The sequence below is a fragment of the Salvelinus alpinus genome, chromosome 21 (genome assembly GCF_045679555.1).
Source record: "Salvelinus alpinus chromosome 21, SLU_Salpinus.1, whole genome shotgun sequence".
In the NCBI taxonomy this organism is placed as follows: domain Eukaryota; kingdom Metazoa; phylum Chordata; class Actinopteri; order Salmoniformes; family Salmonidae; genus Salvelinus; species Salvelinus alpinus.
In genome coordinates this window covers 10,770,033-10,889,427 of record NC_092106.1, presented here as the reverse complement: position 1 = coordinate 10,889,427, position 119,395 = coordinate 10,770,033, and the positions used below count along the sequence as shown (strand labels likewise).

At 45.1% G+C, this 119,395-nt stretch overlaps 4 protein-coding genes across 8 annotated transcripts in view; 2 read left to right on the top strand and 2 right to left on the bottom strand.

Moving 5' to 3' along the window:
- The first annotated feature begins 4,498 nt into the window (after positions 1–4,498).
- LOC139547832 (tumor protein p53-inducible protein 13-like) lies at positions 4,499–15,660 on the top strand. Its single transcript, XM_071356952.1, has 9 exons — positions 4,499–4,970; positions 5,610–5,687; positions 5,933–5,968; positions 6,388–6,446; positions 6,898–6,976; positions 7,122–7,250; positions 7,546–7,728; positions 8,123–8,852; positions 14,108–15,660. The coding sequence occupies exons 1-9, from the start codon at positions 4,872–4,874 to the stop codon at positions 14,221–14,223; spliced, it is 1,509 nt and encodes a 502-aa protein (XP_071213053.1). The 5' UTR covers positions 4,499–4,871; the 3' UTR covers positions 14,224–15,660.
- Positions 15,661–19,851: 4,191 nt separating this feature from the next.
- Positions 19,852–42,900, bottom strand: LOC139547831 (ARF GTPase-activating protein GIT1-like). Of its 4 annotated transcripts, none has more exons than XM_071356947.1 (21): positions 42,195–42,900; positions 39,430–39,563; positions 38,453–38,565; positions 37,973–38,078; positions 37,639–37,725; positions 37,300–37,430; positions 36,893–36,987; positions 36,430–36,472; positions 35,636–35,662; positions 34,873–34,921; positions 34,271–34,343; positions 33,353–33,450; positions 32,182–32,293; positions 31,657–31,784; positions 30,358–30,510; positions 29,147–29,449; positions 23,787–23,867; positions 23,404–23,480; positions 22,980–23,156; positions 22,792–22,855; positions 19,852–22,556 (listed from the first exon to the last, which is right to left on the bottom strand). In XM_071356947.1, the coding sequence occupies exons 1-21, from the start codon at positions 42,244–42,246 to the stop codon at positions 22,341–22,343; spliced, it is 2,319 nt and encodes a 772-aa protein (XP_071213048.1). In that variant the 5' UTR covers positions 42,247–42,900; the 3' UTR covers positions 19,852–22,340. The 4 variants fall into 4 exon arrangements, with proteins under 4 accessions (XP_071213048.1, XP_071213049.1, XP_071213052.1 ...); XM_071356948.1 differs by having other exon boundaries at positions 22,980–23,153; XM_071356951.1 differs by lacking the exon at positions 42,195–42,900 and adding an exon at positions 39,659–39,996.
- A 295-nt stretch (positions 42,901–43,195) lies between these two features.
- LOC139547830 (ankyrin repeat domain-containing protein 13B-like) lies at positions 43,196–82,001 on the top strand. Its single transcript, XM_071356946.1, has 15 exons — positions 43,196–43,693; positions 53,520–53,655; positions 55,457–55,581; positions 67,905–67,950; positions 68,240–68,383; positions 69,269–69,485; positions 69,882–69,948; positions 70,255–70,336; positions 71,121–71,185; positions 72,284–72,420; positions 73,235–73,392; positions 74,303–74,503; positions 76,131–76,300; positions 76,862–76,938; positions 79,168–82,001. The coding sequence occupies exons 1-15, from the start codon at positions 43,586–43,588 to the stop codon at positions 79,367–79,369; spliced, it is 1,935 nt and encodes a 644-aa protein (XP_071213047.1). The 5' UTR covers positions 43,196–43,585; the 3' UTR covers positions 79,370–82,001.
- A 2,854-nt stretch (positions 82,002–84,855) lies between these two features.
- Positions 84,856–119,395, bottom strand: part of LOC139547829 (protein phosphatase Slingshot homolog 2-like) — a 34,830-nt gene continuing 290 nt past the window's right edge. The window contains exons 2-15 of one of the 2 annotated variants that reach the window (XM_071356945.1): positions 112,252–112,295; positions 93,836–93,948; positions 92,886–92,950; positions 92,595–92,722; positions 92,426–92,491; positions 92,260–92,325; positions 91,913–92,107; positions 89,987–90,080; positions 89,698–89,826; positions 89,449–89,495; positions 89,179–89,325; positions 88,523–88,723; positions 87,351–88,440; positions 84,856–86,827 (exon numbers count right to left, since the gene is read on the bottom strand). In XM_071356945.1, the coding sequence (XP_071213046.1) occupies positions 85,340–86,827; positions 87,351–88,440; positions 88,523–88,723; positions 89,179–89,325; positions 89,449–89,495; positions 89,698–89,826; positions 89,987–90,080; positions 91,913–92,107; positions 92,260–92,325; positions 92,426–92,491; positions 92,595–92,722; positions 92,886–92,950; positions 93,836–93,948; positions 112,252–112,295 (3,873 nt within the window). In that variant the 3' untranslated portion in view covers positions 84,856–85,339. Of the gene's footprint in view, positions 86,828–87,350; positions 88,441–88,522; positions 88,724–89,178; positions 89,326–89,448; positions 89,496–89,697; positions 89,827–89,986; positions 90,081–91,912; positions 92,108–92,259; positions 92,326–92,425; positions 92,492–92,594; positions 92,723–92,885; positions 92,951–93,835; positions 93,949–102,470; positions 102,993–112,251; positions 112,296–119,395 lie in introns of those variants that run through there. The other variant, XM_071356944.1, reaches the window with a different exon arrangement.

Here is a 119,395-nt window from a genome sequence, read left to right as displayed (position 1 = left end):
AAATATGTGCATGTGACCAATAAAATATGATTTGATGTACCTTATTCCCTTCATACTGAAAGATCCCTGGGCTTATTTTAAGGAGTTGAGAAATAAATGTAGTGTAAAGAAAAGCTGGGTGCTTCCTCACGAAACCAGGACAAAAAAAGCCATCATGTTTCTGACTTTCACAACATTTAATCAAAAGAATGGTCCTTTGGGGGAAGGATTATTGACATATACTTGACATTTGTATCTAAAAGCATAATTAATTTTAAGAAATAATACAATTTGGCATATTTATTATATTATATTATATATATTTATTAGTGTCATATGAAGCTGTACTGCTTGCTCTAAAATATGAATTTTGATTTCAATAACAATTTTCTTACATTCATTTATGAATATTGACAAATATAAACATTAATATTGAAAATATACACATTTTGATTTGGCTTTTTTTTTTTACACATATTGCTGAACATAATATACTCTATGGGCATATCAACGTTACAGAGTGGGATCTCTGCTAGTTTTAAGGTTATGGCCCATTTTACACAGAGAAATTGGCATAGCAGGCTATGTAACCAATCACAAACCTCCTTTTACTTGTAGCATTGCAGATCTCACAAATCACCAGCAGAGGGCGACCATTTTGAATCCTACAAATTGCCGACAAATTGGACCACTACTCTAAAAGTACCAGAGATCCCACTCTGAACTTTGATATAACCATAAAGCAGGGGGGGGCACCCTTTTGTAGGCCTGAGGATCAATTTCCAAAAATGGGGCCCCCTACCAAAAATATAAACAAAATCAAATATACAGTACCAGTCAAAAGTTTGGACACACCTACTCATTCAAGGAATTTTCTTTATTTTTACTACTTTCTACATTTTAGAATAATAGTGGAGACATCAAACCATGAAATAACACATTTGGAATCATGTAGTAACCAAAAAACAACTCAAAATGTATTTTAGATTTGAGATTCTTTAAAGTGCCACCCTTTGCCTTGATGACAGCTTTGCACACTCTTGGCATTCTCTCAACCAGCTTCATGAGGAATGCTTTCCAACAGTCTTGAAGGAGTTCCCACATATGCTGAGCTCTTGTTGGTTGCTTTTCCTTCCCTCTGCAGTCCAACTCATCCCAAACCATCTGAAATGGGTTGAGGTCTGGTGATGTGGTCCCGTGTGGCTCAGTTGGTAGAGCATGGCGCTTGCAACGCCAGGGTTGTGGGTTCATTCCCCACGGGGGGACCAGGATGAATATGTATGAACTTTCCAATTTGTAAGTCGCTCTGGATAAGAGCGTCTGCTAAATGACTTAAATGTAAATGTTAAATGTAAATGTGGAGGCCAAGTTATCTGATGCAACACTCCCTCGCTCTAGTTCGTGGTCAAATAGAGCTTACACAGCTTGGAGGTGTGTTTTAGGTATTGTCCTGTTGAAAAACAGATGATAGTCCCATTAAGCACAAACCAGATGGGATGGCATATCGCTGCAGAATGCTGTGGTAGCTATGCTGGTTAAGTGTGCCTTGAATTCTAAATAAATCACTGACAGTGTCACCAGCAAAGCACCCCCACACCATCACACCGCCTCCATGCTTCACGGTGGGAACCACACATGCAGAGATCATCCGTTCACCTACTCTGCGTCTCACAAAGACACGGTGGTTGGAACCAACAATCTAAAATTTGGACTCATCAGACCAAAGGACAGATTTCCACTGGTCTAATGTCCATTGCTCGTGTTTCTTGGCCCAAGCAAGTCTCTTCTTCTTATTGGTGTCCTTTAGTAGTGGTTTCTTTGCAGCAATTCGACCATGAAGGCCTGGTTCACAGTCTCCTCTGAACAGTTGATGTTGAGATGTGTCTGTTACTTGAACTCTGTGAAGCGTTTATTAGGGTTGCAATTTCTGAGGTGCAGTAACTCTAATGAACTTACCCTCTGCAGCAGAGGTTACTCTGGGTCTTCAATTCCTGTGGCGGTCCTCATGAGAGCCAGTTTCATCATAGCACTTGATGGTTTTTGTGACTGCACTTGAAGGAACTTTCAAAGTTGTTTAAATTTTCCGGATTGACTGACCTTCATGTCTTAAAGTAATGATGAACTGTCGTTTCTCTGCTTATTTGAGCTGTTCTTGCCATAATATGGACTTGGTCTTTTACCAAATAGGGCTATCACCCTACCTTGTCACAACACAACTGATTGGCTCAAACGCATTAAGAAGGAAAGAAATTCCACAAATTAACTTTTAAGAAGGCACAGCTGTTAATTGAAATGCATTAAAGGTGACCACCTAATGAAGCTGGTTGAGAGAATGCCAACAATGTGCAAGCTGTCATCAATGCAAAGGGTGGCTATTTAAAAAATCTCAAATATAAAAGATATTTGTTTAACACTTTTTGGTTACTACATGATTCCATATGTGTTATTTCATAGTTTGACGTCTTCACTATTATTCTACAATGTAGTAAATAGTAAAAATAAAGAAAAACTCTCAAATGAGTAGGTGTTCTAAAACTTTTGACCGGTAGGGTATGTATTACTTTTTTTGCTAAACAGGTGGGGCTCAAAACAGGTGGGGCTCTGCCCTGAATGACAGGTCGCCACTAGGCCTGGGTGAGGCCAAAATGTCATAAATATGCCATCTTTCATCAATTATTTCCCAATTATGCTTTTAGATACAAATGCCTAATATATGTCAACAATCCTTCCTCCAAATGGCCATTCTATGGATTAAATGTCAAGAAAGAAAAAAAATCATGGTATATTTTTGTTCTGATTTCGTGAGGAATCACCCAACTGATATTCGAAAGCTGCTTTGTATGTATTTCTTTAAAGAGCAACAACTGAAGGCAAAAAAATCAGCTTCTGATTGAAAACAGCCTATGTGGCACTGATAGTAGTCAGAAACATTCAAAATTGACAAAAAAAAGTTTTGTGAGATTTGTGTAACTGAGGTCGTCACGATTTACACGAGGGTTGGGTTTGGATTTTCAATCATGCCCACACGAGACCACTGCCTGGCGCAATCTAATCAACGCTGGCAGTAATCAAATTATCCGAAGAGTGCTGCAGTGCATGCTATCCAATCGCTCACTAGAATCAACCTGAAACTCCTCCATTTATTTACAGACAGCCGAACTAACCATTAGGACGCAGCGCCTCGAACTTGTTTAGACAACGATATATACACAGGACATTGTCGCAAATGGGGTTGTATAGGAAATCATGTCTAATTAGGCTGAATTTTACATAATTAATACAATTGTACAAGTCTTGTGTTGGTCTACCTGGAAACAGAGAGGCTGATTTCTTTGGACTTTTCTGACTTAGATTGTTCTACTCCAAAATGAACAGGAATAAAAATGATGCTAACACCATTTAAAATAAAATGTTCCCCTCTAGAATTGAGCCCAATATCATATTGGCCCATATTATCAGGCAGGTGTGCTATTTAAGCAATAATGCACGAGGGGGTGTGGTATGCAGTGCAAGCATGACGCAACGTGGAGTGCCTGGATACAGCCCATAGCCATGGTATATTGGCCATATACCACAAACCCCCGAGCTGGCTTATTGCAATTATAAACTGGTTACCAACGTAATTAGAGCAGTAAAAATACATGTTTTGTCATACCCCTGGTATGTCAGCCAATCAGCATTCAGAGCTCGAATGCTGGGTGGTTAGAGCCCTGAATGCTGATTGGCTGACAGCCATGGTATATCAGACCGTATACCACGGGTATGACAAAACATGTATTTTTACTGCTCTAATTACGTTGATAACCAGTTTATAATAGCAATAAGGCACCTCGGGGGTTTGTGGTATATGGCCAATATACCATACCCTCTCGTGCCTTATTGCTTAAATAAGCATTGTCACCTGAAGCCCAACTGATGCGGCATAGTGGCTATAAATAAATATTAAGTATGGGCATAAATATGCAATGATAAGATTTAACAATGAATGTATGGGGACGCCAGACCAAATGACTGCATTGAACAAAGTTACGAATGACCATGGAATAAAGTACACTAAATGCCCAAAATATGTGGACACCCTTTCAAATTAGTGGTTTCGACTATTTCAGCCACACCCGTTGGTGACAGGTGTATAGAATTGAACACACGGCCATGTAATCTCCAGAGGTAAACATTGGCAGTAGAATGGCCCATACTGAAGAGCTCAGGGACTTTCAACGTTGCACTGTCATAGGATGCCTCCTTTCCAACAAGTCAGTTCATCAAATGTCTGCCCTGCTAGAGCTGCCCAGTCAACTGTAAGTGCTGTTATTGTGAAGTGGAAACATCTATGAGCAACAACGACTCAGATGCGAAGTTGTAGGCCACACAAGCTCACAGAACCGGACCGTCGAGTGCTGAAGCGCGTCTGTCCTCGGTGTAAATGTTTCCGTCTGTCCTCGGTGTAAATGTTTCCAGCGTTCAGGCGGTTACGTGATAATTTGTCGCCACCGTGTGGAAGAAATGAGTAGAAACCATGGAAAAAATAACCTACATTTTCTGTCCCATTTGCTTTGCCGTAGCCAGTTCTAACGTGAACCGTATGGTAAAGAAAAAAAGAGCTTCGAATACTGTATTTTGTCGGATACCCCTTTGCTGTAACAGCATCAATGCCTCGCTTTGCACTGGATGTTTGCGCTCAGTGCCAGCAGAGAGGGCTTTTGCAGTAGCTCGCACCGATGGTTCTAGACGTGGGAGCTACAGGAATGGGATGATCCACATGTTGACTAATAGTTGTTTTAAAAAACAAAGGATGTATTTATTTTAAGAGATTACTTCAAACGATACATCCATGAAGATGTATCTCCGTGACTCGCTGTGACTCGCGCTCTATGTCCATTGTGTGAAGAACAATGTCTCCACCGCTGTCGACACTGCTGTCCGGGCTGTGGCTGTGCTTGGTTCTGTCCGGTGCTGCTAGGCCGATGTGGAAAGCTTGTGACAATGGCAAGGTACAATATGAATCATTATGGACTATTTTATACAGCCATATGCAGTGGTGGAAAAAAGTACCCAATTGTCATACTTGTTGAGTAAAAGTAAAGATACCCTAATAGAAAACGATTCAGGTGAAAGTGAAAGTCACCCAGTAACCAGACTGAACCATTTTCTAGTTTTTTTTTTACTTCCAACACTCAGACTTAATTTACAAACCAAGCATGTGTGTTTACAAACGAAGCATGTATGTCAAGTGAGTCTTCCATATCAGAGGCAGTAGGGATGACCAGGGATGTTCTCTTGATAAGTGCGTGAATTGGACCACTTTCCTGTCCAGCTAAGCATTCAAAATGTAACGAGTACTTTTGTGTGTCAGGGAAAATGTATGGAGTAAAAAGTACATAATTTTCTTTAGGAATGCAGTGAAGTAAAAGTAAACGTTGTCGTATGTCACTTCACTTGACTTTGTATTGCCTGCTTCAATTATAATAGCTAGACAATCTGGATATCGACCGTGAAGGAAAACCATAGCTATCACATCAATGCAATGACATGATGGAATATATGTGCCGTCGATTGTATGTTACCATTCTAAACAGCAAGTAAACTGTGACAGTTTTGTATCTGTATGATGGTGTTTCTGTGACTGACAGCTCTTGCTGGGGAGAGACCTGCCCCCGTCAGTTGTGTGGAGCTGTCCTGTGATTTCCTGGCCAGAGTCCACTACCCAGGTAACTATGGAGCTAGCCACGTGATCTATTGAACCGCTGTTCCACATAACATACATATAGCCTGGTAGTAAACTACTGTAAAGACGAATTACATGTTCACTTAACACAAACTTGAGCGTTGATGATTATGTCACCTATTTATCTTGTTCACTTGGCTTAATATTGTGCATTTGTTGTGTGCATTTTCCCAAGCAAATCCATTGCTGAAACACAGTGTAAACCTGGTCTCTCTCCTCTGTTTGCAGAAGATTCCTAGCATTGACACAAAGTATCCCCCACAGGTAAATCAATCAACTTGTCAAACAGAAAATACAATGAGCTAGCCTTTTCTTTCCTTATGAACACATTATTTCCAAACCCTTAGGTCACAGTGTAGTCTTTGGAGCGACTGATTCTTTACACAAATATACTATAAAAGAGCCACCAGCTCATTTTTGGCTAGAGAGGGCGCATGACCTGTTCAATTTAATTCAATAAAAATTCAAACAAAATTGTCAACAAGACAACATATGTTTCTGTCTGGAAGGATAGGATGCAAACGTTGCCTAATCCTGAGCCCCGTTTAGCAGGGCACAGCGTTGCAGAACGTTCACATAGAAATGAATGATGTAGAACTAAACAGGCCTTTCTGAAATATAGAATTAGAAATCACGCCTGGAGCTAATACATAAGTCTGCCCTCTTTTCCTGTCTGACCTCAGCGGATCGAGCACGTCTGCATGGACACACCCATCACATACAATCACACTATCCCCAACAGGTAAGATGCTGCGGGCGGACACACACACACACACACACACACACACACACACACACACACACACACACACACACACACACACACACACACACACACACACACACACACACACACACACACACACACACACACAGGGAGTGTTACATCACCAAGAACAACAATACACACTCACCTGGGAACCTGTGTCAAATCCAGTTAAATATGACAGGTTGTTAAATGTGCACTCCATTTCTCATGCAAATATTAATGTATATTACTTTGCAAGAACTCTTTAATGTGACAATGTAATCTGTATGTAAACAGCCAAATACATTTTCTGGGCAAGTGACCAAAACCATAAATAAAAACTGCTCCTGACCTGCCTGATGGGCAAGTGCCTATGAGAGCTTAATGTCAATTCCTGTGTTGCGGGCCATTTACTAAACTGTCTTTATGTGGGTGGTTTGTGTAGTGGTGCTCACCGGACTGTAGGGGCAGAGAGTGGAGAGTACCTGTACTGCCCCCCTCAACGCTGGCTCAACAACCTGCAGGTAACCACTAAAACCATGACACCACACACTCAACCTCACACAACCTCCCATATTAGATAGCCAATATGTTTCATGAGTCCAGTATTATCACAACAGATTGTCCAACTCTAATCGGTCTCTACTGTTGATGTGTGTGTGTTTGCAGCATGGAGCAACAGTGTTGCTGTACCATCCGTGTGCTCCTGTTCGTCAGCGTGACCTGCTGTCTGTCCTGGGCCACCGCTGTCTGTCTGACTACATCATAACGCCACACCCTGACCTCAGCAAACACAGAGTGAGTCACACACACACAATAAAGACAGTCTCAAAGGAAACATTGCCTTTACTTACACTAAGATATCAGTAGAAGTGATGTACCATCTACTCTGTACCTGCTTGTGAAATGGCTGATATCCCCGATAATAGATTACACTGAAAACGGACTCCTCTTCACAAACCATGTCTACTATGACAGCAGGGCATTCAATTGACACCCCAACAGATGCATAGACAAAGCACTTACCCGTTTTCTTCCTTTTGGTTCCTACTGAACATGACCCTGTGGTGACTGAATCTCTCTCCTGTTGAAGCCGTTAGCGCTGGTGTCCTGGGGTCGCACGCTGGAGCTGTCCCAGGTGACCACGTCGGAGGTCTGTGATTGGCTGCAGTTGACAGCGGCACACGGGAACCGTGGCGACGTGGATCAAAGCAGACAGTATAACTTGCTGTTGACCCATCCTGCAGATCACAAACACGCATGCCCAAAGCTAAAGGTGAGCCAGAAGACAGAGAGAGGAGAGGGCCCTGCATGTCTGAATGTTTGAAAGTCTGCATAAAGCAGTGGTATTCAAACTGTTTCAGTGGGGACCACATTTTTGTGGCCAGAATTTCTGGGGACCCCATTCCACCCAAAATCTAATGACACTACCATCAAATCTGTGCATTTAGATTTTCACATCAACAAATAACCTTAAATTCATTACATTTTCATCACTCTTATCCAAATTAAAAGAACCAATATACATAAAATAATCTGTACTCTGACATTTTGGGTATTTGGCGAACCTACTGCAATTCCCTCGCAACCAGGTTGTCCTGAAGCTGTCATAGAATTGTTTTACTGTTTGTATGATTTACTGAGTGTGCCTTTTTGTTGATCATAACCAGTCTCTGAGGCAGTGCTGTGAGGAGACCCTCTCTCTTCTGGATGGATGGTTGGAGGTGACAGACTGGGGGAGAGGGAGGGTCCGCAAGAGCCGAGCTGCACTCAGGAAGGAGGGGAAGGAGAAAGAGAGACAGACCACCCTGGACAGAACCGAGCCGAACAGAGTCCAGAAACATGGAACCACACTCCAACCTGAAGCACAGGGCCAAGCCACAGTGAGGGCTACACAGGGAGGCACGGACCGAGGACTCAAAGTGACTCAACCTCACCGCATAGAAAATGACACTAATGAAAAAGATCCCAGAGGCAAAGTGAGAGAAACAGACTGGGTGAACCAGAACGAAGCAGAGGACAAGAGCAGCAGACACGAGGGAGAGACACAGCCCCGTAACTCTCCAACCAAGAGGAAAAAGCCTCTGTCTCAGAGTCAGCCCAAACAGCTGGCTGTCACTCAGGCAAACAGCCAGGACAGGAGAGCAGACTGTGATGTTAGGGTGGGCCACTGCGAGTACACTGAGACCGTAGCTCCGCTAGGAGGCGCCGTGGCTGGACCCGGTGACAGGATGCTGCCCACTCCGCGGACAGACGAGGCGGTGTGGGCGGCGGCGGCGTTGGGCTTCCTCCTGGTGCTGCTGGTGCTGTCCGTGCTGCACACACGCCTCTACCGCCACTGGCGCACAACGCCCAGCATGTACTGGCACGACCCCAAGCAGGACTACGACAGGGTGGCAGGTGGGTTCATTGGGGCTCACACATCCCCCCCCCCCCGTCCCCAACACACACTTCTTACGGGGCCTATAAAATCTGCGTTACGGAATGCAGACATGAAAATGGAATTCAACGATATAAAAAAAAAATGTATTGAACTTAGAACATTTATTAATTTGCCTAAAATTATCCTAATACATTAACAAAATGCATCAGTGATTTGTATTTACCTTTCTGAAACCAGCCATGCCCCGTGTGTGTGTGTGTGTGTGTGTGTGTGTGTGTGTGTGTGTGTGTGTGTGTGTGTGTGTGTGTGTGTGTGTGTGTGTGTGTGTGTGTGTGTGTGGTGCGCACATACAATATGTCTACACCAGGGATGAACAACTTCGATGGGGGTGGGGGCCACAAAACATCTGACCTCATACCCACATCTATACCCACGTCTGCATACCCACATCTATACCCCCTCCCCACCCACATTGTGAGAAAAACATTTAATGGCCCCCCTCTTGACAGCGGAGATAGTTTTAGAGTTAATTTCGCGTAAATCTACACATTTTTCCATGGGGTGTAAAGAAAATGAGCTGTTTTACAGCTAATTTCCTGCAATTCTACCCATTTCGCCATAGGGTGGAGAGAAATGTTTGCAGTTTTGAGTATGATATCTGTGTGAGACTGACTAACAAAATCAATGGAGGCCCCCCAGCCGGTAATTCGAACATGATAACAAGTTTAGATAGCTGGCCGCTAAACTAACTTAGCAAAATGTAGCTGACATGGCTAATTGACTGACTATCAGTGACTGACATAACGAGAAAAACTGCTGATGCACAACCAAATTTCGAAGTTGCACCTTGTGTTATTCTACTATTTTAACAGTAAGTTGAGAGCCTGACAGAGTTCCTAAAGAAAAATTACATTTTGGGGGAAATTGAACCTTAAAAAGGTTCAAAAGTCTAGTTGCCCATCCTTGGTCTACATTTTGTGTAGCCGTTAGCTACGATGCTAATGTAATGATAACCGTCTTCTGGTATTGAAGGAAAGGCTTTCCCAAAAACCTTCTCAATTAAATTAAACTACAAGAATATCACTCTTAACCTGGAGGAATGACGTCATGATTATTTGCATCAATCCAGTGGGCATTTGTTTTGCAAACTCTGCATTTACGTGAGTGCTACAGAAACATCGCTAACCAAACAACGGTTCTTTTGCTGGTGTACAAATCAAATCAAGTTTATTTTATATAGCCCTTCGTACATCAGCTAATATCTCGAAGTGCTGTACAGAAACCCAGCCTAAAACCCCAAACAGCAAGCAATGCAGGTGTAGAAGCACGGTGGCTAGGAAAAACTCCCTAGAAAGGCCAAAACCTAGGAAGAAACCTAGAGAGGAACCAGGCTATGAGGGGTGGCCAGTCCTCTTCTGGCTGTGCCGGGTGGAGATTATAACAGAACATGGCCAAGATGTTCAAAATATTCATAAATGACAAGCATGGTCAAATAATAATCAGGAATAAATGTCAGTTGGCTTTTCATAGCCGATCATTAAGAGTTGAAAACAGCAGGTCTGGGACAGGTAGGGGTTCCATAACCGCAGGCAGAACAGTTGAAACTGGAACAGCAGCAAGGCCAGGTGGACTGGGGACAGCAAGGAGTCATCATGCCCGGTAGTCCTGACGTATGGTCCTAGGGCTCAGGTCCTCCGAGAGAGAGAAAGAAAGAGAGAAGGAGAGAATTAGAGAGAGCATACTTAAATTCACACAGGACACTGGATAAGACAGGAGAAGTACTCCAGATATAACCAACTGACCCTAGCCCCCCGACACAAACTACTGCAGCATAAATACTGGAGGCTGAGACAGGAGGGGTCAGGAGACACTGTGGCCCCATCCGATGATACCCCCGGACAGGGCCAAACAGGAAGGATATAACCCCACCCACTTTGCCAAAGCACAGCCCCCGCACCACTAGAGGGATATCTTCAACCACCAACTTACAATCCTGAGACAAGGCCGAGTATAGCGCACAAAGATCTCCACCACAGCACAAACCAAGGGGGGGCGCCAACCCAGACAGGAAGATCACGTCAGTAACTCAACCCACTCAAGTGACGCACCCCTCCTAGGGACGGCATGAAAGAGCACCAGTAAGCCAGTGACTCAGCCCCTGTAATAGGGTTAGAGGCAGAGAATCCCAGTGGAGAGAGGGGAACCGGCCAGGCAGAGACAGCAAGGGCGGTTCGTTGCTCCAGAGCCTTTCCGTTCACCTTCACACTCCTGGGCCAGACTACACTCAATCATATGACCTACTGAAGAGATAAGTCTTCAGTAAAGACTTAAAGGTTGAGACCGAGTCTGCGTCTCTCACATGGGTAGGCAGACCATTCCATAAAAATGGAGATCTATAGGAGAAAGCCCTGCCTCCAGCTGTTTGCTTAGAAATTCTAGGGACAATTAGGAGGCCTGCGTCTTGTGACCGTAGCGTACGTGTAGGTATGTACGGCAGGACCAACTCGGAAAGATAGGTAGGAGCAAGCCCATGTAACGCTTTATAGGTTAACAGTAAAACCTTGAAATCAGCCCTTGCCTTAACAGGAAGCCAGTGTAGGGAAGCTAGCACTGGAGTAATATGATCAAATTTCTTGGTTCTAGTCAGGATTCTAGCAGCCGTATTTAGCACTAACTGAAGTTTATTTAGTGCTTTATCCGGGTAGCCGGAAAGTAGAGCATTGCAGTAGTCTAACCTAGAAGTAACAAATGCATGGATACATTTTTTTAATCATTTTTGGACAGAAAATTTCTGATTTTTGCAATGTTACGTAGATGGAAAAAAGCTGTCCTTGAAACAGTCTTGATATGTTCGTCAAAAGAGAGATCAGGGTCAAGAGTAACGCCGAGGTCCTTCACAGTTTTATTTGAGACGACTTTACAACCATCAAGATTAATTGTCAGATTTAACAGAAGATCTCTTTGTTTCTTGGGACCTAGAACAAGCATCTCTGTTTTGTCCGAGTTTAAAAGTAGAAAGTTTTCAGCCATCCACTTCCTTATGTCTGAAACACAGGCTTCTAGCGAGGGCAATTTTGGGGCTTTACCATGTTTCATTGAAATGTACAGCTGTGTGTCATCCGCATAGCAGTGAAAGTTAACATTATGTTTTCGAATAACATCCCCAAGAGGTAAAATATATAGTGAAAACAATAGTGGTCCTAAAACAGAACCTTGAGGAACACCGAAATGTACAGTTGATTTGTCAGAGGACAAACCATTCACAGAGACAAACTGATATCTTTCCGACAGATAAGATCTAAACCAGGCCAGAACTTGTCCGTGTAGACCAATTTGGGTTTCCAGTCTCTCCAAAAGAATGTGGTGATCGATGGTGTCAAAGGCAGCACTAAGGTCTAGTAGCACGAGGACAGATGCAGAGCCTCGGTTTGACGCCATTAAAAGGTCATTTACCACCTTCACAAGTGCAGTCTCAGTGCTATGATGGGGTCTAAAACCAGACTGAAGCATTTCGTATACATTGTTTGTCTTCAGGAAGGCAGTGAGTTGCTGTGCAACAGCTTTTTCTAAAATTTTTGAGAGGAATGGAAGATTCGATATAGGCCGATAGTTTTTTATATTTTCCGGGTCAAGGTTTGGCTTTTTCAAGAGAGGCTTTATTACTGCCACTTTTAGTGAGTTTGGTACACATCCGGTGGATAGAGAGCCGTTTATTATGTTCAACATAGGAGGGCCAAGCACATGAAGCAGCTCTTTCAGTAGTTTAGTTGGAATAGGATCCAGTATGCAGCTTGAAGGTTTAGAGGCCATGATTATTTTCATCATTGTGTCAAGAGATATAGTACTAAAACACTTAAGTGTCTCTCCTGATCCCAGGCCCTGGCGGAGCTGTGCAGATCCAGGACAGCTAAGCCCTGGAGGAATACGCAGATTTAAAGAGGAGTCCGTAATTTGCTTTCTAATGATCATGATCTTTTCCTCAAAGAAGTTCATGAATTTATTACTGCTGAAGTGAAAGCCATCCTCTCTTGGGGAATGCTGCTTTTTAGTTAGCTTTGCAACAGTATCAAAAAGACATTTTGGATTGTTCTTATTTTCCTCAATTAAGTTGGAAAAGTAGGATGATCGAGCAGCAGTGAGGGCTCTTCGATACTGCACGGTACTGTCTTTCCAAGCTAGTCGGAAGACTTCCAGTTTGGTGTGGCGCCATTTCCGTTCCAATTTTCTGGAAGCTTGCTTCAGAGCTCGGGTATTTTCTGTATACCAGGGAGCTAGTTTCTTATGACAAATGTTTTTCGTTTTTAGGGGTGCAACTGCATCTAGTGTATTGCGCAAGGTTAAATTGTCCTCTGACGTCCTTGGGTAGGCAGAAGGAGTCTGGAAGGGCATCAAGGAATTTTTGTGTTGTCTGAGAATTTATAGCACGACTTTTGATGCTCCTTGGTTGGGGTCTGAGCAGATTATTTGTTGCGATTGCAAACGTAATAAAATGGTGGTCCGATAGTCCAGGATTATGAGGAAAAACATTAAGATCTACAACATTTATTCCATGGGACAAAACTAGGTCCAGAGTATGACTGTGGCAGTGAGTAGGTCCAGAGACATGTTGGACAAAACCCACTGAGTCGATGATGGCTCCGAAAGCCTTTTGGAGTGGGTCTGTGGACTTTTCCATATGAATATTAAAATCACCAAAAATTAGAATATTATCTGCTATGACTACAAGGTCCGATAGGAATTCAGGGAACTCAGAGAGGAACGCTGTATATGGCCCAGGAGGCCTGTAAACAGTAGCTATAAAAAGTGATTGAGTAGGCTGCATAGATTTCATGACTAGAAGCTCAAAAGACGAAAACGTCATTTTTTTTTGTGTAAATTGAAATTTGCTATCGTAAATGTTAGCAACACCTCGGCCTTTGCGGGATGCACGGGGGATATGGTACACTGGAATGACAGGGTAACTACACTCACATATCAACATTTCTTAGATTTATACCAGACCCAAAAAGTGGTCTCCAGATGTGGTTTAAGCATTGTTGTGGACTTAGAACATATGATTTTGTTGTTTTACTATTAAAAAAATGTGGATTTTGAGAGCGAAAACCTGAAAACAGGGAAAAAACAGAAAACTAAAAGAAAAATGTTTATAAAGAAAATCTGCCAAAAAAGGATCAGATTTTATAGGGCCCTAACTTTTACAACTGAGCGTTATCATTACTGTTAATCCTCTTTTGCAGTTGTTCTAATAAGGGGTGCCTGTTGTGTGTCTTAGATGTGATCCACAGGAGGCTGAAGATGCCAGGGAGGAGGAAGAGGAGGGCATCCAAGAGCCGAAGACAGGAGTGTGCCCTCCTACCACCCAGCTCCAGCACAGAGGAGGACGAGTAGAAACAGGTCTCTCTCATTCCTCTCTCCCTCCATCTGTTTATTATATCCATATTGTCTTTACCCTGTGAGAAGAGAAGAAAGAGGAGAGGACATTGGGACCTAAAAGCAGGGTACTCCTACTGGCCTAATAACATTGCTATGCTGAAGAAACATTTTATGGATTTTTTTTTGTGTAACGAGACCTCAAACAGGTACATCTTCTATTGCTGGTACTTAAGAAGGAATATTTTAGTATTTTAACTGTCATACAACACTCCATAGTACAAAACCCCATTCAATCAGATCACATTACAGTAGATCATTCACAATCACCACCAATGATGCCGTTTTACTACACATTCAAGCCTTTTCTCATAGGGGCAGAGTCAGACTTAGGAAATGTACGCCTTTCCTACGCACTTCTAAGTAGTCGATATTCAGACTTGCCATATGAAGGTGCGCAACAAGGTATGCGGGTGTGGCTCCCACAATAAATTGAATTCAACCCCAGAAAACCCACCCACTAGGTGGCCGACAGAATTGACCAGGGAGTTTTCATTCAATTCCTTTTTTTCCCCTGTTCATTTATTTTAAACAATCCCTTTGAATATGGATTTGGACAGTGAAGATAACTTTTTTCAATTTAGATCACATGTTTCATATGAGGCGAGAGTACAGAATGTCACCTTTAACTTGAGGGTAATTTCTGTTTTCTGTTTTACTGTTTAGAAATGAAGGGACTATGTATCTATACCACCCATTTGAAGAAGTATTTGGACAAATTCACTTAGTATATTAAAGTTGTTAAAAGTTTAGTATCTGTTGTTGGTAACAAGTGAGAGGTTAGCATGTTTTGTTGTAGCCTATGTTACTTTCTCGCTCATCATTATTCATGATTCATTCATGATTTGTCTTAATCATGACATCATCAGGATTCATTTGGAAGTGTTCAGAAACATCTGCTCACATAGAAAGAAAATGACTCCAGTTGTCATTCATTTCCTATTGGGCAAAATATAATCTGAAACGCAACCAAAACAAACTGCAAATGCATCCAACAAGTTTGTAGAGCCAAAAGCTTGATGTAGTCTTTATGTTCAAGGAATATGGAACCAAATACTAAACTTTTGATTACTTTACACAAAGTGAATTTGTCCAAATACTAACGACTTCTTCAAATGGGGGGACTAAACATTAAACATAATTTCGAAACATTAAAACATATGTATGAAAATACCCTCGTGCTGACATTCTGTACTGTCTCATAATGTGAATCATTTGATCTAAAAGCCAGAATGCTGAAGTAAATGTGTAGCTTCACTGTCCAAATACTTATGGAGGGGAGTACAGTTGCTGTTGTAAGCAACCGGCTGTCGGGTGCACTGTGTTGCGGTAGTGGGTACGAGTCCATCAAATGCTGTTGTGTGATAGTAATAAATAGTTGTTTTTTTAAGAATGCATTGTGAGTTACAGTTTTAATTAAATATATAAATGTATTATTGCCACACACCAGATGGGTGCAGTGAATCAAGACATGGACAAAGCAGTGTTGTATGTTGATTATTGCCCGTCTCCTACTACACTACGGCCAGTGTACTCCTATGAAGCTATAGTTTGGAAGCTAACTGTTTCAACCACAGAACTAGAGAGGTTCTATTTTTATGCTTTGATTAACCACAGGATATGAATTCCCTTGTGCGAGAAAATGATTGAACATTGTTGCTATGCAGGTAATGAAACCACTTTGGAGCAGCAATACCCTGTGCAGGCTTTTCTTTTTTTTATCTACTATGTTGGTGGGGAGTATGTTATTAGGATCCCCATTAGCTGTTGCAAAAGCAGCAGCTACTCTTCCTGGGGTCCACACACAACTTGAAACATGACATCATACAGAACATTAACAGACAAGAACAGCTAAAATATGTAGACGTATATATTCTTATTTACAATACTAATGTATACATAATAGGATATGACTGAAGATCAATATTCTAAGTAATGAAATTACAACCAAGAAACACAAAATCCCCACAGATGTGGCTCCCATGATGTAGCAGCTACAGCCATATACAGTGTACAAAACATTAGGAACACCTTCCTAATATTGAGTTGCACCACTTTTTGCTCTCAGAACAGCCTCAATTTGTAGGAGCATGGACTCTACAAGGTACTGAAAGCGTTCCCACAGTTGTGGCAAGTTGTCTGGATGTCCTTTGGGTGGTGGACCATTCTTGATACACATGGGAAACTGCCGAGCGTGAAAAACCCAGCAGCGTTGCAGTTCTTGACACAAACCAGTGCGCCTGACATCTACTACCATACCCGGTTCAAAGGCAATTAAATATTTTGTCTTGCCCATTCACCCTTTGAATGACACACACAAAATCCATGTTTCAATTGTCTCAAGGCTTAAAAATCCTTCTTTAACCGGTCTTCTCCCCTTCATCTACGTCGATTGAAGTGGATTTAATAAGTGACATCAATTAGGGATCATAGCTTTCACCTGGATTCACCTTGTCAGTCTGTCATGGGAAGAGCAGGTGTTCTTAATGTTTTGTACACTGTGTATCAATGATTGGCTGTCAACAGAAACTTTAGGGCTCCCTTGGGCCCTGGCCAAAAGTAGTGCACTACATATGGAATAGGGTGCCATTTGGAACGCATGTTCAGCGTGTCCAACATCATGTCCTCGGACCATTAGTGTGTATGCGTACCAAGTAGTGGATTACTTTTTACTATGGCCCATATAATGAGATGCGTAGGATAACGAGCAGCAGTAGTTCTGGTGTTTGGTTATTTGTACAAATCACGATTTCGCAGGTGTTAGCATCTTTCATATTTTGGAATGAGAGGGGATGTTCGTAACATGCAAAGAGAGAGGGTTCCGCTCCTCATTCCGGTTCCGCTACTCTTTCTAGCATCTCTTCTCTTAATACGTATGGATCCAGAACTTAAATTGAGCATCTGACCAATGACGTGACACTTTAGTTCTGGGTTAACTGAGATTAAGTACTCAAAAGTAGTGCACTATAAAAGGTAATAGGGTGCCCTTTGGGACAGAGAGTATGCCATTACTATGTAATGAGCTGTGAGTAAATGTTAAAGACAAAGCTAACAACCTGTGAAATCATTCACACCAAGAGGACAGTTAAAGTGTGACTACATGAACCAGAGAGAGAAAGTGAGAGAGACTGTAGTTTGTAGTGTACCCTGAGACGGTTGTATGATACGGCCTTTGGCTTATCTCCTTATGTACAGGACCAAGTTTGGACACACCTACTCATTCAAGGGTTTTCTTTATTTTTACTATTTTCTACATTGTAGAATAATAGTGAAGACAAACTATGGAATAACACATATGGAATCATGTTGTAACCAAAAAGTGTTAAACAAATCAAAATATATTTTAGATTCTTCAAAGTAGCTACCCTTTGCCTTTAACAGCTTTGCACTCTTGGCATTATCTCAACCAGCTTTACCTGGAATGCTTTCCCAACAGTCTTGGAGGAGTTTCCACATATGCTGAGCACTTGTTGGATGCTTTTCCTTCACCCGAGCAGTCCAACTAATCCCAAATCTGAATTGGGTTGAGGTTGGGTGCTTATGGAGGCCAAGTCATCTGATGCAGCATTCCATCACTCTCCTTGGTCAAATTGTCACACCTGCTCCCGCTACCCTCTCTGGTGCCAGGCGGCCCATCATTATGCACACCTGTCACCATCGTTACGTGCATCAGCACTTCATGGGACTCACCTGGACTCTATTACCTTATTGATTGCCTCCCCTATAATCGGTCACTTTCTCAGTTTCAACCCGGTGTCTGCATTGTCATTTTGTTCCCCTTGTCCAGAAGCTGTCCTTGTTTTGTTTCATGTCCCTTATTTATAAAATATTCACTCCCTGTCCTTGCTTCTCGTCTCCTAGCGTCTGTCCTCACAGAATGCAGACACCAAATATTGGAAGCATCAGGGAGTGTATTTTGTTTGGGTTGGTGACGTCGGGTCCGGGTGCCGCTGCCGAAGGAACCGGGGATTCCTCAGCCAGCTCGATGGGCTCCTGCGCCTCAGCCGGCTCGACGGGCTCCTGCGCCTCAGCCGGCTCTACGGGCTCCCGCGCCTCAGCCGGCAAGTCGGACTCCCATCCCATGTCATGCCTTGGCCGGCCCCCCAGGGGGGGGTACTGTCACACCTGCTCTCACTCCCCCTCTCTGGCGCTCGATGTGGCCAATCATTACTCACACCTGTCACCATCGTTACGCGCTTCAGCACTTCATGGGACTCACCTGGACTCAATTACCTTATTGATTGCCTGCACTATATCTGTCACTTCCTCAGTTTCTTCCCCGTGTTTGCATTAATGTCGTTTTGTGCCCCTTGTCCAGACGCTGTCCTTGTTTTCTCATGTCCGTTATTTATAAAATGTTCACTCCCTGTACTTGCTTGTCTCTGTGTCTTTCCTCACACAAATAGCACTTACACAGCCTGGAGGTGTGTTGGGTATTGTCCTGTTAAAAACAGATGATAGTCCCACTAAGCGCAAACCAGATGGGATGGCGTATCGCTGCAGAATACTGTGGTAGCCATGCTGGTTAAATGTGCCTTGATTTCTAAATAAATCAGTGTCACCAGCAAAGCACCTGCACACCATCACTCCTCCTCCTCCTCCATGCTTCGCGGTGGGAACTACACATGCGGAGATAATCCATTTACCTACTCTGTGTCACACCAAGACACATCTGGAACCAAAAATCTCAAATTGGACTCATGAGACCAAAGGACAGATTTCTACCGGTCTAACGTCCATTGCTCGTGTTTCTTGGCCTAAGCAAGTCTCTTATTCTTATTGGTGTCCTTTAGTAGTGGTTTCTTTGCATCAATTTGACCATGAAGGCCTGATTCACGCAGTCTCCTCTGAACAGTTGATGTTGAGATGTGTCTGTTACTTGAACTCTGAAGCATTTATTTGGACTGCAATTTCTGAGGCTTGTAACTCTAATGAACTTATCTTCTGCAGCAGAGGTAACTCTGGGTCTTTCTTTCATGTGGCAGTCCTCATGAGAGCCAGTCATCATAGCGCTTGATGGTTTTTGAGACTGCACTTGAAGAAACTTTTAAGTTCTTGAAAATGTTCTGTGTTGACTGACCTTCATGTCTTAAAGTAATGATGGGCTGTTGTTTCTCTTTGCTTATTTGAGCTGTTCTTGCCGTAATATGGACTTGGTGTTTTTCCAAATAGGGCTATCTTCTGTATACCACCCCTACCTTGTCACAACACAACTGTTTGGCTTAAAAGCATTAAGAACAGAAATTCCACAAATTTACTTTTAACAAGGCACACCTGTTAATTGAAATGCATTCCAGGTGACTACCTCATGAAGCGGATTAAAAATGCCAAGATTGTGCAAAGCTGTCATCAAGGCAAAGGGTGGCTACTTTGAAGAATCTAAGATATTTTGATTTGTTTAACACTTTTTGGTTACTACATGATTCCATATGTGTTATTTCATGGTTTTGATGTCTTCACTATTATTCTACAATGTAGAAAATAGTAAAAAATAAAAACCCTTGAATGAGTAGGTGTGTCAACTTTTGACTGGTACTGTAGGTTTCAAGCATCTCGAACTAAACAAAAAACATACGTTTAGGACAATTCACTAGTTTTTTAGTTTATTAGAAATGTACAGCTTATGAGATTCCATTACGATTGACCTTTCTTAAAATGTTCTACTTTTTACAGTTTTTGCCTGTGTTAAAAGATATTCTCCCATCAGTGATCTCCCAGGTGAAGAGGTGTATGATACACAGAAAACAGTACGGGGCACAGTGCCACTGTCCGAACAACATGTGTGTGTTCGCTGTGCATGGCATGCGGGATGCATGTGTGCGTCTAACATTCCCACTAAAAAGGGACCCTATACTAAAGTGTCCATTAAGAAGGGGGAAAGGCGTAGCATTGTGCAACAGCCCTTTCCCCTCAGACTTGAGATGAGTTTAGTTCTAACCAGTGGCAGACTTCAGATCCTATTCACTTACCCCTCAGACCTGGAACCCACCATGGGTAAATAGATCTGACCTCCCAAGCACAATACGAACATATAGCTTAAAAAAATAGCATGAAAATATGTTAATATATAAGCCTCTATTCTATAACAGGTTGTCTGAGAGGTAAAAGGAGGACATTGTAATGGGGAAGTATTTTATACTGGCCCAGTGTGTGTGTGTGTGAGAGATGGCGATAAATAATCAACTGAGGGAACCCAAACAGCTACAACATCACTACGTATTAAGCCAGTCTAGCAGATGTGCAAAGGCAATCATGATTGGAACGTTACATATGACAATCTTTTGGACATGATTTGACTGGGAAAAGATAAAGGATCTCATCCCCTACAGGTTCGTCAATTATCGATCACATGAGAGCACAGTCAGGCGGATAGTGAAACGACGGGACCCTGTGGATAAGTGAACATGGGTCAAGCTGACATGGAAGAGCTTCCAGGTGTCCAGGATCACACAAGCCATGTGTCTGTGGGTCCAAGTAGTCCCTCCCTGCTTCAGTTCATTTCCATCCGTTTAGTTCCTAATTAACACGACCCAGATCCATCTGACAGACGATCACTGAAGTCCTTGAAGCTAAGAACTCAAACTAAATACGTGGAGTGCTATGGTCAGTGTCACTTAGCTAAGTGTGACCGTTAACTTGTTTAGCACAGTATAAAAACAGGGACACTTTCCCCAGTGCCCCCACAAACCTACAGCAAGTGCAGTTTGTAGTTGTCACAAAACATTTGTTCCCTATCTAGCTAGCCTGCTTCGAGTTGGCATATGTTGAAGAGCGAACTTTGTATGGATCCCACTGTAGTGCCATTGAGATGAGCTTTGTCTAGCGACTGAAGCAGCCAATGGCTGCAGTAATATATATCATGCCGCTTCCAAGGCTTTTTCTACTGATAGCAGATTATACCCCTTCCCTACCCCACCCCTTTGGCATCTGTTCAACCCCATGGCTACTGACATATTAGAACATGACAGGCAGAAGAAAAAAATGACTGAAATGTCACCCGGGAGGAATTGGACTGCTCCAGGAGTGTTTGAGGACCATTTCACAAGTTAGTGTGTGTGTGTGCGCGCATGTGTCCAGTCCCAGTCAGACAGAAGGCGAGTGAGTATTCTCACAGCTCTCCCTGGTCCTCTGAACAGGAACCATCATACATGAGACGACGTTAAAATAAGCAAACATACATGATAATGTAAATCATGACCATAATAATAATAATACAAAACAAATGGGCATAATAATAATAATAATAATCACAATTATTCCAGTGTAAGTGTTTTTTTTTCCTTAAGTCAGTAATTCTTGTCCCCAGAGGTACAGGCCAACGGATTGGCATAAAAAAATGGAGAAAAAAAAAAATACATGAAAATAATAAAACATCCCCTAGTCGTTTGTCCACGATGCCAAGACATGCTGTAGTGTACCAGGGGGTCTGAGGGAGTAGCAAGGGCCCTCCTTAGCAGAGCCTGGAACTACAGAGGAGGCAGTGTCTGAGAGACAGAGGGGTAGAGCAGTGTGTCTCTCTTCCAAGGCCTGGCCCCCTTGTAGGCCACACTGACTGGCCCCAACCCCGGGCCCAGCCTACCTCGGTCCCAGCCTACCCCCCCTAAAGGAACAACGGAGTGAGATCATAGTGAGATGATGAGAGCTGAGCCGCTGTTGTGCTGTGCCCATCCCCCACATGTGATTACTGTCTCAATGGTCCACACTCCTCTTCAGAGTCCCCTCCTCCGCAGAACTGCTCTCTCCCAGTCCACTCAGGTATAGTAGTGAGAGCTGAGTCATTTCTCAGCTTCGTTCTATTGTCATATAATATAACCACCTGGTCTTCCCCCGCTCTTCATTCCCTACCTTCAATTCCTCTCATTTCATCCTCAGAGATCTTCTTTTCAGTCTGCAACCAATATAGCTTCTCAAGTTGGCTGGTATTTCGCTCTCCCTTGCAATGCCAACCTTCCAAGTCACGTTCATCACTTGACTAGGAAGCTTGGAAATCGAGGCTACCTCCATCCCTCTCCCCTCCCTCTGTCAGTCTAGCAGCTCCCCTTGCCACTCCCCTGTCCGTCCCCTCTCTACCCCAGTCACTGTTTCTTCTCGCGGGTGGTGATGGTGACCAGCTGCTTGGCGGCCTTGGCGATGTCATAGGCGCACTGGATGACCTGCTGGGTGAGCAGCTGGTAGTCGACGGCGGGCGCTGATGGGTCCGAGGGAGCCGCCTTGCGACACTCCACCTGGAGGCGGGAGGCGCTGGACGCCAGGAGGCGCAGGGAGCAGTGCACAGCGTCTAGGGCAGGCCGCTGACGGGAGACGGAGAGAGAGGGGTAGGGGCCACAGTTAGACACAGAGGCGACAACACTTACTGCTTAAAGCTAGAATCTGTATTTGGTCCCAAAAAACGTGCAGTATATATTCTGCTGTTCTATTACGCATGCACCAAAAGTTGTTTGAAGCAACTTCTTTGTTGTTGTCATGATAACTGGCGGTGTCAGCTTCACACCATACCGAATCTAGAAAGAGAGAGCAAAACCTTACCTTGGGAAAGAGAGAGGCCATTTCAGTGACAGCAGAGTGGATCTTCTCGGAGCATGGAACAAAACTGGGGAACACAAGACAACCTCTCGTTACCACCGGATACAACTAAAGCCAAACTATTGTTACCACCACAGACGTAAGCCTCCCCCGACTGTGTGATGGAGTGAGTCTCGTAGTCGGGGCCCTACCTGTCGTGTTTGAACTCTTGTGCGGCCCTCAGAAGCTCCTGGATGTTTTTGGTCACCTGCTCCGTCTTGAGGATGACGTCTTCGGTGCAGGGCAGGGTAGGGTCCGGCTCACCCCCTTCACCCCCACCCCACTCCTCCGAATCCCCCCGGCCTTCCTCTTCACTGCTGCGCCCCCTACTTTAGGAAACACACACACAGTACAATCTCTACATTAGCCTGCAATTCACACATAAGCCTCTCTGAAGTAATAACCACAGTAAATACGTCCTTGAGAAAGACAAACAGTCTGCTAGATGTCTAGGTACACCCTAGAGCCCGGCCTGTCTGCCCCTCCTACACGTTGGGAGAGACTCCAGAATGACCCGGTCACTGGGCAGCAATCTGCTCCAGATATCCCGACCACCCCGACCACCCCCAGCCTTACCTTAGCGACAGCTCATACATGTGAGTGTTGTCATAGTCACTATCAGTGCCACTGCCGTGCTTCTCTCCTTTAGGGCCCTATGCACAAACAGAACACCTTATCAGCGTCAAAAAGGTAGCCGTAGTGATTCTAACATCAGTGAGTGTATGGTAAGGCCTTTATTAACCAACCAAAAGCAAGCCATTCACACAAACATTTCCACTAAGCCACAATATACAGCCCTCAGCAATGCATCAGCTCACATTGGTCTATAAAAACTGTCTGTCAGCATTCATATGACGCCACTGAATGTGTCAGCTGGTCTGGGGTTGGTCGCGAAGTAGCCTGGAAGTCACAGATGAGTTGACCAACTGTAAAGGAGGGCGACAGTCAGCCAGTCTTACCATGTATCGCCCCATCTCCATGGAGCCAGAGAGGTGCGACCCTCCATAGGGTGTTGGACCGCCAGGACCCCCCTTCCTCACCTGGAGGTGGGACAGAACAGGAACTCAGAGGAGGATGAGAAGCAACAGAGGAACCGCAGAAGGAACACTGCCTGACAGAATGTTTTCTTTTATTTTTGTAGGAAGATTCCGAACAGACACTGGGATGTGATATACATGCTTGAGCAGAGTCAGCTCAGCTTTGTGCACGGAGATACTATCCTATATGTCAAGGTCAAATTTGATTATTTTTGTCAAATAACTTAAATTTAACAGCCAAACTGCAGAGCAACTTTCTCCAGGACAGGCTTATACTGAAAATGTAGTTAGTGATGGAGTACAGCCCAAGTTGACTGGAATTCAAAGAAAATGTGTGTCTTGAGCTAAGTCCTGCCAAGTAGTTAGTGAGCCACTATCCCAGACAAACTCACACACAGGAGTAGATCATTAACATTACCAGACACACAAACACACGGTCAGTCATACACAGAAGACAGAGGAGCCGGTTAACTTCCATTAGCTTGCCTCACATCACGTCTCCTCTCTAGCCACTTTCACAATAGAGGACCTCCAGTAGCCGGGGCCCGTACTCATAAAACATCTCAGAGTAGAAGTGCTGATCTAAATAGGAGGGGTCCCTGATCTTAGATCAGCACTCCTACTCTGAGACACTTTATGCAGGCCCATACAGTCAGCACGGTTATAGACACTTTTTACATACAGGCTCACTGACATAAGGGCCTATGCTGCGAGTTTTCCCAGACAGTATGGCCGGTAGGCCACTCTTGGACTCACTGTTCCCTAGTGGAGACCTAACTAGATGAAGACTGAACATCTACGTGAATATTTGTATGCTGGCATATGCTGTATGATACACAAATAATGTCCATACAATGAAGTCATCGTCATCTGTGGTTTTCAACAGAGCACTGGGTTTTACCACTGTGTGGTCCAATATCTATGAAGGGATTCAAACTGTACAACTTAAAAGGGGCAATCTGCAATTAGTACATCCATTTTTTTACTTTTAAATGAATGATATACAGTATCGCCATGTCATCTTAATAAGTACTTATAAATGTCTTATTAGCAACAATGCGAGACATACACTACCGTTCAAAAGAAAAGCAATTTTTTTTGTCCATTAAAATAACATCAAATTGATCAGAAATAGAGTGTAGACATTGTTAATGTTGTAAATGACTATTGGAGCTGGAAACAGCTGATTTTTAACGGAATATCTACATAGGCATACAGAGGCCCATTATCAGCAACCATCACTCCTGTGTTCCAATGGCACGTTATGTAAGCTAATCCAAGTTTATCATTTTAAGCGGCTAATTGATCATTAGAAAACCCTTTTGCAATTTTGTTAGCACAGCTGAAAACTGTTGTGCTGATTAAAGAAGCAATAAAAAAACAGACCTTCTTTAGACTAGTTTAGTATCGGGAGCATCAGCATTTGTGGGTTTGATTATAGGCTCAAAATGGCCAGAAACAATTAACTTTCTTCTGAAACTCGTCAGGCTAGTCTTGTTCTGAGAAATGAAGGCTATTCCATGCGAGAAATTGCCAAGAAACTGAAGATCTCGTACAACACTGTACTACTCCCTTCAAAGAACAGCACAAATTGGCTCTTACCAGAATAGAAAGAGTGGGAGGCCCCGATGCACAACTGAGCAAGAGGACAAGTACATTAGAGTGTCTAGTTTGAGAAACAGACGCCTCACAAGTCCTCAACTGGCAGCTTAATTAAATAGTGCCCACAAAACACCAGTCTCTACGTCAACAGTGAAGAGGTGACTCCGGGATGCTGGCCTTCTAGGCAGAGTTGCAAAGAAAAAGCCATCTCAGAATGGCCAATAAAAAGAAAAGATTAAGATGGGCAAAAGAACACAGACACTGGACAGAGGAAGATTGTAAAAAAGTGTTTTGGACATACGAATCTAAGTTTGAGGTGTTTGGAAGAACATTCGTAAGACACAGAAAAAATGAAAAGATGCTGGAGGAGTGCTTGATGCTATCTGCCAAGCATGGTGAAGGCAATATGATAATCTGGGGGTGCATTGGTGGTGGTGAAGTGGGAGATTTGTACAGGGTAAAAGGGATCTTGAAGAATGAAGGCCATCACTCCATTTTGCAACGCCATGCCATACCCTGTGGACGGCACTTAATTGGAGCCAAATTCCTCCTACAACAGGGCAATGACCCAAAGCACAGCTCCAAACTATGCAAGAACTATTTGGGGAAGAAGCAGTGAGCTGGTATTCTGTGTATAATGGAGTGGCCAGCACAGTCACCGGATCTCAACCCTGTTGAGTTAATGTGGGAGCAGCTTGACCGTATGGTACGTAAGAAGTGCCCATCAAGCCAATCCAACTTGTGGGAGGTGCTTCAGGAAGCACGGGCTGAAACTAGAATGCCAAAGGTCTGCAAGGCTGTAATTGCTGCAAATGGGAGATTCTTTGACGAAAGCAAAGTTTGAAGGACACAATTATTATTTAAATCAAAAATAATTTATAACCTTGTCAACATCTTGACTATATTTCCTATTCATTTTGCAACTAATTTCATGTATGTTTTCGTGGAAAACAAGGACATTTCTAAGTGACCCCAAAGTTTTGAACGGTAGTGTACACAGAAGAATAACATTGTAAACAACTTATCTAGATATATTCTAGCATATAGAACTCTAGGGTCTATTAAAAAAAAAAGATTTACAAACTACACAAGAAGAAATTGTGCATTTGCTAATGCCCTACAAAATACAAACTAAAGAGACATGGAAAAATGCACAGATAAACCAAACTGAAATACAGTGCCTTTGGAAATTATTCAGAACCCTTGACTTTTTCCACATTGTTTGGTTATGTATTCTAAAATTGATTCAAAAAATATGTATATTTGCCTCAATCTACACATTTTTGCAAAAATGTTTTAAATAAAAAACTGATATCACATTTACTTAAGTATTCAGACCCTGTACTCAGTACTTTGTTGAAGCACCTTTGGCAGCAATTACAGACTCAAGTCTTCTTGGGTATGACGCTACAAACTTGGCACACCTGTATTTGGGGAGTTTCTCCCATTCTTCTCTGCAGATCCTCTAAAGCACTGTCAGGTTGGATGGGGAGCGTCACTGCACAGCTATTTCCAGGTCTCTCCAGAGATGTTTCGATCGGGTTCAAGTCCGGGCTCTGGCTGGGCCACTCAAGGACATTCAGAGACTTGTCCCGAAGCCACTCCTGTGTTGTCTATGTGCTTAGGGTTGTTGACAGGTTGGAAGGTGAACCTTCGCTCCAGTCTGAGGTCCTGAGCGCTCTGGAGCAGGTTTTCATCATGGATCTCTCTGTACTTTACTCTGTTCATCTTTGCCTCCATCCTAACTAGTCTCCCAGTCCCTGCCGCTGAAACACACCCCCACAGCATGCTTCACCGTAGGGATGGTACCAGGTTTCCTCCAGACGTGACGCTTGGCATTAAGGCCAAATAGTTAAATCTTGGTTTCATCTGACCAGAGAATCTTGTTTCTCATGGTCTGAGAGTCTTTATGTGCCTTTTGGCAAACTCCAAGTGGGCTATCATGTGCCTTTTACTGAGGAGTGGCTTCCGTCGGGCCACTCTATCATAAAGGCCTGATTGGTGGAGTGCTGCAGAGATGGTTGTCCTTCTGGAAGATTATCCCATCTCCCCAGAGGAACTCTAGAGCTCTGTCCGAGTGACCATTGGGTTCTTGGTCTCCTCCCTGACTAAAGCCATTCTCCCCCGATTGCTCAGTTTGGCCAGGCGGCCAGCTTTAGGAAGAGTCTTGGTGGTTCCAAACTTCTTAAATTTAAGAATGATGGAGGCCACTGTGTTCTTGGGGACCTTCAATGCTGCAGCAATTTTTTGGTACCCTTCCCCAGACCTGTGCCTCAACACAATCCTGTCTCGGAGCTCCACGGACAATTCCTTCGACCTCATGGCTTGGTTTTTGCTCTGACATGCACTGTCAACTGTGGGACATTATATAGACTGGTGTGTGCCTTTCCAAATCATGTCCAATCAATTGAATTTACCACAGGTGGACTACAATCAAGTTGTAGAAACAGCTCAAGGATGATCAATGGAAACAAGATGCACCTGAGCTCAATTTCAAGTCTCATAGCAAAGGTCTGAATACTTACGTAAATGTGATCAGTTAAAGTTTAATAAATTTGCAAACATTTCTAAAAACCTGTTTTCCTTTTGTCATTATTGTGTAGTGTGTGCAGATTGCTAAGGATTTTTTAAACATTTAATCCATTTTAGAATAAGGCTGTAATGTTAGAAAATGTGGAAAAGGTCAAGGGGCCTGAATACTTTCCGAAGGCATTGTATGCATTGTGAATTTGCATCACCCGCATGGACAATGGAACGTAAAGGTTGGATGCAACAACGAGCACAATAAAAGACAGACAGGACAGATTGAGAGACAGAGAGACTGACTTTACCTCCTGGCTTCCTATGCACGTTCCATACCAGTCAGCGTGGCTGGAAGCAGGGCTGAGTGAGTGCGTGTGTGCGTAAGTAGTGCATTAGCTTAGAGCGCCGACATACTAACAAGAACGGCGGCCGTGCGCAGCTGGTGGCCGTCCTATCGGCTTTGACCACAGAAGATTGACCGCCATTTTCTTTTCATTTCCACTGTTTGTCAACACACCCAACAGGTGATGCAAGCACTGCTGACATTCGTATAGGTCTGCCTGCCGTCTTAGTTCCACTGTGACCGAGTGGGTCAGTGACTGACTGACATTGCCTTGAAGGATCCATTGTGAAGTGCGCATGGCTAACAGGGCAGGTCAAACCACTAACACCTCATGCTTGTGCTGCACACACTAGAGGTAGGGAATGGGAAAGCTATGATTGGGGGGTGTCTAAGGTCAGGACATCTTCACTCATCAATGGCGGGAAAGCTACCTGCCAGCTTAGCTTAACAACATGACCTTCTACACTCAAAGAAGCCTCAGAGAAACTCATGTGAAGTGAATGGAGGCGAAGAGTGATTTGCTACAGTGCCGAAGGCTCAGTAAAGGGGCTAGGCAGTGTGTGTGTATGTATGCGTGTATGTATTTGGGGCGGGTACGTGCGTGCAGCATCTGGCCCAGAAAGCATAGCGCCAGTGGTAGAGGCTGGGGGTCAAAGGTTAGGGGTTAAAGTGGAAGAGCGCTCCACTGGTGAGCGGTGTATGCATGCCAGACAGCAGTAGAGGAGGAAGGCAGCAGTAGAGACAGAGAGGGCAGGTGGTGTATATCACCATGACCACGGCCACCTGGGGGCCGTAGCGCGTTGCTCACACTTACACTGGGGTGCAGAGGCTGCAGGCGGCCCGTCAGGGAGTCCAGGCCCGGGGAGTGGGAGTGGGGTTTGGGGGTGGCGGCCCCCGGCTCGTACATAGAGAAAGCCTGTCTGTCCCTCCGGTGGGCAGGCACAGCCGAGGACACAGCTAGGCTGGAGTGGTCCCCTCCCCTACCTCCCCCGCCTCGCACCCCCCCTGGCCAATGTGCCGGGCTGCCTCCTCCCCCGCCTCCCAAACCGCCAGCTCCCCCTCCTCCTCCGACCTGGCCCCCCCGCAACGCACTGTTCTCCGTCTGCATCCGCGAGATCTACGGGGAGAGGTGGGGACGGGGGAGGAGGGTCACCTGAATGTTTCAAAGGTCACACGGACACGCATCCACAAGTACTGTACAGGGAGCTTCATTTAGCTAACCACATACTAGATATGGATGGAGGTAAGACTAACAGTTTATAGGGAGTCTATACTGATGGGGGGATATAAGGGCTTAAACTGGCTTGCATGTCAATCTAGTGAGTATAACTACATGCTGGGTTCTCTTAACTAAATAAACATACATATTGGCAGTACTGGGGGTTGATCTTTCGTATCTTGGAAAATAAGAGAAGTACACATGCATTGTTTATTGAGGTGTACGGCAGGGCTGCTCTAGCCCACACCGTTTTACCTGTATCTACCTGTCAAACTATCAACACTGGAAGAGAACTGCTGTGCATTTTCCAAGTGTGTGTGCAGGGGCTGGTATTTCTCCTTGTGTTAGACATGAGTGATGATAGACATGGGACAATAGCTCAGGCATTTATGAGAACAGAACACCACCACCATGGAGATACGGAACGGAAACAAAGTGACTAAATATGGCGTAACCGATGGGAACGAAACCTGATATTTGACACAGTGAAGAACAAACTGCAGTGCTTACACCAACACTGACAGATACTGTTTTGAGCTGCACAATTTGCTTACTACAGTATAAGGACAACTCTGGGAACAGAGTAGATCAACACTGATAGTGACAACACACTAATATACTGAGGCAGAAGATATACATCTTCCACTATAATTAGAAAAGCACATCTTGGTGCATAACACAAACTTTTAGACATATTGAAATTCCACCCGTCTTTCCATTATGCATGCTTCCCTCCATCACTCTATCCATAACTCCCTCCCTCCTCTCCCTGCCATCCTCCCTCCATTTTTATCTCGTCTCCCTACCTCTTTCTGCAGCCGGCGCAGCTCTTCACTCAGGTTGTTGTTGACCTTCATCAGCTGCTGGACTTTTGCCTCGGAGGACGCCAGGGCCTTCTTAACCTCCAGGTACTCCTGCAGAGTGATGGGCCCGTCCGACAGGTCCGACGAGTCCATGCTCTGAGGGGACACACACACAGAAATATAATTAAAACAATCTAAAAATACACACACAAGTATTCGGGAGTCGTTTATGTGGGTTATTGTCTGTGCAATAAGCTGCACTAGATTTCATCATCCCTCTTAGCAGTAAATGGAGAAGTCTGAGCACAGCTTAAAATAACTACCTTTTCACATTCAACACAAACCATATTTGAGACATTTATTTTCAACTGGAAATGACTTTGAACAGCATCCGCGTCCATTCACAGCTCAGCCATATCTGAGAAGCACAGAGCTTCTGTCTGTATGAGACCAGAACAGAGCTTTGTCACAAAGTGGACTTTAAATTCTCATTTTACAGCAGCTTTTCCACCACGTCCTGTGACTGTGGGTGCCTGCTTTAACAGGGTTTTCACCCCCCTCTCCTCTCCTCTCGCACTCCCTCTCCTCCCCTGCTCGTGGAACAATGCTCCTCTGATTGGAGAACCAGAATAGCTGTGATGTCACTGTGGAAGTATGTGGCAGCAGTAGCAGCACTGCCACTCCCGCAAGGCATGCTGGGACAGGCGGGGAGCAAGACACTGCTGGCTGCTGGGGATAATACTGCAATCACTAGAAGAAGCTAAGAAGAACATTGTTCTGATTTAGGATCAGTTTTGCCTTTTAGATCACAATGAATATGATTACATGGACAGGGGGGGGGGGGACCTGATCCTAGATCAGCACTTCTATTCTGAGACGCTTGATATGTCTGAAGTGCCTCTAATAACTCCAAGCAGGGACCATAGCACCACTTCCTGGTCACTTAGCTCCATCCCTTCCCTCCTCCATGTCTCTCAGTACACATTTTATCCCTTAAGGGGAATACTTAGGCTGTTCTCTGGTACTCTAATGTTGGCCTGTAGAGAAAAACATAGCACAACGGTTTGCAATGGAAAAAGAAAACAAGCGCTTCTTATTAGGCCAGTTCCGAATAGTAACTCCCCCTTTCACTATGTTTCAGGCTGCTTGATGCCTAGTGAACACAGCCCTAGGGGTGTATTCATTAGTGCAACCCGGTGCAAAACGTTTCCCATTGGACAAATTCAGGTAGATCCCCGTTTGCTTCCGTTTGATGCCTAATGAACACAACCCTGCCATCCTTCTGTGCCCTTCTCTCCTCACCTTGGCCCGGTTGTTGCGCTGCGCGTTGTTGTTGTTCTGAGTGGTCAGCTCGCTGTCCGTGTCCTCGTCCGACGCTACGCTGTCGTAGTCATGCTGGTCGTCGTCGGCCCCCAGGTCCAGACTAGAGTCTACAGGGTTGGATCAGAGCAGAGCAACAACATAGGCCCTGGCTCAGGAGGAGATAGGATGTGAGGAATCGGAGAAAGACGTACTGAGATTGAGCCACAGAAATATCTGGAAAACTACAGCTCAACTAGCGATGACAACCAGGCAACCCCGACATTTAAAATATATCTCAGTAGCTTCTCCGTTTCACTCATACATCGCAATGGATGGATTGACTGAAGTGCGTGCTAAAATACATTCATATCCAGAGCATATTTAATTCATAAAGATCGCGTTTGAACTGGCTCAGTCCCTGCCCTCTCCTCTCCTCTCCCCTCTGCTCCCCTTCCCTGTCCTCTCGTCCTCCTCTCCCCTCTGCTCCCCTTCCCTGTCCTCTCGTCCTCCTCTCCCCTCTCTCACCGGTAGGGCTGCTAAGGCCTTTCCCTTGTTGTCTCCTCTTGGCGTCACTCAGGATGTCGATGATCAGCGTTGCGAACTCACGAGCGTTAAAACGGGCCAACTTCTGTCTACCCTGAAAGACAAAGACAGGCATGGGACACATTCAACAACCCACCGACACAGACCTATGTCTACAGGAGCAAAACGAGGTCAGACATTTTTTGTGTATTATTGAAGCAAACACTAAATTGGATCCAGTCTCTGGTATTGCAGTCCTGTGGTCACTGGTCATGTGGTGTGGAAAAGCACAGTCATAGGGGCTACAGTTGATCTTAGTAAGAGAGGCACACACACTAAACATTGCACCTAACAATTTGCATACTTGTGTTTGCATAAAGGGACAAAAAAAAAAAATGCAGGCTTTGTATCCATGTGGTTTCAATTCTAAACACGGTCCAACCGTGAGCACACCGTCATCACAATCCATTCTCCTCAGCTTCTGTGTGTGTGTTCTCTCCCTCAGTCGCTCTGGCATGAAACAAAACACACTACTACTGACCAGTCAGCTGGCTCCAACGCTATTCAATCCAATCCTAGCTGGGGATCTCACTGTGGTGAGGGTACTGACGTGTTAAGGCCTATGTTTACACTAACAAGCTAGCCAACTGAATGAGGACACAGTCACACACAACCCCTTTAATTTCCCCTCACCCTCCTCCACAGCTGGAAAATCTCTCTCGCTCGCTGTCTCTATATCCCACTGGCCAGTGCAGAAGCTCAGACATCCCAGTGCAGCCACAAAACTATTAATAGAATTTCATCCCTCGCTCTCTCCATTTCAGCCCAGACGTTCTCTTTCTTCGTCTGCCCTTCTGTTCTCCCCTTTTGTTCCCGTTTTAAAATCTGTCGTGTTCTAGGAGGATTTCCCGATAGTCCCTTCTACTGCCTGCCTGTGTCACTGTGATTAACATCGCCTTCAGCCTGCTGGTATCACTAAGCTTATACAGCAGTTGGAGAAGGAGAAATACGCATAGGAACTAAGATATTCAAGCATTTGCTGGCAGTCAAATGTTTATTCATTTGTTGTTGTGTGTGTGTGTGTGTGTGTGTGTGTGTGTGTGTGTGTGTGTGTGTGTGTGTGTGTGTGTGTGTGTGTGTGTGTGTGTGTGAGAGAGATAGTAGTAGTGGTTACCTGGTTGCGTGTGGCTGAGTATTCGGGGTTGACAGGCAGGAAGGGCACCGCACTGCGCTCCGTCACCAGAGTACTGTGGTTCTGAGTCGTCAGCCACACTGGGAAACGGGGAGGAAGGAGAGAAAGAAAGAGAGATACATTATCCATCGATGAGTGAGTGAGAGAGAAACAAAGTAATTTCAGCTGGAAGTTGGAACACACACAGCAACACACCCTGCCTGCCGCCCACACATAAACACGGTGCACAGCTCCACTGGAACAGACCACAGAACAGTTACAGACTTACACATTCTCTCCTCCTAAAAATGTCCTGGTATACCTTGAGCTGTGTGTGTGTGCGCTTGTGTGTGTCCAGCTCTCTGCCTCTACCCCATCCTGCTTACCTGCGGAGAGTATGTCAGACAATGCAGTCTGTGACTGCTCCTCCTTCTGAGAGAGAGCGAGGGAGGAGAGCGAAAGAGAGTGAATCCAGAATTCCTGAGGCACTTCCTCACCAACTCGCTCTCTCCTTCTCTCTAAATTGCCTCCCTCTCTCTCTCTCCCCGTCTTTCTCTCTCCCTCCTCCTTTCCCACTCTGTCTCCCCCTCTAATTATAGACCTCACCCAGTGCCCTTTAACAGACTTTATTGATGCCTGTTTTTTTATGTTTCCTTTCTAAACAGTGACTCCTTCTCCCGGGGAATAGCCAACACTAGGTCTACGTCCCACATGGCACCCTATTCCCTTTATAGGGCACTACTTTTTACCAGGGCTTGGTGAAATGTAGCACACTATATAGGGAACGGGACGTGGACCCAGAGTGGCCCAAACAGATTGCATGACTCAAAAAGGCAAAGACAGAAAGGGGCGCAGGATGGAGAGGTCTAGAGAGAGATGGAGAAGCAGTGGATGGGTTACACAGGAGAGGAGGAGTCTCACCTGCATCGTTCTCCCTGCGGTCCACTTCGTCATACACATCCATGGCAAGCTCCTCAAACAATCGATTGTTCAGCTGTCACACACACACACACAGTGATGCAGACAGTGTACACAAGACCAAGACAAACATAAGCAATGCACACCAAAAGAACAAACACCAGCGAGGGAAGAATATACACAACACACGCTTAGAATAATAAAGCAAACTGCAGGACAATCATGAACAGCAATACTGTCAACAGAAACAGTAGCACTACACTAAAGAGCTCGCCCCTTTTGCTGCCTGGGCCAAAGGAGAATCGATTATACCATACACAGACAATGGAGAAAGTCATACTCCTCTGTCATAGACAATTAGAGTCACTGATACAGACATGTATCACTGCTTCAGTTTATTATCAGATTAGCTTGTGCTCTGGGTCGTGTTCATTAGGCACCAAATGGAAGAAAACAGACTGAAAATGGGAGGGACACCTGGACTTGTTTTCCATTTCCAAACATTTCAAAATGTGTTCCCTTCTGTCCTAATGTACACAACCCAGGAAGTTTACCAGATAGATACAGCCTTAACTCTAACCCTTTGACCACCCAGCACTACTCACCGCTTGCAGCTTCTTCTTAGCTGCCTTGGCCAGTTCTGAGAGGTCCAGGCTACGCAGACACAAACAGACACAATGCCACAATGAAACAACCACAGACACGAACAGAGAGAGAAGGGTGAGGAGAGACAGGTGAGGTGGCCATGGCCAAAATAATGGAAACACTTGAGTAAATGAGAGAAGTATAATAATAAGCAGGTGCTTCCATACAGGTGTGGTTCCTGGGTTAATTAACCAATTAACATCCCATCATGCTTAGGGTCAGGTATGAAAATGCAGGGCAGGCCATTATTTTGGCTACCATGGCTATGCCCCCATGGGATGACAACGCCCCCATCCACAGGGCATGAGTGGTCACAATGGTTAGATGAGCATGAAAACAATGCCCTATTAAGACACTTTATGTTGGTGTTTCCTTTATTTTGGCAGTTACCTATACCTCCTTCCATTTTGGTTTGACAACATGCAAAACGATAGGCCTAAGTACTTGTATTATATACAATGAGTACTGGTGGTCGAGATACAGTAGCCAACCTGATAATGGGATAAAATACCAGCCTCCTATTTAAAAGCAAAGGTCTCTCATCACTGTTTATTGAATGAAGACATCATAAAAAGGTAATACTACTATATAAAAAGGTAGACAGAATAGTACAGCAATTCCTCCCTCCTTCCCTGACACCAGCAAGAAGATGACGAGCCCATGGGATAAAAGAGGGAAGAGGGGGGGGGGGTGTTGAGGGAGAAAGAGAAAAGCGAGAGATACCTCTGTGTCGGACACTTAGGGCGAGCTCTGCCTCCACAAGCGCAGCGCAGATGGAGAGAACAGAAAACGAGTGAGCGAGACAAGAGACGGGCAGAAAGCAAAAGAGAAGGCCCATATTCACAAAGCGCCTCAGAGTAGGAGTGTTGAGCTAGGATCAGGTCCCCCTCGGTCTATATAATCGTATGAATTATTATCTAAGGTAATACTGATCCTAGATCAGCTACTCAGACACTTTGTGAATACCGCCCACTAGTTCTCCACTGCTCACAAGAGTACGGTACAGGTACAGAGTATTGAACAGTAAGAACAGTGTTGTAGAAGTCTTGTAGCTCAGCAGACAGACATGCAGTCAGTTTCATTAGTCTAACAGGGGCCTTCCTCTCCTATCTAGCAGTACAGACTGACTAACGGCAGGGCACAACCTACTGGTTAAAACACTGCAATACATCTAGCCACTTCACTTGTGCCAGAATATTACAAGGTATTCCTAACACTTCATTGTCGATTCCAGAAAATCAAAGGCATTGCCAGAATATCATGTCACGTCAAAGACAATAATGCCCCGTAGAGTATTACAGAAAATCAAAGGCATTGCCAGAATATCATGTCACGTCAAAGACAATAATGCCCCGTAGAGTATCTCAATTGAAAATACTTTAGTCCAGGATTAGCCTTAAATCTGTGTCTGAAAAACCACCCCCATGTATGATAAATATCAACCACCGTGCAGATTTATAAATATACTCCTCCCACCCATCCTGTTAACCCTGAACACATGACCCGTTGACACTTACCTGTCAGCCATCTGAGGAATGATATAATGCCCATTCTTGTGATCTACAGGACAGAGTACAATAGAGTGAAACAATTGTATTGTGTAAAACAGTCATTGGGTGAAAGATGCCTTACTAGTTAGGGCTAACAGTGGGTCCATACTTGGAGCGATAATCAGCGACCTAGGAACCACTAACCAGTCATGTTCAATGGAAGGAGGAGACACAAAGAGACACACAGGGACTTAGCGGTCGGCGACGAGAGAGCTAGTGACCATAAGTGAAAAATGGCCCAATGTTATTCAAATGTAGGGAGGGCAGCTCTTGTTAGCAAGCTTTGACATTGGCTAACAACAAAACTGCCGTCATACTAACTGTTTGAAGGATACACCCACCCAGCGAGATCTCAACGACTTGATTGCTGATTATCGCTTCAACTCTGAGCCCTCTGTAAGATCCTTGGCAGGGGTAAAAGGTCACCTACCAGGGCGTCGGCCACACAGGTAGAAGGCCAGCCTGTCTGTGAGCTCGTACTGACACTCCACCAGCCGCTCTGCCAGCTCCACCTGGCCCGCTTGCCTGCCACACACACACACACACACACACACAGTAGAACAATCAGAGCCTATAACTGTACATATGAAAAAAGCTTACTGACAATACAGCAGCAACAAAAAAAACACAGACTACCTTGATAGAGTCACACACAAAACTGTGTGTGTGCTATGTTCAAAAAGAGTGAGCCAGGGGTGTATTCACAAGTAACAAAAGCAAACATGGCCAAAACAGAAAGGGACTACCTGAACTTGTCTAATAAGAAACCCTTGTTTTCCGTTGCAAAACGTTTTTGCTACAGTGTACACTAATGAATAGACCCCTGGTGTAGCCTACCTGGCGTAGTCCATGGGTGTGCGTCCGTTGATGTCCAGGGCTCCGGGGTCGGCTCCGTACACGACCAGCAGCTCTGCCTGCAGAACCTGGCCTGCCTTGGCTGCCACGTGGAGTGGAGTGGTGCCCTTCTCCTGAGAGGACAACCACACAAACACACATCTCATTACTTCAAATAGGGATTTAAGGGAGCATGGACACAGCACAGACCGATTGGACTGATACTCTACAGTTGAGGTTGTGAGTGGTGAGAAAATGGGTAATTTGCAGTAACAGGGGGTGGGAGGGTGAGTGGTGAGAAAGTGGGTAACTTGCAATAACAGGGGGTGGTATGGGTCTCACCGGGTGGAAGAAGTTGGCCTGTGCTCCCAGGGACAGCAGCCGTAGACATGTCTCCAGACTCCCCGTCCTCACACTGGAGTGCAGTTGCTGAGACAGAAAGAGAGAGAGACCCTGTGAATCCCCTCATTAGTGGTGTTTAATAGGTCCACACAGAAGCTTCCAATAGTTATTTCTGTGGTGTCATTAAGGTGCTTCCTGCCTACAGGGGAGAGAAGAAGAAAGGCAGGCTCTGTGTGTGTAGAGCCTCAGTGGAGGCAGCCCGGCCCACCAGGCATTGCCCAGCCTGTGAAGGACGTCACCCTCTGACCCCTGACCTGAGGGGGCGGGGCCTCACCTTACTGAGGTCCTTGGTGGTAACACCGTCGTCATCGCGGCACGGCAGCTTGTGGACGAAGGATAGCATCTGGTACTTGGCGCGGATGAACTCGGACTTGGTGGGGCTGTTCGCACACATGCGCGAGCGGGGACACACACACACACACAGAGACAGAGAGTAGGGACAAGCTGGGTAAGACATCAGCTCTTTGTATGAATCATTGCAGCAGGAGACACCGAGGGGAAAATCCTCTCTGATCCCATAACAGTCTGATACTAGCTAATGACCCAAGGCTGAGCTGCATCTAACACATAAGCTTATTAGCCTGATCAGACTATAACAATTGACCAAGTGAAAGTAAATCTCTTGGTGGGGGAGAGTTCCACAAACAGAGACTATAGGTAAGCAGGAATGTTCCCACCCAGGTCATCATTGTAAATGAAAATTGGTTCCCATCTGACGTTTTGTGAAATATGTTGTGAAACAAAATAAACTTACTGGACTTTGTCCTGTGGGTTAGGTTTCCTGCGGCCGCTCTGCACCTGCGCTGGGTCAAGCAGGGAGTGCTCCCAAATCGAGTTAGCCCCATTACTGGCCAGGGTCTGCACCATCTAAAACACACACACTGGTGAGACACACGACAACACAGCGCTTACATGAAATTATCTAATGTGTGCTTGGAACATCCTCTTAGAGCTAATCAAAGCCTCTTCCTGTGCCTGAGGCTGGTCTAGTGGGTAACGCCACCGCCAGCAGCACCTATACACCACCAAGCATGGGTGCGAATCCCAACCCCTGCACCACTCTCTGCATCTACCTCCCCACTCATTTCCACCCTGTCTACAATTTTTTAAAAGCCAGTTCCTAACAAAAGTATTCTCAAATCTTATCTGTCCAGCAGCTAGGTAACACTCTTACTTTATATTAGTGTTCGGGGAGAAAAAAAGGGGGTTACATATCGCAATATTATTTTGGACAATAAATGTATTTAATCGTTTTTCTAGGTAGCTTTAGGTCGGCTGTGCCTGCGCCAAAACGCCAGTATTTTTCATCCTATAGCTTGATCGCCATCTTCTTTTTAAATAATGGGCCAACATGTTTTCAGCGCTTTTATTTCCATACTCACTCGTCTCTCTGCAGCAGACATATAGTGAGCAATATGTTTGGAACATCAATTCTCAATAAAATCAAATTATCGAATCACAATACATATAGAATCTAAATATCGTAATATCGTGAGGTCCCTGGCAATTCCCATGTAGTTTATTAAGTGTTAATCATTAGTTTATGGATATACATGTTATAAATCTGTAATAAACAGGTATAGGCCTAATACATTGGTTGAATTGGTTTCCTTGTCATTTAGCCACTTGCCAAATACTGAGTTACTAGGCTACGTGTACACCCATCAGTAATGATCCCCAGTGCCCAGTACCCCTCCAGCCCAGACCCCTATCTTGTCCCTTCCCAGGTACCTGCAGCAGTGCAGGGGGCCAGCCGCTGTGCCGCAGGTGCTTGACGATGGAGATGTGGCGTCCCAGGCTGCGGTGCACAGAGCAGCACTCGTCACAGATCAGAACGCCCCTGTTGATGCTGGTCCAGCCCGGATCTGAAAACACAGAGAAAGAGAGAAAGATATAAAGTGAGAGAGAGGACGGAGAGGGGTGGGGTGTGTACAACTTAGGCTATTTAGCAAAGACCCACCTCTGACTGGCTACGTGGCCATCTCAGGTTCATCATTAGGCCTATAGCTTTGTTTTACTGGTAATAAAGTTAGGGCTAATATTTGACATTATTGTTTACTGCATACATTTAAAATAATCAAATAGCCTACTGTGAGAGTGACAAATAGGCTGACAGTTTGCCTGACGTGGAGTTTACAATGACACTTAAAAAGGAGTTTTCGGGACCATAAAAATCAACAAAACGCAACAAAAAGCCATTATTATTAGCGTCATACTGTATAGCCTAAATACAAGTCTGACCTTTAAAAATCCAGTACCACCCAATTGTGCCTTTAGGTGGTAATGAGATCATCATACTAGACAAGTCCAGAGTTCAATGGGCACAAAGAGAACCATGGGCCACAAAGTCTAGTCAATAAGTCTGTCTGGGGCAAGGTTAGCCTACACCCTCAGGATCCTGCTACAATTAAGCTAAGCTAACTGTGTAAGAGGTTCAAACAACCCATTCTGTCCGAGGAACTAGATGGCACATTCTTTTTTCTCGCTCAATTGGTAGGCCTAAGAGCCTAAGAGATTGGGCTGGGGCAGAGCAAATACATGCAGAGAGAGATCTGTTCTTGAGGGACAATTTTGAAACAAATAGCTATTGGCAATACTCAACAAAGCATGCCTACTGTTTTCAAATATTATAATCTATGAAAAGCAGCAATTCATTGTTGGGTTTGTACCCATGGCAGAGCAGGACAAAGCAGAGGGCTAAACCAAATGTGAAGAGACACAGGGCTCTTCATCGGTATAGATTCCATTCATTGACACTAAAAGTTAAATCTTGACATAATCCAAGCTTCACAGAACAGCCCCATTGCTCTTCCTCTCCATTTCCACTTAGTGTGTGCAGCGCCTAATGTGATTTCATACGCATGCACTCACACACACACAGCGCATATGGGGCCACTCTAGTCTCTTTTACCACTATATCTACAGTCAACACGACTGAAGGCTGTAGCCCCCTGTTCAGTCTAGCATTCTACCACATGCTGTGGTGCCCATCACAATCCATAAAACTCTAATCATATGACAGAAAAACAAAAAGGCCTTATGAGCATACTGGCAGTAACAAATAGCCTATAGTGGCTATATGACTTCTTCCACAATATGGAGGTTGTTTAGGAGTTCCGTAGCAATTCCACTGTGTAGTGTTGCAAGGAGTCACACACTAGTGTGAGCAGCTCGCTGGGGCAGCAAGAAAGCTGACGGTAGACTGCAAGTAAGAAAGGCAGGCCAGGCTAACGCAGGTAACTGCAGAGGAGTGATGGTCAGGAGTGTCATAAATCAGCTGGGATGGTGCAGAAGAGGCTCACAGAGCAGAATCACATTCCTGAAGAGAGAGCAGCTGTGAGGGAGGGGGCAGCTGCCATGCAACCCACCCCAACCAACCCCCATCCCAAACTCTCCTCCTCTCCAAAACATTGAGGCAGGTGGGGCTAAATGTGCAAGGCCAAGGCTATGCCGGCCAGGATGCCAAGGTTGGCATCCCATCAGAGTTGTGGGGGCACAATAATGTTGCAGAAAAACAGAGTTGGAGAATGTAGCCTTCATGATTTGCAAGACAATTTAGGATTTTATGAGCAGGAGGATTTAGCTAAAAGTGTTTGTTTTTTTGCCTACATATGGAGCCGTCTAAACAGTGCAGGGGTCCAGAATACAGGCACTCACTCAGTCACTATTCACATCCTCTACTAGTGCTACTATCAACGCCGCACTGTTTGCTAACCCATTGGCATTGGGTAGTTTCAGGCTGCTAGCTAGCCAACTAGCTTAAACTACAATTTTTATGATTATTTAACTAGCTATCTATCTCAGTAACAACGTTCAGCTAATCTTCTTGACTCTTAACGTTAGCAAACTGGCTAGCTATCTACACGTTACAACTTGGAATTGGTCACATTTATAAAAAAGTATTATAGAGGAAGACAAGCCAAACGAGCTAGCTAATTAGCCTGGCGTCTTCAAATTGAAATAGCTACCTAGCCAGTTAGCCCGTGTGGCCAGCTCAGTTCTAGCTACAGAGCCAACTTTACTGACAAAAAGCTGTGATAGCAAGCTATTCAAGTTAGACAAGACAGACACCCTTTCTCATTTGTTAGCAAGCTAGGTAAGTAGTTAACCGCCACGTCTAGCTGGTAGCTAACACAACTAACGTTCGCTAGCGATTAAGAGAAATACAAACAAACGTCTGACGTTGCTTGCATGGCTAACGTTAGTTGCGCTGGGTAGCGAGCTAGTCAAGCAGGCGAAACAAATCTGCCACACTAAAATTCATCCAATAAACCAAAGCAACTAAACCAAAGTAACCCTCTAGTCACTTAATTTATCAACACGTACTGAAAATGCAAATGTTACTCCGTTTAAAGGCCTGACTAACTAACTGCCTGGGAACCTGCGCCGTTTTATTGTACTATTGACAGCGGGCACAGGCCTCCACCGTCCCACTTAAATGTAGCCAGCTAGTCCATCTCAAAGATTAAAACACATTGTTTCCGTTTGTATTGTACCTGGTGCACTGCAGTCGGCACATACTTCGGTTCTGTGGACCTTTCTTGACATGTTTAGGGTTCCACTACAGTAGTGGTTGTTTATCCAAATTATATATTGATGCTCGCCCTTCCGAAGACCGCCGTCCGCTGTTTCTCGATGCTGCCCTGAATCCCCGGAAGCCGGCGATGTGGTCTTCGGCTCTCCCGGCCCGAAGCTACCCCTTTTCCTTTTCTTCCTACGCGGTTTCAGTCCTAAACTTCTGATGCAGTGAGTCGCAGGCCTCGTCAGTGGGATGATTATTACTGGCTAGCTCATATCTAGAGGGGTGTAAAACAATAGCGCACACAGCATTGCAAATATCGAGACCTAAGTAGGCTAACTGCGATCCTTCCACTCGACTCGCTCTCTCCCCCTTGCTCTGATCGCCACTCTCTCACCAATGCCATGGGAATAGAGGTACCTCTAAAATAATAGTTAATTAACCTTTATCGTATTCGTCAAAGCTTGGAATCTCATCAATATCCATGCACGTTGGGGTACACCTATCTTATTCTAAATGTTCATATATTTAGATAGTTCTCTGGATATGATTTATTTGATGTTTTGTAAAGCTTTATAGTGGTTAAGGCTAGCCTATATCACAGGCGAGGCTGTCGAAGCGAAATAGTGGTGGCTGGCAGTTCTGATGTTTTAGAAGTTGACTAATTTGTACTAAAACGGGGATAAAAGCAGGCTCACAAATAGCCTAAATACATGTTCAGAGAGCTTCATGTTGCAAAAACATTGCAGTGCTATAGCCTAGCCAATAGACAGCATCAAAGGTGTAGGCTATTTGGATGTGATTATGGTATAGGCTGATTGTTTAGTTTATTAATATGAAGTGAATTACTAACTCCTAATGGCTGGTAGGTGGCGTATGTAGCCACTCTACGGGCGTGTATCTTATACATCACGCTCATCAGCATCCCTTCTATTTGATTGGCTGCTTACATTTTATTGCGGGCTGTCATCACGGTCTCACAACAGTGCATTCTCTGTGATGGGAGTGAGCGGAGAATAGATGGGCGACTGCCTCGCTAGTTTATTCAAGGAGGAAGATAAAGGTATGAGACGGGCAGGGCATGGAGAACAGAGGTAGGCTAGATTAAATACAAGTAAGGGATCTCTTAGCGATTCTTAGATCTAGGGCTGTTTATTGACTATTCTTTATCATAACCAACTGACTGCAAGGGAAATCATTTACACGTTTTATTCATACTATCATATTATAAGGCGGAAGGTATGTCTTGTAAAGTGACATGTCACGACAGAGCGATAATATGAGCATAGTCAGTCAATAGCGAAGTATTAAGTGATAGGCTTATACGGAACAAAATAAACAGAGGAGAAGGCGAACTATGAACCGAAGATGATTTCTGCTAAGAAAACTCCGGAAAAGAGTCGTTATCCTATTCACTATATGGTGTGGCACAACAAACATCGGAAGCTGGAGAAAGCGCTATCCATGAACGAGCAGGTGAGGAGTCTTCGGGCGACAAGTCCTCGTCTATCTGATAAAAAAGCGTGGGTCGTGCCAATAACATTTGGATAGGTTTAGGTTAGGTGTACCATCTAGTGTGACCACAGTTCGCGAACCGTGAGCTCGTTGATTGAATTGAACGGTAGGAGGTGGTGGAAGTTACATATGTTTCAATAGGTGGCTACCTGCCATGACTTTACCTCGAGAAATTATCCCATGCCATGAAATAGCGTAAACCTCGTTTGAAATGTGTTTCCAACATTGTCGTTCAGTGGGAATCTGAAAATGTGTCGAGGCTTTGCTACAATTTCTTACAACAAGGTCATTGTATTTGGCGAGCACATCATGAACTTGCAACATTGTAACGTTATTATTCTTTAAATCATCTCCTCTAGCCTACTCCAAGATTCCATTACCATTTCCTTGCTATTTGTTACATTTAGCAAGCTGTGGCTGTGCGTGTGGAAAGCTGCTAGTAATACTGTTTCGTGTTGTGTCCAATACTGTACCTTCCCACCACCTAAATGAAGAGGAGGAAACCGTGGGAGACAATGCAGATAATGTGGGCGAATTGATGCACATGCACAGTGATGGAAATAATACCAGTCTTGCCTCGGCTGTCAGAAGAGGATGTGTGGTTATGCCATGTTTACTATTTCTATGATATGTCCATACCTACAGAATGAAATTGCATAGGTGTTCATGTATTCTTTCTGGGATGTACTGTCGGAACATTTTAGCCAGTCCGTCCATTTATTTGAACCCAGAAATATGTAGAACATGATGCATGCATACAATGGAAATGGGTACTACAGGACAGACTGATGGACACAAGGCATGACAGACAGACATCTGAAAAATACTATCTTAAATGAACGACCTCTGCAAGAATATGGAATATCTAACACATTACATAAGAGTTTCATGCAGTTTCCCAGCCACACAGACAATTCAGTGGGATAAATAAGACGGAACTGAATACCTCGTAACCTGCACACTATGCACAGATTTGAATTCAGATTTCTCATGAGGATCTGCATTATTTCAGAGCCTTATTATTTCCAGCCCGACTAATCACATGCGTTTATAATACAAAGCCTATCATGCTAGGAATTTTATATTGACAAGAAATGGTAAGCAATGGTGAGAGTGCAGGTTTTAAATGACAGTAGACTGAAATGCCAGTTCACTGTTCTGCTGCTTATTATGCACCAGGTTGATGTGCAGTACAGGCTTGGCATCCCTGCTGTAACACTGTCACATCAACATAAGGGCTGTGGTTGTTTTCCCACTCTGAATGTGAGCCAAAGAAACTGTTTAAAGGAGAATATTTGCATGCCCTTCATATGTCCGGTCACTGTGACTGACACCTTATTTACAAATATAAACATTTATAGGACATTTGTAAGACTAGTTTACTCTCACTCACATCTCTGAACCTGACTCAAATGTCATGCACTCTCATATTTATGTACAAATCCAAATTCAATTCCATTCTAAATAACTTGATTTGACAGTGCACACTGTTAAAACGTATGGTAAATGCTCAGACCTAGCACCTCTTGGCTCGGATGCAATGCTGTGCAGAGCACTGTGATGCTGGTGATGATTCAAGCCTGAGCCCCATGGATTATGACTATATAAAGCACCCCCAGTTGATGTAATTTACAGGGTGCTGACAGATAAATCCTGGCCTCTCTTGGCAAAGCCTGCAGGCTTATAGAGGTGTGTTTATGGCTCCATCAGGGGAAGAGTTACACTGGCTGGCCAACTGTCTGGAACTCAGACTGACTTGCTGGCTGTATGGACGGTCAAGTGTGCACGTGTGGATTGGATATGGCTGACGGTGGTTGCATATGTGTCAAGGATCAATGGTATCTAAAGGAGTGCAGGACACAAGAAGTGCACAAGGTGTAGGGAGCAAGTGCATACAGGGTAAGTAAGGCTTGCGCCTCTCTGATGAAAGAACAGAGAAGTGCTGCACCAGGAGAGACAGAAAATGTTATTGGTATTGAGTATCAATGTAACGACAGCGCAGTGAAAAATGAAGCCGGGAAGGAGAAGAAGAAGCACTTAAAAGAGCAAAAGTAAAACATATAAATTGAGCAGGGAGGAGAGTGAAGAGGGGGAGCTCAATTTGCAGCTTTCTTTAAGCAGTGTCATAAAACAAAGCAGAGGGATTCTGTGAAGAGAGAGAGCTGACAACAAGGTAGAGACAAAGAGGGATAGTCAGAGGTTATAAAGTAACATGAGGATGCAAGTGGGATAGTGAAGGGGGGAAGGGAGGGAGGAGTGAAAGGGAGGAAGGAATAACAGCACTGTGCAGCAACATATCACTATATCCTGATCCAACCACTAAAAATGCATCCCAGATATGATTGAAATGGAACTCTCCAAAGAGAGGCGAGGAGGGGACACCACCACCGCCAGCTCTCCCCCACCCCACCGCTCCCCTCCCTTGCCCACTTTCCTCACTCTAATGTGTACGATGCTCACAGGCTCAGCTGGGCGATCATGTTAACTCAGCAGTCTTAAAGTCTGATGATATCAATCTGGGTGGAGACCGGCCTCATAAATTACATTGTCTTCCTTCCTCTTTTGTCTCTGCTATACCATCTGTCTATCCCTGCCTGCAATCTACAGTAAATTTCCCTGACCCGGTATACTGACCATCCATCCTCCCCTCCGTCTGTTTCTCACTCACGCACCCATCGTATCTTAGTTTTCCCCTAACCGTCCCCTCTTCTTACCTCTACAGAGCAGTGAAACTCTACACTAATTGCAGCAGTGCAGTGTCACTAGGGATAAGGATGTGATGGGACTAGATTTAGTTAAATTGTGGAAAGCTTTTAACCGAGAGAGAGGACAGAAACAGACAACAGTATTCCTTAAAGATTGAAAAGATGTCCCTGTTAATATTGTGTTGCATTGTGGGCCTGAAATGGAAAAGAGGAAATGAATGATACTTCGAGGACCATATCTGATTTCATTACTGTCTGGCCTGCCACATAAATGGTTTGCAAACAATAATGTTGTAAGGTTCTGTATTTATTTTGTTAGTCAATCTTGTGTTCTGTTTCGTTGTGTTCTTGGACGTAGTCCTGTCTTTCATTTTTGTTCATTGATTTCACCTGTGTTAGTTACTCACCTGGTCTCATCAGCTCCTTATTTAGTTCAGTTCATTCTGTTTGTGCCTTTGTGAGCTATTGTTTGTTTTGACTCTACTAAGCCTTTTCCTAGCTCGTTTGTGAGAACCAGTTATAGCCTTCAGTCCTAGTTTGGATTCACCTACCTGTTTGCCTACTTGTGTATGACCATTGCCTGCCTGTGACCACGATTCCTGCCTTCTGCGAAATTAACACCTGCTGCGCTCTGCGCGTGAATCTACACCTTTTTCTCCCTGAGTATTCATTACAAATGTAGGGACACACTTACAGTATATTTGTATGTACACACACACACACACACACACACACACACACACACACACACACACACACACACACACACACACACACACACACACACACACACACACACACACACACACACACACACACACACACACACACACACACACAAAGACACACACACACACAAAGACACACACCTGTTGTAAATAGCTATGCATAAAACTGAGGTTAGTACTGAATTCAACCTGCAATTCTCCCCAGTTCACAAGCATTGTTTGTGATATCCTAATCTATATCAACCATCAGACATGGAAAGAGTTGTTCCACAATAGTCATGTTGTTGTTTCCTGAAACACACAGCCCATAAGACAGTCCAGTTTTTGTTCCGACATTTTGTATTGATGTTTGCTTAACCGCGTCATCTTGTTGTCATTTGATTATGCAAATCCAGGGTATTTTCATCTTCTTTTCCGTGCATGAGAACAAATGTGAAGTTCCTACCTTTAGAGATAATAGGTTCCTCCTCACTTTGCATTGTGGGGGACCTTCCTCTATCCGCTGTTTCTCTATTCACAACTTCCTCCTCCCTTCACACAGAATACCATCTGCTGTCTCCTATCGTTGAGCAAAGTAATGCATGTTATTACATTAGTCTTATGGTGGCCTGACAAGTGACAACAATGGTTACGAGACATGTTGCCAATATAATGCATCTTCAAAGTTTTAGTGATTTAACAGTGAAACTTGTAGCATAATGGTGGTTTGACATTGGTTTAAAACGCTAACACAAGTGTGAAAACATCAATAGATGGATTGTGAGGTTTAGTGGTGATTCAACACTAAAGGCTGTAGCCTACTGGTTTTCCATTGGTTTGAATATTATCCCAAGTATAAATGTCTAGGTGATCATTTCACCCCCATTCTTTAGTGTGAGAGTGTTGGAGTCTCTTCAGTCGGACATGTATCAGAGACTAGTGCTGTCTGAGGTACTGCATCGCACAAGTCACGTCTGTTATCGAGGAGCAGGAGTGAGGAGGAGGGAGAGACCCACATCTCTCCCCGCCCTGCCTGTGACAGGTTCACTGACCAAGGAAGAGTTATTTCACCCAGCTCCATCCTCCTCCATCCTCCCTCAGTCCCTCTGCTGCTTTCATCTTGTCTCCGTCCAGCCGTCCCTCTCGCTCAAATTTACTGGGTTCAGACTCTCAGGCTCCAACTACTCACTCCTGCTCTGGCCTCTTTTTCTGTCTCTGCCCTGCATTTGGTGATAGAGGGATGGTAATGATATTGAGTTATTTTGAGATATTTATAGGTCGATCACACACATGCATCTGATGGTGTGGTCTCATCGGTATATGCCCCACTTACACCACACACTCACATAGAGAATGACTGCATAAAGATACATTATCCCAAGCGCATGTGTAACGTTTGGCTATAACTAGGCTATAACTCTCCTACGCATATTGAAAATGGATCAATCACAGTTGTACATGTTAACCCCCGAATTGAAAGAGGGTAACACTGAAAATAAGGGGGACAAGTTGATCCCCCCTCCCCTCCCAATGAGCACACATATGATTCTCATGCATGCATCCTCCACCCACCACAAACATATTTTGGTCTCCCAATGAAAGATTGATGTTGGTTTAAGTAGCTGCCAGAGAACATTAAGGCGAAGCAGAGAGAGTACAGGAGTAGATAGTCCAGACAGAGATGTCTATCAATTATGCAGTTTCCACTGAGAGGGAGAGAGGGGAGGACCAAGGGAGGGATGGAAGGAAGGAAGGATGGAGGGAGAGAGAGAGGGGAGGACCAAGGGAGGGACGGAAGGATGAAGGATGGATGGAGCCAATGAGAAAGTGAGAGAGCAGGCACTACGAGGCAGTCAGTGGATGATGAGGATGAGCAGAGAGAATGGGAAGACCCAGTATGACATAATATCCTTACTATAACTACCTGGGCCAGTTGATTCTGTAAGTGCCTCCGAGTAGGAGTGCTGATCTGTGGTAAGGTCCCATCCAGGTGTATTTCATAGTATTCATTATGATCTAAAAGGCTAAACTGATCCTAAATCAGCACCTGTACTGAGACTTTAGCTAATGCCTGGCCTGTGAGTGTGGGGTGTGTGGGTCTGTATGTGTTTGTGTGTTAGATAGTGGGGCTCTATTTGTGGGCTGTTTGTTGGTCAGAACCACATTGTTCACATGTGAATGAGTAAGTGTGCCACTGTGTTTCAGGGTTAATGTGTGCACTAGTGTGAAGACGTGAGAATGAGGAGGTGTGGACTCGGAGGTGACATGTGTCTGTGTACCACAGCAGAAAAGTGTTACATTTGAGTGTATTGGTTTAGCGTGTCAGTTCTATACCGTAACTGACCAATAATGAGTGTTATTGTCAAGAGTGGTTTCCCTTTTTAATATATATATATTTTTTAAATGTCAAATTTTACTGAACGGATAGAGAGAGAGGACTTGTGATTGCGTGTTTGTTTGTGTGGTAAAGTGGCTGCTGTTGTGTTTCTATTTGAGTGTCTCAATGGTGTCAAAATAACAGACTGACCCAGTCTGATTAGTCAATGGGGGCCACTTGTCTTAAACAATAGGAGTTTCCTGAACACTCCCTCTCTATTCTCTCCCTTACCACACCTCTCCGCCTCATAGTCAAGCCTTTTTAGAAGGCTCTTTGCTCTCATACTTATTTAGCTTTATACAACGGGTGGGTCTAATCCTGAATTCTGATTGGTTAAAACCACATTCCAGCCGGTGTCTATTCCACAAGTTACCACCGATTAATCTATGACGTTAAAATGCCTATTTACTCTGTTCCATCTGACTTCACAATCCATTGTCTCATCAGCCCAGCCAGCCAATTTATAAACTTGATCTTCACTATAAAAACATCTAGACATTATCTCACATTTCTTTTAGACTAACATTTAGTTTTCAACAGCGGATATTTGTATAATTCTTGCTGTCTTTCTAGACGACATTTGCAACATTGTTTCAATATTCAAATTCGATCTCCTGCTGTCCCATAATAATGAACGTGTCGGGAGTCGGGACAAGACAGGCAGGCAGCTTTTGTCAGCCAGTCGAAGTCGTGGTCGAAGTCGTGGTCCCGTGTGGCTCAGTTGGTAGAGCATGGCGCTTGCAACGCCAGGGTTGTGGGTTCATTCCCCACGGGGGGACCAGGATGAATATGTATGAACTTTCCAATTTGTAAGTCGCAATTTGTAAGTCGCTCTGGATAAGAGCGTCTGCTAAATGACTTAAAATGTAAATGTAAAAATCATGAATCAGCATCATTTCAATGAATGTACTGTATAGAAAACAGGTCAAACGAAACAAAGTGCAGCTAGTTTGCAGTCTTTCCAGCTTCAGTTTGAAATGATTGTGTTCGCTGTGTTGTTGGCTAGCTCCTCTGAACAACAGTGTCCTGACGAGAGAGCACATTTTCTATACCAGGCGAAATCACACATCATTTATTGTGGATGTATCCAAATAAAGGTCACTAGAAAACAGCTTAAACAAACGCAAATGCAGCTACTTTGCTGTTATTCTGGCTGCACTGTTTGACATGACAGTAAGTTAGCTGTAGATGGCTAGCTAGCAAGCAAGGGATAAGAACATTTAGAATGAACGACTGGGTCGCGTCCATAGATATAGAACAAAAAGACTTAAAGACTGGGTCGCGTCTCTGGCAACTGAACCGATAGAACAAACGACCATCCGGCTTGGGTAGCAACCCTAGATTTGCGTGGGGACTATATCTCGTGGAAGGATGAAATAGTATGAATGAATTCATCAAAATAACGTTTTTAATGAAAATATATAAATCATTGTTAAAGCCGTTGTATAAAAGTGTAAATGCCCTCGAAGCTGGTGATAATGTGATAATGCCCTCGAACTTCATCTTGGGCCTAACACCTGTGCCAATATATCCTCCAAACACCAGCTTCTCGGGCATTATCACTTAAATATTGTAACGAATGGTGTCAGTGCAACTCGCCTTGTGGCTTTTGAACCCGGGCCTCCCAGCCTGTAGGCAATCTTGCTAACTACTGGTCCAACACACGAGCCTAGTTAGACAACAATCGTTACAATAGTCCCCTCAAATAATCAGAATACTACCACCATTTCTTGCTGCTTTGCTCTTGCTGTTGATGTACTTTTCACTGTTATCTGCCAGTGTCACTCCATCTTTCTTATCCTTTTTCCATCCATCCATTCTCTCTCTCTTTCCCTCTTTCTCTCTCTCTTTCCCTCTTTCATTTACATTACATTTAAGTCATTTAGCAGACGCTCTTATCCAGAGCGACTTACAAATTGGTGCATTCACCTAATGACATCCAGTGGAACAGCCACTTTACAATAGTGCATCTAAATCTTTTAAGGGGGGGGGGGGGGGGGGGGCAGAAGGATTGCTTTATCCTAGGTATTCCTTGAAGAGGTGGGGTTTCAGGTGTCTCCGGAAGGTGGTGATTGACTCCGCTGTCCTGGCGTCGTGAGGGAGTTTGTTCCACCATTGGGGTGCCAGAGCAGCGAACAGTTTTGACTGGGCTGAGCGGGAACTGTACTTCCTCAGTGGTAGGGAGGCGAGCAGGCCAGAGGTGGATGAACGCAGAGCCCTTGTTTGGGTGTAGGGCCTGATCAGAGCCTGAAGGTACTGAGGTGCCGTTCCCCTCACAGCTCCGTAGGCAAGCACCATGGTCTTGTAGCGGATGCGAGCTTCAACTGGAAGCCAGTGGAGAGAGCGGAGGAGCGGGGTGACGTGAGAGAACTTGGGAAGGTTGAACACCAGACGGGCTGCGGCGTTCTGGATGAGTTGTAGGGGTTTGATGGTGTCATCCCCAGGGCTACTTGGAGGGCCCTACAAAGCTACTCTGACATCAATCACTCACTACCCATTATTCAGTACACACACAGCCTACGCCACCACCACCCTCTCTATTTCACAGAGCAGTTGCCGCCACTCAACCAGCCCTGTCTGCTCCAACGCATAGCACACCTTCCTCCTCCTTCTCCCTCTCTCCCGCCTCTTCTTCTCATCCCTTGGTTGCTATAGTGATACACCTCTATTCCCTCCCTCTATTCCCTCCACACCTCACCCTTCACCTCCGACAGTGCCTGTGTGGATTCCTCTTTCTGTTTTGCTGCCGTTCCATTCCTCTTCTTCTCTCCGGCGCCCCCCCCCCCCCCCCCCTTTGGGATTAGGAGCCTCAGTTGTTGCTTACGATCAAGCAGTGGCATCACTAACGCTAATGCTGGGCTTGCTAATTACAGAGCAGGGCGTGGCCCCCGGGAGGCCCCTGGAGAGAGAGGGAGAGCAGCAGGGGAGATGAGGAGGCTCCACGTGGGAGGAGGGAGGCTGCTCCTGGTGAAAAACAACCCAGCAGCATCCCTCTGATGTACTGTACAACACACTCGACAATAACACACTGCAAAGTACACTCGACACACCAACACCAACTGCCAGGGCTGCACTGACCTGCACTGGGGCACACGTGAACCAAAACACAAGCCCTCACACAACACAACAGTGTGTGTGCTTTGTGATTTTGAAACATTTCCAATGCAAATATGAATAGACGCGAAGCTCGGATGGAAATGTACCATAAAGCAATTCCGCTTATTCACTGTTACAACCGCTCCTCCCCTCACAACAGCAAGCTTTATCCATCCATTTCCACGCGCTATCATTTCATCTATACATTTTCCACATCCGCCAGTTACGCAGATTCTGATTCCTCAGTGCGGCTCCTTGTTTGCATCCCAAATGGCACCCTATTCCCTTTATAGTACACTACTTTGACCAGGGACACCACAGGGCTCGGGTCAAAAGTAGACCACAATCGAAGGAATAATGTGCCATTTGGGACGTAACCCCAGTCGTCCTCTATCAGCCTCCCTCATTAGGATGCCAGCACGTGGTTGGTTTGTTCTTGACCTTGGATCCTGCCAGGAGCTCGAATGAACCTTTTTTAATCACAGGCCAGAGATCAGATTTATCAACATAGAGACTTGCTGATTTAGACCAACTAGACTGCAGAGCAGAGAGACTACATCAAACACACTCCAGTAGGCTACTAGACTATGATAGCTACTGTATCAAAACTGAGGCAGGAAGAGACAGAGACAGAGAGAGAGATCAACTCTCGAGAATGACAGAGACGTTACATCGAGACACTTGTAGTGTAACTCACTATATAAAGCCGACCCATCTAGAACACTGGCGTGCCAGTCATGTGAGGATGTGATAGCTCAATTATCACCTGTCTCTTCTCCTTCCATCACTCTCTCCTCCACACCTCCTCCACCCTCTCTCTCTCTCTCTATTTTTATCTCTCTTTTTGCCAGATGAGCACCATGCCATACAATGAACCCACTTCTCTCCTCTTCCCCCCTCAGGTGGATGTGGAGACCCTGGACCCCCGGGGTCGGACCCCCCTCCACCTGGCTGTCACTCTGGGTCACCTGGACTGTGCCCGCTTGCTCCTCCAACATGGTGCCGACGTCAGCAAGGAGAACCGCAACGGATGGACAGGTGAGACAGAGAGGGGTAGGAGTAGGAGTAGTAGTACTGATAGTAGTAGTAGCAGTAGGAGTAGTACTGATAGTAATAGAAGTAGTAGTATTAGTAATAGTAGTAGTAGTAGCAGTAGGAGTAGTACTTGTAGTACTGATAGTAATAGTGGTAGTAGTAATAGAAGTAGTAGTATTGGTAGTAGTAGCAGTAGGAGTAGTACTAGTATCGGTAGAAAACTTTATCATCCCTCAAGTGGAAATATTTTTTGGGGGCAGAATCATCAATAGAACACAACAGGCATGTGTAGTGTGAAAGCATACGTAGATAAATTGGCTAGGAGGAGTCTAATAGTGACTCACCATTAAAGGCTGGAAGGATATACTGTATAGAATCTATATAGAAATAGATTGAGGGGATTGGATTCTACGAATAGGAACCATTTGTTTGTGGATTGATGGTGAGACAAATGGCCGTTGTGGATAGATCTAATCAAGTAATTAGGCACACTTGCTTTTAAATGCACTTGTTGATAATTTAAAAAGAAATTGAAATTGATTTGGTAGGTTAGGCAGAGTTTCCTTAGAGAGTTGATTGTGGACTGGGCACTGGGAAGGGACCTGTATTGTATAGTGTATTTTTTAAAGATTTTATTTAACTAGGCAAGTCAGTTAAAAACAAATTCTTATTTACAATGACGGCCTACCTCGGCCAAACCCAGGCGACACTGGGCCAATTGTGCACCGCCCTATAGGATCTCAATCACGGCCGGATGTGATGCAGACTGGATTCAAACCAGGGACTGCAGTGACGCCTCTTGCACTGAGAAGCAGTGCCTTAGACCACTGCGCCACTCGGGAGCCCCAAAAACGTTGCTCTGCTGTATAGCACAACGTAGCATAGTTCAGAGTAACACAGCACAGTACAGCATACACTCACTAGACAGTTTATTAGGTACACCCATCAAGTACTGGGCCGTACAGCCTGAATTCTTCAGGGCATGGAAACGTTGCTCAATTGGTATCAAGGGTATCAAACATTCCTCACACCATTAAACTACTGCCACCAGCCTGTACCGTTGACACCAGGCAGGATGGGGCCATGGACTCATGCTGCTTACGCCAAATCCTGACTGCTCTCAGCATGACGCAACAGGAACTGGGATTCGTCGGACCAGGCAATGTTTTTCCACTCCTCAATTGTCTAGTGTTGGTGATCGCATTTCCCTCTGGAGCCGCTTCTTCTTCTTTTTAGCTAATAGGAGGGGAACCTGGTGTTTTCGTCTGCTGCAATAGGCCGTCCGTGACAAGGACCGACGAGTTGTGCATTCTGAGATGCCGTTCTGCACACCACTGTTGTACTGTGCCGTTATTTGCCTGTCTGGCCCGCCTGTTAGCTTGCACCATTCTTTCCATTCTCCTTCTACCTCTCGTCAACAAGCTGTTTTCGCCCACAGGACAGCCGCTGACTGGATGTTTTTTGTTTGTCGTACCACTCTTGATAAACCCAAGACACTGTCGTGCGTGAAAAGCCCAGGAGGCCGGCCGTTTCTGAGATACTGGAACCGGCGCCCCTGCCACCGGCAAGTCTACAACGCTCGAAGTTGCTTAGCAAACTAGTTTTGCCCATTCTAATGTCCCACGGTATAATGTTCCAACACTAACTGAATGCCTGTATGCCTGCTTTATACAGCAAGCTACGGCCACGTGACCACTGTCTGTAGTTGCGAACCAAATTTGTGAACGTGGTGGTGTACCTAATAAATTGGCCACTGAGTGTGTGTCTATATGTAAGGTGAAGATTGTCTTTCTCTCTCCCATAGTGCTCCAGGAAGCAGTCAGCACACGAGACCCAGAGCTGGTGCGCCTAGTTCTGCATTACCGTGACTACCAGCGGACCACTAAGAGACTGGCGGGAATCCCTGTCCTCCTGGAGAGACTGCACCAGGTGAGAGGCGCTGACACTGAACACAAGTACAGAGCACAACACCAAACTACAGACATTTAGGAAACACTTGAAGATATATTTTGTGTTAGCACTAGACTTATTGAACCATACTGTAAAAAAAAAAAAGTATCAAGCTGTTTCAACTAAATATTATTAAGTAACTGATTCCACAGCCCTTTTTTTTTGTTTACTCAACTTTTCAGGTTGAGCAAACACCAATTCTCATGTTCGGGCAAACATTTTTTATTTTTCGGATAACATTTGAACAGAAAAGTTGAGTAAACAAAAAAATGGTTGTGGAACCACTGACTTTATAGTAATTAGCTGAAACAACTAGATTTGTGGGTGTATATATGTTTTTTACAGTGCACTAGTTCCCAGCTAGTCTACGGGGTGGTTCCCGGACACAGATTAAGCCTAGTCCTGGATCTGTGTCCGGTAAACCACCCCTTACTGTTTTCTTTGATTTAATTGACCATTTAAAAACATAATTCAGCCACACAACCACTGCTTTACTGTCGCTAGACAGTCATCAAACTGCAGTATCTGCTGCCAGATCTCTCCTCTCCCTGAGCCACATCCCTCCTATTGTTTATTTGTGGTATTTGGTATGTTGTTCGGAGTTGTAGAGTTGCAAAGAAAAAGCCATATCTCAGACTGGCCAATAAAAATAAAATATTAAAATGGGAAAAAGAACACAGACACTGGACAGAGGATCTCTGCCTAGAAGGCCAGCATCCCGGAGTCGCCTCTTCACTGTTGACGTTGAGACTGGTGTTTTTGTCACGACTTCCGCCGAAGTCGGCCCCTTTCCTTGCCATCTCCGCTCCATTTTTCATTTATCCATTTGTTTTGTCTTGTTCCCTGCACACCTGGTTTTCATTCCCCAATCACACTACATGTATTTATTCCTCTGTTCCCCCTCATGTCTTTGTGTGAGATTGTTTTGTGTTACGTGTCTGTGTTGACGCGCTATACTGGTATGCGTTTATTCCGTGTTTTATTTCACGAGGTATGTTTATTTGTTTGTACATATTATTGTGACTGTTTGCGCGTTTGCACTTTTGCATTGGCTGGAGGTTTCGACGCAGTGGCGTCCGTCTGTGGGTTTCTCCTGCCTAAATAAAGTGTGCGCCTGTTCACAACTCTCTGCTCTCCTGCACCTGACTCCACTCCCAGTACGCACGCCATTGACAGTTTTGCGGGTACTATTTAATGAAGCTGCCAGTTGAGGACTTGTGAGGCGTCTGTTTCTCAAACTAGACACTAATGTACTTGTACTCAAATCAAATCAAATTTATTTATAAAGCCCTTCTTACATCAGCTGATATCTCAAAGTGCTGTACAGAAACCCAGCCTAAAACCCCAAACAGCAAGCAATGCAGGTGTAGAAGCACGGTGGCTAGGAAAGACTCCCTAGAAAGGCCAGAACCTAGGAAGACACCTAGAGAGGAACCAGGCTATGAGGGGTGGCCAGTCCTCTTCTGGCTGTGCTGGGTGGAGATTATAACAGAACATGGCCAAGATGTTCAAATGTTCATAGATGACCAGCAGGGTCAAATAATAATAATCAGGTGCAACAGGTCAGCACCTCAGGAGTAAATGTCAGTTGGCTTTTCATAGCCGATCATTGAGAGTATCTCTACCGCTCCTGCTGTCACTAGAGAGTTGAAAACAGCAGGTCAGGGACAGGTAGCACGTCCGGTGAACAGGTCAGGGTTCCATAGCCGCAGGCAGAACAGTTGAAACTGGAGCAGCAGCACGGCCAGGTGGACTGGGGACAGCAAGGAGTCATCAGGCCAGGTAGTCCTGAGGTATGGTCCTAGGGCTCAGGTCCTCCGAGAAAGAGAAAGAAAGAGAATTAGAGAGAGCATACTTAAATTCACACAGGACACCAGATAAGACAGAAGAAATACTCCAGATATAACAGACTGACCCTAGCCCCCGACACATAAACTACTCCAGCATAAATACTGGAGGCTGAGACAGGAGTCCTCTTGCTCAGTTGTGCACTGGGGCCTCCCACTCCTCTTTCTGTTCTGGTTAGAGCCAGTTTGCGCTATTCTGTGAAGGGAGTAGTACACAGCGTTGTACGAGATCTTCAGTTTCTTGGCAATGTCTCGCATGGAATAGCCTTCATCTCTCAGAACAAGAATAGACTGACGAGTTTCAGAAGAAAGTCTTTGTTTCTGGCCATTTTGAGCCTGTTTTTATTTTTTTTATATTTGAGATTATTCAACGTAACCACCCTTTGCCTTGATAACAGCTTTGCACACTCTTGACATTCTCACAACCAGCTTCACCTGGAATATTTTTCCAACAGACTTGAAGGAATTTCTTCCTTTTTCTTCCTTCTTCCTTTCTTTGCAGCAATTTGACCATGAAGGCCTGATTCACGCAGTCTCCTCTGAACAGTTGATGTTGAGATGTGTCTGTTACTTGAACTCTGTGAACCATTTATTTGGGCTGCAATTTCTGAGGCTGGTAACTCTAATGAACTTATCCTCTGCAGCAGAGGTAACTCTGGGTCTTCCTTTCTGGTGGCGGTCCTCATGAGAGCCAGTTTCATCATAGTGCTTGATGGTTTTTGCAACTGCACTTGAAGAAACTTTCAAAGTTATTGAAATTTTCCGGATTGACTGACCTTCATGTCTTAAAGTAATCATGGACTGTCATTTCTCTTTGTTTATCTGAGCTGTTCTTGCCATAATATGGACTTATTTTTTTCCAAATAGGGCTATCTTCTGTATACCCCCCTATCCAAGATGGCGTAGCAGTCAGACGTCTTTGTCTTTGTCTTGTCTCGTCCCATGTATATATTTTTTCTTCGCATTCTTTTTAATATTTTTCCTAAACCTCAACTTCAAAATACTCCTCTGCAACCCGCCTCACCCAACGTGGTGTGGATCTGTTTTTTTCCTAAAGTATTTCTATTTACCTCCGAACTGGAATACCTCAACTGAAGCTAGCTAGCTAACTAGCTACCAGCTATCAGTCAGCTAACCTTTAGATCGGAAAGCTCTCGCCAGTTCGTACAACGCGTTTCAACCCAGAGCATACCGGATCTATTTTTCTCTCCATATCCCCGGATTCCTACCGCAAACTCTGAACCCTTTCATCTGGATCATCGCAGCTAGCTAACCCGCAACCCGGGTTGACTACTCCTGGCTAACGTTTCCGTCCCGTAGCAAGCACCAACTAGCCTGGGGCTATCCCATGCTAGACCCATCTCCCGGCTAGGGCTCCTGGGCTACTCCTAAAGTCCACTCCTCGGCTACAATATCCGGACCCCTTCTACTGCTGGTACGGGGCACGGAACCCCGCCGATCCTTCATGACTGGAATACCGACATAATCTGCCCGAGGATCCCAACAGGCCCCTCAGGTGCGATGTCCCCTGAAGGCCCATTCTGCTAACCGTGGCCTGCTAGCTATCTATAGCATATTGGACTGTTAGCTGATCCACTATACCCATGTTGCCAATTGGAGTTGGACCCCTCTGCTACTTGGAACCCTACTAATTCCACGACTGGTCTATCGACGTCACCGCACGAGGAGGCAAAAACAGACTTTTCCCCCATCGCGACGTCCCTCTAAGGCACTTTAGCTAGCTTGCTAGCCCCGGCCTGCTAACTGCTAGCTTGCTAGCACCGGCCTGCTAACTGTCTGAATCGCCGTGTCCCCAGCCAGCCCAACCACTCACTGGACCCATACGATCACTTGGCTACGCATGCCTCTCCCTAATATCAATATGCCTTGTCCATTACTGTCCTGGTTAGTGATTACTGTCTTATTTCACTGTAGAGCCTATAGCCCTGCTCTGTGTCTGCTCTGTGTCTACTTTGAAGAATCTCAAATATAAAATATATGTTGATTTGTTTAACACTTTTTTTGGTTACTACATGATTCCATATGTGTTATTTAATAGTTTTGATGTCTTCACTATTATTCTACAATGTAGAAAATAGTTTTTAAAAAGATAATAATATCAAAGGCTGCACTGAAATCTAACGGTACAGCTCCCACAATCTTCTGATCAATTTCTGTCAATCAATCATCAGTCATTTGTGTCATTGCAGTACGTGTTGAGTGCCCTTCTCTATGAGCATGCTGTTGTCAACTTGTTTACAGAGAAATAGCATTGTATTTGGTCGAACATCATTTTTTCCAACAGTTTGCTAAGAGCTGGCAGCAAGCTGATAGAACCCGTAAAGGCTACTTTATGTAGGACTTTGGCTTCCCTCCAGGCCTGAGGACAAACACCTTCTCCCCTAGACTCAAATTAAAGATATGATAGATAGGAGTGGCCATTGAGTCAGCTACCATCTTCAGTAGCTTTCCATCTAAGTTGTCAATGCCAGGAGGTTTGTAAAAAATATATCTCCATTTCCCACACTAACTTTTAGATTTTTTAAATTTATGAATACGATGGTTCACTCTTCGTTGTTGGCATTTCCTGTCTAAGTTTTCCCACTTTGCCAATTAAGTAATCATTAAAATAATTGGCAACATCAAATGTTTTTCTGATGAATAAGCCATATGATTCCATGAAAGATGGAGTTGAATTTGTCTTTCTGCCCATAATTTAATTTAAAGTAATATTTAAAGTACTCCAAAGTTCATCAATCTTGGCTTCATAATACAGTTTTCTTTTTGTTGAGTTTAGTTACATAATTTCTCAATTTGCAGCAAGTCAGAAGTGCAGCCAGACTTATCAGCCACTCCTTTTGCCCCATTTCTTTCAACCATAAATATGATGTAAAAATATTTTTTTTACATCATCCACATAAGAGTCACAGCAAAATATATACTATTTTAGGCCCAGCTTTTGGAATTTTGGCTTTCCTGGATATAGCCACTACATTGTGATTACTGCATCTAATAGGTACGCATACAGCTATCTAATGTGTACGGATACAGATATCCAATGTGAACAGCTACAGATATCTAATGTGTACGGATACAGATATCCAATGTGAACGGATACAGATATCTAATGTGTACGGATACAGATATCCAATGTGAACGGATACAGATATCCAATGTGAACGGATACAGATATCCAATGTGTACGGATACAGATATCCAATGTGTACGGATACAGATATCCAATGGGTACGGATACAGATATCCAATGTGAACGGATACAGATATCCAATGTGAACGGATACAGATATCCAATGTGAACGGATACAGATATCCAATGGGTACGGATACAGATATCCAATGGGTACGGATACAGATATCCAATGTGAACGGATACAGATATCCAATGTGTACGGATACAGATATCCAATGTGTACGGATACAGATATCCAATGGGTACGGATACAGATATCCAATGTGAACGGATACAGATATCCAATGTGAACGGATACAGATATCCAATGGGTACGGATACAGATATCCAATGGGTACGGATACAGATATCCAATGTGAACGGATACAGATATCCAATGTGTACGGATACAGATATCCAATGGGTACGGATACAGATATCCAATGTGTACGGATACAGATATCCAATGTGTACGGATACAGATATCCAATGGGTACGGATACAGATATCCAATGGGTACGGATACAGATATCCAATGTGTACGGATACAGATATCCAATGTGTACAGATACAGATATCCAATGGGTACGGATACAGATATCCAATGTGTACGGATACAGATATCCAATGTGTACGGATACAGATATCCAATGGGTACGGATACAGATATCCAATGTGTACGGATACAGATATCCAATGGGTACGGATACAGATATCCAATGTGAACGGATACAGATATCCAATGTGTACGGATACAGATATCCAATGGGTACGGATACAGATATCCAATGTGTACGGATACAGATATCCAATGTGTACGGATACAGATATCCAATGGGTACGGATACAGATATCCAATGGGTACGGATACAGATATCCAATGTGTACGGATACAGATATCCAATGTGTACGGATACAGATATCCAATGGGTACGGATACAGATATCCAATGTGTACGGATACAGATATCCAATGTGTACGGATACAGATATCCAATGTGTACGGATACAGATATCCAATGGGTACGGATACAGATATCCAATGTGTACGGATACAGATATCCAATGGGTACGGATACAGTTTATGATTGATGTGGACCCCTTTCCTCACCCCTCTCTCTTTCTCTCTCCCTCCCAAGTCCAGAACGCTGCACTCCCCCCACTAGCTCTATTAATCCCGCCTCCTCCACATCTGTCTCTGTCTCACCACCAGCCCTGGGATGGGATTGGAACAGCTACAGTCCTTTGTTCCTGGCCACGCCAACAAAATGACTCTCTTTCTCTCTTTTTTTCCTGTGGTGTCTTCCTTTCTCACTCTCTTGTCCCTGTTCTGTGTGTCTGTTGTGTGTGTATGGGTGTCTCTCCCTTTTCTCTCTCTCTCTCTCTCTCTCTCAATTCCATTCAATTCAAGGGGCTTTATTGGCATGGGAAACATATGTTTACATTGCCAAAACAAGTGAAATGGACAAATAAAAGTAAATATTAAACTCACACAGTTTCCACCTCATTTTGTGGGCAGTGTGCACATAGCCTGTCTTCTCTTGAGGGCCAGGTCTGCCCACGACGGCCTTTCTCAATAGCAAGGCTATGCTCACTGAGTGTGTACATAGTCAAAGCTTTCCTTAATAAGTTTGGGTTAGTCACAGTGGTCAGGTATTCTGCCACTGTGGACTCTCTGTTTAGGGTCAAATAGCATTCTAGTTCGCAAAGTTTTTTTGTTAATTCTTTCCAGTGTGTCAAGTAATTATGGGGCGGCAGGTAGCCTAGTGGTTAGAGCGTTGGGCCAGTAACCGAAAGGTTGCTGGAACGAATCCCCGAAAGGTTGCTGGAACAAATCTGTCGTTCTGCCTCTGGACAAGGCAGTTAACCCACTGTTCGCCGGTAGGCCATCATTGTAAATAAGAATTTGTTCTTAACTGACTTGCCTAGTTAAATAAAGGTAAAACATTTTGTTTTCTCATGATTTGGTTGGGTCTAATTGTGTTGCTGTCCTGGGGCTCTGATTGTATTTGAGAACAGAGCCCCAGGACCAGCTTGCTTAGGGGACTCTTCTCCAGGTTCATCTCTTTGTAGGTGATGGGGAAAGTTTGGGAATCGCTTCCTTTTGGTTGTAGAATTTAAAGGCTCTTTTCTGGATTTTGATAATTAGCGGGTATCGGCCTAATTCTGCTCTACATGCATTATTTGGTGGTTTACGTTGTACACGGAGGATACTTTTGCTGAATTCTGCATGCATCTCAATTTGGTGTTTGTCCCATTTTGTGAATTCTTAATTGGTGAGCGGACCCCAGACCTCACAACCATAGATTAATGGGTTCTATAACTGATTCAAGTATTTTTTTAGCCAGATCCTAATTGGTATGTCAAAAAATATTCTGATAGAATCTGTGCAGAAGATCTAGGTGCTGCTGTAGGCCCTCCTTGGTTGGGTACAGAAGCACCAGATCATAAGCAAACAGTAAACATTTGGCCGGGTGCTGCAGACTGTTCTAGTGCCCTCACCAATTCGTTGATATATATGTTGAAGAGGGTGGGGCTTAAGCTGCATCACTGTTTCACCCCATGTCCCTGTGGAAAGAAATGTGTGTTTTTTGCCAATTTTAACCGCACACTTACATTTACATTTAAGTCATTTAGCAGACGCTCTTATCCAGAGCGACTTACAAATTGGTGCATTCACCTTATGATATCCAGTGGAACAACCACTTTACAATAGTGCATCTAACTCTTTTAAGGGGGAGGGGGGGTTAGAAGGATTACTTTATCCTATCCTAGGTATTCCTTAAAGAGGTGGGGTTTCAGGTGTCTCCGGAAGGTGGTGATTGACTCCGCTGACCTGGCGTCGTGAGGGAGTTTGTTCCACCAGTGGGGTGCCAGAGCAGCGAACAGTTTTGACTGGGCTGAGCGGGAACTGTACTTCCTCAGAGGTAGGGAGGCGAGCAGGCCAGAGGTGGATGAACGCAGTGCCCTTGTTTGGGTGTAGGGCCTGATCAGAGCCTGAAGGTACGGAGGTGCCGTTCCCCTCACAGCTCCGTAGGCAAGCACCATGGTCTTGTAGCGGATGCGAGCTTCAACTGGAAGCCAGTGGAGAGAGCGGAGGAGCGGGGTGACGTGAGAGAACTTGGGAAGGTTGAACACCAGACGGGCTGCGGCGTTCTGGATGAGTTGTAGGGGTTTAATGGCACAGGCAGGGAGCCCAGCCAACAGCGAGTTGCAGTAATCCAGACGGGAGATGACAAGTGCCTGGATTAGGACCTGCGCCGCTTCCTGTGTGAGGCAGGGTCGTACTCTGCGAATGTTGTAGAGCATGAACCTACAGGAACGGGTCACCGCCTTGATGTGAGTTGAGAACGACAGGGTGTTGTCCAGGATCACGCCAAGGTTCTTAGCGCTCTGGGAGGAGGACACAATGGAGTTGTCAACCGTGATGGCGAGATCATGGAACGGGCAGTCCTTCCCCGGGAGGAAGAGCAGCTCCGTCTTGCCGAGGTTCAGCTTGAGGTGGTGATCCGTCATCCACACTGATATGTCTGCCAGACATGCAGAGATGCGATTCGCCACCTGGTTATCAGAGGGGGGAAAGGAGAAGATTAATTGTGTGTCGTCTGCATAGCAATGATAGGAGAGGCCATGTGAGGATATGACAGAGCCAAGTGACTTGGTATATAGCGAGAATAGGAGAGGGCCTAGAACAGAGCCCTGGGGGACACCAGTGGTGAGAGCACGTGGTGCGGAGACAGATTCTCGCCACGCCACCTGGTAGGAGCGACCTGTCAGGTAGGACGCAATCCAAGCGTGGGCCGCGCCGGAGATGCCCAGCTCGGAGAGGGTGGAGAGGAGGATCTGATGGTTCACAGTATCAAAGGCAGCCGATAGGTCTAGAAGGATGAGAGCAGAGGAGAGAGAGTTAGCTTTAGCAGTGCGGAGCTCCTCCGTGACACAGAGAAGAGCAGTCTCAGTTGAATGACTAGTCTTGAAACCTGACTGATTTGGATCAAGAAGGTCATTCTGAGAGAGATAGCAGGAGAGCTGGCCAAGGACGGCACGTTCAAGAGTTTTGGAGAGAAAAGAAAGAAGGGATACTGGTCTGTAGTTGTTGACATCGGAGGGATCGAGTGTAGGTTTTTTCAGAAGGGGTGCAACTCTCGCTCTCTTGAAGACGGAAGGGACGTAGCCAGCGGTCAAGGATGAGTTGATGAGCGAGGTGAGGTAAGGGAGAAGGTCTCCGGAAATGGTCTGGAGAAGAGAGGAGGGGATAGGGTCAAGCGGGCAGGTTGTTGGGCGGCCGGCCGTCACAAGACGCGAGATTTCATCTGGAGAGAGAGGGGAGAAAGAGGTCAAAGCACAGGGTAGGGCAGTGTGAGCAGAACCAGCGGTGTCGTTTGACTTAGCAAACGAGGATCGGATGTCGTCGACCTTCTTTTCAAAATGGTTGACGAAGTCATCCGCAGAGAGGGAGGAGGGGGGAGGAGGGGGAGGAGGATTCAGGAGGGAGGAGAAGGTGGCAAAGAGCTTCCTAGGGTTAGAGGCAGATGCTTGGAATTTAGAGTGGTAGAAAGTGGCTTTAGCAGCAGAGACAGAAGAGGAGAATGTAGAGAGGAGGGAGTGAAAGGATGCCAGGTCCGCAGGGAGGCGAGTTTTCCTCCATTTCCGCTCGGCTGCCCGGAGCCCTGTTCTGTGAGCTCGCAGTGAGTCGTCGAGCCACGGAGCAGGGGGGGAGGACCGAGCCGGCCTGGAGGATAGGGGACATAGAGAGTCAAAGGATGCAGAAAGGGAGGAGAGGAGGGTTGAGGAGGCAGAATCAGGAGATAGGTTGGAGAAGGTTTGAGCAGAGGGAAGAGATGATAGGATGGAAGAGGAGAGAGTAGCGGGGGAGAGAGAGCGAAGGTTGGGACGGCGCGATACCATCCGAGTAGGGGCAGTGTGGGAAGTGTTAGATGAGAGGGAAAAGGATACAAGGTAGTGGTCGGAGACTTGGAGGGGAGTTGCAGTGAGATTAGTGGAAGAACAGCATCTAGTAAAGATGAGGTCAAGCGTATTGCCTGCCTTGTGAGTAGGGGGGGAAGGAGAGAGGGTGAGGTCAAAAGAGGAGAGGAGTGGAAAGATGGAGGCAGAGAGGAATGAGTCAAAGGTAGACGTGGGGAGGTTAAAGTCACCCAGAACTGTGAGAGGTGAGCCATCCTCAGGAAAGGAACTTATCAGGGCGTCAAGCTCATTGATGAACTCTCCAAGGGAACCTGGAGGGCGATAAATGATAAGGATGTTAAGCTTGAAAGGGCTGGTAACTGTGACAGCATGGAATTCAAAGGAGGCGATAGACAGATGGGTCAGGGGAGAAAGAGAGAATGTCCACTTGGGAGAGATGAGGATCCCAGTGCCACCGCCCCGCTGACCAGAAGCTCTCGGGGTGTGCGAGAACACGTGGGCAGACGAGGCGAGAGCAGTAGGAGTAGCAGTGTTGTCAGTGGTAATCCATGTTTCCGTCAGTGCCAAGAAGTCGAGGGACTGGAGGGACGCATAGGCTGAGATGAACTCTGCCTTGTTGGCCGCAGATCGGCAGTTCCAGAGGCTGCCGGAGACCTGGAACTCCACGTGGGTCGTGCGCGCTGGAACCACCAGGTTAGAATGGCAGCGGCCACGCGGTGTGAAGCGTTTGTATGGTCTGTGCAGAGAGGAGAGAAGAGGGATAGACAGACACATAGTTGACAGGCTACAGAAGAGGCTACGCTAATGCAAAGGAGATTAGAATGACAAGTGGACTACACGTCTCGAATGTTCAGGAAGTTAAGCTTACGTTGCAAAAATAAAATAAAATCTTATTGACTAAAATGATATAGTACTGCTGGCGGTGAAGTAGGCTGGCTAGCAGTGGCTGCGTTGTTGACTTTGTTTGAACGTGTAGCTGGCTAGGTAACCTCTAACTGGCTAGGTAACCTCGACAATTTCTCAAAACTACACAATTATCTTGGATACAAGGACAGCAAAGACAACTATGTAGCTAGCTAACACTACGCTAATCAAGTCGTTCCGTTGTAATGTAAGTTGTAATGTGAGTTTCTACAGTGCTGCTATTCGGTAGAAGTTGGCTAGCTAGCAGTGTTAGCTAGCAGTGTTGACTAGGTAGGAGACGGCAGCGCAGCGCGGCGGACGAAAATAGCTGGCTAGTTAACCGAATAATTACTCTAACCAACTCTAAGCTACACAATTATCTTAGATACAAAGATAGCAAAGACAACTATGTAGCCAGCTAACACTACACTAATCAAGTCGTTCCGTTGTAGTGTAATCGTTTCTCCAGTGCTGCTATGCTGCTATTCGGTGGCTAGCTGGCTAGCTAGCAGTGTTGACTACGTTACGTTACGAAAATAGCTGGCTAGTTAACCGAATAATTACTCTAACCAACTCTAAGCTACACAATTATCTTAGATACAAAGATAGCAAAGACAACTATGTAGCCAGCTAACACTACACTAATCAAGTCGTTCCGTTGTAATGTAATCGTTTGTCCAGTGCTGCTATGCTGCTATTCGGTGGCTAGCTGGCTAGCTAGCAGTGTTGACTACGTTATGTTACGACGAAAATAGCTGGCCAGCGAACCTCAATAACTACACAATTATCTTTGATACAAAGACGGCTATGTAGCTAGCTAAGATCAAACAAATCAAACCGTTGTACTGTAATGAAAATGAAAATGGTAAAACTACCTGTGGAGCGAAGCGGAATTGCGACTGCACGCTCCAAACCGGAAGACGGGGTTATGTACACAAACTTGTTGTTTGTGTACATGGATTTTATAATGTTGTATATTTATTCTCCAACAACACTTTCCGTTCAATTTGTATAGCAGACCCTCATGCCAAATTGAGTCAAAAGCTTGTTTGAAGTCAACAAAGCACGAGAAGACTTTGCCTTTGTTTTGCAGGGTGTGCAGGGTGAATACGTGGTCTGTCGTAAGGTAATTTGGTAAAAAGTCCATTTGAAATCTGCTCAGTGCATTGTTTTCACTGAGGAAATGTACGAGTCAGCTGTAAATGATAACGCAGAGGATTGTCCCAAGGTTGCTGTTGATGCATATCCCATGGTAGTTATTGGGGTCAAATTTGTCTCCACTTTTGTGGATTGGGGTTGTCAGTCCTTGGTTCCGAATATTGGGGAAGATGCCAGAGCTGAGAAGGATGTTAAAGAGTTTAAGTTAAGTCAATTGAAATTTGTGGGTCTAAATTTCTCTCTCTCTCTCTCTCTCTCTCTCTCTCTCTTTTGCTCAAGGCTCAGGACTTTTACGTGGAGATGAAATGGGAGTTTACTAGCTGGGGTAAGTCATAATAAGTCATGTTATCTGTCTCTCAGATGTTTACCTGTATGGATGATTGCTTCCTGCTTGACTGTATATGGTGACAGACTTCCTTTCTCTGTGGGTCTGCATTGTCTCCATAGAAATAGAATCCCTAAAATGGTTAAGACCCCCAGATCACGGCAATAAAAAAATTACACTCAAAATGGCCGCCAGTCCACCCATCACAGGGCCATTGACTGGAATGGGAGTGACCCCCATTCTAGGAATTATATTTGGTTATCTATCTCTCTCTCTCTCTCTTTCTTAGTGCCGCTGGTGTCTCGTATCTGCCCCAGTGACACGTACCGCGTGTGGAAGAGTGGCCAGTGTCTGCGCGTAGACACCACTCTCATGGGCTTTGATCAGATGACCTGGCAGAGAGGAAACCGAAGCTTCATCTTCCGGGGTCAAGGTCAGGGTTCAGGGGCCGATGTGTATGTTTGTGTGTGTGTGTGTGTTTGTGTGCGATAGTATGTGTGGTCGAGTCCTCTTTTCTATTGTCACAGGACTTCCTTCTTTCCCCCTCTCACTGTCATCATTATGTTAGTCACTGTCTGACAGATCTCTCCATATCTTGTTTTGATAGAACTTCCTCTCACTGTCTTTTAGTGACTCCTCCATCTTTTTAAATGCTCCTCCTCTGTCTTTCTGTTGCACTCCATCTCTGTCTATTTGACCTTTCTTTTCAGTCTCTCTCGACTCTCCTCCTACATATGTCAGTCTAAACCTACTCGTCCCTGCCTCTAGTGCTCTCTCTTTAGTTTAACTCCTTTCTGTCTATGTCGCTCTTACTCTCTGTCTGTCTCTAACCTGTCTTACTCTCTGTCTGTCTCTTTCTAACCTGTCTGTCTCTTTCTAACCTGTCTTTCTCTCCCTTCCTGTCTCTTTCTAACCTGTCTTTCTCTCCCTTCCTGTCTCTTTCTAACCTGTCTTTCTCTCCCTTTCTGTCTCTTTCTAACCTGTCTCTCTCTCCCTTTCTGTCTCTTTCTAACCTGTCTTTCTCTCTCTGCCTGTCTCTTTCTAACCTGTCTTTCTCTCCCTTTCTGTCTCTCTCTAACCCGTCTTTCTCTCTATCTCTGTCTAAATCCATTTCTGTCCATTTATCAGTGTCTCTAACCCATCCTCTTCCTCAGTGTCTCTAACCCATCCTCTTCCTCAGTCTCTCTAACCCAACCTCTCTCTCTCCCTCTCTATCCAACCCATCTTTCTCTCTCTTTCTCTCTAACCCACCCCCCCTTGCTCTCTCACTCTCATTCTCTCTCTCTCTAAGTACTCCTCCTCTCTGTCTATCCGTCAGACTCCAGTGCGGTGGTGATGGAGGTGGACCACGACAGACAGCTGGTGTTCTGTGAGACCCTGTGTGTGTCCTCTCTGACGTCTCCCTCGCCTCGGCGGGGCACTACCGGCCTGGGCCTCCTGGGAGCACTACTGCCCAGCGAGGAGCAGGTGGCAGCCCGCCTCTCCGCCCCCGTGGTCACCACCCAGCTAGACACCAAAAACATCACCTTTGAGAGGTGAGAGACGGAGGGAACGAGAGAAAGAGGGTTAGCATTGAGCAGGGGCAGAGATAGGTATGAAAAAGAAAGGGAGTAGAACAATGATAGTGAGTGAGGGATAAGGGAACGAGGGGAGGAGAAGAGGAAGAGGAGAGGTAGGGAGGGAGGGGGTCACTAAGGGCAAGACCAGACACATCTCTCATGCAGGTCAGATTGTATAAAAAAGTGAGAGAGGGGGAGGTGTGTAATCATCATTTATTGCTTGCTGAGTGTCACCTCTGTCGTTTTGGCAGCTTCAGCGGTACGCTCGACATGCCAATAATCCATTTATGAATATGAATTGAAGAGAGGGAGAAGACCATCTCGAAGTCTGACCTGTTGTTTTGTGTCTGGCTATCTCTGTCTGTCTGGCAGGAATAAGACTGGCATCCTTGGCTGGCGCAGTGAGAAGACAGAGATGGTGAACGGGTATGAGGCTAAGGTACAGACATGGAGTCATTAATCCTTCTATCCCTGGCTTTCAATTTGGTTTTGCTCGAATGAAATAAAACACTAAAGTTCAAGACGTACAGTATATAATGTCATCTGAGCGCTGGTTCTAGAGTAAGGCACTATCAATATACAGATATACATAGACTCAGCAGTGAGCCCACCTCCCTACTACATCACTAACCTAAATCAGTCACCGAATGTGCGTCCCAATTGGTACCTTCTTCCCTATATAGTGCGCTATTTAACCAGAGTCTCATAACCATGACACTCTTCTTGTCCTTGTCTTCTCTGTTAGGTGTACGGAGCCTCCAATGTGGAACTGATCACTCGAACCAGAACTGACCATCTCAGTGAGCCACTCAAGGCGAAGCCCAAAGGTGTCTCTCTTTGCTGAAGTTCTACCTATTTGTTTAAAAATCCCCTTGCGTCATTACTGGTAATCTTCCACGTCTTGGCTTAGATGCAGTAAAAGGGATCAATTCAGAGCTGAGATAAGCGTGTGCAACACAGACTTTGGTGTAAGTCATTCATTGACTTAAATGGGAGGATTGTGCGAAGATTTGAGTTGAGGGCGCTGATCTCAAGTCAGGATACAACCCTAAATAAACTGGAGTGTATTCACTAGGAATCAAATGGAAGAAAACGGGCTGAAACGGGGAAGGACTATCCTGAACTTGTCCAATAAGAAACGCTTGTTTGGGTTGCAAAATATTTAGCTATGGTTTGCACTAATAGACACACCCCTGTTGAGAGGCTATGATGTGGATAATTGCACTGAAGCTCCAACAAGTGGCCCTAAAGCATTTTCCACAGTCATTTCCTTGGTCAGAGAAGACTATTGTCCTTGTTTTTCCCTCCCTGGGCTACCCAGCAAAGTGCTCTGCTCTGATCACCGGCCCCATCCCTCTCAAAGCCCTCCCTCCAAGAACCCAACTCCCCCAGTCCCTTACCCCATCTCCATCCCGCCAAAATTGATGAGAGACACCAGTCGAGAATTCTTAGGTTAGTGTTGCAGACATAGAAATAGTATTAGTAGAACAGACATTCCCACTTCCACTACCAGGTCAACATTCCAACAATCCTACTAACCCTATTTCTATGGTCATAGACTTGTTCTGAGTTCCTCTCATGTATGTTCCACTGATGTGACCTTTTCCTCAGGCGGTAAGACGCCCCTGCAGAACTTCCTAGGGATCGCCGAGCAACACGTGGGGCCCAACAATGGGGTTAGTGGTCACAGTCATCATTATCCAAATCAATATCCTCCTCATCACAATCATCAATCCTAATCCTCATCATTGTATATGGATTTGACCTTATTGCTACAGTGAATCATAAGCCAACATAGCTGTCAATATTGATATGAGTAAAGAGGTCCCTGGGCTTCTCTTCTCTCTCAAATATTGATGACCATTTTAATTGGCTTCTGCTGGCAAACCCGCTGACTATCTTTATCCCCCTCTCTCATCCTCTCACTCTCTCTTTCTCTCTCTTAACCCTCCTTCCTTCTCCCTCTCTCATCCTCTCACTCTCTCTTTCTCTCTCTTAACCCTCCTTCCTTCTCCCTCTCTCATCCTCTCACTCTCTCTTTCTCTCTCTTAACCCTCCTTCCTTCCCCCTCTCTCATCCTCTCACTCTCTCTTTCTCTCTCTTAACCCTCCTTCCTTCTCCCTCTCTCATCCTCTCACTCTCTCTTTCTCTCTCTTAACCCTCCTTCCTTCTCCCTCTCTCATCCTCTCACTCTCTCTTTCTCTCTCTTAACCCCCCTTCCTTCCCCCTCTCTCTTTCTCTCTCTTAACCCTCCTTTCTTCTCCCTCTCTCATCCTCTCACTCTCTCTTTCTCTCTCTTAACCCTCCTTCCTTCCCCCTCTCTCATCCTCTCTCTCTCTTCTCTCTCTTAACCCTCCTTCCTTCTCCCTCTCTCATCCTCTCACTCTCTCTTTCTCTCTCTTAACCCTCCTTCCTTCTCCCTCTCTCATCCTCTCACTCTCTCTTTCTCTCTCTTAACCCTCCTTCCTTCTCCCTCTCTCATCCTCTCACTCTCTCTTTCTCTCTCTTAACCCTCCTTCCTTCTCCCTCTCTCATCCTCTCACTCTCTCTTTCTCTCTCTTAACCCTCCTTCCTTCTCCCTCTCTCATCCTCTCACTCTCTCTTTCTCTCTCTTAACCCTCCTTCCTTCTCCCTCTCTCATCCTCTCACTCTCTCTTTCTCTCTCTTAACCCTCCTTCCTTCTCCCTCTCTCTTTCACCACCCTCCCTCCTTTTATCTCTCTCTCTTTCCTCTCCTCTCTCCCCATACCCCGCCCCCTCCCCTTCTCTCAACAGGCCCTAGTGACTCAGATGTCATGTCCTGCCGTGACCAACCCCACATCCCTGACAGCCGAGGAGTACTTCAATCCCAACCTGCCCCTGGGCACCCGGGACATTGGCCACCCCTGTCAACTCACCACCAAGACTCAGAGGTGACAGCGACAGCCATCACAGCCCTTATAACAACCTCTATGCCTGGGGCCCTTGGCTATAATAGCCCTGTCCAGAACCATACAATATGTATGCATCCCAAATTGCACCCTATTCCCTTTATAGTACATTGCTTTTGACCAGGGCCCAATGTAGTGCATTATATAGGGAATAGGGTGCCATTTTGGATGCAGTCTACAGTATGTCTCTGGCCCATGCATGAACATGTTTTCCTGTGTACTTGATGTGTGATCCGGTACTTGACTACGAACCTGGATATCACATCAATAGCCGTTTATAATTCTGCTGGTTATTGGATAGATTGTGACAAGACAACAGTGAGATGGTGTCCCAGCCCGATCACTAGGCTACTAGTACATTGTCTCATCGGTTGAACATAAACATGGAATGGCCTGAACAGAAACCCTGCACACACAGTGCTTTTGAGAACGGTTGATTGCCGAGTCAATGGTGAAGCCGATCTTTTGCAGTGCAACAAATTACAAGGCTAAAAATATTCTCTCGGGATTTGATAAATGTTCTAGGATGAGATAGTAGTAGAGTTCCAGTCTCTCACAGTTGTTCAATATGCCTGCGTGACCAACAAAGATGCTTTCTGCGCGACACGTTACTGCATTGTACTGTTTGTAGTACTTGTGTATAACACGGTGGTGTTCATTAGGCACTTAACAGAACACAAATTAAACAGGGAGGGACTACTCTTCATTTTACGTTTCCAAACATTCTGCAACGTTGACCCCTTCTGAACATGAGTCAGGTGTATTGTATAATATACATACGTACATGTTTCCTCAGGTTCAAGGCTAAGCTGTGGCTGTGTGAGTCCCATCCTCTGTCTTTAGCGGAGCAGGTGGCGCCCATCATTGACCTCATGGCCATCTCCAACGCCCTCTTCGCCAAGCTCAGGGACTTCATTACCCTGCGACTGCCCCCCGGCTTCCCTGTCAAGATCGGTGAGGGAGTAGAGGACACTCTCGTAACCAGATAGTTTGCACTGCATCCTAGAGACCTGGCATATCATGGTAGTGAGAGTGGAGAGAAAGCGAGAGGTTATCAAAAGTAGACCAGTGGTTTAAAGTGCTTAAGTAAAAATACTTGAAAATACTAATACTTAAGTTGTTTTTTTAGGGGTATCTGTACTTTACTATTTATATTTTTGACAACTTTTACTTTTCCACTACATTCCTAAAGAAAATAATGTACTTTTTACTCCATACATTTTCCCTGACACCCAAAAGTACCCGTTACATTTTGAATGGACAGGAAAATGGTCCAATTCACACACTTATCAAGAGAACATCCCTGATCATCTCTACTGTCACTGATCTGGAGGACTCACTAAACACAAATGCTTCGTTTCTAAATGATGGTTGAGTGTTGGAGTGTGCCCCTGGCTATCAGTAAATTAACAAAACTAGAAAATTGTACTGTCTGATTTCCTTAATATAAGGAATTAGAAATGATTTATACTTTTACTTTTGAAACTTAAGTATATTTTACGAATTACATTTACTTTTGATACTTAAGTATATTTACTTTTACTCAAGTAGTGTTTTACTGGGTGACTTTCACTTTTACTAGAGTCATTTTCTATTAAGGTATCTTTACTTTCACTCAAGTATGACAATTGGGTACTTTTTCCACCACTGAAGCGGACCCACCTGTCCTTATGTCAGGGTGGCATTCTGCCTACTCCTTCATTTCATTCAGATGCTGCCTCAAATATGATTCATTGGGATTTGCCCAAAATGTGGTCTTTTGAACTTTTAACGTTTGGAATATTTACACCTATTGCACATTAATTATGAATCCAGTGATAATCATAATCCTAAACATCTCTCTCACTTCTCTTCGTCTTCTCAGAAATTCCCATTTATCACATCCTGAATGCCCGGATCACCTTTGGGAACCTGAACGGGTGTGAGGAGGGGTCTGTGACGGGGCCGGACCGGGTGGAGGGGGAGGGGGAGGTGGACGGGCAGAAGGACAGCAGCCCCAGGACTGACACAGACACCCCCTCCCCAGGCAGCGACTCTTCTAGTGTCTCCAGCTCCAGCTCCACGAGTGAGAAACACACACCTACACACACCAACCCCCTCCCCCGAGGGGAGGACGGCTCATAATAATGCTGGAACGGAGCTAATGGAATGGCATCAAACAAATAGAAACCAGGTGTTTGATGTATTTGATACCATTCCACTATTCCGCTCCAGCCATTACCATGAGACCATCCTCCCCAATTAAGGTGCCACCAACCTCCTGTGATACACTCCATCTTTACACTACAAATAGGGCCAGGGGTGTTTCCCAATCACATGACTTGACCAGGACAAAGTCAGTGTTTTACCTGGTTGGACAGGAAACACTTTGACTCAGAATAACATAACATAAGGGTCATTTGTGAATTGAGGTGGGATTTGGGCATGACATTTTGGAAAAATATGAACCTCATTTCTATTTCAATATATTTGGATACATTTTCCCATTCTAAATGCATCTAATATGGCAGCAGTAACCCCAATGACGGGAACACGACCAATGACACATTTTAGGAAATTGAGGATGTTATTAAATGGAGACCACAGCTCAAATCTAACTCTTAGATGTTAAGTATGGTTGTGGACGGGTTCCGACTGACATTTTGGCGTACAAAGTGTTCTGTTAACGCCGTAGGGTCCGTACCTTATAGCACCAAAAAGGCCCATCTGTCTGCTCTCCTTTCCACTCCCTCAGTGGAGCTATATTTAGAAAGCATTTCATCTCAAGTTCTGTTGCCCCACTTCTGTTGAATAGGAAAAAAAGCATATATGGTTTTCATATTTTCATAATACTTCTACTCTGTGCTTGAGCTTGTGTCCTCAAAAGTGAGTACACCCCAGATATGTATAACTATTATTACCAGAAAGGTGAGTTCCAGACCTTTCTAAAACTATGCAGCATTAACAGTTATTGTTTATGGCCAGCTCATGAATAATACTTACATTTGGGTATGTCTATATAGGCAAAAAAATAATAAAATAAAATCCCCTATCATTCATGAGTAATTAACCTTTACAAAATAATTTACTAAAGTGATATGATTCATATTTTTACTCACAATGTAATTTCCCTTCATTTAAATTAAGTACCACCAATGACACTTTGTATTTAGACATGACCAAATTATCATTAGAATCTTCAAAAGTATGACATTCTAAAAGGGTGTGATTGGCTAATCATTTTTCTTTAATATAAACCCCTCCCCCTCCGTTTGCCACTGGAGGGAATACTCAAGGTCCTTGTGTATCTTTATAATGAGTGAATTTATTTTAATAGCCTTCTTGTTTTTAGTGGCCTTTACAATATATTAAATACTTTAGTTTACTTTTTACCATTCAAAATAATAGATATCTAGCTATCTCTATCGCAAAAACATGTCACTACAACTCTACTCATCGCGTCTTGGACAAACCAATTGTTCTAAGTACTTTAAACAATACATAAACATAAAGTCTTGCAGTATAAATTACTTGCATTATGTTGTATCATTGATAAACAGTTAATATAAAAAAACGTATTATGTGTAACTATTTGACATTTTAACGTGTTTTTCATTGTTGCTAAGGCAAGGAATGACCCAAAATGCCACAGCAATTCAGGAATGACCCATAACATCCCACCACTCCTGTGCCGTGTCTCTCCCTCTATGCAGCGTCGTGTCGTGGAGGGGAGATCCCCCCGTGTGTGTTCGAGCCCCCTCAGGGTTACACTGTGCTGGGAGGCAACCAGAGGGCAAACAACATGCGTGGTGATGAGGAGGAGGACCTGCTGCAGTTTGCCATCCAACAGAGTCTGCTGGAGGCTGGCTCTGAGTACGACCAGGTCAGACTCACTCTGGCCCCTCATAGGGCTTACTGCCATCTCAAAACCTGGCTCGTCTTCGTTAATTAAAGAACACAAAGAAAATGTTGGAAAACTTTTTGCAACGGAAAATGAAAATGAGCGTTTCTTATTGGGCAAGTCCAGGTAGTCCCTACATGTTTTAGTTTGTTTCCTGCCATTTGGTGCCTAATGAACATGAAGTATGGTATGATGGTAGTCCTCTTCGTTCCTAAGTGGAACATAAGGTATGGTAGTTGCGTAACCTTAACTCTAAAGTAATACCATATTTCAGGGGCTCGTTCGGGATGTTAATCAACTACAGGCACATCGCATTAGTAGTGTGTACAGTTGTGCAAAGATCTACAAATACCAGATACACTGTAAAGACGTAGTATAAATCTATCCTATCAGCTAGCTAGACAAACAGTTGACTCAGTATCCTAGGGCATAATCCAGTGTCAACACTGAGATTGAAACATTGAAATTACAAGAGCCTTTGGTGAGTCTTGTTGACTGACTATCTCTCTGACTCTGTCTGTCTACTTCCTGGTCTGTGTATAGGTGACTATCTGGGAGGCGCTGACCAACAGCAAGCCCAGCACACGTACTCTTCCCTGTGACCCCAGTCGCCTGCAAAGGTCTGCGCTTTCTCCGCACGACTCGCTATCCTACTCAGCCTTTGTTTGCTTTAGCCTTGGCTCGCCCTTCTCCAGCACACTGGAGTCCAGGGAGCTTCCTGGCTGCGTTCACAGCACACAATGTCACTGTTGACTCACTCCCATTCATGCACACACTGTTGTCTTTGCCTGCACCTCATACAATAGATACACTCTGAGTGACTGGCCCTCACCTCATACAGTAGATACACTCTGAGTGACTGGTCCCCACTGATATATAGTAGATACTCTCTGAGTGACTGGCCCCCACCTCATACAGTAGATACACTCTAAGTGACTGGCCCCCACCTCATACAGTAGATACACTCTAAGTGACTGGCCCCCACCTCATACAGTAGATACACTCTAAGTGACGGGCCCCCACCTCATACAGTAGATACACTCTAAGTGACTGGCCCCCACCTCATACAGTAGATACACTCTAAGTGACTGGCCCCCACCTCATACAGTAGATACACTCTAAGTGACTGGCCCCCACATCATACAGTAGATACACTCTAAGTGACTGGACCCCACCTCATACAGTAGATACACTGAGTGACTGGTCCCCATCGCATACAGTAGATACACTCTAAGTGACTGGCCCCCACCTCATACAGTAGATACACTCTAAGTGACTGGCCCCCACCTCATACAGTAGATACACTCTAAGTGACTGGCCCCCACCTCATACAGTAGATACACTCTAAGTGACTGGCCCCCACCTCATACAGTAGATACACTCTGAGTGACTGGTCCCCATCTCATACAGTAGATACACTCTAAGTGACTGGCCCCCACCTCATACAGTAGATACACTCTAAGTGACTGGCCCCCACCTCATACAGTAGATACACTCTAAGTGACTGGCCCCCACCTCATACAGTAGATACACTCTAAGTGACTGGCCCCCACCTCATACAGTAGATACACTCTGAGTGACTGGCCCCCACTGATATATAGTAGATCTGCCTCTCTCCTGTATGCCCTCTCTGGAAACAATACACTGCATGCTAAATCAACTCAAACTAGCACCATTTGTTTTGTGTGTGTGTGTTTTATTTATTTTATCTCACCTTTATTTAACCAGGTAGGCTAGTTGAGAACAAGTTCTCATTTGCAACTGCGACCTGGCCAAGATAAAGCAAAGCAGTTCGACACATACAACAACACAGAGTTACACATGGAGTAAACAAACATACAGTCAATAACACAGTAGAACAAGTCTATATACAGTGTGTGCAAATGAGGTAGGATAAGAGAGGTAAGGCAATAAATAGGCCATGGTGGCAAAGTAATTACAATATAGCAATTAAACACTGGAATGGTAGGATGTGCAGAGGATGAATGTGCAAGTTGAGATACTGGGGTGCAAAGGAGCAAGATAAATAAATAAATACAGTATGGGGATGAGGTAGATTGGATGGGCTATTTACAGATGAGCTATGTACAGGTGCAGTGATCTGTGAGCTGCTCTGACAGCTGGTGCTTAAAGCTAGTGAGGTAGATAAGAGTATCCAGCTTCAGAGATTTTTGCAGTTCGTTTCAGTCATTGGCAGCAGAGAACTGGAAGGAGAGGCGGCCAAAGGAAGAATTAGCTTTGGGGGTGGCCAGTGAGATATACCTGTTGGAGCGTGCGTGCGTGCGTGCGTGCGTTTTTACTAACCTGTACTAAGGATAAAATTCGGACAAGAAAAAAATCTATTTTAGGCTCAGGGGTTAGGTTTAGCGTTACAATTATAGTTAGAATTAGGGGTTAGGTTTAGGGTTACAATTATAGTTAGAATTAGGGGTTAGGTTTAGTGTTTCAATTAGAGTTAGAATTAGGGTTTAGGTTGAGCATTACAGTTAGAATTAATGTTTAGGTTGAGTGTTACAATTAGAATTAGGGGTTAGGTTTGGGTTTAAGGTTAGGGGAAATTACAATTTTGAAGGGGAATCAATTGTTTGGTCCTCACAAGGATAGTAAAACTATGTTTGTGTGTGTATGTGTGTCTCTGTGTTGGTGTGTGTTTGCATGTACACATACATACGTGCGTGCACATGACAACCACTCCTTCTTACTCAAATTAAGTCCTGTCAAAATAAATCTAGGTCCACCATATTTTTCAACCATTTCCACTGTCACTGTCAATTCCTCTATTCTCCTTATGCAATAACCAGGTTCTCCAACCCCATTGTCTCCTCCCCCACACCCTCCTCCTCCTCCAGGACTCCTCAGCACAGGCCTTGCCCTCCAGCCAGTCTCTGTAACACGCCCACCAAGAAGCCCCCAGCAGCCTGCAGCTACGACCAGCAGCTCCGCCTGGCCATGGAGCTGTCGGCACGGGAGCAGGCAGAGGCCGAGCTACGGCGAAGGCAAGAGGAGGAGGAGCTGCAGCGGATCATCCAGCTGTCACTCATGGAGAAATGAGAGCCTGATTGGCCAGATGGGCTGTAGGAGGTATGGGAAAGGAGGAGGAGAAGGTAGTCAATAGGAGCACCCTACTCCTGGCTGTGACAGCCTTGCTCCTCCGACCGCCCCATATCCCCTTTCCCACTGTGCTCCTTCAATAAGAGCCTGTCTGTGTGGCACAACAGGGCTCTACAGTGCTGATACCGCTACAGTACAGACTCACTACTCTCTGGTGCCACTCTACACTCGCAGTCAGTGCAAGTTTACAACAAGGAACAAGAAGAACCACTTTTATGGAATGCTACATTGACCGACCACATCAGTGGGGCTAGGGTAATACAAATTGTTTTTGTGTGTGAAGGCCATGCGTTAATAGGGTTTGTGTCCACTTCACAGTCTTATTCATTAGGCACCAAACGAAAGAAAATGTAATGAAACAGGAACGGACTACTTGAAATTGTCTAATAAGAAACACTTGTTTTCGTTTACTGTTGCAAATAATTCTGCTATAGTGTGCCCTAATGAATACTGCCCTCTGTGTGAGTGTCAGGTGGGTCAAAGGGGTGGGATGTTGACATACCCTATTACTTCCTCATTTTTAATAGATTGCGCAAAATCCCCCTTTGATTTGCGCAAAATCGAAACGTACTGTATTTACACTGGATGGAATCTTGATGACTGTTTATGGTTCTAATACGTAGATAGAATAATAAACCTGTAGAGTTCATGATAATACTATGACAGAAGTTCATGTTAATATGATAACACCATGACAGGAGTTCATGTTAATATGATAACACCATGACAGGAGTTCATGATAATATGATAACACCATGACAGGAGTTCATGATAATATGATAACACCATGACAGGAGTTCATGATAACACCATGACAGGAGTTCATGATAATATGATAACACCATGACAGGAGTTCATGATAATATGATAACACCATGACAGGAGTTCATGTTAATATGATAACACTATGGCAGGAGTTCATGATAATATGATAACACTATGACAGGAGTTCATGTTAATATGATAACACCATGGCAGGAGTTCATGTTAATATGATAACACTATGGCAGGAGTTCATGATAATATGATAACACCATGACAGGAGTTCATGTTAATATGATAACACCATGGCAGGAGTTCATGTTAATATGATAACACTATGACAGGAGACTGGTCCGTTGGCAGCTTGTCTGTTCACAACAGGTGCAGCATCCTATACCTTTCAATGTGTACTACCACCATACAGCTGCTGTTGCTCACCCTTTGAACTCCAGAGGGGCTAATATAACCATGACCTACACTATATGGCTACACATGAATGAATATATACTGAACAAAAATATAAACGCAACATGCAACAATTTCAACGATTTTACTGAGTTACAGTTCATATAAGGTAGTCAATTGAAATAAATTCAGTAGGTCCTAATCTATGGATTTCACACGACTGGGGGTACAGATATGCATCTGTTGATCACAGATACCTTAAAAAAAAGTAGGGGCATAGATCAGAAAACAGGTCAGTATCTGATGTGACCACCATTTGCCTCATGCAGCGCGACACATCTCCTTCGCATAGAGTTGGTCAGGCAGTTTGTCATCTGCCCGGTACAGTTGAAACCGGGATTCATCCGTGAAGAGCACACTTCTCCAGCATGCCAGTGGCCATCGAAGGTGAGCATTTTTCCACTGAAGTTGGTTACGACCCTTGTGAGGATGACGAGCACGCAGATGAGCTTTGTGCAGAAATCCTTCGGTTGTGCAAACCCACAGTTTCATCAGCTGTCCGGGTGGTTGGTCTCAAGACAATCCCGCAGGTGAAAAAGCCAGATGTGGAGGTCAAGGACTGGCATGGTTACACGTAGTCAGCGGTTGTGAGGCCAGTTGGACATACTGCTAAAAAAAAACATGTGACATTGGAGGAGGCTTATGGTAGAGAATGAAACATTATATTCTCTGGCAAGAGATCTAGTGGACATTCCTGCAGTCAACATGTCAATTGCACACTCCCTCAAAACTTGAGACATCTGTGGCATTGTGTTGTGACAAAACTGCACATTTTAGAGTGGCCTTTTATTGTCCTCAGCACAAGGTGCACCTTTGTAATGATCATACTGTTTAATCAGCTTCTTGATATGCCACACCTGTCAGGTGGATGGATTATCTTGGAGAAATGCTCACTAAGAGGGATGCAAACAAATTTGTGCCCAAAATTTTAGCGAAATAAGCTTTTGTGCGTATGGAAAATCTCTGCGATCTTTTATTTCAACTCACGAAACATGGGACCAATGCTTTACATGTTGCGTTTATATTTTTGTTCAGTGTAGATCCATCTTTTTCACAGAGGTTCTTACAGGGAGCACATATATTGTAGGTTTCTGTTATGAAGGGAGAGGTGAGACATGGAGAGAATAGAGATGACAAATGGGGACTGGTGGAGACACGTTTCATAGTGAGCTTTGCGAGTTTGATATTTTAGTGAAAAAAGCCTCTGCACTCGATATGAATGGAGCTGTGATGTGTTTGTCTGCGTGGGGAGTGGAGTGGTACTTGTGTGACATTTCAGCATGGCCGACACTTGTGTGGGTGTTCATTTCTGACCTGAGCCAATCTCGGTCGGGGGGGGGGGGGGGGGCAGGCGATATACATTAAATGGGCAGGTGTCCAAGTTGCTTGGTTTTTTTAACTTAAAAAAAAATTAAAACAAAGAACATCAGCACAAATTAGAAGTCTGGTTCATACTCTTATTTATTGTTTAGCTTGCCAGATGAAAATAATAATAATAAGTGTCTGGTTTTCACAAAGTAGGAGCTAAAGGCAATGAAACATTTTGTGGCGTATGTAAGGAAGTCAATAAAACTACTTTTTTTTTTAACATCTGTGGTATTCCTGTTTCATTAATAAACAAGCAATTCACAACTTATCAGATAACTTATCTCCAGGACCAAACCAGTGTCTAAAAGTGATGTTCTACGTTCTGTTAAAATTATACGATAAGAAAAAGTCCTTAAGAATTACTCTGGACGTCATCATAGAACAGGCAATACAATAACCTGTATAAAGCAGCATAATCTTCACTGCAGTTTATACATTGGTGTAAAGTACTTAGGCAACAATATTTTAAAGTACTCCAAAAAACTACTTAAGTAGTATCTGCACTTTACTATTTATATTTTTGCAAACTTTTACTTTACTACATTCCTAAAGAAAATATACTTTTTACTACATACATTTTCCTTGACACCCAAAAGTATTCGTTACATTTTGATGATGAGGAAAACACTTATCAAGAGAACATCCCTGGTCATCCCTACGGTCTCTGATCTGGCAGACTCACTAAACACAAATGTTTGTTTGTAAATTATGTTTGAGCGTGAGTGTGCCCCTGGCTATCCGTCCAGAATTGTGCCATCTGGTTTGCTTAGTATATGGAATTTTAAATGGCTTATACTTTTACTTTTGATACTTCAGTACATTTAAAACCAAATACTTTTAGACTTTTACTCAAGTAGTATTTTACTGGGTGACTTTCACTTTAGTCATTTTCTATTAAGGTATCTTTATTTTTACTCAAGTATGACAATTGAATACTTTTTCCACCACTGAGTTAATGACAACCGTACCAAGGCTGATCTCTGAATATACTGTATTCTGTGCCAGTAGCATACCACTCTGCATCCCACTGCTGGCTTGCCTGTGAAGCTAATCTTGGTTGGTCACTGGATGGGAGACCAGATGCTGCTGGAAGTGGTGATGGAGGGCCAGTAGGAGGCACTCTTTTTAAATGCCCCAGGGTAGTGATTGGGGACATTGCCCTGTGTAGTGTGCCGTCTTTCAAATGGGCGTCCTGACTTTGGTCACTAAAGTACTTTTTTTTAATAGAGTACTAATGTTACTATCCCCACTATAACAAAGAAATGCTTAAACATGTCATTTTGTCTTTGAAACATTTATTGAAATACCGTAGAATTCCATTCATTCCTATGGAGGACTGCCAATATGGCGGCCGGTGGCGTCAAAGTCTCTCATTGGCCATTACATAGCATCAGCAATCCAGGGTTTATACACATAATTGGGTGATTGATACCCTACCTACTAGCCAGCTCACCAACTGACAGAAGTGAAAGCACAGCACAAGCACAGCCTAGGAACCAGACAGAGAGGCTGTTTTGAGCGGCATTCACATCCACCATCTTTAAAAACAAATCTGATTTTGCTGGCGGCGCTTCAACGTACTTGACATCATTTCACGCCACAGGTAACAGTTTACAGTGACAACCAAGGGCCCTTTGGCGCCTGTTATTTTGGGAAGACAAGACAACACTGCAATGAAGTGTGCTATTATATGTAGCATCCAGCCAAAGAATCTAATATGATTCAGCTGTCGGCAGTCTGGAATAGAGGCAACCTCAATGAACAACATTAAAACCGCTAAGAGGGGCTCAGTGCTGCAAACGCGTGGAGAATCCTTAAAAAGACGGGGAGGGTAAATATCATGCGTCCCAAATGCAAAATGGCACCCTATTCCCTATATAGTCACTACTTTTGACCGGGGCCCATATGGCCATAGCCAAAAAGTTGCGCACTATGTAGTGAATAGGGTGCCATTTGGGACGTAAACATCTCCAGTATACAGGAGGGAGCTAAACATCTGCACCAAGGATGAGACACCTCATTTAAAACACTTTCCTCTCCATTATTGACATTGCGGAGGACCAAATATTGAACTTGCATAATAAACCCATTAAAAATGTTTTGGTGTACTATTTCACAAATATTTCAACATTTTAGTTAAACTGAGTTTTAGGGGCAGGCGTTACGGTTCATTCATACGAGGCAGATTATTTGAACGCTTTCCAGTATGATAGCGTCTGATCTACACAGGGTTCTGCGTCATCTGGGAGTCTGGAAACCTAAATCCGAGACTATTTTAATTAAAAATCGATGAACCGGGGGAGTAAAATTGTCAGCGTTAAATATTCTGCAGTGCAGACTTCACTACCTTTGGGAAACATTACTTGCATGTAGAGGCTGGATATTTCTCAAAACACATTGGATAAAAACTTCAGAGTTGGACCTTGGACCTTCTCCAATACGTTTGAGAGGAAGGTGAGGAGATGGGATGCGAGGAATCACAAAAAACCAAAATAAGGTAGAGCCAGCCAGCGTCTCCTTCCCAACTTTACTGGCACTTCCTGTCCTGTCCACATGGGGGATGTAAAGACAGATCCTCAACATAAGGTGGGGCTGTTGAAACAGGGCTGAGTTCAGCAGGGCACAACTTTGAGGAATGTTCGGATAGAAATATGTTATGTGGAACAAACATGCCTCTCTGACATGTAGACTAAGGAACCATGTCATATCTATTCAGGACATTCCTATCTGCAACACGCCACAGCGTTTACAACTGAACGCAGTGCACCCCAGGGGGATCTCCTAAAAATACATCCTCTTGAATTCAATAAGGAATCACAGGAGTCATGATATTCATATCATACGTTTCTTTAATAGTCACAGCTAAGAACAGGATAAAAAAAGATCAACGTTGTCTTGAAAAGAATAAAAAGATGTGACTTACATAGACAGGCTACCATAGAATCAGTGCAAAAACACTACCCTGGAAAATAATAAAAAAGGTAAAATAAAAGGTAAAAACAAGAGAGTAAAGTGCATGTTTTTTGAGAAACAGCCCCCTCTTTTTAGTTGTAGAAATTACAACTGTTTTAGAAACCATAAAAAGGGGGGGGGGGGTAAGCACCTACAGTAACACAAACCTCCAGAGTCAGCATTCACCTGAACACTAACAGATTACAGAGTCCAACACAGCTAGTCAGTGCACACACACACATTACAGACAAGGCCCAAGGGGGACAGTCTGGACCATAATGCACATGTAGGGCCTAGGACACCACACGCACACACACTCGCACGCATACACACTCAGACACCCTCGGGCCGAGTGCAGTGAGGTCACATGGTGTGGTAGAGAACAGTGGCAGTCCGTTTCTTGTCGGCAACCTTGCGGAGCCGCCGCAGCGGGTGACTCTTCCCGCGGGGCTGCTGCTGCGCGGTTGTCATAGTGACGTCGGGAGCGCTCGCAGGGGACTGGGTGCGGGTGAGCCGGGGGGAGAGGCCTGTCTCTAGCTCCTCCTCCCCTTGAAGAACAAGACATGGAGGTGAGGAGAGACAGGGTGGATCACTCCCTGCACTCTGGGAGCCCCTATCAGTCCTGTCTGAGTCCAGTGGGTACACCCCCCCTATGGGGGCCCTGGGGGTGGTGGGGGGGCTCCGGGACAACACCCGCTGCTTCTTGGAGACATCGTCTGGGCTGGGGTGATGGTGGGAGCAGGGGTGATGGGTGGGCATCAATGGGGGTCCGTGAGGGCTGGCGGTGGTGGGCCGTAGGTCCCAGTCACTCAGGTCGTTGGCTGACAGCTCCAGGCAGTCCAGCTTGGCCAGCGAGGCTGAGCGCTTCATCAAAGAGGGGGGCGTGAGGCCCGCCTGGCGGATCCGTGCCTCTATCTCCATGGCCCTCTGCCACACGGGAGTTTCCCTGTGATGCTGCCCCTGACCGGGTCTCTCTCCAGCCCCCAGGCCCCCCGCCTCGTACAGGAAGGCCTGCAGCTCCCTCAGAGTCTCCTGGATCTTCTCCAGCTCCTCACTGCTGCATGCCAGGGCCAGCCTTCCATGGTGGGGAGGGGAGGGGCCATCCGTGTCTGAGTCAAGGGCCGTCACCCCCTCCAGCCGCAGCAGTGCAGGGGGGGACTGGGGCTGAACTTTAGATGGCTCTAGTGAAGAGCGCACAATGATTGGGATGGGCTTAGGGGTGTGGCGGGCATCTGGGTAGTGAGAGAAGGAAGGGGCTGGGGCAACGTCCATGTCTGAGACGACAAACCCTCCCTGCTCCGTCTCTCCTTTGGGCTCTGCAGACACAGTGAAAGCCTCGTTCAGAGTTCTTCCTTGCTCAGGAGCAGGGGTAGGCCTACGCTGCTCGGGGCAGTCTGTTGTAGGAGTGAGGAGGGGTGGGCAGTCCGTGTTTGGCGTATGGAGAGGGGAGCCCGTGGGGTGGAACTCTGCACTGGGGGAGTGGAGAGGGGAGCGTTGGGTAGACATGTTGCTGAGAGTTAAGTCCAGCTCCTGCCTCAGCCTCTGCTCCAGCTGTTTGGTGGCCCTGCGCACCGAGCCGGCCGGCCAGTCCGAGGGAGGCGTGGAGGGGGATTGTGGGTAGGAGGAGGGCGAGGTCAATGGGGTCTCCTCGTCCCGGTCGTCTGGGCGCAGCTGCTGGGGGCTGCGGGGGGCCGGCTGGGTAGAGGAGAGGGGTGCCGCCGCCAGCGGGTGGGATATGGACTCTATCTCCGTGACAATATGGCGGACTGACACACTGTTGTCATGATGGGGAGGCGACGAGGCTTTTTCGTGACTGGCTCGGTCGCTACCGTCCTCCGTATGGGGGGAACTCTGAGATGGAGACGGAACAGAGAGAAGGGTTTGGATGATAGCTAAGCACAGTTAGCGGTGTATTAATGCTGGGCGGCGTCACTAAACGCTACCAAATGACATTTTATAGAAAGAGAATGACACCACTATTACAAAGTCTGTCGACAACGGCTGTCTCAAAAGGTCTGGGGCCGTATGTATCAAGCTCCTCAGAGCGCTGACCTAGGATCAGGTCCCCCTGACAAGATAATCTTATTCATTGTGATCAAAAAGGCAGAACTCCTAGTCTGACGTTTGATACGTAGGGCCCCGATACTTCCAATAGGTGGCAGTATTGTACAAACCATCCCCAAAGATATATCATTGTGTTACTCAATTCCTATCTAATGGATTAGTGAATTAGATCATAATCTTGTTCAAAATCACTCAGTAACTCTCAGCAGGGCTGTGGAGCTCTTAAGGCATTAGATAGATGGCACTCTACAAGAGGCAGGCATTCATCATTCAAATTTCAGTGTAAATAAAATAAAAATGGCCGCCTCACCTTTCCCTGCTCCTCTTTCTCTGTGCTTGGCAGTGGTGGCAGTGCTCCGGCAGGGTTCTCGGGGGACAGCGGCTGCAGCTCCTGGCTGGAGCACCGCGACTGAGGCGTTCGCTGAGCCATCTGCTCGGAAAGAGTCCGGGTCTTTCCGTCTTGGGACAGGCCCAGGAATTTCTCACGGGCGCTGAAGAAGTCGATGCTGTCCGTGCCGAGGTTGGAGGATGCGGTGACGCATGTGGCGTCGACGGGGTTAGCGAGGATAGTGTCTGTGTCGCTGCCGCCGCTGGGGTTGTTGTTGTCATCGTTGGCGTAGGGTCCTAAAGACCGAGGCGTTGTTGGGGTGAGAGGGCTCACGGCCATGGGGATCCCACATGGGGACATCATACTGACACTGTCCCCCCTCTCGCTCAGCGGGTCTGACAGGGAGCGTCCCAGGGTGTCCGAGTCGTCGCTGGACTCCAGGGTGGCCTGAGATACGACCTCTGAGCTGCTGAGGTCATGCAGATCCAGGGTCAGCTCTACACTCTGGGATTTCTGTTTAGGCACAGGACTGGACAGCTGTGTGCTCAAACCTAGATGGAGGGGTTTGGCCAGTGGCTGGGGGAAGGGAGAAGGAGGGAGGATATGCAGTGAGGGGGGAGGATGGGGGACGGCGGTGATTGGCACAGTCACGGCCACACCCGCCAGAGCAGAGTTGTCCGTTCTCTCCTCGGGCACCACCGTGACCGCCGGTGGGAGGAAAGAGTCTTGGCGGGGTCCTCGCACTCGAGAAAAGAGGCTCTCCCGGGAGTCACACAGACCGTTGGAGGCTGGTGGGCCAGGGGAGTGGGAGAGTGAGCGGGTGAGTCGGACGGGCTCCGACTGTGTGTCTGAGATGTGGGAGCCCTCGGTCTTGTTGTCAGGGTCATTGGCAGCACCAAGCGCCTGGAGCAGGAAGTGTTGCAGGGAGGGCGTAGGTCCATTGTTGTTGTTGTGTGGGTGTGAGAGGCCCCGGGTGTGGCTCTGAGGGCCCGTCTTACACAGGGGAGACTCGTGGCGCTCTGAGAGGTCGCTGTCCGAGTGGGAGCGCCACAACTTGTTGTGCCTCTGTTTACTGTGGAGAATGGAGGAAAGGTGTCTGTGTGAGAGCTGTGTGTGGGGCCCAGAATGTGAGAGCTGTGTGTGTGTGCACCTACCTGGCCAGCAGGATACCCTGGTACTCCTCCAGCTGCTTCATGAAGGAGGGGTTGGGCTTGGTGACGCCGCGGCGCTCCTTGACGTAGTCGAAGGCCCTCTCCAGGTCCCAGCCGTACTCCTTCATGGCGTATGCGATCACCGTGGAGGCCGAGCGACTCACACCCATCTTACAGTGGACCAGGCACTTATCCCCTGATTTCCTAATAGGGGAACACAGGGCACGGGTTAGAGGAGAGGGAGTGAAGAGGACGAAGGCAGAGATGCAGAAGACAAACTGATTATGATATACAGTATTGTATCTTGTATTGAAATAGTGTCTTATGGTTATGGTATAGAGCCTTCAAACTCAACTCTGGACCTCGAAGCCAGTTCCACTGCTTGTTGCCCTCTAATCAGGGACTGATTTAGACCTGGGACAACAGGTGGGTGCAATTAATTATCAGGTAGAACAGAAAGCCAGCAGGATCCGGACCTCGTAGGGTAAGAGTTGAATACCCCTGTTATAGATCATTCAGAACTTAATAAAAATAGTGCTAAAAACAAAAATGCTAAAAAAATTCTAAAATGAAAGAATCCCCTGAAACCTATTTAATAATAATACATTTTCTTTGACAGACGGCTTTCAAGACACCTAATGAAGTGCATCAAATCTTACTTGGCCTTGGTGATGAACTTGTAGGTGTCGTTCCAGTACTCCAGCAGGTTGGTGGCCTCCTCGTCGTACACGCGGATATTGTGGTACTGAAACACGCCTGGGAAGAAGTTGTCGATCTCCCGCGTCACGTTGAGGATGTACCTCACACTGAAGGAGTGAAACGGAGAACGTTACTCGCTGGAACTTCGACTCCGTATTGAAACTGTGCTGCAACTGTCACAGTAACCAACAGTGTGACATGATGATAGACAACTCAGAATGGTCTCTTACCCGCTGGTCTGCAGCTCCTCCAAGTTCGAAGCGTTCCACTCAGAGCCCTGGATACAAAACAGAATTAAGTCAAACTCGACAGATAATCTTACAGATATCAGCAGACAGACAAACAGGCAGAAAAAGAGACAAAAAGAGGAAGGCGACTTAAAAGTAGTGCACTATATAGGGAATAGGGTGCCAGTCCTTGTCTAAAGTAGTGTACTATATAGGGAATAGGGGCCATGCAGTCCTTGACTGTGTTCTTACCAGGTAAACATGGTCAAAGATCTCTGTGGGGCTGTCCATCTGACCCAGGATGACGATCATCTCGTTGTCAATAAACTCCTTGAACTCCCGAAGGTTACACACCATCTGCATCTCCAGCTCTGTGCGAATCTGAAGAACCAGTAGAGAACCCATTAGAACCAGTAGAGAACCCATTAGAACCAGTAGAGAACCCAGCAGAACCAGTAGAGAACCCAGCAGAGAACCCGTTAGAACCAGCAGAGAACCCGTTAGAACCAGCAGTGTGTGTGTGACAAGGTCTTCAACCCACCTCTTTGGAGGTGACATTCTCCAGGTCTTTCTGCATCATGATCTCTCTGAGGCGAGTCTTGACCAACCTCTCCGTGCGCTCCCTCTCTGTGGGCCTGTGGACACACACAAAAAACCCTCAGTACACACCCCTCAGTCTACTTCGGAGGTTTGTGGGGGCTCTCTCGCCCAGAAGAGCTTCACACAACACTAAATGTGACATCTGAGGAATACACTAAAGTGCCTCTGGTTTGATAAGAGCAAACAGTCTCCACATCATACAAAACCACAGAACTCAGTTGAAGTCTAGGTTTTATGTTCTTGTTATAATGACGAGTCCCTGCCCTCGCCTCTCTCTAACTGCATCTAGAGGACACATTTAGCCACTTGTGCAGCGCTAAGGGCAACATGCCCTGATTAGGTCCCTTGAGACCCTCTTCTGTCCGCCCCCCACCCCCCCTCTCGCTCCCTCTCCTACCAAATCACCTCTCTTCACACCGCAATGTAGGTCAGTAGCTATGCTCCCACAACAGTCAGCATGATTGTGCAGCAGCAGGAGTGTGTTGGGACTTTGTGTTGTTGTCCCAGTCTGATGACCCGTCATGCTTATTATTATTATGTCGCGTCCTTATTGGAACATCGGAAAGAGCCAGGAGCAGCTTGTTTATAGAAACAAAGACTTGATTGGCCTCTTGAGGAAAGGGTTTGGGGACTTGGGGAACTTGAAACATGTTGCATCTTCCAAGAGGCCGAGCTACTGCCGGGGTTGGGTTACTGGATATGCCAGAGGTGCCGTACCTCTCTGAATAACACTCACCCACGTGCCAATGAACACAAGGGTAGGGGTCGATTTCATTTTAACTCAATTCAGGAAGTAAACTCGGAATTGGAATCCATTGGAGTATCAGTTGAACACCTGAAATGGAATTGACCCCAACACACTACAGGTGTAAGCACTACACTGTATGCAATTGCACACATTCAACCTATACACACACACATATTTGCGGGTGACAAATGTGGGTAAAATCCTCCACGTCAGAGTGAGCCCTCAATAGTGAATAAAATGAATGTGCAAAGGCAAATATGATGTGCGTCTGTCAGACAGGTATCTCAGCTTCGGCAGTGACCCCAACAAGGTTGACTAACACTCGCATTGTCTGCCTTCAAGTGTGTGTGCAAAGTACTCAAGCGTAACCAGGGTGTGTGTGTGTCCGTGTACGTCTTTCCACTGTGCCTGCATGGCTAGGCTTAAGGCTAGCTGGGCCGTTGTATGTCAATGCAGAGGCTTACCTCTCCAGTAAAATACCTTTAAAACGGTTTGGTTTTGACCTCTTAAAATGTCTTCCAACGTGTCGAGTGCTATTATTTCTACTCAATTACCCCTCCATCCATCCTCTCCTTCGCTACGACTGCCCTCGGCCACCTGCTTCCGTCCGTCCGCTCTTCTACCTATCTGTCTAGCAACTCTTTCCATGCATAACTAAAGCGGTCACGGAGATGGGGCTATTTTCGACTCTGCTGGCACGCAAGCCGAGTTCTGGCGTTATAGACTGGCCCCCTAAACGAGCAGGCACACGTGACCGCGTCTGGGTGGGGAATTCCCCCCGTTAATACAGACCTCTGAGCTGCATCCTCCTGCTACAGCAGATTGATACCTCGGTCATGACGAGGTAATGCTCAGAGCTCTGTGCGCGTTTGACCTCTGGTCTCTAAGGCAAAGGTCGCAGGGGGTCTTGGGAAGTCTGCCTGAAGCTGGGTGTTGTGGCAACAAGGGAAGCAGATGACACTGCACTGGTAATTGGGCAATGTTGTTTTCTGTGGGAGAGAAGTCCATGTGACTTACCCCACACAAGACTTTCCCAGTTGCTTAATGTGGAAGTGTGTGTGTGTGTGTGTGTGTGTGTGTGTGTGTGTGTGAGAGAGAGAGACTGACTGGTACACTCACACGTCGGTGAAGAGGATGGGCGAGTCGGCGCGGTGGGACTGGACGTCCTGCATGGCGTTCCACTCGTTGATGCAGACCTGGTCAGAGGAGACCTGGCTCTGGTAGTAGCTGACCCAGGTCAGGAACAGGCTGCCGGGGTAGTAGTTGTGACAGCGGGCCACCTCGCACGCCTTGTGGAGCGACTGCAGGGCAGACCTGGGGGAGGCACAGCGGGAGGTGGAGAGGTAAGAAGAGGAGGAAGGAGAGAAAGAAAGATGAATAACCTGATAAACCAACAGATAAGAGGGGACAAGTCAGAGTAAAAGAGAGGGGGATGAGATGGCAGCAGAGAAAGGAGGAGCGCTCACCACATGGCCTGGACAGAGACCGGTTTGAAGACATGGACCCTGTTGACCGTGGACACACTGAAGCCCCTACAGAGACAAACAGACAGGTCGTGTGACAGTCCCACTGGGCAGAAGAACTACAGTAAATGCAGGGAGGAGGAAACAGGTGTCGTATCGCTCTTCTTACCCATCTCCGTCCAAGTGGATCAGTGTGTCGCTCCACAGGGGTAGAACCAGCCCCATTGTGCATGAGCTGCAGGAGGAGACAGCTGTTAAAGATGTTACACACACACCTCCAAAGAGGTGGGTCTCTCTAACACACACACACACTGCATGGAGTGGTACTAACTACTAACCTGTCTGAAGAGCCAAAGTCCAGGCCCAGCACCACGCTCTCCTCTGTGTCCTGTCTCCCATTGGTGGACACCACCACCATGTAACGCGTGCACTGAGGCTGAGCGTACGCACTCTCCAGGCGCACAGCCTTATGGGAAGACAAGAGAGAGAGAATAATATCCTCTGGTCAATCCGTCTGCATTTGGAAGTATTCATCAGAATAGTCCTAGACTAATTTGTCTGCCATGTGAATGAAACATCTTGAATTTGACATTTGAACTTGATGTACGGGAGTGTGCGACGAGACGTACCAGGCGGATGTTGTCTTCTGTCCGCAGCAGAGTGAACATGGTCTGCAGGTGCTGCTGGAGGTCACCTGGGGAAGGAGAGAGAAACAGATCAGCCCACTAGCAGTATCGTACACATTGCATGCCATCTGCTCCTACTCATTACTCTTCTGGGTGAAGTTAGTCCACATTATGCAGACATACAAAAAGACAGTGTGTCTGATTAAACGCTTCTAGAAACTCCAAAATGTAGCTCGGATAAACATTCAAATGCAGCCGAAGTAACAGAAAATGTCCTTCACTTGAGAGCGTTTTCCCACAATTAAGGGCCAAAGGACATTTGCCAGTGAAAACAAGAAAGATAGTGGGATGTACCAGCCCTAGATACCAGAGCTGGTGAAAAACTCCTAGAAAACCCAGCAGAGCAGAGTAGCCTTCCCACAAGTACACATACTTACAACAATTATCTCTGCCCTTGAGCACGAGGACACTGGTATGGAAAAACACACGCCTAAATAGCAACTCTATGGCAAAGCAACGTGCATTCAGTGGACCACCGGTGTCATATTGTAACAGCTATGGGGTCAATTGAACAGGACAGCTTTGCTCTGCTCTGGTGACTTAAACAACAGAACTGAACAGTGTTGGTTCCCTCAACACTGTAGAATGCCTGCTGCATTCCAATGATAAGCAGCACTATGGTTTGACCTCATGTTGGGGCAGTGTCAGTTTCCCACGAGTCTGTGTTGAGAATTGTGGCGTGTTCAGCAGGACAACGTTGTGGAACATTTCTATGTTGTAAAGAGCTGAACAGACAGGCTTCTCTGACATGTGAAGTAAAGAATCATGTTGGTTCTATTTGTGACATGTCCATCTGCAACGTTCCACAACGTTTGCCTAATGAACTCACCCCTGTCCTATGGCTCTCTGTTGGTTGATTTGTTGCCAGTCAGTCAGTCAGCGGGAGGGCATACCTGTGTGTTTGTTCCGCAGCTGGCTGGTGTGGGGTGCCGAGGAAGGGGAGGAGCCATTTCCCCGAGGCAGGAAGACAGCGGCACCCTTCACCGTCAGGAAGCTCTCGCTGATGCTGATTGAAGAGAAAACACAGGGTCACAGAGGGGCCAGAGACAGACGCTAAAAGAACGTTCCCGGGCTAGAGGTTCACTCACACACACACACAGACAGAGCTTCATAAGCCAGTCTGAAGAGCAACAGCAGCATGTGATCCAGGCAGCTACATCTCATAAACAGACAGAGCCACATGCACTCCAACACAGAACACAACGTTCCCCTCTGGCCAGGCCGCATCCCCCTAACAGCTGGAGGCTAGGGGGTAGAGCTGAGGGTCAGTTAGAGCCCCCCCCCGCACAACTGGCTCAGACGGCGCAGAGCTCCCGCTGTGGGAGTTCATGTACGGGATCACTCCTCTCTCCGTGGTAGCACAATCAAATTAACTATAGTACCCAGAACACCATCACCACACTAAAACAAGTGGCGAGGTCACGTGATCTACAGGGGATACTAGCTTATGGATATGGTGTGTGTGTGTACGTACACGAGCGTGTAGCCTATATCTCCACAGCACAGAACATATACTCTACAGAATCTCACACGGTGGCACACTGACCTTAACGCGTCTCATTAGAGGGCGAGGAGACCTACCGACTAAAAGTGGCAGGTGACTGATATAGGCCTAGGCTACCAAAACAATGTGCCTCATTGACCCCCATGTGAAGTGTGTCTTGAGCTGCTACTAGGGTAAACCTTCTGTAACAACCCTGCCCTGAGTACTGCTCAAAATCCACACCATCACATCTAGCGTGGGTTGACTGGGCGGCAGAGTCAGTACCGTCCGTCTGTGTCCTCCGGTCCTTCCTCACAGACGCGGGATGGGGAAATGAGCAACGATGAGCCGAATAGCAGAAGCGTGGGGGAGACGTGCAAGAGACGCTGTGCAATCTGAGTAGTGAGGGGACACGCCTGGACCAGAAGAAAGAAAACAAACAAAGCGAGCAAGAGAAAACTGACGGGTTGAGTTCATTTCCCATCCTGACCCACCCAACCCTGACCCAGCTGTTTCCTACTTCTCACTTTCTTCACACCCCTCGTGCTCTCTCTCGCTTTCTTCACACCCCTCGCTCTCTCTCTCTCTCTCGCTTTCTTCACACCTCTCTCTCGCTTTCTTCACACCCCTCGCTCGCTTTCTTCACACCCCTCGCTCGCTTTCTTCACACCCCTCGCTCGCTTTCTTCACACCCCTCGCTCGCTTTCTTCACACCCCTCTCTCTCTCGCTTTCTTCACACCCCTCTCTCTCTCGCTTTCTTCACACCCCTCTCTCTCTCGCTTTCTTCACACCCCTCTCTCTCTCGCTTTCTTCACACCCCTCTCTCTCTCGCTTTCTTCACACCCCTCTCTCTCTCGCTTTCTTCACACCCCTCTCTCTCTCGCTTTCTTCACACCCCTCTCTCTCTCGCTTTCTTCACACCCCTCTCTCTCTCGCTTTCTTCACACCCCTCGCTCTCTCGCTTTCTTCACACCCCTCGCTCTCTCGCTTTCTTCACACCCCTCGCTCTCTCGCTTTCTTCACACCCCTCGCTCTCTCGCTTTCTTCACACCCCTCGCTCTCTCGCTTTCTTCACACCCCTCGCTCTCTCTCACTTTCTTCACACCCCTCGCTCTCTCTCACTTTCTTCACACCCCTCGCTCTCTCTCACTTTCTTCACACCCCTCGCCCTCTCTCACTTTCTTCACACCCCTCGCTCTCTCTCACTTTCTTCACACCCCTCGCTCTCTCTCACTTTCTTCACACCCCTCGCTCTCTCTCACTTTCTTCACACCCCTCGCTCTCTCTCACTTTCTTCACACCCCTCGCTCTCTCTCACTTTCTTCACACCCCTCGCTCTCTCTCACTTTCTTCACACCCCTCGCTCTCTCTCACTTTCTTCACACCCCTCGCTCTCTCTCACTTTCTTCACACCCCTCGCTCTCTCTCACTTTCTTCACACCCCTCGCTCTCTCTCACTTTCTTCACACCCCTCGCTCTCTCTCACTTTCTTCACACCCCTCGCTCTCTCTCACTTTCTTCACACCCCTCACTCTCTCTCACTTTCTTCACACCCCTCGCTCTCTCTCACTTCACACCCCTCGCTCTCTCTCACTTTCTTCATACCCCGCTCTCTGTTTGACTCATAACTTCACTCCACTGCTGTGCAGCTGCTAATCATGTCTGAACCATGGTGTGTAGCATACACCCGCACAGGAAGGAGGAGAGCAGCACCTCACATGGTGTGTACAGTATATGTGAGTGAGAGTATATGATTCACCTTGTGTTTTCAGCTACTAGACACTTGAAAACGATGAGTATCTTCCAGAAACAGACAGGACAGAGCCCCAGCAGACAGACAAGACAGAGCCCCAGCAGACAGACAAGACAGAGCCCCAGAAGACAGACAAGACAGAGCCCCAGCAGACAGACAGCGACACATCGTCAAGTGTAAAACACTGACCCCTTAGCGAAGAGCTTTGCACCTCCTGCCAGCATAGGAATCCAAAACTAGGTAGTCAGAACTACATCACTGTCAAGTGGCTCTTTACTGTTGCTAAAAATATATTGTTATTTTCTAAATGACTATAAATAACTACAGACTAGACTGCCTTGATCAGCCACTGTACTTCACATTCAAATGAAGCACATTAAATCCCCTTCAGGTGTATCTTTACTTTGTAAGATAAACCCAACAGTCAGATCAGTAGACAAAGGGGGCATTTGTTGTCCACTAGCTAGCTAGAACACCTCGGAGTAACTGGTTCCAATGTGAAATATTACCCACACCTCAACAACTGATAAGGCTCCTGCTGATCATTTCCCCAATATAGTTTGAAACTAAAACACAGTCCGTCAAATTATCACAGAACTATTCTGACTACGCTAGTGTTCCAAATCACGACTATGTGTGCGTCCCAAATGACACCCTATTCCCTACACAGTGCACTACTTTTGACCAGAGTCCTATGGGTGCAGTCCCTAACAGTGGAAATATCGAGTGTGGCTGTATGATGGTAGAAAGAGAGCCACTCTAGACTAGAGCCACGTTGGCCCTGATTCAGGTCTATGGGCAGCAGGTCAGCAGCAGAGGGCATTGAGGCCGAGTCTGAGGCGACACGCAGGAAATTTTGCCCTGGCTGACATTTTACTGCGCAGACATGTAAGGGAATACTCTCCTCTTCCCACAGGCAGACAGACAGACAGACGTGGGGACAGGAAGGGAGGGAGGGCCATCGTTTGGCATGCAGCACAGGGCAGTACTTGTTAGGGTACAGACACAATCATCACTATGTAAGGGGCCCTTCTCTGATAGCCTAGCGCCCCACTCTCCTCCCACTCCCAAAAAGACGTGTGTGGGACTGACATGCCCCCTCCCCTCCCCTGCCCATATTAGTTCCACTCTAACTAGGGGAGAGATAAATATAGGCCCAGGCTGCAGAGGCCTGGCTGCCGTGGCCGGCGCTGCTGAAGGCTCTGAGTTCAGCCCAGAAAGATAGGAGCAGTGGTGGTGGGAGAGGGGGGGGATGGATAGCAGGGCTGCATTCTAGCACTTCCTACGGTACAGATTAGGCAATGAGAGACATGTGCATGCACACACTCACTCGCACACACAGAGGTTTAAATACAGAGCAAGAGTAGCCGAACGGACAATGGGAGATAATTATGCCAGAGATCATGAGAGAGAGAGAGACCCTAAGAGAAAGAGTTACAGGCCAAGGCTAAAGATAAACTGACAACCTGTGAGTTTGTTTCTAGAGCTGGATTGAAATTGGAGTCTCGACTCAGAGTTTCCTTGTAAGTGCAGTCAGGCTCGGGACCAATTCCAGTAAGCAGACCTAGCTTCCTCAGAGCTGCATCACAAGGACAGAGGCATTCAGTTAAAGGCCTCAGGACTATTCTGAGAGGAGGGAAATTCCACATCAGTACCACCACCTACATCAAACTCCAATCCACTGGAATGAAGATGGGGCTCCATCAACGCTGAAATGTAAGAAATGAGCCTGTGTTCAAATCAAAACTATGGCTGCGTCCCAAATGGCACCCTATTCCCTACACGGGGTGTAAACGTTTAAAACATAGGGATCTTTACGACTAACAAAAAAATCCCTACAATAAAAAAAATCTAAAGTGCATTAGTCACAAAACTTCCACGTTCGATCATTATCATAAAATGGAAAAATTCTATAAAAATCTAATGCAACAATTAGGGATGCACAAGCTTTCAGGTGAACATATTGGAATTGGCCGATATTAGCTAAAAATGCCAACATCGGTGTGGGCACGATGTTAGGTTTAACGCCGATGTGAAAAATTGATGTCAAAGCTGACACGCATACCTATATAACGTAAGTACATGACGTAATGATGCCACGTAAAATGTTAAGCTACACAGCATTCCTAACTTAGACCACAATGTCTGCTGTGTGGATCGAACAGTCAACAAGTCGAGCAGTCATTTGAAAGAGTAAGAACATTTCAGCGAGACAACTCAAAGGCGAAATCCATTAAAGCCAAGATAATGGAATTCATTGCCCTTGACAATCAACCGTTCTCTGTCGTGGGTGATGTTGGCTTTCGCCGACTGGTCGAGCACCAGTACACGCTACCAAGTGTGCTATTTTTCAGATGTTGCCCTACCGGAGTTACACAGTAATAGCGTCACTGCTATTAGCTTCACAACATACATACTATGGAATGCCGTTTGGGTGTTTGCGTGTCAAAAATACAGTAGCACTGTCAAAGCTGTACAAAAAAAAATTGCAAACAAGCAAACACCGGCCACAAACGATGTGTTTACAATACCGAGTTGGTAATAAAGCAACTTCTGGGGTAGCTAGATAGCTTTAGCTTGGTACCAATACAACCAGCCTGAAAAAAATGACCAGTAGAAACTGCAGTCATTTTCATTATTCTTAGCAATGATTTAGGAATCCTTGTAAGTATTAGCTAGGTAGCAACAATAGTGGAATTTGCGGGTTTAGCCTTCAAAGTAAAAGTATGTCATTGACAGTGATGCAAATGAATACAAAATGGTAGAATCATGCCATACTTTTATTTTGAAGGCTAGCCGTAAAGTCCACTATTTTGGCTAATCCTTATTGTGGCTAGCTTCACATAGATGGGTCCGACAACCATTAATCAAATAAGAACGGTCTTATAAATTAGGGTTAACTTAGATGACACCTAGCTATATAGTTAGCTAACTATAGCTATTGAAACAGATGCCGTTTCGCTATGTTTCTGGGGAAGAACATTGTTTGCATCCATGAGCTAGCTAGTATTTTTATGACCAGCACTGCAGTTTCGCAAGACAACTTTACCAGCATCATAGCATACGTATCGATGAATCGTTGTGACATATGAAATACGACTGGTAGTGTAATCAATGTGTAATAACTAAGTAAAAAATTAATGAACGTGTTAAATTATGTGCAGTCATATTCAGGTGCCGATTGATATTTGACATGCAAAGGCCCAAACGGCGTTCCATAGAAATCCTGGTTGAGAATGAATTTAACTGTACTTAGAATGCTTATAAGGCCACAAACTAAAAAAAAATTATATCGGTATCGAGTTTTTTGGCAAGGAAAATATCAGATATCGGTATCGGGCAAAAATGTAATATCGGTGCATCACTAGCAACAATGACTAGGAGGACATATGCATCTTTCAATTGTTTGCATGCTTTTGAGACAGGGAAGTGACAGCAGCTAAGTTCTGTATGGCAATACTTTGATAAAGTTAAATGAAAAGGTGGTGAAATAAATGGAATTGGTGGAATTGAGCTACAGCTATGAGAACCAACCAGTTTCTGGCAGCAGTGAGAAAATCAGTGCTGATTACAGAAATGAAGTAGTTTATGACCAGCCATTGTCAATGGTAGAGGATGTCCTCGTCACTGCCCTGATAGCATACCTAGAACAAAGACCACAAGACGCCATGTCAAAAAAACGTGAAGGCCTGCATGGAGAACTTATACAATGATTGTTCTGCAAGTATAAAGCGCGAGCTTTCAAACACCATAGCGTTAACAACAGATTGTAGGATTGCTGTCATACATCCCAGCAACGAGCCATCACATTGACGAGAAGTGGGATATGAAGTCCCGTGTGCTGACAACTCAGAACATGGAAGAGGGACACAGCAGAGAATGGTCACACGCAGGATCATATCTGAATTGTGAATTCACGTAATTTTCTTATTTTTTTTCTTATTGTTTAAACGACAGGGGGAAAAAAATGTGATTTAAACGTTAAGAACAATGGTACATTTGTCACATCCCCATTCTCTACATGGTGCTACTAGTAGCACCGTCATGGTAACGTCTCACTAGACTGCTGGTGAACCAGACCTATAGCATCTGGTTCACCAGATGCCGTTCCATTTCGTGTTTACCGATGTTATGAATACTAATCACACACACACTAAATCTGGCTTCCTTGTTTGGCTGCCAATCTTTACACACACTTAAAGCGAGTCAGATTCATATTCGTCAATCGCTTTTCCCCAGAACAACAGCAACGTGTGTGTTTGGTGTACAGCGAAGTGGGGTAGTATTGTAAATTAGTGGGACAACACCTGTTTAGATTTCAGGTTTCCAGCCGTTAGCCACACTGTAAACCTGTAATTAGCCCAGCTCATGGTGAAACAAAGTCTTTCTGACACACAGGCATTCCTCTGTCTATTTCTAACATGGTTGCACACCAATAACAAAATCAGTTTGTAAATACTGTCATAACTTTTTTCTGGATCGGTTTGACAGAGTTGTCGAGGAAAGGAGACCATGTTATAGCCTATAGGTGGTTGTTTGCCCACCCTGAAAAGGCTAAGAGAATACATACTAAAACCTGACCGAAGTATTCCTCCAAAACAAAGAAGTTGGGTTCTCTTACATCTGGTGCCGTTTATGGCATACAAGTACCTGTGCGCACCAGCGAGAGAGGGTGTGCATGTATGTGTGTGTTTTTCAGATTAAGACAAACAAAGTCTAGGCTATTCAAATGACTAACTAGTCTATGCCATATAATAAAGTATAACAGCCCTTGTCAAACACACAGTGAACTAGTGAGCCAGGAAATACAAGGCATCTACTCCTGAAGTACCCAGTGATATCTAATCTCCCCCATAAGCAAATAAGTAGTACTACCCATGTAGCCATAGAAACCAGTGCAAAGTGAGTATATGGACAGCAAACAATACATTTGCATGTCTTCATTTAGCAGTCTCTCATCAGCGCAAAATGGTCAAGCAATGCTAAATCAGTCAGGGGCAACATCAGGGTTGTGTAACATGCAACATGGTCTGGACAGCCAGTTATTGTCACAGGGGAATGTGATATATAACCATTGCAGCTTTGATGGTACGGTATTTGCAACACAGATATGGGCTTTTTGATTCAAGCATATAACATTGGTTCATCCAAAACACTGATCAAGTCCATATTGATGGACTGCTACTGCCCTGAAACATGCAGTAGACCAACACTAAAACTCTGGAGCAAGGGTGTCAAGGCTAGTTCCAACATATTAACACTAACAACTTGACTAAACTTGTAAAATCTGATGTACTTACACCTGGTACAGGTGCCCTTGAGTGCCTTCCTACACAACAATCAAACAACATACAAATACAACCCACTAACTACCCTTCATCAGGTAGGCTATTTCTCAGTATTCAAAGCGCTCTCTTTAACGGCTGAGTTCTAAATCATTCCTGTTATTGTTCACACCTGTACTACAAGCCAGCTATCAAATCAGTCTCTGGCCGGCCACCGTGACCTGACGACTGGCCTCACACTGTTTCATACAGAGGCCCAGGTAAGAACACCTCAGACGATTAGTCTAGTTAGAATGGCTGCAAGCTTCAGCGCCTCAACTCAAACATGGATGGACGGGCTATAGAATATTTTCTTAGGAGACATAATACAACAAATCAGAAAACACATCAGCCAAAATATTATTCAAAATAAGCTATAAATCAATTTGATTTAATATATTTCTATGTGCTATTAAAGAAGGGCAAAATTAAAAAGGGACTGCCATACGCCTGGAGAAGCCAGTTTAGAGGCTTGGAGGACACAGAAGAGAGCTATGCAACTGACAGGAGGGAGGGGGTCAAGTGAGACTGGCAGGCTGATTCTCTGGCATTAGTTCATAGAGCAGACTGTTGCTTTATATGGATATCTGACCGACAGAATTAGTCAGACCAGTTTGGAGACAGCCAGGTAGATGATTCTCTCACGCCAGGCAATGATCAAGGAGAACCCATTGTGCCATTATTTCTCAACCAGGAGAGGAAGCTGTCAAGATTACTTACATCCTGTTACGTCACTGTCGGGAATTACATGTAGTCAGGATGGACTGTCACAACTTTATTAGAAATGTGTCAGATTCCTACACAATAATGTTGCAACGTCAGACTATTGACAACTGAGCTAAAGTAAATAAATCGTAAATGTATGCATACATACCGCATGTCCACTACATTGGGAAATTAAAAATCCAGTGGAGAATGTTCCTAATTTTAAACAGAAAAATATTCGTAACAAAAATGTAGAACTCACAGTTGGTTGATCTGGTTCTGAGACACAACGCCGTTGTCGGAGAAGTAGGGCATCATCTTCTCTCCGCAGCAGGAGCAGAAGCAGCCCTCCGCCGAGCTCCCGGTACTGGAGACACTACCGAGAGTCATGACCGGACCACCGAACAGCAGACCGATAGCGCCAAATATCCTCGAAAAGGCTCACTTCACTCCGACCATTGTCAACACTTATTAGTACAACGAATCCGATATATATTCGACAGTATGTTTTGTCGACCTATCTCATTCGCGGCATTATAAAATAGGCAGCTGGAAAATAAACTGTTAGTAAAATAAAAACGTTAAGCCTATCAAACAATTATTTAAAAACATTTTTTTTTACTGTGTATTAAGTACAGTATCCTCTAATTGCAAGACTGTTCCAAATTCTGTAACACCGTACGGAGTTATTCTTGCGGTAGGATCTTTCAAACGACCTATAATCAATATTTGTCTATGAAGAGCACTCGTGTCCGTTCTACAGTAAAAACTTTAAACTTGTAAACGGGACACCGGCAGGAGCTACAAACTCAACTCGTGAGAGGGAGGAGTTGCTGACATATGATTAGAATGTCCCAATTGAAAGACGAGGGGAGAGCGACAATGAGGCACAACAGATTGGGCACGTCTTCAGCGATAAGGTTGTGGAAGCGCAAGACACAGCCATATAATGTGATGACTGACAAGTGCAGGGAGGTGTTGAAGTAAAAAGTACAGATGGGACATACAGGTAACTGCAAAATCAAGGAAACACCAACAAAGTGTCTTAATAGGGCGTTTGGCCACCATGAGCCAAAACCGCGTCAATGCACCTTGGCATATATTTTACATGTGTCTGGAACTCTATTGGAGGGATGAGACACATTCTTACCCAAGAAACTCCATAATTTGGTATTTTGTTGATGGTGGTGGAAAGCTCCAGAATCTCCCATAAGTGTAAAAATGGTTTGAGATCTGGTGACAGGTGGCCATGGCATATGGTTTACATCGTTTTCATGCTTAGTAGCCAATATATTGGCCTGCCCAACATTTTTATACATGACCCTAAGCATGATGGGATGTTAATTGCTTAATCAACTCAGGAACCACACTTGTATGGAAGCACCGGTTTACAAAATACATTGTATCCCTCATTTACTCAAGCAGTTCCATCATTCTTTGGCAGAGCTGTACATACCTATTGCAACCACACGTTCTGTGACAGCGGTGTGTTTACCAACAACTGACTCCTTGGAACTGTGCTCGTGCACACTGCTTTGCCTTACTGAGTACACCCAGACAGCAACTTGACAAAGTTTCAAATAACACAGCTGAATAACAGAGTAAATTGGATTTGGGAAGACTGCAAAATGAGCTGTACCTTTGCCATTCTGATCAGATATAAGAAGGTGAACTATATCATATGGTTCATGGAGTGGGAGCTCATATGGTTCATGGAGAGGGAGCTCATATGGTTCATGGAGTGGGAGCTCATATGGTTCATGGAGTGGGAGCTCATATGGTTCATGGAGTGGGAGCTCATATGGTTCATGGAGTGGGAGCTCATATGGTTCATGGAGTGGGAGCTCATATGGTTCATGGAGTGGGAGCTCATATGGTTCATGGAGTGGGAGCTCATATGGTTCATGGAGTGGGAGCTCATTCGCACACTGACCAGGAGACAGTGACGTTAACACGAAGGGGCCACATGAGGAAAACCAGGCACTCCCAGTGTCGGTAAGGATACGAGTGCACAAAACTTCTACCTGGCAGCTCCAGACAAACCAAAGTCTATGTAATAAACCTGTGTTATAGACATTGTCCACGGGGTGCATCTCAGTAGAAAAGGGCCATCAACCATTTGGCGCCACACCTGTAAGTTAACTGCCCCAGTGTTAAACAAAACAACTCTTTTGTAATGTTTATCTAAAGCCAGACTCATGTGTTGGCCTGTTATCTGGATCAGACTGGCAAGCGATATACAGTGTTTAAATAGGAAAGGGAGAGGTCTATGAAGCAGTGTAAATAGGCTACACGAGGGAACCTTGTTTACTACTCCACTGGGGGTGAGATCATTCACATGGATTTGGGCTCCACTCGGCTACAATAGATGAATCTCGATTGTGTTTCCTTCCGTCCTCTCTCCTCGCTTCCTTTTCAAAACGCATTGTGGAGAAAGTCAGATTCCTCCTCTAGGACCTTCTCCTCCAATGTGTTTTGAGGAGGCGGCAAGGAAGAAAGAGTACATGAGGAGTCTACTTGTTTTTCTTAATTCGACTTAGTTTGTGCCGATTTCAGACTTGAGATGAGGGTGCAACTTGGACTTTTGCATACATCATTGGATTAATGTCAATGGGATAAGTTAAAATTGGAGTACAGACCTCAAGTGCGAGTACCGATCTTCACCACTGATCACAACAGTATCACAAGAGCCAGGTGACAAAGCAGACTCTATGGAAGCTATTTTAGTGTGTTTAAGTCTTTGTACTAGTACTGTACAAAGGCAGGCAGGCAACCGTACAGTATTTAAGGTCTCCTCTACAATGAGTCCCTACAAAGTCAACAGCTCAGTCTCCTCTTCCTGCTCCCCATTGTCCCTCGTCTCCGAACGAATATAAGCCAGTCCTGGAATTTCACTTAACACGACCTGGCCTTGGATAAAGAATGAAAGCGGTAATGCGTGTACACAACAAACATGACGGTTCTGAGAACACAGCTCTTCCTCTGTCCTTTACTTCCTTCCTGGTCTGCTTGAGCCAAAACAAACATTGTATAGGCTAGGCCTACATGGCTAAAATGTCCACCTTATAAAACAGGCCATAGTCTGTCTGGTCATTTGGTCTCACTCATATTGGAAAGCTGCAAATGGTGGCGGGCCAGTGTAGTTTCACATGCTCCCCATGGGAGCTAGGTCTATATGCTGCATTATGCAAATGTAGTGCTGCCTGAGGCTTGGAGTAGAAGAGGTCAGACGCCAGAGGACAATTACACCTGACGACAGGGGCTCAAATCAGAGGGCTCTTAGTCAAAACACTCCATTGATGTTTCCAGTCCCCACGGTCCACCATTACCCAAGTCACTACATTACACAGGCTCCCGGTACACACAAACAGGCAGCTACTACGCAAGTTGCCCTCCTAAAGTTATACAACTTAAGTGGCCAAAGATGAGAAGGCTGGCCGCGACAGCGTGGGACATGGCTACACTCAGTGTTTACAAAGCGTGTGTGTGTAACACTTGACTCCTCTCGTGCACTCCAAATAACATGACGGGGAAGGAGACGTAGAAACTCACACATACCTGGGTGTCTTCGGTTACAAGGCATCGTCACATGGTCTCCTCCATTCGTCTGCCTCCTCTCCGGTTATGAGGTTTAGCCGGTCACCCATTGGGTCATCATAGCAGGAAACGTTCAACCAACCAACACACATCAAAACACCATCTGTGCTAGTTATATGGCACAGAATGTTTTGGACCTCTTTTAATAGGCTAGACCACTACTAAATCACATTGTTTTGTTTTGACTCTGGTAATAGGGTCCGACATGCGGGGTGGCAACATGTGGGTCCGATTGCGCAATGGCTCGTGTCGCTCTATGAATGAGAGTTAGCAGGAAAAAAGGGTCAAAGTGTTGCAGGCAGCAGTCAGCCACTGGGTCTCTGTGTACTCCCCAAGTTACCCCTTAACATCCTGCTCTCCACTACAAAGTGAGCAGCTGTTTCCTATTGGCCTGCTGCACTGGAGCTAGTTGGAGGAGTAGGGGGTCTGAAATGAGACCAGCCAGAACACATAGCCTACACTAACTGCAGCACTAGTAACAGACCTGGACATGAACGCTACAAGGCCAACCACAGGGCAAGCTAAAGTTTATTTAACCTACCACGTTGCCTATTTAGTTGTGATCTGAGCACCTTGGGACCTAAGGTCTAAAAAACGAGACACAGAAGGTCCCAGGAATTAGGAAAACAGTGATATGATCAGGAAAATTGTCAGCTGAGGTTAGAAGGGTAGTGCTGGTAGCCAGGAGAGGTGTTCCCCTTGACAGACAGGTGTGAGAAAACACGCTGCAATGAAAGACGATGACTCCAGGCCAGGGGTTTGAGTCGGCTTGCACAGCTGCCATTTCCTTTCCTTCCCGCAACCGGTAATGGGAATTTGTGAACACTGAGCACAGGGTAACTCAAATCCAGAATAACCTGCTGACAGCCACATCAGAGACGCAGCAGTAGGCAAATACACAGATGGAGTCAACCTGTACACCTCCCACTCGCCAAGTGCCCTTTTGGATGGTGGTAATTTATATAATTTTTTTATACAAGTTTGTGTCGTCAAGTTCGCCACCCCGTCCGTTGGTTGCACCTGTTGGTCTGTCCTGTACGAAGGTGGCGCACGCCCGGTTGTACCGGTTTCCAAGTCTGCCCCGTACTGGGATTGTGCACACCCATTATTCAAACATGCATGGCTTGGGATATGGTCCCCGATCGAGTGTGTGTGTGTAGCTAGCTACCTAGTTGTGTGTACCTAGTTGTGTGTAGCTAGCTACCTAGTTGTGTGTAGCTAGCTACCTAGTTGTGTGTAGCTAGCTACCTAGTTTAAAATAATCAGCAGTACTGCCACAGAAGCACAACATTTGACACTAGGATTGGCAGCATCAATGACCCTCCGACCCATCCCTTCTTCAGTCTGCAGCAGCAACACAGGTAGTCTAGACTCTAGCTAACCATCATACAGTGCCTTCGGAAAGTATTCAGACCCCTCAACTTTTTCCACATTTTGTAAGGTTATGAATAACATATTGTATAGTTATTTGATACGAGCATTGAAAATAAATTACAATCAGTCAAATAAATTGAGCTAGCCAACTTGCAGATTATCAGCTGATAGCCCACCCTCTTTTCAAGATGTCAATCACATCTTTAGGAGGCACTGTAACTACATGACCAAAAATGTGGACGTGTGCTCGTCTAACATCTCATTCCAAAACGATGGGCATTAATATGGAGTTGGTTCCCCTTTGCTGCTATTACAACCTCCCCTCTTCTGGGAAGGCTTTCCACTAGATGTTGGAACATTGTTGTGGGGACTTGCTTCCATTCAGCCACAAGAGCATTAGTGAGGTCGGGCAATTTGGCCTGGCTCGCAGTCAGTGTACCAATTCATCACAAAAGTGTTCGATGGGGTTGAGGTCAGGGCTCTGTGTAGGCCAGTCAAGTTCTTCCACACAGATCTCGACAAAGCATTTCTGTATGTACCTCGCTTTGTGCACAGGGGCATTGTCATGCTGAAACAGGAAAGGGCCTACCCCAAAGTGTTGCCACAATGTGGGAAGCACAGAATCGTCTAGAATGTCACTGTATGCTGTAACGTTAAGACTTCCCTTCACTGGAACTAAGGGGCCTAGCCCAAACAATGAAAAACAACCCCAGACCATTATTCTTCCTCCACCAAACTTTACAGATGGCACTATGCACGGGGGCAGGTAGCGTTCTCCTGGCATCCGCCAAACCCAGATTCCTCCGTCGGACTGCCTTATGGTGAAGCGTGATTCATCACTCCTGAGAACGCATTTCCACTGCTCCAGAGTCCAATGGCTGCAAGCTTTACACCACTCCAGCCGACGCTTGGCATTGCGCATGGTGATCTTAGGCTTGTGCGCGGCTGCTCGGCCATGGAAACCCATTTTATGAAGCTCCTGACTAACAGTTCTTGTGTTGACGTTGCTTCCAGAGGCAGTTTGGAACTCTGTAGTGAGTGTTGCAACCAGTCCCGTTCTGTGAGCTTGTGTGGCCTACCACTTCGCGGCTGAGCTGTTTGAGCTAGTTGCTCATAGACGTTTCCATTTCCCAATAACAGCACTTACGGTTGACCAGGGCAGCTCTAACATGGCAGAAACTTGATGAACTGACTTGTTGGAAAGGTGGTATCCTATGACGGTGCCACGTTGAAAGTCACGAAACTCTTCAGTAAGGCCATTCTACTGTCAATGTTTGTCTATGGAGATTGTATGGATGTGTGCTCGATTATATACACCTTTTAAAAGGCTTTTTGTGTATTTTTGCCCCCTGAAAGTCTGTGCTCGGCCCTGCACATCAGTGTGTGTGTGTGTGTGTCTACCGACTCAAATCTTACCAGAGCCATGTTGAAGTAAGCATTTGAAAGGAAATGCCTACTGAAAACAATGAATAGACAAGGTCACAGAAAAGAACCTGAACATCCTTTTGCCTCTCCCTTCTCCCCCTGCAGCCCAACAGCCCTCGCCTTACTATGAACGACAATCAAGTAGGCCTGTACTAGAAAGTATGCTGTCCTTGACATTCCTTGCAGTGCATACACGTCGCAAAGCCAGAGCACAGATGAATGCATTACAGTATGTTACACTTCAATCAGAGCCGTGGGAACAACAGCTGTCGTGTCTTTCTTGTGTGTGCGGCACAGAATAGATGACAATAGCAGTCTTACCATAACTGGTAAGGACTGAGCAAAACATTGAACATGGAGTACGGCACAACCTTCACCCTCAAACGTTGCTTTCTGATATCCAACTAGATGCAATGTATATCTAGTACTGGAATCCTTATGTGGTGTATGTAATACACAGTTCATTTGGGCTTCTTGTTACATAACCAGTTGGGTGAGTAGCAGATGGGGGGGGAGTAATTGACAAAAGAGGGATCCAAATGACAAAATAGTCCAAGATCTGAAGACATTGAATGGGCGGGGGGATGACCTCACCATCACCATAGTATTACCTAATAGGTAATTGAGCCCACATGTCCTGCAGCATTGGAGTTAAATGGTGAAGTCAGTGCAACACATAATGGACATTAAAATGTTCTGTTATGGGGTTGTGCTGGCCAAATGCACATCATGTCATGTTGGCTCCTTCTGAGCATGAAGCCAAACAGTTTGCAGTGGTGGACCCAGTGTTTGCAAACTATCACCAACTGTACTGGTATGGAGACCTCTGACTCCTACCTTGCATTAGCTAAATTCAATAGACTAAATCCTGACCAGAAGTCAAGTTAAATCAATGTACAGAAAATACCCTACATTACAAGGGTTAGTTCAACACAGTCATGTCATAACACTAACACAACAGTCATAACACCACACAGTCATGTCATAACACTAACACAGTCATAACACTAACACAGTCATAACACTAACACAAGTCATAACACCACACAGTCATGTCATAACACTAACACAAGTCATAACACCACACAGTCATGTCATAACACTAACACAACAGTCATAACACCACACAGTCATGTCATAACACTAACGCCACAGTCATGTCATAACACTAACACAGTCATAACAGTAACACAAGGGAACAGAACATAAAACAGCCATGATAGCTGAATAGGCCTATAGGAAGTTAGTACAACAGACTTTATAGTGCTGTTTTGATGCAAGCCAACTAGCTTACCAAAATAATGGTGTCTGCCATAGCTGTGTACATTTAGGCTTGTCACAATCAGCTCGGTCATCAAGTAACGCTATGTAATATCATTACCCTGACGTTGACATGAAGGTCCTATGATGGAGAGTTCAGGTGAAATGCTACTGAGAAGAACAATACTTGACATTAGGCAAAGCCAAGGGGAAGTGATACTCAAACTCAGAAAAACACACGCCCTTGTTTATCAGTTCCATGTGTACTACAGCCAGGTCCTAACACCCTACAGCAGGGTTCAACAACTGGCATTCACCAACCATTCCATCACTCTCCTTCTTGGTCAACTAACCCGACACGGTCACCAGAAAAACATTTAAATAAAAACCTTGGAATGAGTAGGTGTGTCCAAACCTTTGACTGGTACTGTGTGTGTGTATACATAAATAAAAAATAAAATTAGGTCCTTTGATCTGACGAGTTCAAATTTGAGATTTTTGGTTCCAACCACCGTGTCTTTGTGAGAATCAGAGTAGGTGAACGGATGATCTCCGCATGTGTGGTTCCCACCGTGAAGCATGGAGGAGGAGGTGTGATGGTGTGCTTTGCTGGTGACACTGATTTATTTAGAATTCAAGGCACACTTAACTAGCGTCGCTACCACAGCATTCTACAGCGATACGCCATCACATCTGGTTTGCGCTTAGTGGGACTACCATGTTTTTCCAACAGGACAATGCCCCAAAACACACCGCCATGCTGTGTAAGGGCTATTTGACCAAGAAGTAGAGCAATGGAGTGCTTCATCAGATGACCTGGCCTCCACAAACACCACAATCACCCGACCTCAATCCAATTGAGATGGTTGGGGGATGAGTTGGACGTAGGGGATGAGTGAAGGAAAAGCAGCCAACAAGTGCTCAGCATATGTGGGAACTCATTCAAGACTGTTGGAAAAGCATTCCAGGTGACTACCTCATGAAGCTGGTTGAGAATGCCAAGAGCGTGCAAAGCTCTCAAGGCAAAAGGTGGCTTCTCTGAAGAATCTCAAATATATTTTCATTTGTTTAACACTTTTTTGGTTACTACATGATTCCATGTGTTATTTCATAGTTTATTTTATTATTAATGTAGAAAATTGTAAAAATAAAGAAAAACCCTTGAATGAGCAGGCGTGTCCAGACTTGACTGCTACTGGACATAAAACAGAAAATTAACTGCAAGTGATTTTAATTGAAGAAATCTGTTCCCAAGTACTTCCACGCATAATAGGGAGACACGTGATCGCATACAAATGTAAGCAAGGTTTGAAATGATTATGTTTTAGTCAAACATATCTGTTTGGGCTTCTTGCGGTCAATTTGCAGTCTACAAATGATCTGTAATTATGTTATGGCCCCCCCTACCATCCACTCCAGAAAAATATAGACTAGCCTATTAACCTATAGGCTAACCCATAATAACCTATAACTATTAGTATGTCCTGTATGAATAGGCATTAATCCAAGAGATCCACACTGATAAACCCAACTGCCAAGACAAGTGAAACAACAACAACAGTGACGTTTTGTCCTTCTATAAAACACCCACACTGACGTCAAGCGGCAGGTAACACAGATAACAGATACAACCATGCAAATAGATCAGGAGTACACAACTGGAGTAGTCATACACGAGTACTACAAACCAACCCAAATACGTACATAGGCTATTTTGGAAATGCAAAATAGTTAGCCTAGTGTTTTGAAGATGCAAAATGGCAACCATTAGTCCTTTTCTACCCTTCTCCTGTAATGACCTAAAACTAAGTGTGAATAAAAATTCGGACAACGATGCTAGTCAAGAGCAAGTCTACATGTTGATAGAAATGTATTTTTCAAGATATTTGAAAATATATTGTGTGATATACTGTAAATTGAAAGGAGATATGTAGTCACTCTTGTTTTGTGCACGCGTGCGTTTTTTTTAAATGCCCAGGCCTAACTGGCAATGTACAGCCATTAGAATGTTCCTGTGTTTGCTTGCGACCCCTCTGTCGGTCATTTTGCTGCCTGGGTCTGAGACTAAATGAGAGTCAGTTGACTCTGCAGCAGTATGTGTGCGCTGAGTTGACCCAAGAGACAGTATTGATATCAACCCAACGGCCAACACAGCAAATAAACTCTTGTCAACGCACTCTCCCTGGTGGACAGCAGCTAGAAGTACAGCTGAGCTTCCAAAGGGCCAACGACAGACGTTTGTCTCAGCTGATTCAGGCACTGAACACAACAATAATTGAGAAATTCAGCGGGCCTGGAAGGTTGTCAGTGCAATGCCCAAAAATACGTCATAGTTGTTCGATTACAATACTTTGTTTTACTGCTAACTGGTAATGGTCTAGCCTTACCTCCGGGGCTGGGAGCGACGATCATCCTCACCACTGTCTGCCTCCTGGGGAGAGAGCAGAGAACCAGTCAGAAACCAACATGCACATACACACTAATGTATCCATAAACGGACTATAGTAATGACACATTATACAGACAGACAAACAGCTGCGGTCACATGAATAGACAAGGTTGCTTGTTCACAATAACCGCCATGAACAAGGAGATAAGCATATGAATCAAATCAAGTATGAATCAAGTCAAGTGTCTCATGACTAACAATGAGCCAAACAGATTCCTACTACAGCAATATTAGGCGGTGTGATGCTGCCAGACCTTTTGAACAAGAATTCCACACCCAGTCAAAACAAGATGTCCATATTTGGGCTTGTTAGACATAAGTGTATAGCTATCTATTCAAGGGAGATTTTGCAACAAGGTTTGCATCGGGCACCGAGGAAGGGCGAATTAACCTTATTTTAAAGAGGATAATAAATTCCACATTGGCTAAAATGTGCCGCTAAATATCCACTTTCATCCCATGTCATGGGGTTGGCCGTTGTGATATTTCACTAAACCCAGAACAAGGCAGAATAGATAAGGGTTGAAATGGCTGCTAGCCTGTTTTGAAGCGTCCCCCTCTCTCCACCCAGGCCCGGCAGTCTGTTGTCCCTGCTCAGACAGACAGGCAGGCAGACCCTAATCCCAGCCTGTTCTGCTCCAGTAATCTCCAAACTCAGGGAACTTTCTCCCAGCGATCAGGCTGTCAATCCTGGACAAGGCAGCCCTAGCAGATCTCACCCGCCTCTGCCCAGTCACATAGAGAGATACTGAACTGGGTTAATTAAGCCCAATGCACCACACACTGGCTACATTCACCATGTCCTATGCAGACACACGATGTACATGATGGGATGAAGTGATCCAGCCAATGTATCTTCATTGAGAAGAGCACACACACAAACAAAACCCCAGACAGAGCCCAGACCTATACTCAAGAATACAACAATGCTTACAATTAGGCCTAATCTATGTAAAGAGTTCTGGTTATTGGGCTTGTGTGCACGACCATGATGGCACACAAACAAGAGAAAACATGAGCAAATCAAAGAGCCTTGGCCTGGACATAAACCCTCACACATCAGGTGATGTAAATCAGCTGCTGTCACAGCCAGGCATGACATTTGAGAAATGCATTTAAGAAACATGGTGACAAAGGAGAACCTTGACTCGAGGGAGCCACCCATCCCTTCAACGAGACAAACTTTCCAAAACACTTCACCCACTGTCTTTTCAATGGCAAAAGCAACAGAGGCCAATAGGCTGCTATAGGAAGGTGTTTAAGTGGCAAAGTGGAGGAGAGACCCACAAGCTTCCTCCTCTCCCTGTGGTTAAGTCACCATACATGTAATACTATGTACAGGCCCGTCTCCATGGTCACCATGCCACCACATGGAGGAAGGAGCTACAGGGGATTGCGTCGAGCCAATGAGAAGGGAGTATTTAGTGTGCTACTAGGAAGATTCCCCAGTCCAGCAATCCTTCTCTCTGATTCGATGTTCAGAATACAGAGTAGGCTTAATTAATAGGCGAGACGCTTCAGTATGAGCTGATACTTGCTTAAACAATAGTCAGTGTTACGCATAAATCTTCCATCTGTCACCCCTATCTTTGTATGGTGTTAACATCTATGCTAAAAAAAAAATGCACTTCAAGTTGGAGCATCAGTATCCAATGGGATATAAGACACATGGAGCTAAAGGATATGATAGCACTATATCCACTCCACACACAGCAAAGGCAGTCAACTATAATGCTTTGTAATCATGACCATCCATCGTTCCAAGGATGCTAGCCATAATAACCCTGACCTGCATGGCATCTTGCTGTGGTAATGGCCTGCCAGTAGAACATAGCTGAGGAGGCTCTTTCTCAGGAGAAGAGCCTCACATGGGTGCCTCTCATACATCACTTGACAGGCAGCTGGTGCCCTCAAAATAAAGGAAACGCTTGAGTAAATGAGGGATGCAAAGTATATTGAAAGCAGGTGCGTCCACTAGAGGTCGATCGATTAATCGGAATGGCAGATTAATTAGGGCTGATTTCAAGTTTTCATAACAATCGGTAATCGGCATTTTTGGACACCGATTATGGCCGATTACATTGCACTCCACGAGGAGACTACCTGTTATGCGAGTGCAGCAAGGAGCCAAGATAAGGCGCTAGCTAGCATTAAACTTATCTTATAAAAAACAATCAATCTTAACTACACATGGTTGATGATATTACTAGTTTATCTAGCTTGTCCTGCGTTGCATATAATCGATGCGGTGCCTGTTAATTTATCATTGAATCACAGCCTACTTCCCCAAACGGGTGATTTAAGCGCATTCGCGACAAAAGCACTGTCGTTGCACCAATGTGTACCTAACCATAAACATCAATGCCTTTCTTAAAATCAAAACACAAGTATATATTTTTAAAACCTGCATATTTAGTTAATATTGCCTGCTAACATGAATTTATTTTAACTAGGGAAATTGTGTCACTTCTCTTGCGTTCTGCGCAAGCAGAGTCAGGGTATATGCAGCAGTTTGGGCCGCCTGGCTCGTTGCGAACTGTGTGAAGTCCATTTATTCCTAACAAAGACCGTCATTAATTTGCCAGAATTGTACATAATTATGACATAACATTGAAGGGTGTGCAATGTAAAAGCAATATTTAGACTTAGGGATGCCACCCGTTAGATAAAATACGGAACGGTTCCGTATTTCACTGAAAGAATAAACGTTTTGTTTTCTAAATGATCGTTTCCGGATTTGACCATATTAATGATCTAAGGCTCGTATTTCTGTGTGTTGTTGGGTTCGACATTTTGAACATTAAGATATTAAATAAATTATAGATATAATCAAAAGGAGAAAGTGAAGGGTTCTCTGTAGAAGGACAGATAGCTGTGGAATGTGTTGGGGGACAGGAGCAGAGCACCGTGTTGACACAGGAAAGACAGATGGACATCTGTGGATTAGATGGATGGGTTGAGGTCAGGAGGTGAGGACTGGTCACCTGAAGGGAGTAATACCGGTTTGGGATCTTGTTACTCTTTTCCTGTTAAACCATAAACTAAGGATTGGAGAGAGGGAGTGTCTTAAATAGGAGGTATATAACAGTGATGTTTTGCTGTCTGATTACAGCTGTACAGAACCTTTGGGAAGAATTAAACTTGGTTAAAGCTTCTCTAGTGTCCATGGGTTATTTATTCTGAAAAATAAGAACCTAACAGAGTTATATTAGAATTAAGTCTATGATTTGATAGAGCAGTCTGACTGAGCGGTGGTAGGCAGCAGCAGGCTCGGAAGCATTCATTCATACAGCACTTTCCTGCATTTGCCAGCAGCTCTTTGCTGTGCTTCAAGCATTGCGCTGTTTATGATTTCAAGCCTATCAACTCCCGAAATTAGGCTGGCAATACTAAAGTACCTTAGAACATCCAATAGTCAAAGGTATATGAAATACAAATGGTATAGAGAGAAATAGTCCTATAACTACTACAACCTAAAACTTCTTACCTGGGAATATTGAAGACTCGTGTTAAAAGGAACCACCAGCTTTCATATGTTCTGAGCAAGGAACTTAAACGTTAGCTTTTTTACATGGCACATTTGGCACTTTTACTTTCTTCTCCAACACTTTGTTTTTGCATTATTTAAACCAAATTGAACATGTTTCATTTATTTGAGGCTAAATTGATTTTATTGATGTATTATATTCAGTTAAAATATGTGTTCATTCAGTATTGTTGTAATAGTCATTATTACAAATATATAAATATATATATATAAAAAAGAAAACAATTTCTTTTAAAAATAGGGCGATTATTCGGTATCAAATAATCGGCGTTGAAAAATCGGTATCGGCGTTGAAAAATCATAGTCGGTCGACCTCTAGCATCCACACAGGTGTGGTTCCTGAGTTAATTAAGCAATTAAAACATCCCCATCATGCTTAGGGTCATGTAGAAATAAATATTATTTTGGCTAGCATGGCTAGAAGAGATCTCAGTGACTTTGAAAGAGGGGTCTCAAAGGAGCATGGGGATAGGGAAAAGGGTTTACCTTGTCAGATGCAGAACTGAATGCATTCAACTGAAACGTGTGTTCCGCATTTAACCCAACCCCTGTGAATCAGAGAGGTGCGGGGGGATACCTTGACCCCTTTTTCATGATATCCAAATTGGTAGTTACAGTCTTGTCCCATCGAGAGCCATGCGCCCGCCGAAACACGACCCTGCCAAGCCGCCAGTGTTGCCAACTAATTTTCAGGGTAAGTTGATTTGTTGCTAAATGACGTTGTGATGTTATTGCGTGATGACGTCATTACGTAAAACTGTCATTATGTAGAATACACAATAACGTTACTCAAAATGACTTGCCATCTGATTTGACATGTTGATTTGACATGTTAGTTTAGATTTGTTTATTATCATTTTGATTGAGAAATGTTGATTGATGTAAGTTCTGTTCAAGACCAAACATTTGTGACCAACTATAGTCATTGGGTTCGTCTCGAACGCATACTACTGCAGTCAGCCAACAATGATTTGCAATTTGCTGAAATTGCTGCTGGCCTGCGCACGAGCTGAACGCCTGCTGCTAACGTCACTCACAATGCACTTTTGCAGCCAGGCACGTGTGTTGTGACTGAGAAAATCATTTTTGTGTCATTTAGAGGGAAAATTTGTGCATTTTAGCGTTTGAGTCACTTTTCAAAAGCTAAAAGTTCCAAATAAATATTTAAAAGTAGCCAAATTTGTTGCTAGGTGCTGTTTGAAAAAAAAAAGTTGCCAGAGTAGTCTGAAAAGTTGCTACATCTAGCAGCAAAATTGCTAAGTTGGCATCACTACAAGCCGCACTGCTTCTTGACACAATGCTCGCTGAACCCGAAGCCAGCCGCACCAATGTGTCGGAGGAAACACCGTACAGCTGGCGACGGAAGTCAGAGTGCATGCGCCCGGCCGCCACAAGGAGTCGCTAGAGAGCGATGGGACAAGGACATTCTGGCCAGCCAAACCCTTTCCTAACCCGGATGGCGCTGGGCAATTGTGTGCCGACTCATGGGTTTCCCGGTCGAGGCCGAGATCGAACACGGATCTCTAGTGCGATGCAGTGCCTTAGACCGCTGCGCCACTCAGGAGGCCCTGTAGGGGTGTGGGGTGGGGTGGGGGGGGGGGGGGGGCAACTACCTTAAATCGTCATCATCAGCAGTTGTTGTTGGGGGTTTAAAGGGTGTGTGTCTCAGCCACCAGATTTCAACCCAATTGAACACTTATAGGAGACTCTGGAGCCCTTAACACATCATTTCTGTGTTGACCTTTGCTTTAATTGTTTTCATGGCTGTTTGAGAGAAACATAGTTAATCTCTCACATTCCTCTTTTCCATTTATACTGGCCTAATGTGATTCAGGCATTGACAACTCGCAATGAGAGATGTCACAGCAAAGCAGCAAGTATTTTACTTTCTCTAGCCAACAGACCTCAGACTGCCCTCAATGGATACATTCCAAATAGCACCCTCGTCCCTTTATAGTCCACTACTTTTGACCAAAAGGGAATAAAGTATAATTTGGGACGCAAACAATATAGGGCTGGATAGGGCTGTTGAATTTAAGCAATCACAGAACTGATCCATTAGCGCTGTTGGTCAGGCACTCCACGAACAGGGTTGCCTACCCCTGGGCTAGGCTGTCTAGCTACAACCCTTATGTGGAATCATCCACTGGCATTTCAGCCAGCCAGCCAGGCAACCCTCGATATGTCATATGGAATCATCCTCAGTGCGGGTCATAAAATGTAGTTGGACAGCCATGTCATACTAACCCGGTTTTCATGCAAAACGTTAACAGAATAACTTGAGCCTAGTTGATTTGGAACTGTTGTGAGAGTCGATGACATTGTTTTGGCTAGGTCTGTTGTAATAAAATGTATGAAAAAAAAGTACCCAAATAGCATACTTGAGTAACAGTAAAAGATACCTTAATAGAAAAAGTTAACCTGTAAAATACTATTTGAGTAAAAGTATTTGGTTTTAAATATACTTAAGTATCAAAAGTAAATGTAATTACTAAAATATAAGTATTAAAATTATGAATCATTACATAAGCAAACCAGACAGCACAATGTTCTTGTTTTTTATTTATTTACAGATAGCCAGGAGCACACTGCAACACTCAGACATCATTTAGAAACAAAGCATGTGTTTAGTGAGTCCGCCAGATCAGAGGCAATAGGGATGACCATGGATGTTCTCTTGATAAGTGCATGAATTTGATCATTTTCCTGTCCTGCTAGCCATTCAAAACGCAGACTACATTTGGGTGTCAGAGAAAATGTATGGAGTAAAAAGTCGATTTTTTTATTTATGAATATAGTGAAGTAAAAGTCAAATATAAATAGTAAAAGTACAGATACCCCCAAAAACCTACTTTGCACCACTGTCTATACAGTACAAACATTTATGGCAGTGACTGAGTGCAACATTTATGATCAGTTAGCTATGCCTCCGGTAAACTCGCCAACAAAGATTGACACTGACAGATAGGTAAGTTATGATGAGTTGGCTTATTTGAGTTCTTTTAGACCATTTATATAATTTACTTGGGGATAAACAGGTCAGAGATGCACTGGAATCATTTGCATTGCAAACAGTCACTATACCTAACTAACTAGCTAGTTACAAGTTGAGAAACTTCACTGGCTAGCCAGCCATTGACTGTGGTAGCTAAGCGACGACTTCCCTGGACACCGGAAAGTTTAACTTTGTCCATGCAAAAGTTAAAAATGTATATTTATACACAACGCAGACAACTAAAACACGTTTCCGTTTAACAATTTCTTAGGAACGCATGCACACAAAAAAAGCAGGGCATAACCAGCTAGTGTAGATAGCTGGGACACCCTTTCCACCCCACTTCGCTACAAAGTGCTTTTCGTGGCAGGTTAGGAGACCATATCCGCTAACCCTAACCCTTTTCCTAACCCTATCCTCAGTCTCCTGCCACGAAAAGGTCACTTCGGTATCGAAGTGCTGTGAAAAGTGTTTCCCCTAGCTAACTACCGCATGGGACAACAACATACTTGTTAGCTAGCTATAGCCACCCTAAACAAT

What these genes read in the sequence shown, in the direction of transcription:
- LOC139547832 (XM_071356952.1), top strand. Translation starts at nt 4,872, where the DNA reads ATGTCTCCACCGCTGTCGACACTGCTGTCCGGGCTGTGGCTGTGCTTG. An exon ending in AAGCTTGTGACAATGGCAAG is followed by an intron (nt 4,971 to 5,609) that starts GTACAATATGAA and finishes TGTGACTGACAG; the next exon opens with CTCTTGCTGGGGAGAGACCT. An exon ending in AATCACACTATCCCCAACAG is followed by an intron (nt 6,447 to 6,897) that starts GTAAGATGCTGC and finishes TGGTTTGTGTAG; the next exon opens with TGGTGCTCACCGGACTGTAG.
- LOC139547831 (XM_071356947.1), bottom strand. Translation starts at nt 42,246, where the DNA reads ATGTCAAGAAAGGTCCACAGAACCGAAGTATGTGCCGACTGCAGTGCA. An exon ending in ACACCCATGGACTACGCCAG is followed by an intron (nt 36,988 to 37,299) that starts GTAGGCTACACC and finishes TGTGTGTGGCAG; the next exon opens with GCAAGCGGGCCAGGTGGAGC. An exon ending in ACTCAGCCACACGCAACCAG is followed by an intron (nt 32,294 to 33,352) that starts GTAACCACTACT and finishes TTTGTCTTTCAG; the next exon opens with GGTAGACAGAAGTTGGCCCG.
- LOC139547830 (XM_071356946.1), top strand. Translation starts at nt 43,586, where the DNA reads ATGATTTCTGCTAAGAAAACTCCGGAAAAGAGTCGTTATCCTATTCAC. An exon ending in AAAAACATCACCTTTGAGAG is followed by an intron (nt 69,486 to 69,881) that starts GTGAGAGACGGA and finishes TCTGTCTGGCAG; the next exon opens with GAATAAGACTGGCATCCTTG. An exon ending in CTCACCACCAAGACTCAGAG is followed by an intron (nt 72,421 to 73,234) that starts GTGACAGCGACA and finishes ATGTTTCCTCAG; the next exon opens with GTTCAAGGCTAAGCTGTGGC.